General features: G+C 40.3%; 7 protein-coding genes across 9 annotated transcripts in view; 5 read left to right on the forward strand and 2 right to left on the reverse strand.

Annotated features, from left to right (window-relative positions):
• The window catches only part of asb5a (ankyrin repeat and SOCS box containing 5a), a 7,718-nt gene extending 1,543 nt beyond the window's left edge, over nucleotides 1–6,175 (forward strand). The window contains exons 2-7 of one of the 2 annotated variants that reach the window (XM_083914816.1): nucleotides 1,099–1,178; nucleotides 3,397–3,504; nucleotides 3,740–3,890; nucleotides 4,346–4,480; nucleotides 5,165–5,356; nucleotides 5,564–6,175. In XM_083914816.1, coding sequence (XP_083770942.1) covers nucleotides 1,099–1,178; nucleotides 3,397–3,504; nucleotides 3,740–3,890; nucleotides 4,346–4,480; nucleotides 5,165–5,356; nucleotides 5,564–5,691 — 794 coding nt within the window. In that variant the 3' untranslated portion in view covers nucleotides 5,692–6,175. The remainder of the gene's footprint in view (nucleotides 1–1,098; nucleotides 1,179–3,396; nucleotides 3,505–3,739; nucleotides 3,891–4,345; nucleotides 4,481–5,164; nucleotides 5,357–5,563) is intronic. The other variant, XM_083914817.1, reaches the window with a different exon arrangement.
• Nucleotides 6,176–6,894: 719 nt separating this feature from the next.
• Nucleotides 6,895–18,664, forward strand: spata4 (spermatogenesis associated 4; the record flags this gene model as incomplete). The annotated part of the gene is made up of 7 exons (XM_083914930.1): nucleotides 6,895–7,002; nucleotides 8,669–8,798; nucleotides 9,092–9,210; nucleotides 10,299–10,519; nucleotides 10,640–10,744; nucleotides 10,930–11,012; nucleotides 18,503–18,664. Exons 1-7 carry the CDS (start codon nucleotides 6,902–6,904, stop codon nucleotides 18,662–18,664), a joined length of 921 nt encoding a protein of 306 aa, XP_083771056.1. The 5' UTR covers nucleotides 6,895–6,901.
• Nucleotides 18,665–38,167, forward strand: gpm6aa (glycoprotein M6Aa). Its single transcript, XM_083915682.1, has 7 exons — nucleotides 18,665–18,918; nucleotides 30,772–30,964; nucleotides 31,206–31,362; nucleotides 32,590–32,743; nucleotides 33,994–34,070; nucleotides 35,219–35,284; nucleotides 36,301–38,167. Exons 1-7 carry the CDS (start codon nucleotides 18,882–18,884, stop codon nucleotides 36,451–36,453), a joined length of 837 nt encoding a protein of 278 aa, XP_083771808.1. The 5' UTR covers nucleotides 18,665–18,881; the 3' UTR covers nucleotides 36,454–38,167.
• Nucleotides 38,168–40,394: 2,227 nt separating this feature from the next.
• Nucleotides 40,395–46,608, forward strand: lrit3a (info leucine-rich repeat, immunoglobulin-like and transmembrane domains 3a; the record flags this gene model as incomplete). Its single annotated transcript, XM_083915043.1, has 4 exons — nucleotides 40,395–40,510; nucleotides 41,809–42,275; nucleotides 45,009–45,314; nucleotides 45,581–46,608. 4 exons carry the CDS (start codon nucleotides 40,395–40,397, stop codon nucleotides 46,606–46,608), a joined length of 1,917 nt encoding a protein of 638 aa, XP_083771169.1.
• Nucleotides 46,609–50,519: 3,911 nt separating this feature from the next.
• On the forward strand, nucleotides 50,520–66,856 carry egf (epidermal growth factor; the record flags this gene model as incomplete). The annotated part of the gene is made up of 22 exons (XM_083915695.1): nucleotides 50,520–50,646; nucleotides 53,871–54,070; nucleotides 54,183–54,364; nucleotides 55,107–55,334; nucleotides 55,430–55,632; nucleotides 55,759–55,872; nucleotides 56,210–56,332; nucleotides 58,350–58,472; nucleotides 58,790–58,915; nucleotides 59,130–59,266; nucleotides 59,512–59,660; nucleotides 59,941–60,045; nucleotides 60,192–60,415; nucleotides 61,085–61,258; nucleotides 61,592–61,735; nucleotides 61,841–62,011; nucleotides 62,108–62,224; nucleotides 62,820–62,942; nucleotides 63,263–63,422; nucleotides 64,065–64,229; nucleotides 66,356–66,458; nucleotides 66,716–66,856. 22 exons carry the CDS (start codon nucleotides 50,520–50,522, stop codon nucleotides 66,818–66,820), a joined length of 3,303 nt encoding a protein of 1,100 aa, XP_083771821.1. The 3' UTR covers nucleotides 66,821–66,856.
• Nucleotides 66,857–76,892: 10,036 nt separating this feature from the next.
• On the reverse strand, nucleotides 76,893–93,330 carry elovl6 (ELOVL fatty acid elongase 6). Its single transcript, XM_083915221.1, has 4 exons — nucleotides 93,090–93,330; nucleotides 79,630–79,761; nucleotides 78,892–79,043; nucleotides 76,893–77,897 (listed from the first exon to the last, which is right to left on the reverse strand). The coding sequence occupies exons 1-4, from the start codon at nucleotides 93,170–93,172 to the stop codon at nucleotides 77,455–77,457; spliced, it is 810 nt and encodes a 269-aa protein (XP_083771347.1). The 5' UTR covers nucleotides 93,173–93,330; the 3' UTR covers nucleotides 76,893–77,454.
• A 27,763-nt stretch (nucleotides 93,331–121,093) lies between these two features.
• Nucleotides 121,094–131,127, reverse strand: pitx2 (paired-like homeodomain 2). Of its 2 annotated transcripts, XM_083915636.1 has the most exons (4): nucleotides 130,754–131,127; nucleotides 128,190–128,259; nucleotides 123,596–123,795; nucleotides 121,094–122,725 (listed from the first exon to the last, which is right to left on the reverse strand). In XM_083915636.1, the coding sequence occupies exons 2-4, from the start codon at nucleotides 128,233–128,235 to the stop codon at nucleotides 122,168–122,170; spliced, it is 804 nt and encodes a 267-aa protein (XP_083771762.1). In that variant the 5' UTR covers nucleotides 128,236–128,259; nucleotides 130,754–131,127; the 3' UTR covers nucleotides 121,094–122,167. The 2 variants fall into 2 exon arrangements, with proteins under 2 accessions (XP_083771762.1, XP_083771761.1); XM_083915635.1 differs by lacking the exons at nucleotides 128,190–128,259; nucleotides 130,754–131,127 and adding an exon at nucleotides 124,279–124,749.
• Nucleotides 131,128–144,179: the final 13,052 nt, after the last annotated feature.

Below are 144,179 nucleotides of genomic sequence, written 5' to 3' on the forward strand. Positions count from 1 at the left end.
CGTGTTAATGTGCTTGAGTTTACTGCATTAGGACTCTTTAAGCACCATTAGTCACATAATGTGCCGCTCCATGCATTAACTCAGAACGTAAAAGGTAAAACTTGACGTTGATAAACATGTCAAGATGATGGAAAAATTGATTAATTAGATTTGTGGTTGGGAATCGGAACAGCGGGGGCGGTGTTGCAGTCGCTCTACCGCACCGTTGTGACTAAAAGAGAGCTGAGCCGGAAGGCAAAGCTCTCTATCTACCGGTCAATCTTCGTTCCTACCCTCACCTATGGTCATGAAAGCTGGGTAATGACCGAAAGAAAGAGGTCGCAGGTACAAGCGGCCAAAATGGGTTTTCTCAGGAGGTGGCTGGAGTCTCCCTTAGAGATAGGGTGAGAAGTTCAGCATCCGTGAGGAACTCAGAGTAGAGCCGCTGCTCCTTTGCGTTGAAAGGAGGCAGTTGAGGTGGTTCGAGCATCTAGTGAGGATAAACCCTGGGCGCCTCCTTAGGAGGTGTTCCAGGCACGTCCAGCTGGGAGGAGGCCTCGAGGAAGACCCAGGACTAGGTGGAGAGATTATATCTCCACACTGGCCTGGGAACACCTCGGGATCCCCCAGTTAGAGCTGGTTAATGTGGCCCGGGAAAGGGAAGTTTGGGGTCCCCTGCTAAAGCTGCTGCCCCCGCGACCCGACCCCGGATAAGTGGTTGAAGATGAGATGAGAAGAAAACGGTAGCAGTCATCGCAAGACGGGATTTGATAAGACAAAAATATTAGGATATGTCAAATTATTTCATAAAGACATAAAATCAGTTACTGGTATATAAGGATTCATTTTTATCTTACCATGTTCTTACCAACGTAAAAGAGTATTTGAAAGCTTCAAAGTTAAACATACTGTATGTAGCGATACCTACCTTATTACTGCAGGGAAGATAGAATATGTGTGTGTGCAGTGTACGGTAGAGGTTCTGACTAATATACTTTTGTAGTGTTATTTACTTAGGATTTGAGATTTGTCCTCCTGTAATTATTGTAAATGGCTCTGCATAACAGCATTAGCCGAATACCAATAAATGGAGGTAAACGATTTTTATTCTCACTGCAGGATCCTGGGCAGACCGTTCACCCCTCCACGATGCTGCGAGTCAGGGCCGCCTCCTGGCTCTGAAGACCCTCATTTTACAGGTGAAGAGAACACAACCCCGGGGAGTTATGCGCATCTGCTCCTTTGTACACGTGTTGTAACTGTCTCTTGTCTAATTACATTTGTATCAGTGCTTTTGTAGACACCTAATTTTGATCTTAAAGGAAAAATGAGATTTGGAAGAAAGAAGGGTGTCACTAGGGTTATCTTGGATACATGTAATTATCTAAGTGGTACCTTCCAGCACAGATGTTTTATTAAATTTGTCCATCTCCACCTCCATTAGTTTTCAACACTAAATTTCCCTACAGTCAAGTAAAGGCTTCAATATGTCATGAGACCTCTCTACCTCTCTCTTTTACACTGTATAACATAACCGACTTACATGACATTGTATAATCACACTTATATTAAATACTGATATTCAATAGGGGCATGACATTGTTGCCAAATTTGTCAAAGCCAAAGCCATTATTGGTTGCTTGCAATTCTGCTGTTGCATGGGCTGTAAGTTACGATAGGCAAGTGGCTAAATGTCTGCAGAACATGACATGTAAACAATCAATAACTGGTCATTAATTATAAATGTTGTGTAAATGTCAGGGGGAAACTGACAGGCCTGCGTACGCTCACAATACCATGACTTGTCTTCTTAGACAATACATCACTTAAACATGTTTTTAACATTAATATATGCAGCGCAGAATAACCATAACATACAGTATTACATAACCATTATAAAGTATCAGGGTTGACAGAGCTGCTGATTAGAACCAAATACTAAGAAATGGGAGACATTGGGAAATCTCCAGTCCAGCTTGCCTTCTAGCTGCTTGCAGATTGATGAGTGTGCTACAAGAGAATGAGCCATTTCAGCTACAAAGCCCACAGTGCCATGTTCTTAACTCAGACAAGCTCATGACAAAGCATTGATGTCATTACAGTAGTTTGCATGATGATTTATTAGTTCTTTACCAGACTTCTGTTGGATCTTCACTTTAATTAGCAAGCTTATTAATCTCTATTGTTTAAATGTGACTGGACAGTATGGTTTGTCAGTTAGTGACAACCATGACTGAGGAGGAATGCTCTGTTGTACAAAACAAGATAAGCTCTGTTAATGTTCTTGCAATTCCTGGTGTTCACCAATAGAGGCTGACAGAGGTCATGTATTGCTTGAAGCTGACGTTTGTAACTTTTAATGAGAAATATGCTGGATTTTTTCATATTTGGTGAAAACTATCCCTATATCCCTCTTTGTCAGTTGCTTATGGCCACTGCGCCTGAAGAAAGCAACCAATCAGACCAGAGCAGCCTCTGAAGGAGTATGAAGGAACTCCGATCAAACTGTAAAACTAGGCAGCGCTGATCAAATGTGAATCAATATTCTGATTCCCAGCTTGATATGAGTTCATGCACAGTTATTGGCACTATTTCAAAGACTCATCCGCTCTGATTGGTTGTTGGTCAGGCGCAGTGGATCTAGCAGATGACATTAGGAGCAGATGACATTAGGAGCAGACAGAGAGAGGTAGAGATACATTTCTATGTCTCATTGTGCTGCCGGGATATAGTAACCGGACTCTGCCAGATGGATTAATTTGCATGATTCGAATTTGCTCAGCATATCCATCTGGGAACTCTCGTTTGGAAATGTTTAGGGAAGGGGTGAAAATACTGGTTGCTGATTGGATAAAGCATCTGTTCTCTCACCAACATATGGGCCAAATCAACCAATCAAATCAACGAAGCGTATGACATAACAGCATCGAGGTAAAGCTCAGAAAGTGAACATGTTGGTGAACATGTTGGTAAAGGATATTAGCTGTTTGTGTAACACGAATTTACGGATAAAAGGCACAATTTCAGGCGCCCGGTCCATAGTCCAAGAGAAAAAAAGCTATCGAGCAAGGGGCTTGCTCGATAGCTGCGTTCATCTCATCCGCAGAAGACGCCATGTTGTTTACACTGAACAGTCTCTTCTCGTTGCGTCACACGTAAATCTGCTTCAAAACCAACGCTGATTGGACGTTCACTTGGCAAACGGCACCAATTTTCTCCGTCGCATGTTACCAGACTGATCTGCAATGTAAAATACAATGGAGCTCGCAAGATCAGGGTGGTCTCACAAGGCTAGGGATATAGTGACAATTTCAGCAAATATGAAAAGAAATTTAATTTTTACAGAAAGTTACCACCTATAGCTTTAATGCACTATGTAACATCTAAATCTATGTGGCTGTTTGATTCGGTTTCCAGGGCCACAGTGTGAATGTTCTGACTATAGACCATGTGACACCCCTTCATGAGGCCGTTGTTGGAGACCATGTCGCTTGTGCCAGAGCTCTCATTGATGCAGGAGCAAATGTAAGTCATGTATTGCCCTTTAATGTTGCTATGCTGCACAGGTCAAATGCCATTACCATGGCTGGGTAAATCTGGGTAGAAGTAACAAATGAGCAATGCTCTTCATCTACAGTCACTGTAGAGCTATTAAGCTGTTGTTGTTCCCCTTCAACGGCCCCCCCAGGCTGTTGCTATAAGTCAACTTGCATGGTTAAACAAGGCCTAAAAATAACAATTTAAGCAAATGTGTTTACAGGTCAATGCTTCTACAATTGATGGAGTCACCCCTCTGTTCAATGCCTGTACAGTGGGCAGTGTGGCATGCACTGAAATTCTTTTGGAAAATGGAGCAAAACCTCAGTACCTTGTATACCATCCATCACCTATCCATGAAGCAACAAGCAGAGGTATATTATGATAAAAGCATTATGACAAAATGCACTAACTTTTATATCAGTTACCCTTTCTTTGACTTTTTATACATAGCGTACATCTAAAGAGTGTTAAGTGGCAGTTGGCTGTCACATGTTCAGGTTTAAGGCAATTAATTTATTGAATCAACCAATAAAAATTGTATCTGTTTGCTGCTTATATTCAGTGTCTAAACACAACATTACCACTCAGTCTTTGTTATTAATATATCAATTGAACCAATACGTGATTCCATCTCCAACAGCTTACACTGGTTCCTGTCGTTCCTGTATTTGTGTCCTCTGCTGTGCTATAAAGCATTTTCTAACAAACCTGCACTGTGAAAAACGGCTTTAAAAATAAATCACAACAATGACCTGAGCAGACAGCTTGGAGAATTATCTTGCATTGTCACTTACTGATTACGGTCTTCATGCTCCATTACTTCCAGGTCATTACGGTTGCGTGGATGCTCTGGTGACTTGGGGGGCAGATGTGGACATGGACATTCCTCACCTGGGCACAGCGCTTTATACAGCCTGTGTATGCCAAGAGCTGGAGTGTGCCAGGAAACTCCTGAGGGAAGGTCAGCTCGCATCACAGTGTAGATCTTTACATCTCATCCTGAATGCACACACACGCACACACACACACACACACAGATGAGTACATAAACACATGCGTCCACACTGGATTTTTTTATGCGCGGTGAGTAGTGCTGAAAAAGATAAACATTTTTTTGGCCTCATGTTAGTGTACTTTAACTTTTCCTGATGAACTCCCTACGTAGTTGCAGATGACAGCCATTTCCAGCACGGAAGCAACAAAACAGCTGTATTTTTTGTCACTTATGTAAATCATCATGGTATCAATGGTAAACACCAGGGAGAGGTGTTAGTTCGGCAATTTTTGATGCTGGTGTCACAAATGCAGGCACGTCACATGTTGCAATATGATTAAGGAGCAGCACTGCATTCACATTTAGCCCACGGCTGACTGATCACATTTCCAAGTTATTTGTATGCCCATACTGCTGGCTACCTTTGATTGAAAGTAACAAGTTTGCATCCATTCTCTCTAGGCTGTTGAAAGTAATTTCTGGGAAAATGTAAGAAACTGTTAGGTAGAGGGCAACAGGGAAGGCAGTTACATTTAAATTTGAAATTAACTCATAACTCATGGTTTACAATATACAACATATAGGCTCTTTGATGATATCTAACAGTGGATGTATCCGACTGAATGGTTAATAAATGTGTCCTCCATACAGGTGCAAATGTACAGAAAGGCAAATCCCTGGATTCACCCTTACATGCAGCTGCAGAAAAAGACTGCACAGCTGTAGTGAAGTTGCTGCTGGACTTTGGTGCAGACATTAACGCCAGGAACACGGAGTTTCAGAGGCCAGTCGATGTGGCTCCACCCAGCAGTCTAACAGAGGGTTTCCTGCTGCTATATGAAGGTACAAGAACACTTATGACTTGTGTTGTGCCACTACAGACCTATATTTGCATGTATCTTGTCTAACATGTTGCATTTATGTCTGTGTTTGAACTCCATCAACAGATGCCTATAAAACGTGTAGCGTGACAGCTCAATGGGTTTTTTTGGGAAATAGTATATGCATTAGGAACAGCTCATAAAGTGTTTCATTGTGTCCTTTTCCTAGCTACACCACGGCTGCTGAGCCAGCTGTGTCGCCAGTGCATCAGGAGCTGTGTCGGCCGTGACAGACTTCATCTTCTTTCCCACCTTCCCCTGCCCAACAGGATAAGGAACTACCTGCAGTACCAATGACAGGCAGAGCAACGAAATTGCCTGCCTAAATGGAACTTAGAGAAATAAGCCTTTCTCACAAAGAGCAAATCAGCTCCATGAACTCTTCTTGCCTTTAATTGTAGCTACCGGTCAATAAGTCACTGAGTAGCTGCCAGTACCAAGCTGTGCTGAGCTAGGCTGCATCCTTAATGTGATTGTGGACCTGGATGAATGCAAAAGGGTTTTAAAGAAGAATTATAGGCTTAACTTTCTCTGGATAAATCATGTTTAAAAAGTATAATACATAAAATATTATTTGCACTTTAGGTTTTTCGTTTTTATGCCTCAATAGTTTTAATAGCTACCAGAGAGTGATGCACTTTGAAAACGTTACATGTGATTATAATGTCATATAAATGCACTATATATGTGAATGACATTTCATAGTACATAGTACATCATTGTACATTTAATATATAATGCACTGTGCACTACTACATGATTAAAATTGTTTTTAAACCTGTGCATTCCACAATGTGTTATGATGCAGACTGTGTTGCTAATGATGTTTGACTTGCAGGTGCAGTGGGAGAATTAATACAAACATTTTGAAGACAAAAATAGTTTAAGCTTGGATTAGTGACCGCTGACAACTGTGGGCGGGCTGACTGTATTGTTAAGTTCCAAATGGAAAATATGAGGGAGTGGAGCAAGCGTTTGTTGTTATTGCTCAGACAGTAGCTCACACCACAGTTAAATAAAGGTCTGAAGACATCGTGATCACAATCATATAAATAAAGCAGCAGTGACATCACATTTCACAATACTGAACTGAGTTTCAACTGTTGTATTCATTTATCTCACAGTTGCATGGTTGTATGACATGTGTGTATTGACACAATTGTGTATTTCATAAGGTAGTATTTGTCTATGTAATATAGTACACTGCTTAAATTAATTTACGGGAAATTTCTATGTAAAATGATAAATGTTGCATCCTCAGAGGGGCACTCAACAGCCGCCGCCTGTGTGCTGTCACCATGGCTGCCACCTGTGAAGGAGGTGTGTCTTGTCGTTGCCATGGTGACATAAACAAAGAGAGTCCACTGCGTCATATGCGGGCTGCAGCGGCTCGTTACTTTGGTCGAGTCAATTAGGGTTTTGCAAACATTTTAAGGGTTAACTTTTATATAGTAAAGAGTAAAAAACACTTTTTTTCTAGTTTTTTTACCCCCAGGCTCGGAGCAGCATGTCTTCTGCGCAGCCTCCCACAAAGACAGCACTGCCGAGGGAAGTCGTGAAATGGCTGCAGAGCCTCGACTTGTCTTTTTACCCCAAGAATGTGCGCAGGTAACGGAAACAACAACAACCACACAATCATCAACTGAGCTGGACTCACGGTACATTTCCAATCAGCACCGCTAAAGAATGATTTGCACGATTAAATAAAAAACATTTTAACATGTTAAAACAAAGATTGTAAAGCGACGCTACCAGATTTAATGCGGTTTTAACAAAAAAAAAAAAGCTATGTGGCTTGACTTGACCGAATATCAGTCCTTAGCGGTGGGTGATTGCTGAATTAGATCTAAAAAAAACTCTCTATCTCGGGAATATTAACCTTAAAACAAGCAGGTGAACACTTCTCCACAGCAGCGGGGGAAATGAACCAACTACGTTTACTCAAGTGATGCACTTTAGTTCAATTTTGAGGTACTTTACTTGATTATTTCTATTTTGATTCAATTCAATTTTATTTATAGTGCCAAATCATAACAAAAGTTATCTCAGGACACTTTACAGAGTAGGTATAGACCACACTCTATGACTTATTTATGATTTACACAGACCCAACAATTCCCCCGTAGAGTACGGTGGCAATGAAAACCTTCCCTATAACAGGCAGGAACAGACAGACCCAGCTTTGTGGAGGACAGACATCTGTCTGCACCGGATAGGAGGAAGAAAAGGAGAGAGAAAGAGAGAGAAGACGCACAGATGGACAGAGAGAGACAAAGACAGACACAAAGACAGACAGACAGACAGTCCCAGAGATGCAAGAAACTACAAAAATAGCACTAACTATGATAATATCACAGTAATCTGAGTAAGACTTGTTATATGTTATGGCGGTTAATACAGCAGAATAGTAGAAACAAGCACAGCTAAGGTTAGAAATTATAATAGTAGCAGGAAGCGTCATGCAGGGCCACGGCAGCAGGCACCACCACGATCAGCAGAGACCTGCGAGACGACGGAGCACAAACAACTCCGGGGAAGAAGTTGAATTAGTAACATGCATTAATGAGACATGAATGATACAGACAGAGAGGAGAGAAGCTCAGAGTATCAGGAACAGGATCCTTCATACTTCCACTCCACTACATTTCAGAGGAATTTTATACTCCACTACATTTATTTGGTAACTAGTTATTAGTTCCTAATACAAAATATGATCAACAAATGCAATAACATATTGTTATAGATTAAACTACACAGCAGCAGCCTACAGTATATAAAGTGAATAAAATAGTCCCTATACCAGCTGCAACATTAAAGTGATATTTACAAAGATATCAATAATTATGATCGAATATTCTCAAATGAGCCATTCTACATTTGACTTTTTGTACTTTTACTTGACATTTTGAATGCTTTTTCTTGTAACAGAGAATTTCTACAGTGTGATATTCCTACTTTTACTTGAGAGAAACCTCTGAGTACTTCTTCCACCACTGCTCCATAGTTAGTATGATTGAGTGGGACTGCCATATAACGGCAATTCGAACTACAACCTGTCTGAGGAGTCTCCTTTTTACAATAGTGTGCTGTTGCACCATACAACGTAAAGATATAGAATATATAACAGATGTAAATTGAAATATGAACTGAATAATTTAGGATCACAAACCGATCAGGGAGAAAACGTCAGAGCTTTCCAATGCTGCTGCAAAATGTTCAAAGTGAATTTCACTGTAAACTCTTCTGTCTCTTCTACCAACTTTTTTATTTCCAGAGACTTTTCCAATGGTTACCTCGTGGCAGAGATATTGTCTCGTTATTACCCCCGAGACTTTCCATTCCACTGTTATGACAAAGGGACATCACTTTCTGCCAAACAGAGGAACTGGAGCCAAATAGAGAGGGTAAGAGGAGGAGGACATCTAAAAAATATAATGAGCAGGGAAGAAATGTCTCTTCAGTTCAAATGGCATTTGGTTTTTGCTTTGTTTTTCCCTTTAAAGATGTAGATTACCGAAAAATGACTCTACTTTGTGATATATAGCTCAATTTACCAGCACATATCCTTAAATGCAAAATGTTAAAAAATTACCTATAGTGAAAACCCACTTTGATGTTTTCTTTACCTGCATGCACTTGAGAAATCTGAAACAGGAAGTTCATATTCTTAGTCACATCATTACTGCGTTTTTCCCAGTCTCTACAGAAGCAGAATCTGCATTTGATGAAAGAGGTCATTGATGGAGCCACCCACTGTAAACCAGGAGCCGCCGAACTGTTGGTGCAGGAGATGTATACAATTTTAACGAACCGGAGGTGGGGCTGGGCGATATGGACTAAAAATAATATTGCGATATTTTTATGCTATATACATGATACCGTAAATCACAATATTTTGAAATACCCTGTACAGTGCTTCATAATTTCTCAATTCAACCCAAATGATAACACCACCATGATGATTCTAGTAGCCCCTGGAACATATTTCTGGATTACTGTTTACATTCATCAGTGGTTGATAAATGTGTGTGAATGTGTAGTTATATGCCTATTTGTTTCAAGATCATCACACACACTCGCCCGGGAGGAAAGCGTTCTGGACGGGCGGGGGAGTGTGTATATCAGTCAGGACATCTCTGGCAGCTTAAAATAATTACATGACAATATACTGTATACTCGATATTAGCGGTATAGTGATTTAATACAGCATCAAAGAACAAGCCGCGAAAAATTTAGTATATTCTACATATCACCCACCCCTAACTGGAGGTAAGTGTCGATAAGGAGTAACGCAGGAAAATGAGACTTTTTTGTATTAAATCATCACCTCCTTTCTTGCTGTAGATGTATATAGCATCCCGGAAGTTAGAAGAATTAATTGTCCTATATTGTCTTGCATCATTTTTACAAATTAGTTTGATATTGAGACATTATAGATTTGTCTGTAATGCACTCAGGCTATTCGCTCACAAGTTTCCCAGTGTTGGGAAATAACTGTGAATTGACAACTGCTGAATCGTTCAGCTAATGTACCTGTCAGGAATGTGTAAGATGTAACTACATAAAGCTATACAATATAAGTATGACATTTGTGCAGCTGTCACATTCTCAGATTTCATGTAATACTAATGCTGCTGGAAAGGTCAAGGACATTGCTATTACAGCTGCTTAGTACTTCAACTTAAAACGAAAGAATGCTGACAGTGTAGAATGACTAAAGCTGGGTCATGAAGAAAAACCCATCAACACCCAACTAAGTGCACTTGAACCCAACTAAACCCAACTGAAGAGAATGAGTCAGTTAGTATACAGCTCATTTGCACAGTGTAAAAATGATATTCACAAAACATTAAACTATAACAACAGAATCCTATCCATTCTAATCTTAAAGTTTTTCTTCGCAGCATCAGAGATGTTCAGGGCTACGAGTCAGACTTCACTGACAGAGAATACCAGGAGCTTCTACCCACACTGGCCCGCTCCACGGCCTCACAGGCCATCAAGAACAACCTGAGGATAACAGAGATAATGGCTGAGCCTGATATCTGCACAAACCAGAGGAAGGCAGAAGTCATCCTACACAGGCACCTGGAGCACAAAGCTGCAGAGAGGGCTTCTAACTCTGGTGAGTCAACAGAGGTGATAATGGGCTCTGTGTATGGGCAAAAGTAGGGTGCCATTATAACTTTCTCTGAATCTTTTTTTCCTTTGGACAACTTTGACAATTGCTCTGGTTCTGTGACAGGACGTTTAAAAGTGAAGCCCAATGTGAGTCGGCTGGCAGCCAAAGGTATTGTGCCATCCAGCCATGGTGATGAGTGCCTTGCTTCACCTGGAGACACTACATCAAGTAAGTGTTGTGTCTTATATTCTCTCCCAACAATAATCAGGAGAAGATATTGATTCTGCAAATGGGCTCAAATGCTCATTTGGATGCGGCAGATTCTAATGTTTTTGGCAATTATCGTGACAATTTTGTTTTGAGACAGAGAAATGTCTAACCCCCCCCATTTCCCAATTTCTGCTTTTTTTTAGATGTGTGCTCCCCGTCATCATGGAGTGGAGCTGCTGTTCCCTTTAAGGAGATAAAGGTGCACCAGCCTGTCAGACGCTACCTGGTTAACTATTAAAAGGACGGTATTGATATGTCATATTGTAATTTCACAATTATTCAAAGCATAGCCTATTGTAATATTATGCCTCACAGGTATTTACTAGAGTATCATTTGGTTTGAAAGACAACACAAGTCACTTTTTTCCCTGAATTGCCCCCCGGGGACAAATAAAGTTTTTTGAATTGAATTGAACTGTTTGTTATGGCTTTTGTAATTGTCTAGTGCCTCTACCATGTTTGGGCTATATATGTTTGTACCAGTAGGTGGCAGCATTGAGTCATGAGCAGAGCTCTCAGCAATGTTTTTTAGACTAAACTCCACTGCTGCAGGTGTAACATCGACAAAAAGAGAGTGTATCAGTGTATGCAGCAAAAAATGACCAGCCTTGCTGTTCATCGAGTACTTAAATGCTATTCCAGAGTTCCTTCACCCATTAATGAACATCAACATAATCTTCTTTTTTTTTTTTACCATCACTGAGGCGACAGAAAGAATGCTGATTAAGAAAAAGGTTTACCAAATTATAAATCAGCCACCTACTAAATGCTGGCAAGATGATGCTATTAACTTCACTGTCTGCAACACTTTAGGTTACTTCTAACTGATATTGGTTTGCTAGAGTTTGGGGAATAACAAGTCACTGACGTGGAAATAAAACCTTTTTAGTCTAATTTTTCATTTAAACATTCATTTTCCAAATTTTCGACACATTGATTGAATACATTCAGCGCACACTGTATATGGACTGGAGTGTTTATATTTTAGGAATACTGAATGATGAATCACTGGCCTTGACTTTCAAAACGTGTTGATGACTGAAGGCTAAAACTCTTTTTCTGTGAATGTCAATGAAACTTTGCCCATGGTAACACAAATGTGCTGACACGTCTTGTGCCATCTAAAGTAGCAGAAGAAGCCAACTGTTTTGGGGTTTTTTTTGGATGACTATCAGAATACTTTACATACGATCCTCAGTGTTAATGGCACCATATGTTGTGCCCTCTCATTAGATCACCTCAGGACCGTGTCAGGTCACCTTATCTGTGTCTACACAAATGCTGCAGAAATTTCTGCCCTGGAGGACACATTTTGATGTTTGCAGTTATTTAGTCATCGCAAACCAGTTTACAGGAGAAATTCTGCTCGTGGTGGTTGATGATTTTTTTCCAAACAACAGGTTCTTACAACTTTATAAATGCAAGATGCATTTATCTTTTAGCACTTCTAGTTCCAAGCAAAAAAATGTATTGCTTTAAACTTCTTTTGTTTTCTCAAAATGCAATAAAATGAGGATAAACAAACATATACATCACCTGTGTTAAAGTTACTATAAACAACTGCAGGTTTATTTAGTTTTCTAGATCTGTGTTTCTTCCCGTGGTTCAGTGGCCCGTCAGAATAAACAGACTTATCTGATAGTGTGACTCTGTCAATAATGGTTTGCTTTATGGTGACTGCTTGTGCTACATTAAACACTGTGTACTTAGCTGTAATTGGATGTGTATAAATATGCATACAATTGTGTATGTATATACAAATTTACAATGCATAGTCTTACGTGACTGACAGGGGGAAAAACATTTCCTCTAATAAGCTGCTTTAACAACACTTGAATTTAACTGAATCACGTGATGGACTACATTGACTTTTCCTTTTAAGTGTATCGTTTCTAACCAATTGCATCCCCCCTGAAACACAAGTACACATCCATGATAACAAAACCGATATGTTCTCAAGGGTGTGCTTATTTTTACATACTTCACGGAGAACATGATATAGCTTTTTCTGGTGATAAAGCCATTTAGAATCACATCGAGACTGAGATCACTCTGTTGGCCCCAAATCTCCAGGCACTCATGGATGCTCAGTGTACAGTACAATTGAGCTGTGAAGCCAGTGAAAAACGGATGACAGGAAGATAAGTGTTCCTGGCTGACTGCCGGGCTTCTTATGTGGTCCAAGAGCCTGGGCTTTCAATAGAGATATAGGACTATGGTGTAATTATATGATCTCCACAGCCTCAGCAGACTATTAGCCAGAGATGACCATGAGATTTATTTCTTTAATAGCAATACACCAGAATTTGACTGAACTGTTGTGAAGGAGAGCATCATTTAGGTCAGCTGCAAATCCAAATAATTACAACAGGTTACGCTAAAATTGTACAAGACGTTGAAACGTGGAGTGGATATCTGCCATTTGAACAAATCCACCAGCCTCTAATATATCTCATGGTCTCTTTGAAAGGAGCCCAACCTTTTTCCACGGTAGTCAATGGCTGGTAAAGCTTCTTTCCCTGCCTCCCTCAGTGGAGCTGTAAAACCTGACCTCCTTAATCTTTCAGTGTCTTTTGATTTCCCTCAGCTTGACTGGGCGTGAACACACATCAGCACTTAAGACTAAGAGCGCTGTCGCCTGTTGATTTCTGTAGGTGCTGGGAAATGAGCATCGGAATTTAGATTTTCAGTGATGAGCCTCACATTTGGCTGCATTGGTTTGTACTAAAATAAAATTTAGATTCTCTGAGGTCAGCAGCATGTAATGCCATATAAATGCAAAATAACAAATGTACAGTATGTTACAGAATAGCCAGGGTCCTGATAGATTCTTTTTATAATGCACAATAAATGACTCTAAACACCACGCTTTACAAAAAAAGCACTGGCCAGGGTTACAGGGTGATTTTATTATAGGGTGTTTATATTTATTCTGCAGCCACACACCTCTTCTGCTGAACAATAACTAGGTCCTGGTTGCTATGGCAACTAGCAAGCCCATACTGGAGAGCAACCAGGAGACATTAATAAGCTTACTGTGAGCTTCTTTGGCTCCTTCTGTTGGTCATGAGCACAGGCAGAGGCTGGAGGATTCCAAGCTGCACACGCATACATACATAGAAATATGCAAGGACATTCACTCAAGACGAAAAAATGCGCTTCGTGTACATTTGTGATGAAAATAAGAGATGCCAGACAACTTATGTTAGAAACCGAGTATGCCTAAAATGCCCTCGGAAAGCGTTTCACCATCTGCCGGTTTTTCCTATCGGCATCATGGTACTCACAGTGTGAAGGAAGCTCTAGCGGCAGAGGCGAGGGGATGCAGCAGGGGGAGGGGGGCCAGCGCCTTGTTGGAAGCACAGACAGAAACACGACTAGCTAGAGGGGGGGGTATTGTGAGTCTGTGTAAGCTCAGGATTCCCCTTGGAAAAAAAGACCTCCCCCATTCCCCCACAGCAAATCTCCCACCCACATTAACAAAGCCACAGTAAGCTAGTGTGTGGCCATGTTATCCAGGCCAAGGGTGGGGCAATGTATGTTGTATGCGTCCGTATGTTTCCATGCACACAAATGTGTGAAAAGTCATGTGCATATCAGATTCTCATATCTGTGTACAGCCATTCAATATCCACTAATGAACTGCTATTTATTAATATACATATTTCCAATTTTGTTACGAGGCATTAGTCACCAACAAGCTGCTGGGCCCTGTTGTTGTTGATTTACAGCTTCCCAGGAGAATAAACGTAATTAGGTTTTAATTTTTTTTTTTTTTTTTTTTGTGTGCCATATGCAAACTATTCCACTTGAACAATTAAAACTATTCATTAGGTTTGAACACAATGCAGCCTTCACTGGGAGACTTCAATCAATTATTAATTACAGTTAAGTTTTTAAAATCATATGCATTACTACTCATTAAAGAGCAATGCTGAAAATTAAAGACTTAATGTGTAAAATACATTTAGATCAGAAATGTTCAATCAAAACTGAAAAACATTAACAAGACAGCAGATCAGGCCTGCAATTAAGTTTCTATTGCTTAATTAATTAACTTAAAAATGAACAGCTTCAGTAGGCGCAACACATTTCATCAACCTTACTTTATCAGGTTACTAAGCATATAGTGGAACTTAAATATCTACTAAGCACATAGTGGAACTTAAATATCTACTAAGCACATAGTGGAACTTAAATATCTACTAAGCACATAGTGGAACTTAAATATCTACTAAGCACATAGTGGAACTTAAATATCTACTAAGCACATAGTGGAACTTAAATATCTACTAAGCATATAGTGGAACTTAAATATCTACTAAGCACATAGTGGAACTTAAATATCTACTAAGCACATAGTGGAACTTAAATATCTACTAAGCATATAGTGGAACTTAAATATCGTCTAAGCATATAGTGGAACTTAAATATCTACTAAGCACATAGTGGAACTTAAATATCTACTAAGCACATAGTGGAACTTAAATATCTACTAAGCATATAGTGGAACTTAAATATCTACTAAGCATATAGTGGAACTTAAATATCTAGGTAAAGGGAAAGCAAGAGACCACATCCCCTTTACATGCTTGAAAAGTGCACCAATCCCCTCAAGAAGAGCAAACCTGCTGGACTCACAATAGAGGCCAATGGCAACAGGAAGGTACGTAAAAGTATGAATACTACATAGGACAAAGGCAAAATGTAGTAAAACGGGTAAAACGCAAGTGAACAAAATTTCTTGCATACTGCCCAGCATTTACTCTTTTCGCTTACTTTTAACTCCAAACACTGACTCACTCAACAACACGCAGTAGATCTTGTGAATTGATCTAGTTGGTCAAATTCTGCGGATAACAATATACTGAAATAAGCAAGCAGGACCTTTTGTAAAGTATACTTCAACCTGTATTCATATCACGTCAATTTCAAGTTTATTCACACTCTGGAGTGTTGACTTGTAGTTTAATTTATCTGAATGATATTTAAATTTGTGTAGGACCAAATTATAATCACCAAATTTAACCGAAAACCGCAAGAAACAACAAACTACAGGAAATTAATACATAGAAGATACAACGTTAAGTGGGCACAGTATATGGAGACTGATGTTGACTGGTATCTAACACTTCATTTATACAAGCAAAGTGGGTTTCATGCTCTTTACTGAAATAAACAGCAAAGACCAGTGAGGCAGAGAAGTCAATAGATCTTGGCTAACTTTACAGCAACTGGAAACATTTGCTTTGATCCAAATTCTGTCTGATAAAAATATCTGTTCAAGTGTCTATCCAACTCTGTTGCCTACACCATGGACTGTATAAAAGAATGAGCATAGCCCATAGCCACTGTCACCCATTGGTTTGTTGACTACCGTTTTGAAGGCTCAAGTTAGTCATTTTTGCTCTCGCCAACCTACTTTTTTGGAGTCAGAAGTGACCACATTTGGACAAGGGTGGAGGGTGGAGCTGAGAAGATACAAGCGGAGGATAAGATTGAGAAACCAGAGGACATCGCAGAGGTAGCGACTTGTCAATCACAAGCTAAAGCGTGCTGTGCTTTATCGTTTATTTACTCTAAATGGGACCATAATTCGCAAAATGAACATCATGCTGTACTAAAGAACACTTGAAACTAGATTTTGAGATTAGACACTCATGAGGAAAATGTTGAGACAATAAATCCAGTGAGAAGGACGTTTTATCTTAGACTTCTATGCATTAGGACTTCTTTTTGAAATCCAATGGAGTCACTCTCTACTTGCCATTAGAATGTAGTTTAAGGCACTTCCACATCGGCTTCACATTTAAGGCCCAGAGGATGCCGCTTTCTTACAGCCTGTTTTGCATTCAGTTTTCCAATTACACAACTTAAAGTGATTATTCCCTATGAGCTGACCAAAGAAATCAGGGGCACAGGCTTCAGGGTGCAAACGTTTGTTGACCAGAGGTCTTTCATCCTGTTACAGTGTGGTACAACATGGATGCATTAAGCACTCACTCACTCATCTTCAACCGCTTGTCCATATCAGGGTTGCGGGGGGGCTGGAGCCGATCCCAGCTGACATTTGGCGTGAGGCGGGGTACACCCTGGGCAGGACGCCAGTCTATCGCAGGGCACATAGAGACAGAGACAGATTCACACCTATGGGCAGTCTAGAGTCATCAATCAACCTAACACCTGCATGACATTGGACTGTGGGAGGAAACCAGAGAGAACCCAAGCAGACACGGGGAGAACATGCAAACTCCACACAGAAGGGCCCCAGCTGGGATTTGAACCGGAACCCTCTTGCTGTGAGTGCTTACCACCACACCACTGTGCCGCCATATGCATTAAGCAGCTAAACATTAATAAAGCATAACATTTTAACATCAATAAATCATTACAATAATTTTGCATAATTGCATTTGCATAATTAGCATTAGACGATGGTGCAGTTCCTTTAGAAGGCCTAAGAAAAAAGATGTTCGAATTCCTTTTGTTAGACCAGATAGACTACAGGCCAGGTTCCTGAACCAGTAAAGCTATAGATTGCTATCATCCATTAGTAATTTGACAATTAGGGTCTGATAGGTCAAACCATCAGTCTTGGAAGTAATTTCCACCTGTCCAAATTGGTCGATCTATGCACCAATTCATCCCTGTATTATTTACAATGTATTGAAGTCAATGTGTTTACTTATCACTCAGACCTCTTTACTGGCCTCTATCTTGACTGCTTTTCACTCATCTGCTGCAGCAGAAGCTCAATTTACCCACAGGGATCATTAAAGTTTCATCTAATCCACCTGTCTGATTATCCATCCATACACCCATCTGTCCGTATTTCAAGTCATGTCAGATTCTATTCATACGTCACATGTCATCCCACGGCAGCTTAATGATCTTCCAATTACGGTATTCCTCTGTTCCTCCCATTCCTCTATCGGCCCCTCAGTTTGCCAATACATCCACAGCCCCTTTTGAATTCACCAAACAATCAATCAACTTTCCATCCACTTGTCAAATGGCTAGTGAATATTCAGATTTTACCAGCCACTTAATAAATTACCGTTGGTTTTTGGCTGGTGAGTAAAGCAAATGTACTAGTTACTTGCATATTTAACAAGCATTTGGCAGATAACTTGTGCCAATTTTGTGCCCTGCCCATTTTTATATAATATAGAATTTAACAGTGTGTTTTAAGGCAATTGGCTGATGATCAAATGCTTTGAGAATTAGGAAAAGTAAGTGCACTGGCTGCCTAAAGACAATGAGCTGTAAAACCTCAAGCCAGAGTGGGCCACATAATCCTTGAGTTTGAATCTTAAAATCACAAAAAGTGGGCAACAACTTGCTTATGCAGTGTCTTCCTACACATATAGTATGCTTACATGATAAGAATCCAATGACACCTCCTTGGTGATCGTATAATTGAATCTGTATGACTAATAAGATTAGGAGGATCCCATTTCGAAATCAGATGCCCCCCTTATTTAAGGAGAAGTTGAGTAAATGCAGTAGAGTCACTGCCGTGGGGGCGACGGGCTTAACCATTCTGTCTGAGAAACAGGGGTGTTTAGGGTGGGCCCCACGATTAATGGTGACCTGTTCTCGTGAACACCCCTGTCTTAACATGAAACGGTCAGGTCTAGATTTACTGCTGAGTCTCTATTATAATGGTGCGTTCAGTGTTTTAATTCTACATTTTTCATACACCTGCCTTTTCAGCTGCATACCCCCCATCAAACATGCGCTTTCCCGCCTACCATTGAGACCACCCTCTGCTTCATCAACCCCCTCCCCTCCTCCTCCTTCTCCACCAGGGACCAAGGAGGTTTTCAGCACTTGCCACGGCAGTTCGCAATGGACAGCACCACAAAGACTCAGTGATCCTTCGCATCACCCGGACGCTTGACAGAAACCACAGCTGACAGGCAATCTCAGCGTTCAGTAGGGACGTCTAGAGAAAGTGGAAAAGTGAGACTGAAGGAAAGAAAGCGGAAGTGCTTTGTGGACTATCCCTTAAAAATAAATAAGGTTTTGAATCTGCCCAAACAGGCATTTTCTTTTAAATAGCTGTTGTTGCTCTAAAAACAGAATCACGACAATGGAAGAGGACATGGATGAGGGGCAGACCCAAAAAGGTAAGAAAGTATTTATGTGCACGTCTGGGGAGATTTCCTTAAGTAAATCGGACATGGGTGTTTTGTCAGTGTGCCATAGGTGCCTCTGCAAACAAATGCACGCATATTAGCCTTTCCTTTTATAAATAGGAGAGCAGCTGTTTGTGGTAATTCCTTTGTCTATTGAGTGTCAGCACTTGCTGAAGAGTGCACGTCTCTATGTGCTGTTTGGGCAGTCAGAGGGGTGTGAACCGCTTCAGCGAGGGATGGACTGTCTTTGTTTGCTTGATAAGACTTTCATGCTTGTCGTGATGGCTGAGAGGGAAACACCAAGAGTGAATAACCGACCCAAGCTTCTACACTCATTAATCCATCAGCTTTCAGGTTCTGTCCTTTGTGTCCAAATACCCAGAGGTTGTATCTTGCAGCAGTGTTTTGCGACATTCAGTGTGGATTTGATGCGGGAGTTTCTTTCGTTCAAGGGGGGCAGTGTTTTCTTTGAGCAAAATAGAATTGCTATTTATACTTCACACACCCCCCCAATACCACCTTTACTCTGCATGAATAATTTAGTGAATGGTGGAGAGCCACAAAAGCCAGAGAGGGAGAGTATACTTTTGTTGACGAGTGGACTGCAACATTTTGAACAGATGTTTTTTCCAAAGCAATCCTGAAATGACACATGAACAGAGATGGACAGGATGCTGCCATGTACTGTATTGTAGAACACACCTTTGTCTCTGCCTCCCTTGTCTCACTCCCTCTTAGATTTACTTCATGTGACAGACATGGCTACATATGTTTGTGTTTTTCTTCCCTCCCACCTCTCCTCCCTGCAACCTGCTGCTCCTCAAAGGCACACACATGAGCTGAAACAGTTGCCATGACAGTGTCCAAGTGCAGTCGCTATACTCTCTTCATCCACCCCTGCTGATGACATTTCAGTAACACAAGAATAGTTCACAATGTCTGAGAGGGTGAGAGGAAGGGAAAGAGGTACAGAAGAGTCAAACTGACAAATTTAGTAGAGGATACATCAAGAGATTGAGAGAGTGCCTGGACAAGTGAGAGTGGGTTGGGAGCATCTTCAATAGAGAAAGAATGATTGAATCCTGCTGATTAAAGGGACCGACAATATTGCTGCAAGACCATTAATGAGGGCGCTGTTTCCATGACAATTTGTAATGTTTGGTATATGCATTGCCAACCTTACAGAATTTGATCCAATACTTCTTGGTCGCCATTACCAGGTGTGTACTCAGGCATTCCTGTTTAGAAAGCAAAATAGTGTATGTCAGCTTTGGCATCTATCACAAATGTTCACCCAACTGAAAGATGCAGTCATGCAAGCTGTGCATGCATTTCTGTTTGCCATGTATGTCATTGGAGCCAAGCTCAGGTTTGTAAAGAGTTAGTGTACACTCTACTGCAAGCTCTGTTAGCCTTAATTTGGCTCACTGGCAAACCTTTTATACAAAACATCTAAAAGATTGTAAAACATGTAAGCTTAGGGCTATGGATTGAGTTTGTTGTGAAGCGCAGTCAGCAAACCCTATTTTTTTTTTGCAGATGATGTCATTGTTTTTCTGTCTCTTGATAAACTTTTGTCTGATGGTAAGAAAGGATGTCTTTGAGATTAAAACTCAAGCCAGGAAAAGAGGTTCAGATGTATAAGAAACATTTCAACAAACCCTGTATATGCTGTTTATGGTTGACATGTGCTGTGTAATACTGCTGTAAACATTCCCACGATTTAAAAACAGTTTGTGCAAAAGTAAATGGCTAACCTGTTACCTCAGAAGCTGACATTCAGTCTGGCCCAGTAGCCTAACAAATCGATGCAGCCATCAGAGTGGCATGCCTTCATGGTTCACAAGTCACCACAAACACAAGGACATTTTTAATTAGGCATACATTACTTAGATTATCTGCTTCCAACTTTTTCTTTATACATTTTCAGAAGTTTATTCCCTGAGCATAGAGACAATGCAAGCCTTCAGAGATTATCGCATAACAGATGCTATTTCCTGACTGACGAAGTGTATGATATGCCTAAAGAAACATCTGGAGAGTGAAAGTTGAATCAATTCAAAGTTTGATTAAAAGCTAAAAGCTAATGCTTCACTATAGTAGATGTCATGGTGAGATGCATAATCCATTGTTAGCCCTGGAGTTCCCTAAATAATACGATTATCTAACTTGACTTAGAGAATATGAAAGAATATAAAAACAAAAAATACTGTGGAAAAGTAAAGAAAAATAAAGATTCGTAAAAATCTATTTCTGAATTCATCTTGCGAGATTTGGCTGGATTTGGAAGGTTGTTTATCTTTTTCCCTAAGGGTGAAAAATGAGTTCTATCAGGAGATTTAAAGATAGGTCCCCATGTTTTTCCAGGCTACAATAGGACCCTGACACGTCAGGAGGTAAACTGGTTAATAAAGCATGACACAATGTTAGAACAAGGTAGCAGGGCTCACTGGTCACCTAACCATATGGGTCTCAAAAACTGTCAGATCCTTTCCTGGTTACTGAAGACAACAGATGATTGAAATGATTGCTCAGATGAAGCGTGATGAACATTAAATCCACCCTGTCTGGTTTCATTCCATGTCACTTTGATTTCACGCTTATCATTCTGTAAATATCCGTAGTCATTTGTAAGAGTCATCGCTCATTCTCAGGAGATGTTGAACCCCAGCTCTATGATCGCTAAATGTATGATTATAAACGAGTAAAGGGAAATCGAACAAAAAAAATACATTGTCAGGGGCAGCACAGAAAAGACTGTTGCTGTGATGCTGGCCAAAAGCAAGCTACAGATCACCATAGATCAAGTCAGAGGTCGGGCACTCAAGACATTCAAGGGAACATGGCTCACAGCAAAAGTTCTCTAAAACACAAAGCACTATAACAAGATTTCCATTCAGCATGACAGTTAAAAGCTCATGAATGTCACGCAACATTTTCTTTTACCTGTAAGAGGACTGCTCTGTATCGACTTTTATAGGGGCTTTTATTGCAGACTGTGCACTACACTGGAGATCCGAATTGAAGAACGAGTTATTAATACTTAATTTATTATGAAATACTGTTATTTTTTACAGTTCAGAATTTGATAGAATATCAGCTGTGGCTAAACCACTGCTGTACTAGCATGTTCTTAAATAACCAAGGCGCTTACACAAAAACCTTTATTTTGTGAAAAAAAACAACAATGAGCTAAATTAGAGAACACTCTCATATACCTCCCAGTTATTGGTGTTAATCTGGCACCTGGTGACAATCTACCTAATTGTTGGACACACCCTATTTATCTGGCAGCTCTCCTGGTTACTCTGCAGGACACAGATTAATTTAAGTTCCTCAAAAAGGCCGGTCGTCCATGTAAAACAAGTGCACAAGAGGACAGGATTATGCAAAGACTCTCAATGAGAAATCGGTTCAACACTGCAGCTGGAGTTGCTCATCAGTTCAGTCCTGAACAGAATAAAGGTTTTTGTTGAAGTGCCTTGGCTATTTAAAAGAAGAACATGCTAGTACAGCAGTGCTATAGCCACAGCTGTTATTCTATCGAATTCAGGACAATAAAAAATAACAATATTTCATAATTAATCAATTATTAATCATTTGTTCTCTAATTTTGTCTCCAGTGTAAATTTACAATCTATCAGAACTGCATGCCACTGTTTAAAAGAGAATTAAATATGCACTTAATACAATGCACTTAACTCAAATAAACTGCAAAATAAATAAATAAATAAATACTTCCACCACAGAAAAGGTGTAGGTGTCATTGGGTGCACTCACAAAACGCTAATGCCCTTCTGTCTTTGGCTTCTGAGGCTGCAAATCTCAGATTATGAGTCAGATCCACCAGGTGGGCACTGCTCACTTCAGTTGCTAGCCAAATGTCGCAGTGCACACTATGTACCACAGGGGCCCATCAGCAACAGGAAGCAGACAAACACCCTACAGTTGAAAAAGCAGCTTTCACTAATATGAACAAAGAGCTTAAATGATTGGAGGTTTTTGCAAGTTAGCATGAATGGGTAAATTATTAAGAATAACCCAAAACATTGTGGAGATGGTTCACACTGGTGTTATCAGTTGTCGGCGAATGGAAAAACTGAGAAAGGCACACCTGTTAACATTTCCTGAGCCAAGAGTCGACTCTGCAAGGCACCATGTGTCCTTCTGTTTGATCAAGCTACTAACCTGCCAAGATGTTACATGATTAGCTCATTGATAGCTTTTTTTTAATTGTCAATCTACATAAAACTAAGCAGAATTAGTCAAATAACATGGCATGAACATAGCAGACACAATGCACATAAGGCTGAAGTTGAGTTATGCTGTGAATTTTTAAAGGTCTCAAGCACTCTGCAATAAAATCTCCTATTGTAAAATGTAAAATCTGCATATAGTCGGCACGGTGAATTCAGAAGAGGCTGCCTTGAATATAAGTGTTGTGCTTAGACTGATAATCGGTTGGTGCAATTGATTCTTTATTAAACATGCTACATTTATAGAGTTTATAATTGATTCTTTTGGAGATATTATCCATTTGTTAATTCATTATTGAACTTCTAAGTAGTAGCATTTCCAAGAGCTTTTCTTGTTTAATGGGTTCCATCTTGCTTTAAAGAGTTGCTAACCCTGAAGAATTAAATTTGCACAGACTTCAATTTTACAAAAGCGTTACCACTCTGACATAATAGCTTTATCTCACAGCGCAGTATCATTGCTATGGTCATGCTACAGTACATAACCCTGCTCCTTCCCCATCCCTCCCTCCCTCCCCCTCTCACTCATTGTTCTGAATCCCAACCTGCCCGGGCCCAGAAGTAGTCGAGGGAGTTCCACCAATTGTTCTTTTGAAATTTGTTGGATCTATTAATGGAGAACTTTTGAGGTTTTTCTTATTGTTCTCACAGGAATAACTCCCTCGCACAGATTTTTAAGGCTAATGATGCAATTTGACACAATTCCAGAGGAGCCTCATTGAGTTCTTGCACTGATGAAATCTTAAAATTCTAATATTATAGTGAAACCTTTGAATGTCATAGTTGTTTCGCATTGTCCTATTTTAATACTAGGACTTCAATACACATTTATTTATATTTTGAGTGATGGTTTAAGCCAATAAAAGGAATTCTCATTGTTTAGGCTAATTTCAAAAGATACAAATATCATTAACACAAGAAATTAATATCGAGCTCTCATATGTAGGTTTTTCCACACTAGAATATCTTTGGCAACAATAAATACATTTTAAATGCCACTTTAAGGATTGCTGTCACATTCAATCACATACTGACAGGCTATGATTATGTTCTATTGTTTGGAAGCCGGGACTTAAATCCCTACACTCTTTGGTGCTTGCTGCTTCTAGTGTTGGCGCTCAAGACAATTAAGCTGATTTTAGCCAGCTGCACGCTTGAAATGTACAAATAGAAAGCAAAAGAACAACTCTGTCTCTTCTCCTGAGTTTTTGACATGCTCCTCAGTTCCTAGAGTGAACTCTGCACGGACAAAAGAACCGTCCCTGCTCAGCAGTCACGCAGTCATGTTCAGACTCTTTCATCTCTCGGTGAAAAAAAAAGGAAAGAGGAAATCAGCGGCTGAGCTTTTGGACCTGGCCTGTAATGTCCTTTTTGCCCAGAGGGGTTATCTGTGTAATGTGTCTCAGTCACTATTGTCCCACTGAATTTGTTGACATACAGTAAGTGGGTCACGGCTCTGAAGTACCCGGTCTATTCTCAGATTTTGTGCTGCGGTTGACATGGCAACCATACTGGTTGATTAAACATGCGCAGAGGAGATGGGGGGGCGTGCGGGAGCTGAAAAAAAACCTGCTCGCTTCAGGAAAAGGGGGGCTGCGCATTAAATATAGGAAAGCAACGAGACATGTATTCACCCATTACTCTCAGACTGACACAGACACACCATCCCCCCACTGAGCTCTCTCTCTCTCTCTCTCTCTTACTCTCTAACCAGGCTCACTGGCACCCCACCCCCATACAAACTCCTCTGGTAACAAGGAACTAATAACTGCTAGTTGAATGCGCAAAAAATGGAGTCTGATTAGATGTCTTGCATTTGAGTTAAGTCAACATGTGCCAGACATAAAATTAGATCATTATTATTATTATTATTATCTTTTTTGTCACCCCATTATTTAATTCATTGACACACAGCATATTATTAGTTTTCTCTGTAGCTATAACTGCATATAAATAAAGTCAATATACTTCAAAATATGTATTTTAATTAGGGATGCACCAACAAAGACAATCACTACGGGCCAATATCATCTTTAAAGAGCAATTATTTGGAATCAACTCAATATTATTTAGATGATGAATATTCTGCTGAGCGGGAAGTGTCCACTTTTTAGGATATTTCTGTCCAGGGATACTTTTGTCAAATTAGCAAAAGAAAAACAATAAGTATCCGATTATGTATATTGCCTTTAATCCGGCCAAAAAGAGTGACACCTCAGCTGTGGTGTAACAAATACACGATTAAGAGGTCGATTAGGCTTCAACAAATTACAGACAGGCCAATGGGTTTTCAGTCAATGGACATGAGTCAGAAGCCTTATAGAGGGATCAGTGAATTAAACAAGATGCAATGCAATATTGAATTATTTAAGGTTAATTTTGGAAATCTTTGGTGGCTCTTGAGACTCTGTGAACAGATTCAGTAAGGTAAAAAAATAACATGCACTAAAGCAGACCCGCTATGAGCTGGTAAAAAAAACAGGTAACATAAATCTAAGCATGAGGCAACTGAATAAATATTGTAATTATCAATATGAACAAACAATATCTAACTCATTAGAACCTTAAAGAGGGCAACATATGCTTCGTTAATTAACCCCAACTGATGTTGGAGCCATGTTTTCTTTGAAGGACACATCATTTAGCTCTAAGCATTATTTAAGGATAGCCTCGTCCCCAATGTGTTGCCCGGGCCAGTGAGAGTGTCTGAGAGTGTGTGTGTGTGTGTGTGTGTGTGTGTGTGTGTGTGTGTGTGTGTGTGTGTATTTGTGTCCCTTTTGCCTGTCGGATATGACACTGACAGATGGAGGAGAAGTAGGAGGTGGGAGGGGCCTCGGGAGGGGGTCATCCTTTCTCTTTGTATTAGGGAGATGCCTTCTGTTGATTGGACCTCGGTGTTTGGGGTCATGTAGGCTTAATTTCTTTTTTTTTAACAGATGCTTTTTTTGTGTGTGAAGGATAAAATATCCAAAACCCAAAACCGTCATCTCCTGAAATCCTGTCTCTTTGTTTAAAATTCATTAGATTAATACTTGTGTTGCCAGATTTTCTTTTATGGAAAGTCTAATTTATTTGATTCACACTCAGAGGGAAGAATACCTTAGTTGGTCCATCCCAGTTAGAGACACATAGGGAACTAGAAAGGATTCAAACTGGGTATTACTTTGAAATAATTTTCTATTTTTATAGTCATGGACCTTCAGTGCTTTGGGGTCGCCTCCAGACTGTAATAATATAAAAAAGATAATATCCAAAATACTAGAGTAGCTCAAACTGTCTGACCAATACCAAGGATATAGCACACATAATATTATTTGTTATTGCTTCTTCTGGATAATTTATATAAGGTTAGCTAAAGTCAATGAGGCCAAATTCTCAATTTGACTCGCTTTCGGTCTGTCCTTCAGAAGACAACCGGTACTACACCTGTGGGCAAGATCAATTCAAATACTTGCAACTCCTCATCAAGTAGAGGATCTTTTATTTTCATTGCAGGTGATGTTGGGCTAAGCAGAAAGCATGAATAATGAATGCGAGAGGCTTGTGCTCTGCTGCACTGTGCCGCTTCTAAATTATGGATCAAGCATCCAGTAGCTCTCCGAGTCCATTCGCATCACCACTTGCCATTTTTCACCAGCTCGATACGCAGTTAGTTAAGATCAATGAAGAGTTAGAGAGGAAATGAGAGGATGCGCCGGTGTGAGGGGAAGTCTTGTGTTAATGCAGTGCAGACATGTATCAGCTAAAAGCCGTATCACGACAGCCATAGAGCAATCACAGCATGGGCCGGTTTTAATGGGATCCTCAAAACGTTTAGCTTCAGTGCTAGAATGCAAGACTATAAACAGACGAGGTGATACTGTAGCCTTCACTGAATGCTCCACTCTAGACTTCATATTTTTTTTCCTGTTAGTCCATAATGTAATATATACTATTTACAGATGTCATTTTAACCCGTCATTTAATGTATGCCCTTTAAACAGCCCACAATTTATTGGATCAGAGGAGTTTTCCCAACACAAAATTAAAGGCAGACAATCAATAAAACATCACTGTTGTTGCCACCGCTCTCTAATGCTCCCATCTTACCCTGTAACTTCATATTCAACTGTTTCCATGGAAACAACACTTCCTTTCAGTCAAGACGCAAAACTATAATAATGCATACCAGCCAACCAGGTCTGTTATTAGTGTTATAAGCAATAATGAAAGCTGACTATTGATTTGATTGGCGCCGTCGTACATCATGGAGAGGTCCAATATATTTAAAATGAAGAACAGCAGAGATGCCCCCTCCAGCTAGTTTAATTTGTCTGCAGAAATGTAAATAATGCAGAGGTAATAAACCTTGATTGAGGCCATGACATAAATCATTTATATTGCTGCTTATCCCCCTTCGTGTAGAGCACAGGCTCCCAACATCTACAGCACCAAAGTTAGCCAGCATGTCTCAAAGGTGGGTAAAAGAAAGCAGTAGTAAGTGCTCCCACTCCAGGTGAGTTCACTAAGACATTCTTTTCAAACTTGGGCTTGACTCTTGTATTTTACTTCAGCCTCTTTTGAGATTGAAGACCAAATTAATTGGACACCTATCAATAAATAATGTACTTTTATAAAGTGTTCACGTTTTCCATCAGGGTGTTTCATAAAAACAGTTTTGCTCACATATGACTTAAAAAACACAATGCCCTGTAGAGTATTTAATCATCACTTGGCTGTTTTGCTCAGTATTTATATGACTGGACAGTTTGATCTTTTACACTCACTTAAACAGGCACACTGACCCAGAGCATGGAGGGTAAATGGCACTGCTCTCTCTCATCATGTCATAAAACACCATCGCATCAATAAATCCTGTCACTGCCTGCTCCCTGAAATTGAAAGGTAACTCTAGATAATGAGTCTGAGGGAAGGGATGGTGATAGAATCACTTTCAGTCTTAGACATACTGAAACAATGGCTATTGGTGCAGTACCATGTATTTCTAACAGTCATTTAATGGAACACGTTCATTAACTGCGACCAGGAGCTCTATAGCCCGCTATGTTGGTCAGTCAGTTAACACACCTTTTGGTGGCCACAGTTTTTTCCACAAGGAGTATGTGTGTGTTTGTAGCATGAATGTATGGATGTATGTTCCTGTGTGGTCGCAGCTATTTGCCTTATGAGCATGCATATAGTAAGTGGCCAAATACACTAAATCTGATGTATTTCCAGTGCGGGCGTAATGATAACAGTTCATTTTTCAATCTAAAAAAGGACTCAAATCAACTGTAACTCCAGCAGACCCCAATGCAATAGAAAGACAGTAATAGACACACCCAACCTACTGCTGAATGATAACACTGGCAAACAATTTGCGTAAATCCACTTTTGATTAAACGTAACCAATTCACACTTATTCTATGGGAGCTGACCAAAAGTATTCTAGGAAACAACTAACAGCTGTGCGAACAAGGCAAGTTGAGCAAAAATGCTGACATCAAAATGAATGACAAAATAGCCATACAATAGTTTGATATCATTTATCTGACTATTTAAACCTCACTATCCATTGGACTTAAATTGTTGAATTAAAGCTTGTTTCACCATTGAGCCAAGAAACGGCACTCCCTACCAGCTGATAGGGAGTCCTAGCTATCTGAACCTACTGCAGGCTGAGAGAGTCACACGAATTAAAGTGTGAATTGGTTTGAAGGCACCAGGGAGAGGATGTCAGATGGCATCGTCAGTACCTGCTAGTCTGAAAGGCACCAAAGGTGAGGTATCCCCCTGAATTTGATGTCCCTTTCCAGGTAATGTCCCATTCCCCTGGGCTGGGTGTGATGGAGACATACCAAGGCAGTGATGATACAGGAATGTTTGAAACAGCAAACAGTTGGCGACACAGCAAGCCTACCCTGTAACACCTACCTATTCAGACCTGTACCTCCTGTTTAAACCATCCACTTGAGCATAAAATGGGCATAATTCCAACTTTGCACAAATAAGCCCAGACGACATCCATAAATAGAGACTAAAAACAGGGAATATAAGCATATCCATGAGTCATTGATAACCTAACTCATTTGTATTTTGAATCCATTTATAATTCTTAAAATTGTTAGCTAACCTGGGTGTGAAAAGCTGCCGAGTTCATAGTGAAATAGCATATATATATTCTGAGCAAACCTTCCCTAGACAAGAGTGTAATAGGGAGGCAGAAGAGACATTCTACAGTCTGGCACTGCATTACATCAGCAAGGATGCAGATAATCAAGGCAAGCCCTGGCGAGGGTCGGCGCTGCATCAAGCGTTTGAGTGCTCAGCACAGCCCAGCAGGCGGACCAGCTACTTGGTATTCCACTCAGGTTGGGATCAGTCAGAAACAGAGAGTTGAGGAGGAGGCGGAGGGATATTTGTTCATGCCCCTGCTTTGTAACGCAGGTGAAGACAGCGAGATAACCATAAAAGAGATGGTGCTAAATGCATCCTTGAACGATGTTAACATGTTTTATCAACTCTGCAAGTGACAATGAAAACTGACTGTGCTGTCATGGAGTCTCTTTTCTGAACGAGTGCCGCCGTGTTAATGCAGATTAATTCAATCACAGGCCGTGATAGTGATGTAACTGATCAAGGGGAACTTCCCGTTTTTATGAACACAAACTTAAATTTGTCTATTTCACATGCGTGTATTGAGTTGGACTGAGATGGGCTTTCTGGAAAAATGTGTCTGTGTGGTAATTATACTGCAATACACTGCAAGACCTTATAGAGCCTGGTTTTGTTCCACGCTTCAACAGGAAATACACTCCACCTCCCGTTGTTACTCTGAGAAATGGCGTCTCAGTACCCCAAACAACAACCACACTTGATGCACAAGCATGACGGGGAGACTCATAAATCTAAGCAATACACACACACACACTCTTATGCATAAGTATTTACAGACTCAGCTGCTCTGTGAGAAATCTGTGCGAGAGGAGATTGAAGTTGGAGCCGAGCAGCGATTAGTCACCTTTAGGGCCCATGGGAACAGGAAACCGAGCAAAGAAGAATGGGGTTAAAGGTCAGGATCACCGTGCAAAGCTCAGGCTGAGTTTTTAGAGCTGAATAAAATGTCATCATCCTCTGTAGGGCTGAACAACTGACAGAACGAATATGCTGCACAAACCTAGAATACAGGGAAAATGGGAAGTCAGATGACTGCATAGTGACTGCTGCAAGTGGAAGTGGCCATTAAATATCTTACTCCATTTTATGGCTTTGAATGCTGTAGTCTGTAGTCCAGCTGTCAAGTTGTTGTAGTTTGTTCAGGCATGCATGAAGGGCTGCGAACACCCCCCCCTCCTCCGCCCCCCCTCCAGATGTGGTTTGAATGTTTGATATTCTCAAAAAAGCAGAACAGTGTATTCGCCCATTGGCAAAGTTTTGTTGCATTATTTAAAATTTAGAAAAATAGTAAGAATCATGTTTTACTTTGTGTCACGCACCCCACGGAAATGTCTACTCATCCTGGATTTCTTTTCTTCTTTGAGAAGTTTGACCCTCCTTTTCTGTCTTCATTGACTAACAGTTGTTTCTGTATGCTTTTGTGTGTCTTCAGGATGCCTTGAATGCTGCATCAAATGTCTGGGTGGGATCCCATACCCATCTCTTATAGCCACCATCTTGCTGTATGCGGGCGTGGCTCTGTTCTGCGGCTGCGGACATGAGGCCCTGTCTGGCACCGTCACCATCCTTCAGAACTACTTTGAGGTGGTGCGGAACCCTGTGGATGCACTGGACGTCTTCACCATGTGAGTAGGAAAGAATCACACGGGATTTAGTTGTTGACGAAAACATTATTGACCCTTAAGAATTGGCAGTTCGCATCCCTCCGAGGGGAAAATACCATTAATATATGCTCTTTTACACAGCCTACACTACATTTTCTACACTGCACCACATCTCAAAATGAATACTTGTTACATTTTTGAGAACAAAGTGTAACATTGTGTTGTCATGGATGTTTTTAGTTGTTCTCTATTCATTCTTTAGGATTGACATCATCAAGTATGTGATCTACGGCATTGCTTCGGCTTTCTTCGTCTATGGAATCCTGCTGATGGTGGAGGGCTTCTTCACCAGTGGAGCCATTAAAGACTTGTATGGAGACTTTAAGATAACCACCTGCGGACGCTGTGTCAGCGCTTGGGTAGGACGAACAGTTTGGTGCATACTGACTGTCAACTTTAGCTTAGATTTTGGTTGTGATATCCCCTATTTATTGCTATTGTAATAAAAACTACTACTGTATATGTGCGTTCACTGCTGCTGCACATTTCAAGGAATCACTTGGTAATCAAATTCCCAGAGGGATACCCTCGAAGGTTGAGTAAGAGTTGAAAACCTCTTTAAGTCATTTTTTGGCCCTAGATGGCAATCACTGCGGATGTTTTATGTCCAGCTCTTTTTGTAAAGATTTTTAACAAATCACTTCAGCCTTAAACTATCAGGTCATTGCAGCTGTCCAGGTTAGAGTCCGACCTGCGGCCCTTTGCTGCATGTGCCCCGTCTCTCTCTCTCCTATTTTTCAACCTCCAGCTGTATTATATAAATAAAAGGCATGAAAAGGCCAAAGAAATCATCATTCAAAAGAAGAAAAAAGAAGTAACAGATTTTATAAAACCAGTGTATGCATCACTATTGTGTTACACCAATTATTAATAAAATATTATGGATCGCTACTGTAGCTAATGACATATGTAGAACATGTAGGAATTGAGTAAGCATGGCAAATAAGGCAGCAAAACATATTGTAATGCTGCTGTGCTCTAAATGATTTGTTGATTTGCATGCGTTTGTGTGGAATAATCAAAAAAGACATTCCTAATACACATACTGTGTCACAGCACAGTGCTCTAAAATTGCATTGAAAATATCTATCAAAATACTTTTATTATACTGCCATAATGAAAAATTAGAAGCAAGCACTGTGGCACGGAGCATATCAAAGAGCCTGCAGCAACCCTAACAAGATTATCTCTGGGATATAATTGTTTAGCAAATTTGAAGCTCCAAAGGGAGGCAAAGGAAATGAGCTGTGCTGTGGTATTTGTGGTCCTACGGGTCGTTAAGTTTGTATGTACTAATCTCGTGCCCATGGAAATGTCCAAACCAAAATAAGATTGGTTGGCAGTAGGTGGGGGCTTGGGAAGGGTCACACCAGACAATCAATCCCTCAAGAGCCTTGTGTCCTTCAATAATGCCCTGGAACAAGACAAAAAACCCACTCTATACTGAAATAGTGGTAGTAGTAGTAGTGTATCAGGACAAATAACACGCCAGTCTAATCTGAAATGACTTGAAAACAGAGTTCAATCTTACATAAATAACATTAAGTAACCTAAGTGTGATCTGTGTCCCTCTGTTGCGATTGCAGTTCATCATGCTGACATACATCTTCATGCTGGCTTGGCTCGGAGTGACTGCTTTCACCTCCCTCCCAGTCTTTATTTATTTCAACATCTGGAATATTTGCCAAAACGCTACCGTGCTGGAGGGGGCTACACTCTGCCTGGACCCGCGCCAGTATGGTAAGGGTGGATATCCTGTCTCCATTTCTTCACTCCCCCACTGTTTAGATGTCAGTTACTTGGATCCCTCTGACTCCAGCTGCTCCTGACACCTTTTTCCATCTATGTTTAACTGAATTTCTGCTACTATTTTAGTTTCTTGGAAAGGTTATTCTTTCCCAAGTCATGTAGTAGTTTTCTTAAGTACAGCCCCTGGTTTATTCGCTAAAACCTTTTTCAAATTCTGAATGGATATTGCAGCTATTAGAGCTATGGATAAGTGATGGTTAATATAATAGAAAATTACATTTTGGCATATAACAGAACTCATATCCTACTGCACAGGAATCTCATATATGGTACATTTCACACTTTATTTGTTTTATTACATTATTTTGCATATAAGGGAATTAATTGAATTAAATAAACCACTTTTGAGATTAAATCAATTACTCAATTTCATGGCGATGGTCCCTATTTTTACATTTACGATATATTTGACCAACTGTTACTCCTCAAATCACTGTCCTGAAAACTTTAATGATCCAGTATAACATCATGTTAAGCTGGGATAAAGGTCCACTTTATCAGTAGCTTGTGTATGGCTGCTTCATTATTTTTAATTAGTGCCACATCTTTCAGTCCATTAACCACCAGCGGCCATTAATACAGCCCCTGTGTCAACAACCATTTCAGCTGCCACCACCAAATTATAAGCCTATAACATGCCTTTGTGCAAAAGCATGTAAATTAAGTCTGTATTATAATGGTTTAATTGTATATATAAACCTTTTGCTAGTGTTTTACCACCTGCAACAGCAATACTGGAATTGTTTACACCTTGCTAGTCTGTGTGTGTGTGTGTGTGTGTGTGTGTGTGTGTGTGTGTGTGTGTGTGTGTGTGTGCGTGTGTGTGTGTGTGTGTGTGTGATCCCGGAGACACCTACTGTAGCGGGACCAACCACAGAAGCAGTTTTGAGTACTTTGCTAGGAGTTTGTCTATGTCTTTATCTGTCTGCGTCTGTCACAACTATGCAAGATACAGTAGAAATGTTAGAGGTGGGTAATTGAGGTCACAAAGAAGACAGAGGTCTAAGACAGGTGTGGTCAGAGCAAGAGCATTAAAAGTAGGGGGTTGGGAAGTAGGAAAGGGGCCTTTGGCGCAACACTTTATGTCCCTGGCCCAATTTGGCGCACTTTGCTATTGTCCATTCTTTGTCTATATTTAGTAGCTTACAAGTGTCCATACATGCAATATTTCTTTATTTCAGGTATTGTGCCAATTGCTGATGCGAAAACAGTGTGTGCTGGATCAGAGAAATTCTACAAGATGTGTGAATCCAATGAGGTAAGGGGAAAGCAATACGTATCTAAGTATCATCAAACAGTATCCGTAGATTACATCAATTAAGACTTTTGCCCAGAAATATGGATATGTAATCAATGTAAGCAGAATAATACAAACATTAGAAGCATGATTATGAGCAGTTTGTTAGTTTGAATGTCAACAGCAGTTGGACAGTCATTTAAAAGATCTCAGACTGCCGCAATCACATAATAAACATACCAGTTCATCCTCAAAACTACTGCTGAGGTTCCCTTGAACAAGGCACTTGCTCTGGTGGAGCTGTTCAGAGGCAGACAGTAAAATAATAGTATAATAAATATACCCACAAGCGGCAACTGAGGGTTCAAACCCTTTCTTGGTCAACAGAAGCAAGTAGCGCAATTTCCAGAATCTATGATGTAAAAAGCAATGAGTAGGTTTTGGGGAAAACAAAGTCACTTCAGCAGATTTAAGTCAGTCCAGAGGAGTGAAAACAATTGCACGCTCGTTTCATCATCACAATGGATTTAGCACAAACTGCACGGTGTTAATTACAGCGCCGCCATGTGGACGATTTGGCTCATATTCCTAGGGAGCAAGAGTCTGATTTTCATGTTTCTTGCCCATTTCAGCCTAAGCAATTTGGGAAACTGCAGGTGACAACAAATAACACTAAACCGGGACTTGAATAAAGTACATTAGATAGACCAGAGAGCTGTATATGTTCTGTTTCCTTGTGTGATGGAACATGCTGTGGTTACTCACAGCAACAAACGCATTACGCCTGTGCATAACGCAAAGAAACTGAGTAACACCATGCAAACATTATCCACATCGACTGCACAGCAACAGTTGCTGACTGGGTATATTGCTTACATGCTATATTCAAAAGGCACCTATAAGCACAAAATTACAGATATTCCTGAAAAAACAAAACAAAAAAAGCTTAGTTTTATTAATATTATTAATAATTATATTAGTTTTCGATATTCCCCATGTAATAGCATGAATCGACATGTATAACAGTTCATAATCATGTGTTTGTAGATATAAAACAGAACGAACTGAATGTTGACAAGTGCATTTTCAAGCAGGATTTTCATATGCAGACCACTGGTGTCCACTAATGCTGTAAGAGTAATGTGTGCTGTGATGTGTTTCTGATACAGCTGGACATGACATTCCACCTGTTCATCTGTGCCCTTGCTGGAGCAGGAGCTGCTGTTATTGCTATGGTGAGACACCAATAAAACACAAACTTCTTTTTTCCACTAATCCAATTCAATATCATATCCTTCTTTGGTGTAAGCATGTCATTTCTGCCGTGGTAGGTGTTCTTTTTAAAATATAAAGGGAAAACGGCAGGTGGGTAAATATCTGTGTTGTGGCTGGAACATGACGAGGCTGCGTTGTGTTTGCCTGTGAGAGAATAGCTGTAGATGGGAGAGAAGGCATTTTGGCGCAGTGAAAAAGACAGGGTTTGTCTCCCTCCCTCTTGCGGAGGCGCCAGGCATGTCATGCCGTCGTCATGGAAACAGGGAGAAGAAAGGCTCAGAGATTGTTGCAAACATCACTCAGTAATTTGTGAGGAGCCATTTTCTGAGAAACAGAAGGTGTTTGCTATTCAAGGATGATGTTGCAAACTGTGACACACTCATTTTTTCCCCAGACAGAATTCAGACACACGGATGCATCCCAATAATGAGCTGACCTCAAACAGCCTCAAAGCCAAAAGCACAATCATTGCTTTAAAAAAAGATTCAAATTAATGTCTAAATTGCCGTCCCCTAATTGGTCTTTCTGCATATCAGAAACAAAGAGCCGTGCAGCTATGAGACTGTCATTCCCTGTGAACAGAGAAGCAGTGTTACAGCATCAGTCATTTAAGCACAATGCATTCATTATATCCTTAGCTGCTATGGTAACAAGCCCAAGACCACATTAAGCATTATGCTGCCACCTGCTGGGTCAATGGAAATATCCTCCCTAATTTAAAAAGGTACCCAAAAGAGCTTTTCAAGTCTATCCATTGCATTTTAAATTAATTTATTAGCAGTAAAAGTCATTAATTTGCTTCTACAAAAGAAATAAAAATGAAAAATAAAGCATACGTTCTACTCTAATGACATTATGTAATATGATTTCACAGCTACTGAGCAAATATGAACACAAAGCTTGGAAGGCAGATCTATGATTTTAATTTGAACTGCTCTGCATTGGTGCACCCTTCATAATTTCCCATATCTCACAGATCCACTACTTGATGGTGCTGTCTGCCAACTGGGCCTACGTGAAGGACGCCTGCAGGATGCAGAAGTACGAGGACATCAAGTCAAAGGAGGAGCAGGAGCTTCATGACATCCACTCCACTCGCTCCAAGGAGCGTCTCAACGCCTACACATAAAGAGCAGCGTGAGGCCTGGCCCTGCCACTCCGGCCTCTCTCCCTTTCTCTCTCTTCTGTCTTTCTATCTGTCTCTCTCTACCATCCCCTCCTGAGGGGGGGCGGATGGCGCCTAGGGCCCTCGCCACTGCTGATGTCACTGGTGCGTCATATGACAATGTGGTCTGGGGAGGGGACGTCACACAAACCTCCTCAGTCACAAACAGCATTTCAGATGAAAAAAAAGCCCCTTTACCTCTCTCATGGATGGTGTTATAATTATCATACTGGCCGTTATATTATTCTTGATACGAGTCGTTTAGTGCTAATAGTAGTTTTAGTGTAGTTTCTAGAATCAGAAGTAGCAGTAGTATTTAAGTTTGTTTTGTTTTTTACTTTGAATAATTTGCGTAGAGTCCTTTTATTTTTCTTATTTTTTTATTTGATGCTACGTGTCATTTTGCTCTCCTGCATAATTTATTTTTGCTGATTTCCGAGGGGGTCAACAGGGGCTTAAAAGGGTTTTCAAGCACATTTCTCATGTCGTGTGTCTGGAGATTTCATGTTTAAAAGTGATGTACTGTATGTGAACGGTTGGTTCGTTTTGAAAAATCTTTTAAATCTCACAACACAACCATGAAGCATCATAAGCCTTTGTCATACTAGTATTCCCAGGGATTAAAATCACTTTCGCATGAAAGTAACTCAATCTGTTTTTCTATTTGAAGTTGTACGATAGCAAGACAACTATTACATAATAATAATAATAAATACCAAATTAGTAGAGGAAAACAAATATTTGCTAGATGTGCCAAGCCTGTTAAGCCGGAAACAATGACTTTGATAGATATCAAAGATGCGATTAGTCAATTAAATATAAAGTATGGGTTATTTTATGATAATCTTGCCAATTCAATTATCTTAGGACTGTGAATGACTCCATCTTCTTTGAATCACGAGCCACAAAAGCACATGCAAACATACTTTCATAACCCCTTTTTTAATTTCTTAAAAAGGGTACTTTATAAATACAAAACTCCTGTTTTCGCAGAACTCTGCACTGTATATACTGATATATCAAATCATACCTATATGTTAAGCACTGACATTTAAGGACAATGAATATGAGAATAAGAAGAGGTGTGGGTCAGTCCACCCTGCATCTATCTGTTTCAACCGAAAAGAAACCCCGACGGTTGTTGGTGTAATGGCACTCCTTGGTGAATTATCAGATGTGAGAAAAGTGTGTGTCACAGTAAATGTGTTCATGACAGTCAGTAACTGTATAGCTTACACATCCTGATGGAGCTAGTTTCATGCACTTATTTGACCATTTCTGTGCTCTCTCTAGATGTAAGCGCATTGGTGTTCAACTCGAAGTTGGATAACTGTACTGTTAGTAAAGAACTGTGAATTTAGATGTTTTTCGTGGCATGGACATGCATTAATATAGTCTTCTTGACTCAAAAGTTACTTTATTTCACTTCTTTATTTATACACCTTTGACTGTCTTGCTGGATCAACCCTTTGTTTATATGTGCAGTACTAAACCTCCCACGCTTACCGCGTTATGCTACTGATATTAGAGACTCTAGTCTTTGAGTTGTGTCTGTTTAGTTTGTGATGAGCTCTCAACCATGTCTTAAATCTAATACTTGTACCAACATTGCTTACTCTGTAATGATCGGTGAAAATGCTTTCAGCTTTCTCCTCGTATTAGTCTTTTGTACTTTCACTACGAATGCTTAGCAGGCTTTAAATTGAATATGTTTTGTACATTCATGTGCCAACAGCTTGAAGTGGCTTATTTGACCTGTATGATCAAATTTGCTTGCATTAATAAAATTCACTTGTGTACTTGTTAATAAATACTTCTTGTGTCTTGCGTCCATTTTGTTTTTTGTTTTTATAGGTTAAAATGATTTGGTAGCCCTGCTGTGTGTTATAGAATTTGTAATAACTACCATATGCGCCAATGTATCACTGTTATTGACTATAAGGTGAGTCGTGAAATATGTTCAGGCAGGATTAGTTGTTTTTTTAGAGACAGAACTATGTTAAGAATAGAAAGGAAATTGATGTTTATTGTTGGGAAATACTCAGTAACAACTTCACACCACTAGATGTCTCCCTGTCCTCTTAGTCATTCCAAATTAAGAGTTTTGCAGCCAAAAGTTTAGACTTAACACAGTATTGTATCTGCATGAGTTACATTATGAAGCACTCTCAAATATGTTTATATAATTTATATTTACACAGAAAGTATATGGGCTTTTTTTTTTAAGATCACTTTATTCTTTTTAAGATATGAGTGTGAACGTTTTGTGCAAGTCAGAAAGCCAATAAAAGCCCAAGGATCAATCAGAGGTAAGATTAGACATAGAAAGAGAATCAGACTCCATCTTGACCATAGGGCTGTGCTTTAGTATACTGTATGTCTGTTTGTTTCCACTGCACAGTATCTAAAAAAAAATATTCCATGAAATGTTGTTAACGAAAAAGACATTGATTCTAAGAGTTGAGTCTTGTTTTTGTGGTGAGTCAGATATTCAATCTCTTTTTGTAGCCAGGACTAAGAAAAACAACACTGTAACATCTGCAGTGCTTAAATTTCTATCAATATAATAAATGCTACGTAGAGAATACTCAGACAACATTCAAGCCAACCTTTCAAATAAGAGCTAGGACCCAAAGTTGTGTGTGCCAGTGCTAAACCAAATGTGCTCAATAGCTATGAAAGAAATACACTACTGTGGACCTGTCATCGGCAGGCGGGATGAGTTTGGCCCCCTGTACTAGGCTACCAGTCCACCTAGTCAAGTAATAAATCACATCCAAGATTACACTTTACACCCTGGTGCCAGACAGTATTCACTCACACATCTTACATATGGCCTCCAGCTCAATAATACATTAACATTTAAGGAATGTCCTGAGAGTCAGAGGGACTTACGTCAGTGCAAGAAGAAAATAAAACACCTAAGATGTACAGTCAAAGCCACAGTTTATTACAGCACAGCGACTGGATATAATAATTCATTTGATTTTAATAATGGGCGCCTTTCTAAACACTCAAGGCCACATAACAGAAATCAAACAATTACAAAAAACACTAGAATCAGACAATAAAACTATATAATAATACTTGATAATAGAAACAAAGAGAAAAGGGTGGGGTCATTCCAAACTTAACAGAGCAAAAGAAATTAAAGGGAGTAGGCCTGTCTGAAAAGACGGGCTTTCAAGGGGGATCTGAAAGTGGTAATGGAAGTAGAGCGTTGGATGTAGTGGGTCAGAAAGTTCCAGAGGTGTGGGGCTGAGCGACTGAAAGCTCTTGAGCCCATGGTAACCAGACGAGCAGGTGGGAGGATGAGCTGGATGGAGAAAGAGGACCTGAGAGAACGGGTGGGTGCCTTGACCCGGAGGAGCTCAGTGAGGTACTGGGGGGGGGGGGGCAGATTGTTGATGGCCTTGAATATAACAGAACATGGCTGGTCCAAGCTATACAACGTGTGATATTAAAAATGTTCAACGATGACTTTGACATACTGTTGGTGAGGGCATGAACTTTGGTGAGTTAAATTTAAAAAAGTAAGTGAGGCTGGGAACTGAATGGATTAACGAAAGCGTGACTGGATCACCTGACAGGAAACCCTTAGCTAATTAGCGCCATGTCAAAATAACCGGTCAGCCCCGTCGCCTGGTTTGCGTGACCCTGTCAGACCAAAGAAATCCTCCACTAATCCATCACCCTCCCCCACGCCGTCTATCTGACAGGTGACCTGTACTGTAATTAGATCCTCAGCCTGCGTACTATTGCCTCCCATGGACTTTAAAAGCTCTTTATATTATTGTCCGTTTCTTTTTTTGGGAAGAATATTTCTTCAGGCCTTCAGTGAATCCGGATGTCTTTTTTCCTGATCTCTTCTCGATGTGAGAACCGTGGGTGCATTTGGTGAAACCATGCATCGACTTCTCTGCGTGCATGTAATACTATGCTGCTTCAGTATGGCTCATCCCTTCTGTCCATCCCAGTGCACCTGCGTCTTCCATGGACGTACAGATGGAACAGGAACCAGGTAAATTGCACTTTAATTTTGCTATCATTCACTCATTAAAATGATAAAAAATTTCATGACATTTGTATAAAACTGTTAGAAGTTTGCCTAATTAGGTCTTCTTTAGTTATAATATCAGTAAAAAATATCCTTCTATGCAATTCTTCTTCACAACGTAGATTTGGTTTAAGTTTAAGTGTTTTTCCAGATATTTAACAATGAACTGAATGATGAGCATTAAGTGTGACTACCCTCAGACCACCTGGTGTGTGATACGCGTTAAATCAACTGAACACACTTAACAAGTTATATTTACACGTTTGGTGATGAGTACAAAGCTAAAACCTTTTCATCCGTCACGTCTCAATCGCTGTATAACAACATTTGGATGACCAACAATTAGCTTAAAATGCACCGCCATCACGCTGTAGCTTTGAATTCGGTATCTAAACGAAACATGCACTGTGAAATAAAGCTAAATATATCAAAATGCACGACAGTACAGTTTGTACAGGTTGTACAGACCTGTATTGACGTAAAGCACATTTTCTGGCGTGGTACCAATCCACTTACCCCTGAGAAAGACCTAATGGCCACCTGCATATGAGTCTTATTAGTGCTGAACCTTATTCCACAATGCACTCCTCTCTCTGCAGTCATAATTGGGCGACAAAGAAAGGACAATGTAAGTCCATCATGTTGATGAGTCTAACACAAAGCAGATAACGATTCCAAATATCTTGGGCTGGTTTGGTTAACAAGTTAGGCAACAGTGAGAAGTTTGATTTGCGAATTATGGTATATTGGCATGTTCTGGTACAGGACTGTTGAAACCATCATAGGAACAATCATAGCCACCAAAATCTAAAAGTAATAGCTACGTAGTAATCATGTAATTCAAATTCTTCAACTCTTTTTTATTGAAAGTTATTGAATTAAATGATTATGTTGTATAGACGTCTTTATCTGTGACTTTAACTGATTCCAGATATTCCACCACCTGCAATGGAAGTCAATCCACATGACCACTCACCATTTATTATGCTAGTGATTACTGTAGCTCTGATCTTGCCATCTGGGAAGTGCCCAGATGGACTGCAGTCGTGTTAGAAAGAGCATACCACATCCTAACAGAGTATGGATGGATGGATATATATATAATACCTTCTAGACATCTGCTCACATCCCCTGCTAACATCATCTCCTTCTCATTGGAATATGTTTTGTTTGTTACATGATATCACGATTTGTAAGGCAGTTTTGTTACATGGCCATACGATACGTTCAAACCAATTAACTCCTGTATCTTTCATTCTCAGATCTGTGCTCTGCAATGATCCAGACATGTCTGACATCCCTGTCAATGTCCCTGTGGATACTGTCAAACTTCGAATTGAAAAAACCATGGTACGGCGAATCCCAACTGAAGCTTTTTACTACCTGGTGGAGCTACGGTACCTGTGGATTACTTACAATTCCATAAGCTCAGTGGATACTGCGGGTTTCTACAACCTCAAAGTGCTCCACGAGCTGAGGCTGGATGGAAATATGATCTCTGTGTTCCCTTGGGAGTCTTTGAAAGAGATGCCCAGTCTGAGGACACTGGATCTACACAACAACAGAATCACTAGTCTTCCCACTGAGGCGATTCCCTACCTCCTCAACATAACCTACTTGGATCTATCCAGCAACAAATTAGCCACCCTGCCCTCGGATCTCATGGATATCTGGCCTCCCTTCAATGGAGCACCGATTTCTAAGAATGCCTCCCAGAAAGTGGTTTTAGGTAAGGATACACAGGCTGTGTCCGGCTTAGTTCTATAAGATATTAGGGCCAGGGCAGGATGCTTTTAGGGTTCATTGTATTCACTTCTAAATCTGTTTAGCCAGACTGACTCAAACCTGCCCTGGTAGTGACTGCCAGCCCACATAGTATATTAAGTAGTGGCAGAGTTTACGCTTATAAAGGGCTTTATCAAGTTATAGTCCGGATTAACTGTTGAATATTTAACACACTGCCTTTTGGCGATACAAGCTAGGTTCAACTTCAACCAAAGAAATATGTCAAAGTTATACAATTCAATTTTATTTATAGTGCCAAATCATAACAAACGTTATCTCAGGACACTTTACAGAGTAGGTATAGACCACACTCTGACTTATTTATGATTTACATAGACCCAACAAGATAAAAAAAAAAGATAAGACATATACAGTAGATGTATATTGCTCAAGCCAGGATGACTTGTGACTTGTAATATTTTCTAATAATCAAACATTTATCCGATTTATGATGCTCCCACTGTTAGTTACTTTATTTATATTTTGAAATTATGAATTAAGATTATGTGTGATAGTTCTTTCTAGCTGAAGTCGATGGCAGCGCCAAAAATGAGACTTTTGCTACTTGTCCTTAAAAATCACATTTTAGGAACGACTGTAGTTATACACTGAAATGACAATATCTACAGCATTATAAATATTTTCATATGTGTGACAGCTTGAAATTGCAAGACACTAGTTAGGTGTCTTACAAAGAAATGCTCTGCTCATAATGGATAGGGCTTGGAACTGAAATAGTGCAGAGAGTGAACATAAAAACAAAAAAAATAACTAAACAATTACCTGATGCTTCTGTTATGAGTGCACAATATGCTGTGTTTTTCAGTTAATTACATTATAGTTGCTGAGGGATCATTTTAATTTTGTTTTCCAGAATAGGAAATGATGTCAGTCATTTTGTGACAATTAAGAAAAATGTCTGTGCATTCCTAAAAACTATAGTGAATCAAAGGAGCAGATATACTTATTTTGGTAATTGGAAGCAAACTTACAATGTTACACCTTCAGTTCAAAAAGAGAAATGTGTTTAAAGGTTTAGTCCAAAATAAATGTTGCAGGGCATTTTTAGTTGAATTTATCTGTGTTTATCTGGGGACTGCAACAAGTGATGATGGACTAATATTCCTAATTTTTGTGCATCTAAGGCTTAGGGAAGAATGCAAAAACTTGTGTTATGGTGCCAAACAGATTGTTTCTAGGTTATTTTACTACCCTATCTATGAGTTTGATCAGAACCCATTATATTCTACATATACTGACACATTCACAGTCACTGATACACCGTATCTTGTACCAATTGTAACTTAATTATAGCCCTGTGCTCCATTGCTGAGAAATAGTCAAGGGAGGGGAAAAGAGGAAGGTTATATGCTGATGGGAATTTTGAGTGTTTGTTTTCAAGGAGGACAGAGTGGAAAAGGAGGTTTCATAGAAAATCAGCATGTAATTATACTGTAGGTCTGTGGTAAGTGTAGGGACTGTAAAACACGTTTAATAGTCTGACACTTCTATGCGGTGTATGAAGTTACTGGAGAGTGAAACCAAAATTGAATATGTCTAGCATTTGATTCAATTTTTCAGTATTCCCCTCATATTCTTATTAAAATTATGTTTGTTGGATATATTTTTGGCTGTAACTGAATAAGAGTCTCCTATATATACACAAGACTGGATTTTTGTTCACTCTTTTGCGTTGCATGGACAGTGGGAGGGATATTATTAACAGGCTGTGTAAGGGCAAGCTAGCTTATCCGTGTTGAGAGAGCTGGCAGTGTGCTCTGGTGTACCTGAAGGGGAAACAGGATTAGACTGTAGGGGAAAAAAAACATTTTACCCTGACTAATATGGATAATGAACTTTCAGGGATAATTTAAGGCATGAATATTAAAGTGTTAAAAGTTGTCAGACAGTGATCTATTGATATTTATGCAGACAACATTTAGAAAAGAAAGTTAATGGAAATAGTGTATTGCTAAACGGAAGGAAGGCCGGAGCCATCTTAGGAGCTTTGCCACTGTTAAGTCAAACTAATCTGGTTAAAAGGCTTTAATATGTGCCAGTGCATGTGCAAACAGTGTGCGCAGCAGGTGTTTACAGCGTTTTGTAAGGGAGTATATATAGGCCAGAGTAGGTTCCCTTTAACAGCCCTTGAATTTCATTCAATGCATACAATTGTTTGAATTTTCAGAGCAAAAAGTCAAATTCAAAGGTGGTTAACGTTCATGTACCGTATAATCTAATGGAACCCACTATTTGCACCTAATGGTTAGCTCACTAATAGCTCACTTTACTGTGTATTTAACAGCCTCATCCATTTTTCTGTGCCATACTGGTTGGGCATAATTCCATTAAGTCATACATCCATAGAAAAAAGCCACACTTTAACACACAATACACACTTTTAACACATAGTTTTAAAGCTGCCCTGAATAATGCAATCCATTTTTAAGTTTTTCTTTCCTATCATTACTTCATAGCATCATAATAATTGCAGCTGTTTGGAATATAGCTATTGCAGATTTGAAAATGTGTTTTGCATCTTTACTGTTACATTGCCATCTTTTTCCTCTTTTTTTTTTACAAGTGATGTTGGATTTACTTGGATGGTGGTTGACACAGCAATGGTACGAAACAGTGATCAATTATCTTAATTTGTCTCGTCTTTTTTCGCCTTCAGGCCTCCAAGATAACCCCTGGTTCTGTGACTGTAAAATCTCCAAGCTGATTGAGCTTTCCAAAATGTCCGGTACACCAGTGGTTCTGATGGACCTATTCCTTGCCTGCAGTGGACCGGAGAATCTGGCTGGTGTCACTTTTCAACGTGCTGAACTTGACAATTGTGTAAAACCATCAGTCATGACTTCAGCAACCAGGATCACATCTTCTTTGGGCAGTAATGTTCTCCTGCGGTGTGATGCCACAGGGTTTCCAACACCAGCACTTTACTGGACTAAGTCAGACGGCTCACTAGTCAACAACACAGGTAAAATGTGAATGCTTTTGAGTGCAAGTTTAAACATTTAATGAACAAAAAAAACAATGCTGTTTTCCAATTCATTGCCTCTTAGACCCATTAGTAACTTAGGTGTATATACTGTATATTGTGTGTAGATTTCCTCTGCCTGGTGTGTAGGAGGCATTAAAAGTTCTGTGGTACTTGTGCCACAAAGTCTTACCTTATTGGAAAAGCAGTTCAAGACTTGGTAAGACTTGATCTATGTTGACTTGTGTTCTTGTGTCACTCTATAGTCCAGGAGTCACCAGGAGACGGCATCAGATGGTCCATCATGAGCTTGCATGGAATATTGTTCAAAGACGCCGGGAACTACAGCTGCAAAGCTAAGAATGTTGCTGGCAATTCAGAAGCTACTATTTTCGTCTCTGTTGCCGGTGACATCGGCACCACCGTCCCTCCAGTGAGACCGAGCATCGAAACTGAAGCAACTGGGCGAGGCACAACATTTACACCCCCAACAGACACTCCCAACTTGCCCACTACGTCCACAGTTCTCCCTAGAAAATCGACAACATCTGCCATACCTAAGAAGCTGAAAACTACCACCAGCAATAGTTTACAAAAAGGCTCATTCAAACCACCAAAACCCCAGCAAGGAGGTAATGGGAGAAAGCTAGCAGCAGATGAAAAGAGCAAGAAAAGTGATGTATCAATGTCTGTCAAAGACCTCCAGATTGTAGAGGAAACACCTGACACTGCAGTGTTGCTTTGGAAACCAGATGGTTTACCAAATGATGCCCCACTCACAGTTGTATACTCACCCTATGATGAGGATGATATCAAAAGGACACTGGAGACTAATGCTGGCAGTGGAAAAGTGCTCCTAGAGGGATTGTCATCCGGGATGAGGTACTCAGTTTGCCTTGTGGCAAAAGGTAGTGCAGCTGGAAAAGATCCCTGCATTGATTTCTACACACTGGACAATGTAGAGGATGGTTGGCAAAACTCGATTTTCATTATCATAAGTGGCATTGCCTGTGCATTGGTTGTGTCTCTTATTGCACTGTTGCTCTACAAGATTCTTGCTCTGTACCGTAAGGGACACGGCAGTGATTTAGACCAAGAGGAGCTTGAAAAAGACAGTTATGTCAAGTTTGAGACAATTTCAATGAAACAAAGGACATTGAACTCCCATCCAACTGAGCTTTGGGCAAGGAGAGCGACTCATGAATCAGAGCGAATGCTCCTGTGCTCCAGGTCAAGCATTGATTCCCAGATGACATATAAGAGTGACAGTTCCCGGTCTGAGTATCTCTGCTGATGCCAAGAGTCCATGGCCAGTGCCCAAAATAACATGCTTGTAACACACTTTATGACATACTCTTTAAATGCCTTTTATGATACTGATCAACTATTAACTATGAAATCATTTATAAATCTTTATAAATATATACAGTATATTTATGTTTCACCGTGGGGCTGTAAAGAAATGCTTTTGCTGTGTTGAATGGTGAAACACTTTTATTCTCCATCAACCATCAACTATTATTCTATAAAGATTTATATAATGATTTAGAAAAATGTAGTTAACATGAAAATATTCCCTGGAGGTCGTTTGGGTGTTCAAAAGAACATATGTTGAAAGTCCAATCTGATCAGTCAATGACAATGATATTTTCATTCATGTCCTTATTCATTATGGAGCCTTATACTTGATAAAGACGTTGATGATTGTCACTAAAGCATGGCGCCTTTGTTTGGACTTTTATAACGTATAAATGGTACCATACAAAGATTTTGTTCAATAGCTGGGTGTGGCGTTTTATGTTATACCCAATGCCAAAGGTTAAGTGTCAGATATGAATATTATGTGGTGTTGTCAAAGAAGACCCATCATCCACTACCCATCACATTCACAACATTACTGTTACTTTAAGCATAAAGCTGATTGTTGCCTTAATGATCAAGACAGTACGGTCCATGTGTTTGATAGAATGTCTCTTGTCAAAAAAAATTGCCAGTTTCTATGAATTTCTGTTTAAATTTGTCTATAAACGGAGTTGTACATTTGTTTTTAATAAACAAAACAATTGCTGAATTCTACAGTTGTGTTGAGTGTTGTGCTGTGTTGCCAGAGTAGACAGGTGCACATAAAACAGGTTGCTAATGTGGGTTTTTAAATGGACATTTGTGTATTTGATGGAGAGACACTAAAACTCACATTACGGCCCCTCTCTAATTTACCAGCAATGTTATAACTGCATCAAAATACATAAATGCCATTTTCTAGTCTGACAAACCACTCACGCACTTTATAACACATAAGCATTCACCCTTTCACACCACATCCACACACTGGTGGCAGAAGCTACCATGAAAGGTGTCACCTACTTCAGCAACTTGCCCAAGGGCACTTTTGCAAGGGCTTGGTTTCAAACCCTACCACCCAGCAAAACTTGACCATTTTCAGTGCCTACATGGGACAGTAAAATTCTTTGACATTAAAAATCTGTTATTCTAAATTTTGCATAATATTTGTTTTTCCATTAATCTCTCAGATTTTTCCTTCAGAAACAGCCTTTTTTAGACTTCACCGGGTGAAACTTCATCCCAGTGTAACAACACACACTGTACTCCATGTACAGTGAACAGCAGTACCCTTATCATGCTATCCTCATCATACACTATCTTTGCGTGTACCTTTAGTCCATGTGTGTGATGCTCAGTGAAGACAATAAAAACAAGAACAGAAAAGTGGCTGGGGAAAAAAAACTGCATGTTACCTATTACGAATCCAACACAATACTTCATATAAAAGAATAGGGAACCAGAGCAAAAGTGCTCATCCTGAAAATCAATGGGTCACGGTGGACATGCTCTGAACAGGCGTTGACGTAAATCTTGCTAAGATGACAGGTGGACCTGGAAAACTGTTCCCATGGATACCTCTGTGCCAGCAGCTGTATGAGTCTGCAGTACTAAGTAATCTATACCAGCTGCGTTGTTATCATGGCAACAACCAGGCTGTTTCAACAAACAGAATGAAAGGATGGTAGAGGGGCTGGGCTGTTAATGATAGATTAACTATGAATGGAGACAAGCACATGGAAAGACAGATGGATTGATAGATAGATAGATAGAACAGATACAATCCATTTCTTTCTTTAATTGTAAAACTGTTTCACCACTGTAGGTGAGATACGTTACAGTCAAAAGCACAAATCTCTTGGCAACCATGACTTCGCACAATTATAGCAGTCCAGTAGAAAAACTGGCCACATTTAAGTATATACTGTATATATACTGAATGTCATTTATGAATGATGTTATAGTTGGAAAAGACACCAAGGATCAATTTTGTTCCTCAATAAAGAAATTAATATTTCAGGTTTGTTTTCGGTCTAGTCGAAGAATATCTCTCTCAAAGATTGTTGTGGTTGCTGAATCATTTTGTAACATATTGGAGATAAATGAGCCTAATGTTGGAAGCTGCTTCCTAAATGAATAGTGTGAAACAAGAAGCGTGTCCTTAGCTCTTTCAGCCAAAGGTCAAGCATAAAGCCACTGCAGCGTGATAAGCCAGCACAGTCAATTGTAAACCTGTGATCCCTTAACTTTCCACTCAACAGCCAAGTAATGTAAACACAAACACAGTGTATTGTTTACTGAAGATATAAAATAAACATAATTGGTACTAAACTGTGACCTGACAAACGTGGTCAATGTTTGACAGTAACAGAGTATGGAAAACATTTAAGCAACTTAAACGAATATAACAAATGAATGAAATAAAACAATATGGTGTCGTTTTTTTTTTAATTCAGACCATACATTTAAGGCAGCAGCAAACATCAGTATTTAGTTACTTCAAAGTCTAAATATTTTGTATTGTAATTGCTTGAAAGTGACTCAACCAACTGGAATTATTTCTTTAAAAAGACATGAGGTGGCATTTAATACGGCAGTAGCATCTACACTCTCGCCATTTCCTACGAGATACCCACTCTACCTGATGATTCAAACCCATGTGTGTTTTTCATTCAGGACACTAGTAGCCTGAAGGGAAATTATAGACATTGTCATTGTTATCTGCCAGGGGTGAATTCATGAGAAAAGGTCAGTGCCCTTCAGACTGCTAACATTAGTCTGGAGACAAGGCAACTTTCTCAGCCATGTAAATCTTCTACTACCCCTCTACAAGGTTACTGGGGACATTGTTGCTGACAATATCCTAGTCATGGAGGGTATGAATAGAGGTTTTGGTTCCTGGAGTCTGTTAGTTGTTCTCATGGGTAAAAAGAGGACAAACAATTTAGGGATAATCTGATCCACTCCTCCTTCGTTCTCTATAAATTACTCATTCTACCGATTCCCTCCTGGAGCCAGATGAACTTCAACAGGAGCCAGTCTGACACACTGATTTCTCATTCACACACTAGACACAAAACAGTGTGTCTACTGTGTGTGTGTGCGGCATGTGTAAATTACAGAAGTACTGTAAGTGTATGTCATTTATGAATGATATTATAGTTTGAAAAGATGCCAAGGATCAATTTGGTTCCTCAATTATTCAATAAATTAATATTCCAGGGTTGTTTTCGGTCAAGTAGTCGTATATGCAATGTCCATCTCCCAGTCTGTCTCTCCCAGACACGAAACTCTGTCTCAGACAAATGTATCCATCCATATTCAGAGAGGTCATGGGTCAGGGGGTGGGGTGAGGGGAAGATTTTGTTATTATTTGGGACTTTTCTTCAGCCCAGCTTCATTTCTTGCACAGTCCACATTCTGCTTGAGACCCTGACTGCAGCGTAAAGAAGATTTTGCTCCAATGCTGGACTAGCATGTGCAAAATTTACCACGGGGGTGTTAGGAATTTCAATCTTTGCTTCCAAAACAGGCTGACAGCCTGGGGGCCAAAGTGGGGAGTGAGCAGGATCCCACACAAAAGTTTTTTTTGGGGGGGTTGAACACTGCACTAGCAGTATTACCCTCCTTATAGTGAGTATTTCATCTTTTCATTGGAGTTTTACATCTCTCTTTAGCGTGACAGCTTCTGGTATGTAAAGCTCCACTGTCTCTTTAAGCTGAAGCCTTAGACAAGGATGCCAACGGTCCATAAACAAATGTTGCTTAATTTTGGGGAATTCTTGTGTGCCAGTGCTAATAGTGGGAATGCCTGAGAAAAAGTGAACAAGTGCAGCTCCCAAGGCAGGCACGAAGTGCAGGATTATGTTGGCTGCAACAATCACAGCAGCGCTGATCTATTCCATGGTGCAAAGCTCTGGAGCCCTGGCCCTCGGTACGGCATGTTGGGATGAACGCCTATCGCGAGCGGGGAGAAACAACAGCTGTGTGGGTAAGTTTGATTGACACTTCACCTGTTGAGACCGATACTCCAATGGTACTGATAGAAGTGATGTTGAAAGTACTGCAGTCTACTACTCTGTTGTATATGAGGTGGTTTTGTCCTTAAACCATGTGTGTGTTTGTTGATTGTACCTGGCAAAAAAAAATTGTTAGGATGACAATCAATAACGTATCGTCTGGGTATAGTTAGAACTTCTGATGAAATTGTATAAAAGTAGTGTGTCATTATCACAGGGCAGGTTGGTCAGGGAACAAGAACTACTTTCCTAATGCATGAATAAATAATGGTAAAATGTGATGATGATCAATACATAACTCAATATTAATAGATATACATATGCAGCGCAGCACACTGCTCAGAGATCAATTATTTATCTTGTTTACTAACATTTTATTTTACCAGTCTTTATTAACTTTAAGTGCATTAATATTGGCTGAAGTTTAACAGTGTATCTAAACTTTGATAACCTACTTCATATGTCTTAATTTAGACAGTAGACTTTTGATCACTTTATTATTTAGATTAGATTTAGGTAGATTAGATTAAGGTTAGATATCCCATTCTGCACCAACATTCCCTTTTCCTCTCTATACTACCACAACCAACTTTGTTCTGTAAACTACTATTACAACTAAGGGTATTCTGTCTTGGGCCGGTGCTCAGTGATAAAGGAAACTACAATCCAGTGAAATAAAACAAATCATATTGCTTACACAATAGATACTGCATGTACAGTAAGAGCAGAGCAACAGGATGGTCAAAGTCAGACACTCTACAGTGTGTGTGGCAAAGGGAACTTGGCTAAAAGGACAATACAATGCACTGTAGCGAAGACAGTTAACTGGCCTGTGCTCGAGTGGGTGTATCTCAGGCTAAGCCCAGGTTTTCTGTGGGACACCACAAGGACATGAGTTGGTGCTTACAGATGGTGATCACTGATGTCCAAAATCCTGTAGGAATGGCCGCTGTCATGCCAGATTGTAAAAAATATGTTTTATAATGAATTGCACTAATGTGATATTTCTCCAATATCCATGGAGAAATCGTCGTAGCCCAAAGGTTTTAAAGAAATTAGAGGTCAAGTACTGTAATCTGTGTTAAAAAACATTAATATATCAGGTTTTAGAAACTAAACGTCTTCCTCACATATGTTTAGGACTGCCAACAGGGGTGGGTGATATGGGTATAGTCTTCTAAAATGGTACATTTTTATAAAGTAATATCAATAGTGTGATTTTCTATTATTACAATGCATAACTTAAAATAAATCAGATGGGGAGGTCTATTTCTGATATTTCAATTAGCTAAATGACTAATGATCATAATACTTCAACACATTCATGCAACAGGCCTATAGATCGTCTCACTTATTAAAAACAGTCTCTTAATAATTTGCAACTTTGTCTATAACAGTCAAATACAACCTTGTCTCATGGTATACATTGTCATATCTCCCAACATTTATTGTCAATATGCAATGCTGCTTAGGGTTTAAAGATTCCTCCACAGCTCAAATACTCAAGCAGTTGTTTCTTTTGATGAGCAACATGATTGCATTGAAAAACCCAATTAACTGGTTTAACATTTCACATTAGCCAGTCTGAACACTGTCCTAATTCCTAATGAATGGTACCACAAGGCAAAATGGGAAATCAATGTCCATATCGACTGTTTAGCTGTACATTAGGAGCACCTGTTTTTGTGCTACTTTGCCTTTGGGTCCAAAAAGCGCTTAATCGTTTGTTTTTTATTATCATTAAATGTAAAAGTTCCCAGTAACATCCAAACAACTTAGCTTGCTAGGTCAAGAATCATGCTGACCACCATGTGAACTTGTCAATTAATGATTCATCAGGATGTCTCCCAGCAACTCGGCACCAGCAATCATTCTAGGGATCTCAGGCCAGACATTTCATTATGTTGTTTGTCTGGTGTTTCTCATTGTTTTCTTCATTCCAATGAGTTAAGAGCGGTATCCATGGTTGCACATGACAGTGCTATTACCATGACCAGCGTACCTTCTATCAATAGTCATTCAGATGGCGAACAAAGATTTTGTTTCACCTTATGGACCAGTTTGTCAAAGTGTAAAGGTCTCTAAAGCAAACTTTGTCCATGAAATATGACATTTAACTAAGAACAGGCATGTTGGAATGGACATCCACTAATTACAAATGTAGAAAAGTTGTACTACAGCAGAAACATGTGAGAGGAAACAACACTAACGACTAACTAACGATAATGCAAGAGTGATATATTATGTTTTATCCAGAAGCAGCTGAGTCTGCCTTGAACTTCATCCCATTACAGCTAGGAATAGGCTTTTAATGAAATGATTTGACCGATTTAACGACCTGCAGTGTGACACAAAGAGGCAGGAAGTAGCAATTAACATGTTTAATGCTGCCATGGTTACTACCTGTTCCTGGGATTCATTTAGCTTAAGTGAGAACAAACGTCAAAGACAGATGTTTTCACACTCAGAGGGGAATGCTGCAGCCTAGATTATCTGAATTTTACTTTTATCTAGTATAGATGATTCCTTTATTAGTCGAAGGAAATAATATTAATCAGCAACTATTCTTGATAATTGCAAATGCCAAAAAATTATCTGATTTTAGCTTCTCAAATGAGAGGATTTGCTTTTTTTCCATCATAAAGGAGTAAAATGAATGTCTCTGGGTTTTGGACTGTTAGTCAGACAAAAACAGATTGAAGGCATCGTCATAGTTTCTGAGAAATTGTGAATGGAAGTTGATTTACAGTCTAAACAATCACCAAATTATTGGACAATAAAAATAATCCTTAGTTGAAGCCCTACTACTATTTTCCCTGAATTGCCTCCCCGGGGACAAATAAAGTTTTTTGAATTGAATTGAATTAAAAAACTTTACAAATCCTGGTATCAATACACCCGACATGTAGCTTGTAGCACTGTAGCTCATTCACTGGATCAATAGAGTAGGCAGAAATGACTAACAAAAGGTATGACTCTTTTTGATGAAATAAAAATAAAAGCCTTAACTAAGACCACTAATTACTTGTATTGTTGAGGATAAGATTCTTGGAACTATTGCACCAGGTGTAGTAAATAATGAGGTACCTTTTTCTACAAATATGGGGCTTTGGAGCGACCTGCTCTATGTGTTTCAAGGCATTCAAATAATGGAATTCATAAGTTTCATAAAAGACATGTGATTTGATTTGTTAAGCATCACAGCCCTTCCTGATATTTGGCCACGGGAAAGCTATCCATCGGATGGACCTTGACGGAAAGAACCAGAGGAGGATCGTGGCCGGGGTGGGAAGCTCGATCCTGCTCGACTTCCATTTCAGAGAGGAGAGGGTTTACTGGGCTGACAGGCACACCGGGGTCATCTATAAAGCATCAGTGAGAGGAGCACACAAACAGGTGATTGTATAACTACTCTAAACTTGTAGGGAATTTAGCTGAAGCAAGCAGTTTATATTTCTTAAGATTCATAGTTGTATGCGATGGTTTTAACTTAATGTTTGTTTTACAGAAACTGTACTCATCTGACAAACATATCTCGGGCCTTGCAGTGGACTGGATTTGGAACAGTGTATTTTGGACAAGTGGAGAAAAGGGAAAAATCAAGACAATGGATATAAATGGAAAAAATCAAAGGACTCTATTAAGACACCTGACCCAACCGAGTTCTATAAATGTTGACCCCGCTAACAGGTGATCCAGTCGGCACGACACTTTGATGCTTCTCATAATGACACTTCTTTTTATAGAAGCGGATTAAGAGAGGATGATTCTCATACAGCTCCTCACACAGTTCAGATTCCTTGCGTGTTGTTTGTGTGTTAATATAAATGTTAAATCTCCCTCCATCAAGCACAGAGGTGTAAGATTACAGATCTCTCTGGTCAAAGTCAGTGTTCGTTTTTACCAGGCCACATACTGCTCGCCATTTTCATTTCAGGTGGATATGAAAAAGGGATTAATGGCAGGGAAGGATTTATATTACGGTAATATTTTTGGAATATTTCTTCATGATAATAAAATACCAACAGAATGTTTTAAATTAGTGCCCTGTGATAGACTGGCGTCCTGTCCAGGGTGGACCCCGCCTCACGCCCCATGTCAGCTGGGATCCCCCCCCCCCGCGACCCCGACAGGGACAAGCGGTTAAGGAGGAATGAATGAATGAATGTTTTAAATTACTTTATACTTGTTTTGTCAAATATGTCTGCGGGGTGTCTTAAAACTTATTACTAAAATATGACTAGGCAAAAACGATAATGAAGCTACTGATTTGGGGGCATTTGTGTTAGTATTCATATGAGAAATTTCCCAAACAGGAACATAAGTATAAACAAACCTAATAAACTGGCACTATGGTGTAACCGAGAAACACACAAATAAATGAAACAAATGGATATATCTGGGAATTCAGTTCAACACTAATATTTTGCAGGTTTCTATTTTGGCTGTCTGGTGGGATGACTCCAAGTATCCAGCGGTCTGATGTGACAGGACAGATGAAAACGACACTAATTAAGATAGCAGAACGCCTGGAAGCACTGTCGATCGACAGAGAGGACAAAAGACTGTTCTGGGTTCAGTTTGGTCTGCAAGGAGAAAGTGCCATTGCCTCTTGTGATTACAACGGGAACATCCTGCACATCATAGATCAGCCACTTCGGTGAGCAGAGCGTTGTGTTCCCCTTACTTATTCATCATTTTACCATTGCAAGCAAACTGGGATAAAACGCTTTTGTTTTTGTCTCCTTTGTTCAGGTCTCCGTCACTGGGGATATCCCTTTTTCTGGAGCACTTGTACTACACCGACGCTGCATCTCGGGTCATAAAACAATTAAACAAGTACTCTGGTGGAGAGGCACTGAATGTAAACATCAAACAAACGGCAAAACCCCCAGTTGATATCAAGGTGGTACATCCCCTCAATCAGCCGATGGCAGACTCCCAATCATCATTTCCAGGTTACAGCTGAACTTTGACATTTAAATTGCTCTGCAGCATCTCTCCATGCTCTTGCTTTTGTTCAGATCTATTATCTAAATGTCTCAAATGGCAATGTTTTAGTAACGTATTAGGTTTCAAAACAGGTTGTGACGAACGCAGTGGAGATTGTGTGAATGTATGTTCCAATCGGGCCGAGCAAGGGACTTGCCAGTGCAATGAAGGCTTCGCTCTCAGTAAGCAGGGCACTTATTGTGAAGGTCGGTATCTACGCCATTAAATCATTTCATTAAAAGTTCATTCAAGAAATATTTTTTGAGGCATGTTCAGTGGCTGTACTTCATCATTGTTTTGTTTGATGAAAAGAAAATAAGAATTTGATATGAAAAAAAGACATTATTTTTGTCCGGTTAGTTTAGAAACAAGCCACAGCACTGACTGCTTATTACCAAAGTTGGAATGGGTGTCACAGTTGGCGGTCGATATTACCCATTATAAACATAATGGGTAATATAGACATAACATAACACTCTTTCAACGCCATTGAAATAACCAAAAAGTTTACTGTATCACTATATTTGTCTGTGTGTGCCTTAGATGTGAATGAATGCGCCCACTGGAACCACGGCTGCTCTCTTGGTTGTGAAAACATCCCAGGCTCGTACTTCTGCACCTGCCCCAAAGGATATGCCCTTCTACCAGACAGGAAGACATGTGGAGGTATAGTGGAAACATATGCGCCATTGTTATTTTGATCATATAAAACTAATTTCTATTATATTGAATTCTACTTGATTCTAATTTATTAGAGCCTTTTTCCATAGTATGAGCAAGTCATGGTACACTGAAAATAAATGTACAGATGAAGTTATATAGCAACAGAGCTAGGTAGCAGTGAAGTCACCCAGCACTGGCTGTTAACTAGACTTCATGCATTTTCACTTTTGGCTATAAAACACACATTTCTGGATGATTTTCACGCTGTCAAAAAAAAAGTGGCTCTATTCCTTTATTGACAGGATTTTGCATTCATGTAGTAAACAAAATATAATACCATATGGTCTGTTCTTCCTTTATGTAAAGCTATGTAAAGTGCAGTGTAAAGCAAGAGTGCATAATAGATTGAGGAAAAAAAAAACTTTCTGTGCCATGTCCTTTTGTATCATTTTGGAAACATTTTGTTTTGGTCAAAATACTAAAGGCAGCTCTGGTTTCAGCTTGGATCCTCTTGTTTTTGTGGTGCTATGAAAGGTGGCATTTGTCCCCCAGACACTACTTTGACCCTCTGGAGCTGATAAAAAGGATGGGTCACATACTAGACACACTAGACTATACTTATGTGAGCTGCCAATTGTGTGTTAAGTTACTTGGGCCAAAACACTGACACTTTGTCACTAAAGGCCCAGTTGTGCTGAGACTGAGGGGCTATGTAGATGTACTAAAGTTAGTTAAAGTTATTTTACTATTACTATTTACTATTTGAATGCCAAATTATTTTAATGATTGCTTTTTCAACAGAAGAGCAGCCAGTTTTATGGTAAACATGGTTAAGTGCTGTACTAAAACGTGTCGTTTTGAGGCATATTGATTGTTTTACTAATCCAGGTATTCCATATAGCTTTTCTACATCAGACTGTGGTTTGTCATTCTCCTCTACCGTAATACAGACATATGCATTGCAGTCATGAGGGAATGTATAGACATTTTATTTAGTTATCGCATCTGTTTTGTTTTTATTTCTTATCTATGTGTCGTTGCTGTTAACCCTGATACCATAGTGTCACTTAACAGCATAGTTAAACACATCATGGATGCACCCTAATCCTTTCTCGTCTAGTCTCACAGCTATGAGGCCAAGAGAACCGGGACGGTTCACAGACACAATGAGATTAGATGGCGAGGTGGCATTTGCAGTAGGGAACATATCTGGTCAGCAGCTTTGTTTGTCTAAGCTGTTTAGCAGACAACCTTTGCCAAGGTCCAGAAGGAAATATGCAGCCAAGCGACAGGTTAGACAATGGGGGCGCAACAGATTACAAAGATTCTATTAAATATATATACTTTCAAAACAAACAAATTCAAAAATAGCAGTTTTTTTAAATAATGAATTTGCTTATACAGTTAATTCTTCATGTAAAAGTATATTTGTTCCCTTGTTGTCCCTTTTATTCTTTTATAATTTGTTACACAAAAAAGTTCTTCCTGCATATTTTCTCATAATGTATTCTTCAATTAATGTTCAAAGTACAGTTTCTAATCAGCGGCATGACAAAGTTTTGACTTTATCAAAAATGAATACCATTAAAAGTACAAAAAGCTGGAAGGCTACAACAGTAATTTTACCCTTTGACTGGTAACTTATTTCTAGTGGCAGAGGAATATCAACAGATACTGTAACTATTTCACATCAGACTCACATCTGTACATCCTGTCCCTGTACACCTGGCACATTCACAGGTACAGCATGAGATACCACTCTCCTGTGAGCTAATATCACGCCGACCTCACTGTGTGGGCTTTGACGGCATTCTCATCACACTTTCCCCTGTTTTGATAGGGTTAGGGCTGACTTCATAAAGAGATTTTGCTAAGAAGCTTGTTGTCCATCTGGCTGTTAGATTCTACCACCTGCTGACCAAAATAAAGCGCACACTACATGTAACATGGGTTAATACAACCTTACATGAACAGTTCACGTAACAGCGTTTCAAGATAAACATTTTCTCTCCGCAATCAGAGATCATGCCGTGTGAAGGAAATATGACCAAGTGTGGCCATGGATGCCTGTCAACAGACAAGGGTGCTGTCTGTGTGTGTCCAGAGGGGTCTTTGTTACAGGAGGATGGACAAACCTGTACTGGTATGGACTGCATCACAGTTCTTTGGAAATGTGTTATACTGTAATCAGAAATGTATCTAATTATCTCATAACCCACAATATCCATATTTTTCTATTTTATGTTAAAAAAGTAATCAGCCAATTAGTGTTTAAGTTATCACAAACACACCAGGTCCTATACTGTAAAAAGTGAGATACCATGTCTGATTGATTATATAGCAGGTCAAGGTGCTGTATAAATACTGTGAAAGCATCAAAACGCTCAATCCACAGAGAATAAAAATGTTGTCCTAACAGTGATACCACATATAAAGTAGAATTGAATGGATATGTTGCAGGCTGCTTGTCTGCAGACAGAGGGGGTTGCAGTCAGTTGTGCACTCCTGTCACCCCTGGTAGGTGGCAGTGTGGTTGTCTGCCTGGCTACCAGCTCGACCAAGACAGGAAACGCTGCATTGCCTCTGGTGAGTCATACTATGGCAAAGCAGTAAACTGAGGCGGCTGAGCCCACACAGATAAACACTCTCTTGTCTTTCTAATATTATATATATATTTTACTGGTTCACAAACACATTCAATAATTTAAAAATGATGTAAAATGCAAATGACTTGGGTAGTGTAGTGTGTTTACATTTACTACTTATACGGATCATAAAATAAGGCATTTGCATTCTTCAGGGCCTCCGCCTTATCTGCTAGTTGCCAATCTAGTGGATGTACGACAAATTAATACCGATGGCACCGGGGATCAAACCCTTGTGGAGGAGCCCAGAGGAACAATCATAGCTTTGGACTACGACCCTGTCCAGAAAAATGTAAGATGAAAAATCCTCACATCTTTTGTTTTCATTTTATTTCTGATTTTGTGAAGAAGCAACGGTAGTGAAGTAAAGGTGCCATGAGTCATCTGGAGTAAAATTATTTAGGAGGACAAGAGGTTTTGATGCAGACATCCAGAGACACCTAGTGGACAGACGCTGTAACTTGAATTATACTTGCAGTATGGGACATATTTGATGCTTTACTGTTGATTTTATACATGTTTGAATGCATTTTGAAGGTGTACTTTGCTAGTACAAGCCAGAAGACAATTGAGCGGGTCGGTTTGAACAGGGGGTCAAGAGATGTTCTCGTCTCTGATGGTTTGGACTCTCCAGAAGGACTGGCGGTTGACTGGGTCCACCGCAGGATGTACTGGACAGATAAGAGGTGTGTGGTGTTCGCAGAGACTACATCTTGAGGATTATTCATGAAATGGTTGTTTCATTATGTGCTGGAGGTTCTAACCCATTGGACATATGCTTTTCAATGTTTTTATACTGGGCAACACCTGATATAGCTTTTAATACTTTGGTCATATTAAATTGATATCATTGATCTGTTCTGTAGTTGTTTTTTTTTATTGTAAATGTAAATAACGGTTATTTTAGCATTATCAGAATTATTATGGTTGTTTTTTTTAACACTTCTGTATACTTTTATCCCCCAGTCGGTCAACTCTCGACAGCAGCTCCTTGATTGGACTGAACAGAGAAACCATTGTAAGCAAAGGGCTGGAAAAACCAAGAGGAATCGCAGTTCATCCTTTGGCAAAGTGAGTGTGGTTGTATGTGTATGATAGGTTCAGAAATACAAAATAACTGATCAATAAACAGTAGTGCATACAGCATGTGACACCTGGAGAGGTTCTGTGGGCTTAATACTGTACTACTATGTTCTATGCTCTTTTTACTTTTCGAGGAAGTTGTTCTGGACTGATATAGGGGCTGTGCCTGTCGTGGAAAGTGCCTCTTTGGAAGGTAAAGACCGAACTGTCATTGCCAGCACCGACCTTGTGTCACCAAGCGGCCTGACCATCGACTTCACAGAGGATCGTCTGTTCTGGTGCGACCAGAGGACTGGCCTGGTGGAGACGGCTGCTCTGGATGGTTCAGATCGTCAGGTCCTGTTAAAGAACCAAGTAGGTGAGGCTTGTGTCACACACACACACAGGCACACACACACCTAACAAAGTGCACCTTAGGCTCACTAAAGGTACAATCTCGGAAGCCATCGGTAATCTGTCTGCCAACAATTTGGCCTATGGGGGCAATTGCTAATATTTCAGGCTTTCTAGTGTAGCCAGTGAATATCCGGGCCAAGACTTCCTCATCTGAGGAATTGCTAGTATAGCTACATGCAACCAAAGCCTCATCAAACATTAATACTAGATACCAATCAAACTACAAATGAATAGCAGACTCCTTCTGCTAACCAAATCTTGCCCCGTTGCCTAATGAGTCTTCATTACTATACAGAATCTGTTTATAGAGATCAGGCCAAGTAAACTGAAGCACAACAACAAACTGAATTTAGGAGCTGTCCTTCAATAAAGTCGATTAGTTGATTTAATCGACAGATCTGTTAAACAGAGTTTCTCCACCACTTTAAACTTTATGTTTACCAGAGATGTGCTCATACATTTCTTGGAAATAAGTCATTCAGCATGAAAGAACTAATCAACTTAAGAAGTCTCAGTCGAGACTAAAATGACCCACAGTACACAGTACTCCCGTAGATAATATAAACACAAGGTAAAAAAAGTGTTCTCACCTTGAACTCAAGTCTTTTCCCCTCTATTTTGATCCCTCCAGGTCGACCTTTTGACCTTGCAGTATTTGAGGACAGGTTGTGGATATCTGATCGGGAACACCATCAGCTGAGGAGCGTGCACAAGCGAACTGGGAGAAAACTGCAACGTATCCATGGCAACATGGTCCAACCAGCATCCATTGTGGTGGTCCATCCTCTTGCTAAACCAGGTACTGGTAGACAAGAGACAAGAGGGATTCATTTCTGGGATTAATTAAATTCAAAAATTATACACAGAGATTTAAAAACACTGCACGTAGAAACTGTAGCACAGGCAAATGACGTCAAGTTGAAATATTGTGCATTGCAAGTATATGCTGCCTCTTGTCTTTCTGTATTTACTAAGCTATGCAAAGGTAACAGATAGATGATCGATTTCTGAATTAAGATGTAAAGCAGTTGGGATACATGCTCAGATATTTGCAGACCAGCAGCAACAAAACAAGTCATCCTAAAAATGAATGATTGAGGTTGAAATTGTCATTTTCCATCTTCATCTTCAGGGGCAGACGTTTGCCTTCACCTAAATGGAGGTTGTGCCCAGGTGTGTGAAAGCAAACTGGGATTCGCCCACTGCTCCTGCCTGTCACGCTACAGCCTATCAGCTGATGGAAAAAGTTGCTTGCCAGCTGATGCTTCGAATGGAACAGCAGGTGATTTATTTGAAGCTGGATCACTTAAGATGCATACACTTCTGTATAAGCTATGAAGTAAAGCAGACTAATGATGAACGTTAACTTTATGAATTCCTTGTGTAGAATCTGAAGGAGACGGTGAATCCACTGATTTAATGTCTCTCAAAAACAAGACATTCAACGATGAGGGTACACCCCTCACGACACCTGGGCTGTCAACTGCTAAAGCAGAGGCTGCCGTGGACTCTGGCGTAGGCAGTGAGCCCGCTCTCTTCACGGACCAGATGATTTCAGGTAACAGTGTAACAGCTTAAATGATTGGCACCTCCTGCCACTCAAGATCGTACTCTAACTAAATGTTATGATTTCATATGTCCCCTTCTCCGTCAGACCAGAATGAGTGTTACTCACCTCGCTGTGATGTAAATGCACAGTGTCTGCTGAACGCCGGCAGCCCAACCTGTCTATGTTTGGAAGGTTTTACAGGGGACGGACGGCGGTGTGTGGGTGAGTAATTTGGTTCCTGCACTACAAATGTGTCTTGGGATGAGGTAACATATCCTGAAGAAAGCTTATGGGATTACATTTGATACACAGACACTTTTATCTCACTTACAGTAGCAGGGGTTTAACATTTTTGGCATACGTGACAGCACTGGGAATTGAGCAGAATTGAGTTTTTGATATAAAAACATCTCACAGAGGCAGAGCTGTCCTGGAAGCAAAGATAATCAGAACATTTAATATAAACATTATTGACAGGAGCTTAAACCAAAATACCTTAACAGGCCAATCGAAAAAACATTTCAACATTTTTTTCCTTGAAGTTTGTCTTTATGCAGCAGACAGAGCGCATGTGTCAACTAACTGGATGGCTAAAACAACACTCTCACTTATGTATCAGAGAAGAGCCTAGTTATGGAGAAATTAACTATAATTTTTCTTTGTTTGAAGAAAATTAATGAATTCTCATTTTGATGAACATCAGACTCAGAATCAGAAATACTTGAATAATCCCAGGGGGAAATTACATAAAATGTATACATAAAATTGTGATACTCAGAATAGTGTAAAAATGTTGGTCTCTTTTCTTGTGTTGTAGATATTGATGAGTGTAAACAGGGAATGCACAAATGTGACAAAAACGCAGAATGCCAAAATGCCTTGGGAAAGTATCTCTGCAAGTGCCAGGCTGGATACCACGGCAATGGGAAGACATGTCAAGGTGTGCACCTACAATTCTCAGCACCATGTTTGTTTGAATAAAATGTGTTTGACAGGGGCAGCTTAATTGCTCTTGCTAGTGATCATCAGGTGAACTATTTAAAGTGTTGAGACACTAGTACATCTATCATTACAGGGTTATGATACGATCCCTTTTATTATTATTATACAAAGAACACATAGTGTTCACGAGTCACCTTAAATGAGGACTAGTACTCTAAAGAGCAGATTATGACTAATGATTTTAAAAAGGTTTCACTGTCATATTGTACTGTATTTTTCTGTAATTTATTGAAATCGTTTGCCTAATCCTCTCACAAGAGACCACATCACCATGGGTGACGACTGGTAGCCCTGCGGATGTCACCACCCAGCACCACAACAGTAACTCAGTAGAGAGCTGCCCCTCCACCCATGAGACCTACTGTCTGTACCAGGGTGTCTGCTTCTACTTTCCTGAAATGGAGTCCTATGCTTGCAAGTAAATAACCCCTCATGTAACCCCTCAGTGTGACTACTGATCTCCCAAGTTTAACAATTTACGGACAGCTCGTGAACATAAACAATACTCGCTTTTGACCGACATGTGATTATCAGTTCTGTAGTAGATGAATTCAATTATAAGATGCTCTTTATATTTTTAAGAGAGTCTACAATGATTTCCTTTTAAAGGAGCACTTTACACATCAGAATGAAATTCTATCAAATCTGCCGGACATTGTTAGAAAGTTTAAGGAATACCTCCTACACCACACTTTGCAGGCTCTCTTGCATCTCATGTTATTCACTACAGCTGACAAACCAGTAGGTGTCACTATTGTCCCATGATTAAAGCTATTGCCTCTTGACAACGTGGCTACAGGACAGAGGATTCTGAATGTGAACTTTTTATATTTATACAGATATGCAACATAGAACTATCAACAAAAAAGGTTTAGCAGATTCATTGAGGTCCTGAATAATTAAGACCAACTGTAACGAAGACTGTGCAAGAGACATTTAAATCAATTTCATTATTCAAGTTCATCGTTCCTGTTATCATTTTGATGATATTCTTTACATAAGCTCTTACTTGTGATCACAAACTACATAAGTATGCCTTTTGTCTATGCCCACATTGCAGTTGTGTATTGGGCTACATGGGGGAACGTTGTCAGTTCAGTGACCTGGAGTGGTGGGAGCTTCAGCAGGCTGAGGAAGAGAAGAGGAGGAACGTGGTCATTGCGGCCTGCATGGTGGTCTTGGTTTCCCTGCTCTCCATTGCTGCCTGTGTCACCTACTGCTATGGGTGAGAGGGGTAAAGGGGTAAATAAGAGTCAAGGTCTACACAAACGCAATGTAAAAAAAGAGAAAAAATGTTTACCCCTAAGAACAAGGAAACACATAACAAACCTTGAGATACAAAATGCCCCAAAATAATTGAATTTTTGTGGGTTTTACTAAAATGGTAAATGTGAAAGTTCTTCCTTGAAGTGAGGTTGGTTTTAATCGGTATTCTACTTATACGTATTCAGTGTGTAAGCTACAATAGATGATGGTTAGCACGCCATAAATTTGGAGAAGCAGTCAGGAGTACAGACTTTTCATACAGTCTGTGGTACATGAGGACATAGAAGCTGCTGTGGACGGGAGCAGCAGCTGCAGCAAACACACTTTAGTCACCTTAAAAAAGCCCAATTAAATCCGTGCATGCTATATATAGAATATTTTCACAGCTTTACCTTGCTATCAGACAACCTTTTCCTTTGGCACTACATTTTCTCAACATATTGCTAGACATATGTGCAAATGTGCTGCTGACTGCATTACGCTGCAGACCTGCTGTTTGAGTCCGACTTTCAAGTTTATGGTAAAAACAAATGCAAGAAAACAAAAAGGAGCAATTGTAACAGTGACAACAAAAATGTGTTCACTGTGGAGACAAGAGGATCCCTTTATGAGTACACAAAATATTTTTTTGCAGAGGGAAACTCAACTGCCAGAAAAGAGAGGGGGGGGGGCTTCAGTGAAAACTGGAGGAAAGCCTGTCTGACAGCATGGTAAAGCTGTGGAAATATTCTATGTAGCATACATTTAAATTGAAATGGACTTTTTTTAGCCTTTAGAGAGCTGCCTCCATCCGCAGTAGCGCATTACTACTTGCCAAATGATGGCAATGATTGCCATCATTTACTGTAGGTAATGCACTGATTATCAATAAAGAACCTCATCATCGGCGTCACACACTTTTCCTTCATCATGTTGAAAAAACAAACAAACAATCCTGGAGACAGTTCTGTTATGTAGGCCTATTGATACGTACGTACTAATTCCAATAATGATGTATAATATAAGCAATGTTAAGTCTTCTGGTCAATGGAAGCTGAGGGCAGTACAGACAGCCATGCAGGAGCTGCTCCAGCTATGAATGAGATGACAGTGTTTAGAGGTGTCTATCAAACCCAGGGTGGCATGAGCCGTGTAATGTAGGTGTCTCAGCATGACAGCAGGGGGTCGGAGAGCAGATCACATGTGGAACGAATGGCAGCATGCAACCCTGGTTAGCTGAGTGAGGACCATACATAAACTGCATACTGTGACCCCTCCTCCCTTTTATTTCCACCTGAGCGGTCTCTAAGTAGCTGATTTGTTTTACGGTTGTTTCGCTGGCTTATGGACAAGGCTGTCGGCATTCTCCACTCTTTTGACTCACAAAGCACACCCCGCCCTTCCACCTGCTACATCCTAACGTTTGCAGTCTTGGTTCCCCCTGTGGAAGTAGCACGCTTTCAATTACATGCTTGGTTTAGCTTGTTCTACAGCAATTACACATAAAAATAGGTCATTTCTCAGCTACAAAATGGAGCCGGTGAGGTATGACCCCAGTGGAAACGCTACACAGCCGCCAATAGCTCCGCTTCAAATTGTCTTCTGCACTTGACTGCAAGTGCACTTGCAGAGGAAACTAAACCACCAAACTCAAAAGCTGTGCAACACACACAAGTATCATACAGTATACAGTGATATGGGCTAAAAAACACAAAAACTAACTTGCTTCTCAGGCTGTCTTTTTAGGCCCAAATATGCAAACAAAACACTGAAAGCATAAACACACAGACCTTAAAGGTAGTTGATCTCAAAACCTAAATTTAGCCACTCTTATCAACAATTAGGTTAAACATCAGGTTAGAAAAAACACAAAGTGTGTTTTTGCATCATGTTTGTGTGTTCAGGTAAATGTGCAAGGCATTACACGGATAACAGTAATGCAGAGCACAGGTTAATATTGTATTTCCTACCATGTTAAACTTGAATGTTATTTCCCAGTATGCAAATGCCATGTGAGTCTGAATATTTACATGTTAATCTGAGGAGCCTTGTGATTTCTAAATTGATTAGAATACTGCATGTTTGCTTTCACTGTCTCCTACGCAGAACTAGAAAATTCTTCCACAAACAGCCCTCAGTTGATAACATGAGTGAGACCAGTGTGACAGACGAGAGCATGTCAGAGACCACCACGGCCAGTGTGCCTCGGGTAAGACCATCATCACAAACCTCTGTCATAAATACATCTTTAAGTCATGGAAGTCATAAGAGAACCCAAGATTAATGTGAATAAATCTGCGTAACATAATGGTTCGGCTAACTGTACAAAGTTCTGAACGTATAAATGCTTAAGAGTATAATTTTATGTAGACTCAAAATCAACTTGGTTGTTTGAAGAAACTATGGCGACATAACAAAAATACTGTAGTTTATAAAAACTCGCACATAACTGTATGAAACCTGCAGTTCTACATGGTGGCAGAAAATGGCGTGGAAGGAATGGTCGTTCCTGCCCTGGGCTGTCCCAGGAGAGCTGTCTGCCCATCCTGCTCTTCAGAAACAGGTACCTGAATGTTATTGGTGTAAAGATTATCCAACTAAATCGGAAAGGAATTTTAATGTTTAAGTTGCAGCTGCATTGCTTTGCTTTGCTGTCTCCACTCCGCTCTCGTCAAAGGTCAACGCTAGACTTGAGAGCATGAAGTTAGAGTAGTGTCGAGTGTTGCCATGGTTGCTTGTGAGGAAAAAGAACATGGCCGACATGGTTTACAGTGCACCATCAAATCTAAAATCTTAAGTTTGGAAGAAGTGTGGATTCTATAAAAAGGAGGGAAAACTCAACCAAAGTCTGGCCATTTGTAAGAACAGCTAGTACAGCGGCAGCAAGACCTATCTTAAGACAACAAACGGAAAGCTATTCAGGTGCCAACATTACAACTGGCAAGAACACGCAAGACAAAGGCATAGATCTTCAAACTTTATACAGCCACAACTTCTAAGGTAATCACGGGATCTATAGCCCGTTTTACTGCTCAAGACCTAAGACCTTACAATGGAGCTAAAGTCTTGTCTTTGGTGACATATAAAATATGTTAGCCTACTGTATGAACAAACAAACTACGTCTAAACTAAGTCTATTTTGTCTACCTGTGTCTATTGGAAAAGTAATAAACACAATGACATGTCATGTCGAAGTGATAAATTTTGTCTTCCATTTTCTTTCGATGCTTAATGTAAAGTAGCAAAAATACTTGGGATTCCCTGGTCTTTTACAAAATATAACTATTTGAAGGTAAGCAGCAGAGCCACTTTTATAGGATCCCCCAGTTAGAGCTGGTTAATGTGTCCCGGGAAAGGGAAGTTCGGAGTCCCCTGCTAAAGCTGCTGCCCCCGCGACCCGACCCTGGATAAGAGGCTGAAGATGAGATGAGATAATTTATTATGGAAAATGAACGTCTTCATATCAGATTGCATCGTATCGCACCGAACCGCACCAAATTTAAATATATTCAAATGTATCATTCTCTGAACCATATTGTAGCCCATGTATCTAGATACATATCAGATCGTCTTATGAAAAGGGAGAAATATACAACGCTCCCGAACCTGGTAAAAACAACCTGACATTCATCTTTGCAGACAATACTGACCTATACTGCCATATTTTGTTTGTAATTTAAAGTCTAAGTTGTGATTTCTTATTTCTTTTTTGCAAGGTGTCAACCCCGTGTCTGAAGAATCGGGAAAATTGTCCCAACACAACAGAGGGTATGAGTGTTCCATGGTTTCTACTGTTGCCATGGAGACCACGCAACCCCCTGTCCATCACTCAAGTCCGTCACTGTCAAGCTCACATACTTGTAGGTCTTTCAAGCCACCTCTGTTCTCCCGGACTTCCGGCCCAGAGTCCCCTGAGTCCTAGTCCCAGCTGTTCAGTTAAAACACAAACACACTGTAACATCTGGCTAATGTCAACACTGTGAAGAGTTTCATTCCAAAGTAAAACACGTCACATCTTAATGAAATGTCTTGGATGCTAGTGTACCTTAAGGTTATTTGTTGTATTACTCTATAAACAAATATGTTGTTAATGTTTGCTACTCATCTGTAGTTTTCTATTACACGCAAAATTTGTCAATGCCATGCTAGTTCATGAAAGCTGTGAACACAAATGTCTGGCAGAATAAATAATTTGGTGGATAGAAAATTATTTATAATACAAGAGGTAGTGACAGCAAAACACTGGCTATTACGTATGACAGAGGAAAAAGTGTTATATCCAGAAAGTGATCCCACGTTAAAGGGAATTACAGTTAAAAGGTTGAGTGAGGCATAAAACAAAAGACCTGATAAAAATGTTTTGTATGACGACCCATTTCCACCAAAACAGTATGTGGAATGAAACTCTTCCCTGCCTTAATATGTATCTGGTAATGTAGCTGACAAAAGTATGTAGAGTAAATCTTTCTTACAAAGATCTAAAGTATATTATCATATCATCAAGTGTTGTAAAAGGTAATGAAGGTAAACGGATAGGGGGAAAAAAATGGCATTTTATAATAATTCACTTTGCTCAGAATGGAGTTGCCTACCAAAATAGTTGTACTCCAAGAGGTGTTTTGAATATGTTTTATGTATTTCAGCTACCACTGAATAATTAACGCTGGCCACCATCTCTAAAAGGATCTCAATCCTCAAATCAAATGGTGTAAATGCTGTTTGTGCCACCTTTTTTACTAAAGCAAACAAGATTTCCAGCGTGCGCGCTGATATGTCCACGTTTCCTCTGCTGAATAAACTGAGATACCACTTTCCCCTCCAATTATTGAATATCTGAACAGCCTTCTCAAATTGCTTGGATTAAGCTGGTGCACGCGAGCATGTGAATAGAATAACGGGTTGCTTGTGTCATAAAAGGGATGTATTTTCTTTTGTTTGGAAATCACTTTGAAGTTTTTCCCATTTATTCTTTATTTTAAGGAATATAATAGTTTTATGTGAGAGGTTTTCCTTTACCAAGGGTATTGTAATGAAATGTCCATAAGGGGCTTTGTTGGGTCCAGTGTGACATGTAGACAACGTTAGCTTCAAATTATAGTGTCACGCTGAGTGAAACAATAAGTTGCTCATCTTGGCAATCCGCTCAAATGAACAAGATTAGATGTAATATACAAAATAGAAACGCACCATATGCATCTGCCTGATATTTCGCCAAGCATGACAGCTAGTACTTCAGTGCATTGACTCTAGTCAGCGAAAACAACTAACCTGCAATATTGTTTGCCGATATATTTATTTTTATACACAAGAGCTTTGCTTACTTGTGCCAGAGCTCCATTGATAGCTGTGCTTGGATTGCTGATTGACTGAATTGGATAACTTGGTTTGGAAAGGGAAGATATCTTGTTATGTACTTCTATCTAGTGTATTTGCAGTAAGGATGCAACAAGCAAAACATTATGGTGATCTTAATTTGGAAAACACAACCCCTTCCAGAGTTTTCATTCACATTGTATTCATTTCTCTGGTTATGTTTTTTTTTTTCACCCCATGTACTTTAACTGGAATTACAATATTGCAAGATGGAGCTTGTTTTTATTTCCATCAATAAAACTATATTCACAAAAACAAATGTGCTTGGTTAATAAGTGTTACTAATTTGGCATCGACCTAAGTCTACCGGACGCAAACTATTACCATTTCTAAATGTTTGCTGTTCTTTCCCCAAAAGTTTTCTTTGCAAAAGTCCCTTTTCTAATGACATTATTTTCTTATAATTGAAAGATTATTTTGGCAATTCACAGCCCTTCTCTGTCTCATTAGCGCCCTCTCCTTCAAAGCTCTTGTCCTTGCTCCGTTGATGATGCTATTCTATCCTCCACCAAATCTAACGCTCTAGTGATGTTGGTACCAATGCTGCAACCCACCACCACCCCATCTGTCTATTTCTATTTCTATCTGTGACTCTGTCTGCGACATCTCAAGGTTGACTGGGAATTGTTAATAGAAGGACCCACAGCCTCTTTGTTTCGAGGCGGTGGCAGAAAACAAAGCACTTTAACTCAAAAACCATCAGGGGCCACATCGATATTGATTTTCCTGGCAAGACACACTTATCTATATATTGGCCTCCATTAGGGCTAAGAGATAGGTTAGGGCACCACTTTAAACTGTAGCAGTTCAGCCTTCAAGTAAAGATGAAATTGGGCCCAGTGTCAATTTATCTTGTATTACTCCTCGATTGGGGCAACAGGGGGCAATAGAGTCACAGACACTGTAAGTAACAAGGGCCTTATTTCTGTATCTTCTTTGCAGGTGACATTGGTTTAAAATATTATTATAAGTATACACTCAGTTGCCAGTTTATTAGGTTCACTTAGCTAAAACTAATGCAATCTAATACAACAGTCCTGGATTATCAGTATTATTATTCTTATTACAGTATTAAACATACATGTGTTTCTCATTATCCCACCCTAACTAGTTTTGGGATAGACAAAAATAATAGAACCACCTCTCTGTATAATGCAATAATCACGGCATTCTCCAAAATTAATAAGTTTAATCATCACCCATCTAAAAGTTTCAATTCAAACTTGAGTTTAACATTATGTCAAGGTTTGTGTGCCCTCTGCAAGCCAGTGTCTGTAATGATACTACTCAGCCAAAGATTGTTTATGAGCTAAACTAGAATTAACACCGTGCAGTTGTGTGTCTCCGCCAACCAGTCAAGTTGCGGTTTACATCGATGTCTGTCCGGACTTGGTGAAACATTGATGCTTCACACTAATCTTCAACCTGGCAGCAGAGAGAAAAGCGTTCCGCAGAACATTACGTCACATTAAAGATTCACCATTTTATCCTTTTATCATTTTAGTCATTTGTGTGAAATGCTGCCATAATTAGTGTAGGAATTCTTGCGATATGGCCAAAAGAGAGTTTTGTGAGGTCACGGTGGCCATGACAACATATAATCAGTTAATCCTTCGGTCCAAGTGGACATTTGTGCCAAATTTGGAGAAAATCCCTCCAGGGGTTACGGAGATATCGCGTTCACAAGAATGAATGGGACACACATAATGCCTCTGGCCACCCTGTAGCTGGCGTGGAGGCATAAAAAAGAAAAAGGAAAAGAAGCAACGCTGTGAAACACCACTGAATAGTTTCGTAGTCGCAACGACTCTAACAGAATAATTGTTTCACGTCACTTTCAGGAGTCACCTTCGTACGGTTAAAACTTTTTATTCTACTATAGCACTACTAGACACTACTGATACAATAACGGATTTGCAAGTCAAAAGGTGAGTATTTTGTATGCACCCAATTAAGTATCTGAATTATTCAGTGGCAAAAGTTTTACTGTTAGTTTTGTCAGCAGACAAATTAGACACGTTTATATTGAAAGTGTGGAAACAAATGTAGTGGCAGAATCACCAACTTTACCCAATGTTCTTTGCAAGTCATTTGCTGTTTATATGTGGTTTTAATTTTTGGCTTCAGATGTTGAACACTTCAAAAATCAAACAGGGGTGATGTGAAGGGTTAAATGTTCCAGTAGATTGTCACAGACACACAGTAAGAAAAGGCAAAAACATAGATTGAGAGTCATTCAAAGTTAATTTGAACACATAAATATGTGTTCAAAGACATAAATATGTGTTTAAAGGAAAAAGGAATGGAAGATGTTTTTAACAGCACAAAAACATACAAGTACAGTTGTCAATTTTGTATTTTTCTGCCAGATGGGGCAAGCTTTGCTTTGTCGTTCACGCCTCCATCCCAGCCCGGAGGACAGCTGATGAGGGCTAAAGAGGGAATTAGCTACCCACTCAAAGGCTTTGCTCTGATCCTTCAGGTCAGTACTTGGTCCCTCCAGCTCTTGAGCAGGACAGAGTAACACTAGTTTGTGAGGATTTGGGCAGATTTAAAATCAAAAGAGGAGGGGGTCTAATGCATGTATTGGACGCAGACACATGAGCCAGAATCTATGGGCGCGCCACGGAGGAGGGAAAGTCCCAAACCTGGGAGCTCCCTTGGTGGTTTTGTCTCCGGAGACATGAAAACATACAAGCTTGTCTATTATGTGGCTTGAAACTGCTTATGGAAAACATGTAGTGGTCTTATTCATTATATTTAAAGCTGGCCATTCTCATGCAAACTCTAATAAGTACTCACTGTTTCTACTGTCTTCTTGTCAGGATAGGATTGGATTAGTGGTGCTTTCAGGCAGTGTGACCCACCTGGTCTTGTTTTCAGGTAAAATAGTAGATCTTAAATAAATTAATAAATTACAATGACTTAAGAGACACCATAGAATCCAACCTCTGTATATTGTCCTGAAGGGAAGGCCATCATACAGTAGCAGACCCAAATGAACAGTCTAGAAACCAATACCTCAGGAATGGCTGCTAAATGAAGTTGCTCTTGCAGTTTACATGCCCTCTCTTATAGACTTCTCTTTGTGAAATCCACAAAGAGAAGTCAAACTTTATACTTATAGAGGCACATCATTGGAATAACTGCAACTGGATTTTGACAAGTTGTGTTCAGGGAAAATCAAAATCGGGAGAACATGTTTGTCATGCACATTTTGTTCCAGCAGATGGCGACAGTGTACAAGGAAAACCACTCCACAGTAACCCTAGAGAAACAGATAGGTACTATCCCTGTTAGCAGAAATGTATTCACTTTCAGTTAATCAAAAATGATTGCTTAGTCAGTAACTCACAGGTAAAAACCTTTTCTTATTAGACAAATGTTTCATATTAGAAAAGTAACATGTAAACGAGAACAGTTACCTGCTCTGTCCTTTTATGTGCAAACAGATCACGTCTGGAAGGACTGAACTTGTTGCATGTAGACTAATAAAACAGTGATGTCAGTGATGATCAATCACTTCACACTTGGCTTTACTTAGTTTAGATGGTGAACGGCCGTCTTTACTGGATGGGCCTGAATCCTGTTGTGGCAGATATCAGATCATATCAGATTTTATTATGGCTGTCAACAAAAAAGTGAATAACAGATGATATGTCAATTAAAGTAAATTTAGACCACTGTCCCAAAACAACTTTGTGAAATCAGCCTAACAGGCTAAATCTAGTCTGTTTTGCCTAGGCTAAAGTAAATGAATTTCCCCTGATTATATAGTCTTTAAATTAGTTAAACTCTGCGAAAACTTTGACAAATCAACTTCAGAAATATGACCCCAACAGTCAATAGTTTGCAATCTCCTTCATATATAATACTGTCATCGTTTCACAAGCCTCCTGGGAGACAAACCCATAAACTGAGAACACTATCTGCAACAACATGTGTCACGTAACACACTGTATGTACTCCACAATGTGAATTGGTTGAGTGCGTCTGAACAGAATGTAAAGCATTCAGCCTTGAACAATAACATTCACTACAATGACGTGACAATCATAAGTAGGCGCTGTTAACAAACGCTAATAAATCAACACCATGTCAGTCCGACATTGCCAAAAAATACACACGGGTGTTTCTTCTGTATGCCAATAACATGCCTGAGTTTTTAAACCCTAAAGGAAGTTATCACCTCGATCCAGGGGAAACCGGTCGAGATAGTTGAGGAGTACCTGGGCACAAACTTTGATAATAACCTTAAATTTGCCTCCAACACAGAGGAGATCCTCAGGAAGTGTCAAATACGGCAGAGTCACCTGAGGAAGCTCAGCTCATTTGGAGTCAAAAGGGAAATTATTACCACCTTCTACCACTCCTTCAACGAGAATGTCATGGCATTTCCTACAACCTGCTCGTTCCACTCCATCAGCCTGCAAGACAGAAAGTGTCTGCAGGCCACAGTCAAAGTATGCTCCAAACTAATCGGACTACCTGTCAGAGCGCACTCTACGGCGTGTGAGCAGCAAACTCTAAGGACAGCGAGCAGGATGTACAAGACCACTCACATGTTCTGTCCCCTGCGTTTGAGCGGCTTCCCTCAGGACACAACCTTTGTCCTCAAAGCTGTTCAAAGCTCCTCAACTCCCAACCATACCTGCACCCTCCACCACCCTGCTCACATCAAAATGACAACAATTCATATAAAAGAAGAAAAGTTAACAATAAATATGTACATGCAAAACAATGCAAGGGTCTGGGCGTACAGTCCTTAAGACAACCTTATGTTTTTCTATTCTGTAAGACGGTTAAATCACACTAGATGAATACAGACTATAAGTGTATGACAAACATATGTCTACTAGAGTTGATGGTGTTGCTAATGTCCCTGCAACACAACAACACAAACACCTTTTATTGCATTTTTAGCAGCGGAAACAGAACAGCTGTAACTGAACACTAATGGCTGCATTCCATTTCGGTTTGTCATCCATGTCATTATTCATTACATTATACACCTGTGCATTTTATGTTATGACAAATTAAAAAGTGTGCCTTGGAAAGTGTTGCTTGAGGCTTTTATGCTGCTTATTATAAATCTACAATGGACTTTATAACACATTACTGTATGTTTAACTATATTGTCTCCGTGCAATTTCTCACATCATTGTGTGATTTGTAATATACAAGCTAGGGATAACACAAATATGTGAGGGCACATTTGCTAATAAACTTAAATAGATGCATGAGTTAAACTGGAAATATAGCATTAATTTCCTTTATGAAGATTATTTTTTAATTAAAATTCAAATGTTTGTTTACCATCTCATAGGCTTTGCATTCGTGGGTGTGGCTAACAGTTGCCATTAGCTAAAACCTGTTTCTCCGAGATAACATCAACTCAACTGTTGAAAAACCTGGCAAGTCGTTTGACAACAATTACCGCAGTTTCTGAAGATACTTTCAGACTCCTCAAAGACTTTTGTTTAACAACAATAAAAAAAATATTCTGTCCGCTGCAAAAAAATACCAGTTTTTGCTCAGTCGTCTTTTCGAATCGAGTGTAAATCCGTAGCCGGAAATGACGTTTCCCATAAATCGTGAGATGAGACGTTCACTTCCGGCTACCATGTTTTTCTCTTTAAAAAAATATATATACATATGTATATATATATATATATATATATATATAAAATCTTAATAAAGGTAATGTAAATATAATGTAATGATAAATAGTCTGCTAAATAAGGTAACTCATTAGACTGGGCTAAATTAACAATTTGTGTATCTATCCGGTAGCTACTACAAAGCCTAAGTGAAGTAACTACAAAATCCCCAATAACATGATTTCTGCACAATTTTGGGCCTGATTTTGTGGAGGTTAGTACTGATATGGATAAATATATATATATATATATATATATATATATATATATATATATATAATGGCCAAATAGCCATAATCAATCATCAGTGTGCCAAATATTAACTAATTGAACAAGAAACCTCGACATTTAACAGAAGAGCTGAAAACCTTACATTTGAAAGAAAGTTTTACAGTTGGTTAGGTCAATTATGTATGCTGTTTATACCTGCCACCAGGCAACTTTATCCAAGGTTTACACACGCTGAATTTAGTGACCTAGGTGAAACCAGACCCAGAAAGTGGATGCTTAATTGTAGGTAGATGACCATGTCCATGTAGGTTGGAATTACTTTTACATAAAATACACTGAATAAAGTAAATAGCAGAGATGGGGTAGGAGTTAATAAGTTTATACTTCCTTCTTTTCCTTTTGTGTAAGATTGTATGGAAGATTCAATTTGTGTTAGTGAAACTTATGTTCTTGAGAATTTTATAATTGAGCTTGTGTATAGGTTTATCATTCATTTAATTAGATTTCTGTTGTTTACTACCATGTTTGAAATAAAATATGAAGAAATAAAGACTGTATGCAAGCATACTGTCTACTAAACAGACTTGTTGAATATCTCGAAGTGAATATAACCACTCTCTAACCTTTCTAAATATTGCTGCTTCTTAACATGCCATGCAGCCCCTAAAATTGCTTTTCAGCACCAGTAAAAGATTAAGTATGTGCAATGACAAGAAGACGCAGATGAGACAAAAATACACACAGGCACATGTCATATTTTTGCACTCTTTGTTCATACGTTAGGTTTTTTCAGCAACAATTGTTTTTAACATTGATACAGTGCAAATGCACAATAGCACAACAGACACCATTAGGATACATACTATTTTTCAAAGTCAATACAGCAGAGTTTGACAATTTGTATGTTGGAATTATTTTTCGTTTGCTAAACATAAACATGTTTTCCTCCATTTAAGCCTTCAGTGTCCAAGAGACGACTTTTCTTCACTGGTAGGGACCCTTCAACACAGAGAGGCGCTTGGAAATCAATGGCAAGTCATTTTCCAAGTGTGGTCGACAACTTCTGAAAGGTCATGACGAGTGGTGAAGTAGGGCACTGTCAGCATCTGTTTCCCATTATGCCCAGGAGCAGTGTGATCATCTGAGTCAGTCAGTCCAGTCAACTTCATTCATACTCTTTTCAACTATGTGGCCATACTGAATGTATTGTGGCCATACTGCAAACCGGTGCTGATGTTAAACATGTTTACTTTGTCTTGATATGCATATTATATTAAGAAAGAGATAACCTAAGACCTGAGAAAATATCGCATTTTGCAATGTAAGACACAGAAGATACAGTGCCGTTCAACCCATCAGTTCACATCAACCACCAACACTCACCAGTGTTTCAAATTTATTCTTTGACAGATCAAAACAAAACAACGAACACTGACAACAGACACACTAAGAACATACTCGGATGGCTCAATATTGACTCCATCCATTTTCATATGTACCAATAAATTTATCTTTTAATATTAAGTAAACATATGCTCTTATCAGATGTATTTTTTAAATCTGGCGATTTTTGTCCTTTTGTCATATTTTTTAGTTTTTAAAAACTATTCATGATGAATTCAAAAAGGGCTTTTAAACTTCAGGTGCACAACTCGTGATGGCTTCTGATCATGGCGGCGCTGCTTCCTCAGCATCCCTCAATGGAGATGTCCATCAGGGCATTTTAGATTTGCACATTAGTAGTAATGCTCAAGCACAAACACCGGACATCCTCTTGACCCTCCCACACCCACCCCACCCCCCTAGCCTCCACACCAACTCTCCATCACCCATCCTTTATTCCAACAACCCAACCCTAACAGATTCTCTCATGTCACTGGTCCCTGCTTTCCATTTCCAACTCACTGTTTCTTCATAATCTCCCCTTTCCCGTACGTTTGTTTACTCGCTCTTCTTGGTGACAGCCGTGGCAGAAAATTTGGACTTGCCAAAATAGGCCTCGTAGAAGAACTGGACAAAGAGCACAAAGTAACTTAGGTACATGAGGGAGGACCACACAATGTTCTGCATGTGGGATGGACACTCCTGGCCCTGCTGCATCCACGAGTACACCAGGTAGTTGACCACACAGCCCATCAGCATCTGGGTGATCTGGGTCAGTGTGATGAACATGGCAAACTTGCGCGACACCTTGAAGCCAGCCGCCCGCAAGGCGTAATAAGAGTACATGACCGCGTGGACCAAGTAGTTCATGGTCATGAACCATCCGCCGCCAGCCACCATGTCTTTGTAGGAGTACCACGAGTAGAGGAGCACGGTGATGTGGTGGTACCAGTGGAGGAAGATGAGCTTCTGTTTCCTCAGGACGATGAAGAGAGTGTCGCCTGCAGGTATAATAGAGGAAGTTGGGTTGTTCAAGAGATGGAGGTTTGTTGCAGACTATGTACAGTAGAAAATATACATTGTTTGAAATGGGTCGAAAATGACCTATAATGCCACTCCTTACCAGTGTTGGGAGTAATGCATAACAAAGAAGAGTACTCAGAGAATTTCTTTCATGCAATGAAAATGTTAGTAATGCTTTTTAAGTAAATACTTGTTTAGTTAAGTTTTGGTAATGCAAAAAGTAATCTAACCAGTTACCTTTCTCAGCAGGTAACGATGTAACAAAAGTAGTTACTTTATTCTTAATGTTTTTGGCCCTTTTGGCTTATAGCAAAGCTGAAGATAGACAGGAAACGGGGGAGAGAGAGGGGTGACACGCAGCAAAGGGCCGCAGGTCGGAATTGAACGCTTTCAGCCTCTGTACATGGGGCGCCTGCTCTAACCATGAAGCCAGCCTGCGCCCAGTAACTAGTTGCTTTTTAATGGCCATAATTGTGTAATATACAGTACAAGTAACTAGTTACTTTTAAAAGTAACAATACCCGACACTGCTCCTTACTTACTATATGACCACTATGTGCATTTGGTAAAACAGTCGGCAGGAGCAATCCATTTGTGAGATAACATTTTGGTATAGCATTATACTATCGGCCTATAGGTTTGTAATGTCTAATGAGCGTGGGTTTAGTCTAACGATGGGTTACACTTCACTGGCAACAGAACAGATGCAATGAATGGGTGACTGAATTATAGTAATTGCAGTTCACCAACATTTATTTGCCATTTGGCAGTATTAGGTTTTAGCTGTTTGAAAGCCACGTCACTATAGATCACCATGCACAATATTATGCCAATGAAATAAATACAAAACAAAAACTTCACTTGGTGGTTTGTTCATTTACTTGGGAAAGATGGCTTATGGGAAACAATATGCTGTATTATACCCAGTATATGGAGACTGTGAGACATGCCATAAAAAAGGTCCTGACTTACCCAGTTCTGGTGCTTTACTTAGTACAAAGGCGTATGCCCAGAACTTGCTGACAGGCCCGTTGTAAAAGCTCTGGTCACAAACTGACTGTTTAAGCCCTTTGGTCATCAGGATGTACATCATGTAACTCCCAGTACGGATGGCACCAAATATACTACAAGGACAGAGAGACAAAACAGACATAAGAAATCATTGAAGAGAATGTGATTTTACTTTGTTACTGTAGCTGATGTGGAGTCTATGCCGTGTCAGTATCAGCTGAAGCTTTAGTGATGTGTTAAAAATATGCATCACGTTTCACTTTTTATCTGTTTTTTCCCGTTTTTTCTAGACCTCACAAAGAATCCTGACAAGTTATTAGTCCCAATGCAAGGCCCTAGATTTTCATGATTTTTTACACATTGTATTTACACCAATATAAGGCCCAAAACATGAATTATAACAAACAAATGATGGCAGCCCATTAATAAGCAAGTTTAAGTTATTCCATGGTTAAGTAAAGTAAATGAAAAGTAAATGTAGACAAATGCAGGTGCAAATGCCACTGCAACCATAGCATGACAGAAATATTCTATCAGCTGTCAGCAGCTTGAGGACCCAGGGAAGCCGTTTAGTGCCGTTTTAATTTTCACTTTAGTTTTATTGATCACACAAAGCCATTTAATTAAGCCACTAAGTGATCAAACTGTTTGAAAATTGATTTTTATTTGCTGGCATTAATAATGTTACCACTTTCTCACCTGAAAAGAGCAAGCGTGAGCGACCACAGCACCAGCGGTTTTCTCAACTCAAACTTCTCCCTCTGCTTCATGACATGGCGGCCCCCGAGGATAAAGGCAACGTAAAGTGCGGAGAAGAGAAACGACTTCTTCCTGTAAACACATAAAAAACAAAGAGCAAAGATTCACTTTTTTTGACTTTCCATTGCTTTTACCTACACAACGCAATGTGCCAATTATGTTTGTCATAATTAAGTTAACCCGATAAAATGAACACAGAAATCAGAAATGAGTCCGAAGACACAAAACAAGTCCATCCTAAAACTACACTATTCGCCATGAACATAGCATTTATTAGCTCATGTAACTCCACACTCTGTGCACATCACAAGACGTCCATCTAACCAAGGCTGGTAACGAACTGTGATACTTTTAAGCACAGCCCAAACTGCCTCTAGAGTCTATGGTATAGAGTATCAAAAATGCCTTGTTATTCAATATCTAAAGGAATCATTTTCCTCGCATCGGTGAGTCAATAAGTATGCAGCACGCTTGCACCAAGATCTAATAATTCTGGTGATTGGCTGTTGAAAGTAACACATCATAGAGTCATGCAGAAAAGATACTCCTTTACGCAAAAAGACGGGGCTAACGTGTGTTGACGTTTTTTGAGAGGCCTGACTAGTGTATGTCGCATTGGTGTAAAGGAGCTGAAAATAATAATAATAATAATAATAATAATTTGCTTGAACCTTAACTATATCCTGACTGCAAAGTAGCTGGACAAACGCTCATTTTACAGTTAATCGGTACACCAAAATATGTTTCTGAAAACACTATATGTTTGAGATTGGCAATACAGTAACATAATCTTGATTCATATCTAATCAGTGGTGTCTAGTTTTTCAGTTTGATCGGAGTTCGCGAGCAGTTATTGACGCTGCGTCAGAGCCTGCTCTTCTCTGAGTGGTCGTTGTAGGTCGGGAGCCGTGGGTTTGATGATGTCATTAGGAGCAAACAGAGGTAGAGAAACATGACTTTTTCACAGATTGTCTGTCTCATTGTGCTGTTGAGATATAGTGAGAGTTTCAGCAAATGTTAAAAAAACAAAATGTGACTTCAGCTATAATGGACCTTAGTTAAAAGCATTTTCACAATTGTTACTGAGGGCGTAGTGAGCATCACTCATGCCCTTTAAAACCTCAGATTTATAAGTTTGAAAATAAAGTCGTATAGCCAAGGTCTGATTCTCCCACTGCTCCTCTTCCACCAGTGCCACCATAATGAGTACAACATTCTGTGTACAGAACACAAACAATAGCTGTACTGACTTCACAAGCGATGCCTGAAGTAATGATTTAATGATTGGAGTCCCGCTCCAACGGTCCCTAAATGCTTAGCTTTCAGTTTACAGTTAATTCTTCTGTTCACTTCCAGCTCCCACCATCCTGTGATGCCTGTTTGCCTTAATTGACTTGTCAGAGCTGCTGTGCTACATGAAGTGGAGAGGACTTATGCTGAAGCACCACCTGGCCCAACCGAATCTAAAGAAAAGCATTTTCCAGTGCTCAGCACAATTACAAAACACAGGTGGTCTGACTTGACAGACTGGATGCTGAGTCGGACCAACAGCATATTGGGACTAGCAGCCTTGTCCAAAACACTGTTTGGTCTATTGTACAGTGAGCAGAGTAGTCTGGAGTAGCATTAGCCAAAAAAGTTAGGGAAAATAAACTTATGATGATGAGGTTGCGAGTGCTGGTGAGTAAGGCATTAGACCCACAGAAGGGTTCTCAGTAGGCCAGATGTAGAGAAGTGTGTAACTGTGAAAAAGAAGCATGTACAGCAACACCCTAGGAAAAAATAAATAAAAACATCCGGTCTGCTCTCAGGGGACAGTGCACAGAGACCAGAAATGAGGCATTCTGGGACAAAATAGCTCTGGGGATGATGAGTTGCCTAAAACTTGCCCAAAGAGTCAGGTTGTTTTTGTGCTGCATTTTAGAGGTTATACAAAGAGAACAATGTGATTCTAACATTAATCATCACATTAAAATGTATTACTCAGTGGAAATTAATAAATAATTCTATATGAAGGATGATGTGTTTTATTATAGCAAAGGCAAGTTAATCTTCTGGATATGAGCATCTATTCGCGGTCAACTTGTAATACTCTGCGTAGAAGCATACTGGTATGCTGGTCAAATGGTGTGTTCAAATCTCACACTACAAGCCCAAACATTTTCCACAAAACCGTGACATATGCAAACTGTAAACAGCAATCCATCCTGTTCTGTTTTGCAGCCTCAGCGGGGCACGGCAACAACAGCACTTTGTTTTGCTGATCAGGTGTGTAGCAAGGCAAGAAATGGGGTGAAAGTATGCATAGCCACAACTTGAAAAATGTGTTTCTGTGATACACAGAGTGAACTACATACCAGTATAACAGGAAACCTTTCTGTTACGTTTGTGTCACAGAAAAATGTGACACAATGTTCAACCTGATTTTTTACGTTCTAGTTCTGTAATATTGTTGTTGTGCAGTCATACAAGAAAGCCAGTCATGTGAAACTGAATGTCAATTAGCTGTGTTTCAGCCAATACCAGATTATCAAAAAAATTCAAGATCTACCTGATACCAATCATACAGATTGGCTTAGGGCATACCTACTTCCCATCTACATATTTAAAATATGACAAGCTGTGTATTTTAAAAAATTACATAAATATTGTTCTCCACTGCTCCTCACTGAAAGGAAAATGGTGCTCAGAATGTGAACTATGGCTTAACATCTTAACTGTAACCAAGTCAATAAAGATAGGAACAAAAGTACAATAACTGTCAGTTGTTTAACATAATGGACTTCATTGTGCATGTGAGAACGAAAGATGCCACTTTTTGTGTTCTTTCAGGAAGCCCACGGACTGATTCAGGCCACCTCCACAGAACAAAGGACAAAGCAGTCTAGTCAAAGTCGAAAGGAGCAGCTTTCACAGAATGACAACAGGGTTGGACCGCAGAATGCCATCACTGTTTCTCAACTACACACGAAGGTGGGGAGAACAGAGCAACACAAAATGCGCTGTGCCCTACATACTGTAGAAAGGCCGGTTGGACTGGAGAGGAGCAACGATCTCAGGATTCCTCTATTTCTTGAGAGGTTAGCTGATTTATATCTAGCTCTGTATCATGGCAATGTGGGCAGTGTGGGCAGTGTGTGCAGATGAACGGTGTTGGGCTTCCCTTTTTGGCTTGGAGAATAGGTCAATAGAGAACCACTGGATGCCACAAAACGCACCGTTTTGCATCATCATGATATGCCGAAATCGGCCAAATTTCCATCACAGAGGGAAGCCAAACACCATTCACACAGCCTGTTCGTTGCAGGACTGTTGCACCTTTATTACGCCCCGCCGTCCGTTGCAACTCTGAACTGGCAACGGAGGTATTCAGAGCCGTAACAGTGCAGAGCAGAAGTCTGTGTGAATGGAAAAGTCGGCAGGGCAGAACGAACACAGAAAAGTGTCAAAGCGGCATCCAAAGTAGCCTAAGGTTCACACACACACAGATGATGACGCGTCTTTTGCGTCCAGAACGCCGGCGTGTTCATTTCTTTCAAAGCTGTGTGTAAAGTCTGTAAGAAGAAATAACACATTCTCCCTCTTACAAGAGCCTTGCCTGGTCTGGTATGACCATTAGCTTATGGAGGCTAATGTTAGCTAATGCTAGCAAACTATAGATAGTTTGTTGTATGATGGACATTGGGTCTGTTTGCTTGTGTTACTGTTAAAATGTGTTTAGAATTTACCATGTTCCTGTAACTGTCACTTGTGGCCACATAAGTAAACAGCTTTATTGATATCTGTTCTCTTTCACTCTCTGTTCCGACTACTTTTGAATAATGTTTGAGCGCTGCTTGCACAGAGACAGAAGATCCAGCTCGAGCACAAAGGTATGGAGGAATTTTCTGGGCTTGTTTTCAGTGTTTTATCATCATTATGTACAAGTAGACTATGCCAGAGGTTAAGATTTGCATAGTCTGCTGTGTTGTTTAGAAGATGGCTCACACTGTCAGAAAAAAAAAAATAAAGGTCAAAGACACCCAAGGGCATGGTCAAAGCTGACAAGTTGGTTGAGGGTGGTGGGGGAGGTGCTGCTGTTGTCTTTGCTAAGGCCCTGAAGTGCCAGCTGCAGCCAAGCTATGTCTGCAGTCACGGGAATCTTTTTAAGACAACAGTGTGAACTCGCATCATCCCTTTAGACCCCACGGTGCCTCTACAGCTCTACTCTTGACCTTCAGTATTCAGATCCACCCGAGGAATTATACTTTCAACAGAATTTTCTACTAAATTGAACAAGTTGAATTGGACAACATGATATCTTCAATGGTCCAATGGCCAAAATAAATATCCTCACACAACAAACTGCCAAATAAAGTGGCACCATGATCATAAGAGGTTTTTTACTAATTATGAAGGCTTTGAAGAATGGATACAAGTTTAGACCAGCTCTACCAATAACTCTGAAATGGATGAAACAAGCTGACTTACTGATTCTGAGTTAAGACACATGATAGAAGAAGCCTATAACATCTTTTACCAGGCAATGACCAATTTCAATGACAGATTGAATAAATGTAAAACAAACAAAGCTTGGTGCAGAACCTCCGTTGCTGAACCCGACTTCTGACTTCTAACAACATGTCGGAGGGGTGTGGCGAGAGGCTCGACTCTGCTGTTTGTCGAAGTGGGCCGAGGCAGCACTAATGGAAAAACTACAACATCAGAGCTCTTTTGGGGAGGATCAGCACGGGCCAGCAACAGAATCAGCAGAGATTTATTGCTTACTGAAAGGTTGGAGACCAGCTGCTTTTCTCCAACTGAGATTTCCTCCAAATAACAGTAAACAGCAGTGTCCCAGTTCCACTGCATACGTTCGATATGTTCAAAGTATTTACATGAATTTGTGCACAGAAAACGTTATATAATGCAATACACTTTGTACTGTTTCAGTCTAATTTAATGAGTAAAATATCATTCTACAATAAAACTACCACTGAAGAGCTCAGCAGCTTTTCCCCTAGCATTCGGCAGTGGAGGTCATCACTCCAGGAATTCGATTGCTGCTGCAGAATCATCTAATTCCAAGTAATTACTTCATTAAAAAACTATATATTTTTTTTAATTCTTTTTTAAAACGAGGCAATTGGTCTCTGTGTCCTAACGGCACACGAGCGTCTCAACAACTCTCTCTGTTCACACTTATTCATAGAATGTGTGGAACGAGCTGTAAAAAAAATGCACCTGCAAAAGGTATACCTATGTCTCATGCATCAGCGGACTCGTAAGCAGCGCCGTCACTTCAAAGGGCCGCCATCTCCCATAAGCAGATGAATTTCCAGATGAGTAACTCTTCACAAGACTACTGTGACCCGTTTACCTCCACTGCTACAACTCCATCTTAGGGGAAACACTGCTTAGTTAGGTAGGTGTGGCATCTCTTTGTCCCATGTGTGATTGTTAACATTGGGTGAGATGCTGCGTGGTTCGGTCACCTTGTGTTGTTGCCAAATAATGCTGAATATCTGAGATAGTCAAAACAAGATGTCATATTTAAATAACATAAAATGACAAAGACTATAATCAAAACTTAAGTGCTGCCTGGTACCACTCTTGCTGAACAATACCCGCTCACAACAATTTATAATAATATGTTAATACGACGGTGTCACTTCAAAACTTCAAAAGACATCCAGTGAAAAAGGCACTGAGAAAAGGCATCAAAGCCCATTGACAATGATAGAGTAAACAAGTAGGCATATACATCATCTTAAAGTATGACAGTATATCACAAAAGAGGTGTATATCCATGTGGTTTTAGGTGGTCTGTGTACCTGCATGAAGCTTATGTAATACAGTTAGGAATAGGGATAAAAAATAAGGAAGTTATATTGTGAAACCCCTTCCCTCCCCCACTCTAGTGTTGTATAAAGCTGCAGGATAACCTGCTGTGAAACTTGGATCTGTATTAGCTGGTCCAGGAGTTTTCGCCCATTACGTAATCCTGAGTTAGCAGTCTGAGGATGAGTCTGCATGCCAGTGTAAGGGAGCCAGTATATAACCATCTCACCAAAGTGTGTGTTTAAAGTGTCACATATGCATAATGTGCTGCATGCACAACAACAGTGAGCATGTGTGTGTTGTCTGTATCTAAAACAGTGGAATTGCAGTGGAGTTATTGTGCCAAAGTGTAGGATGAGCAGCAAACCGCTAAGTATCACCACTATGCTGTAAATAAGACGTAGCTATTACAGAATAAGGTGTCATCCAGGAAGCACCCACTTCAATCCAGTTAGTAACATACCCAACGGTCACTGTTACTGCATGCAATATCTAGTGGTACTTTAAATTAACCAGGCTTGTAAGATTCTACCACAAATTGGTTTAGTTCATTCATCATCTGGTGGCCCACATTAAAGTACAATTGATTTGAAGAAACTGAAGAGTTTTTCAGTTGAGTGGTAATTATTTCAGCCTGTTAAGTGCTTAAGAATATCTTGAGTCGTGCTTATCCATGCACCTTGATTGCATCTCTATACTGTCCACTTAAAATATTATTTTTACTAAAGTCAACACAGGCAATCAAAACTGTTAAGGTTCTTTTCATAAGATACAGTGATAGAAGACAATTACACTACAATGTGTAACTACACTTAAAGGCTCTGTCTGTCCAAGCAACATTTACTTTTACTTTACTTAGACAAAAGCTATACAGCAGAGGTTGTGACCACTTGGGGTGCTAGGAACCAATGCTTTATAGAGCAGGTGCTAAATTTGTTCCCATCTTGTGCTCTACTAGCACCTAATAATGGCAAGCATGTACACAGTGAGGCATAAGTGTGACCTAATGCACATTCCCAGAACTAGATGGCAGTAATTCAATTATATACTGCATGCAAGGCATGCTATTCCACTGATTGGAAGTTGATGGAGATAACGTGCCAAGAAAATAGGGAATGCATTGCTTAGGCGGGGAAAAGTAGAGTGCTAGCCAATGTAAACTACTCCAGTTTCAAAATATTTTTAAAAATGCAAAAATGTAAATGCACAGTAACTCAATGCATATAAAATAAAATATACTGTACAAGAAACTACTCTTTCCTTTGTTTGCATCTTGTCTTTTCCTTGACAGCCTGAACTCTGGAAGCAGCCGTAGCAACACTCCAGGCAGACTTTAATTCCTAAGGAGCCAGCCCACATCTTCGTCTCACCAGTCGTGAGAAGGGGAGTAGCCCGAGGTGGACTCTGGGTTAACATGGTCAGAAGTGATCAGCATCATGTGCTGCTCTCGTTAAAATGGCAGCAGCATGCTGAAGCAAAACCGTGTAAATTTAAGGGTATGACCATCATGAATTGGTCTGGGAAATATGGATTTAATTTCTTAATTAGCGAAAAAATAAATGTTATCGCTTACTTTCATTTGATATGGTATTGAAGTCGTCATATTTGATTTAGCACTGAATAAGAAATCTCTTTGATAATTTTAATGGTAAGCTATGCATTAAATTAATTCAGGGCACAGGAAATAATATAAAAACACAAACAGAAGACAGCTATAAAATATTAACTAATTCTTGTTTCAGTTTGACACCTGAAATATATTTTTTTTTAATAACCATTTTAAAAATGGCTTCCAATTAACTATAAACCAACTCTCTTAAGTCTTCTATAGTATGGCTTTGAATTGTGCAGCCTTTGCTAGTTGCTCGTGTGAATTATTCCATTATTTCAGTGTAAGCCACTATGGAGAAATGAGCTTTAGCTACATTCTTCAGATAAAAAAAAGACCCATTCAACTGATTCTTTAAGAGGGAAAGAAAGGAGGCAAGCTAAGTAATGACCAATGAAATGATACCCTGATGCCAAACTCAGGACTCAGGTCTCATCCATCCAACAGCAGGGCTCAAGAACTCTTGGACAATAGACTTGACCACTCTTGGTTTGAATAAGTAACATGAGTCTAGGCAGGATGAGACTTATCTCCTCAACTCATCAAGTCCCACAGAAACCTGACCTTTGAGACTCATCCCTGAGCTATGATACTTCTGAACAACACTACTATAACCCCGATAGGGCAGTTGAATCATATAAACAGTAGAATTAAAACATTAACAGACAGAATAGACCACAACAGAAATCTCATTGTTCATCCTCACTGGTGCATATTCACTGCAGCTTTCTCAGGCTCTGCATCCCTTATTATCAACCCAGGGCAAAACCACCAGAGACACATCAAAAGTGCTGGGACCCATGGTGATGCTGTCTACCCCGGAGTTGTTTCAAAAACGGAGAACGCATATTCCAAGCAACCTGCATGGTAATTGGGAATGATGACGTCTGTGGGAGCACAGAGTGAGTCAGCAGGTTAAAGATGTGTGTACACCACACGGTAACAGCTCTCTTTTGGATGATAAAGCCAAACATTTTTGAACTGCAGCAGATTTTCCCCCATCACACAGAATCACATCAAATGCATCAATAGAAGGGGAAAACACAAATCCCAAATGTATCTTCACAATGCAAATGATCACCCTGATAATCATCGGTAGTTTATTACACAACAGTCTGTTGTTGGATCATTTTCATTCGATTATTTTTCAATGAGATTTTTTCACCACGTCAAACTGTGAGCAATCTGTCTGGTCGATGCAGCAGAGCAGCTAAGATTGTGATATCCGTATAGGTAGGGAGATAGGATCTTCATAAAGCAACATGCCAGATGTTTAACTCTAATGGCTACAGTCCAAACATTATCAGAGACCTTGGCTGGGAGAACTGCCATCTCTCGACACTTGTCATATATCACCAGTAAAATTAGAATAATAACATATACAGCAAAGATTAACACATCAGATGTTAAATTGAATGTTGTTTACTCGTGAAAGCATGTAAAAGTATTGTATTTCATAGAAAATCAGACCTTGACCACTTCAGAAATTCATACCATAATAATAAAGCACAATGCCTAAAACAGTTACACAAGTAAATCTTTACAATACAGTGTCAGAAAATGTGTACAAGCTAAATGCAATCAGTGGATTTTGGATCTTTTTTTTGTTAAAAGTGAAGAGTGAAGAAAATGTCACCCAGCTGACATGCCAGGTTCAATGGAACGTAAATGTAGCTGCCTCGCTTCACTTTGCACTTTCTCAGGTGCCATGTGATGCTGCTGACTTCTCCTGAAATAACAGGAAAGCACACAAGCAGTAACAGTAATCTCTGATGAATAGAATATCAGAATATCTTTTTCGTATACCGTGTGCAGAAACGACTGTTATTTGATCTGCGCCATCAATCTTTCCAGAATGTTTATTGCGATCGCTGATGACGGGAGTTGGCTTCCCACAGTTTTATGAGAAACAAGTTTGACAAACTGTGTCACCTCTACCGTGTTGTTTGTGCTGTGTGCTAAAAAAAAAAAGAAGGTATGTACAACATGCATGTCTTTCAACTGTATGACCAATATACTGTCCTGCTCCTACACTGCCTCAAGGGGTAATGGTATTTTTTATAATATTAGTTAAAAAGGAGGGATAAAGGGTGATGCTCTTGTTGTCACTAAACAACAGCATCAACATCCATGTCCACTTGTTTGTCTTCCTTTTCCTAGTCTTCTGACAACTGGTTGGTTAATCATCCTTTCTTCACAATGCTGAGCTATCTGCAGCCAGTCTCAAGGGAACACATCAGATCATTGTACCAGTCTCTAGTCATCTCTGCAGAACAATGACATGTGTACAGAGCAGAGTGTTCAAAGATGTTTCACGAGTCTCTTTTGAAACACATGCATAACATACATGCATAACTGTAGGTAAGGACTTACAGAAAGTTCCTCTCAAAAACAAAAACGTCTTACTTTGCGTATCATCCCTAAAAGTGATTTTTTTTTTTTTAAAGTGACACCTCCTAAAAGGTTAAACCAAAGATTCTCCATACTAAAGATAACACATTTCCACTATACCAATGGAAATGGCATGAAATGGTATTCACTTCCTGCCTCCAGAGTGGGCTCGGCCTCGTTTGGAAGTAGAGTGAACGTCGTGTGGATGGGTGAAAAGTCGTATGAGCATAATGTATTCATATTTTATTCTGCCATAATTATACTGTACACACATAACAATATACATATATTTATTATTAGAAAGATGTGTTGTCTGTGGTGTACCCGACGTTACCTTAGCTGTGTTTCCAGATTTCGCATGAGTTTGTTGCTGAGACAGAAACAAACGTTTATTTTCTCCTGATTTGTCCGTCTGAAATGCCGTTTTAATGTAAGAATGTTCGGGAGATACGTGGCCTTTAAAAAATGGGTTTTTATATTTACTTCAGTGATTATGCTGCGAAGGAATGGGTCATAATCTGTGTTCACGTTCACCTCTCCCATTCGAATCAATGCATTCAGGACCTGCTGCTAGTCTCCTAGAGAGGCACTGGCAACACACGTGACACAGATGACACAGGAAATTACCATGAATTGCAACATCTCGTCTCTGAAACATATCTGGCTACCCTGAGAACAGTACATGAATTGATTATGAGATTGGACTCCTGCTAAAGAAGCTAAATTATTTCTGTCTCATTTTAACAACTCAAATTATGAATATGAAAGAAGTTTTTCCTGAATGATGTATCGTTTCATCATCAGCACTACAACACGCCCAAAGAATTGAACGCACTGTAAGGCAAATTGAGTACAAACAGTTCTGGATAGAAAGACTACAAAACAGTCATCACAACAACATCACTAGTCATGAATATAAACAGTCTAATGCTGTGGTTATCGAACTGTGTACATGACGTAAATCTTCAGCTATAATCAGTCTATCTCAAGGACCACCACTAAGACCAATGTTAAATTACTGCAGCGTAGGCCGACACTATTCAGCTACAGACAGGAAGGTTTATTCCTAATCAGAAGATTATTTATTGTTGACTGTCTTGAGTCACAGCCACGCTGTAGGAAGAACATCAGAACTGACATGTCAGTGTTTTCAAACCAATCATTTCACCTCTGCTTACTATCTTGCAATCCCAGTTTAGCTCGTAATTCATGACCGTGACTACATAACAGGCTGATATTGGAACAAAAATATGAAAGAAAATGCTAAACTTTTTTTTAATTACATTTCAAATGATCTTAAAAGTATAGGTGTTGTTCTTGGTGTTATATTAATTTAGTAATTAATGTTTCCTTTTTAATACTTTGGAGATTCCTTCAAGTACCACCAGAGAGAGTTTGCGTACCAGGGGTCTAATGCATCTGAATGTATGCTGATTTAAACACTTCAGTGCAGAACTCATGCATTTTCCCATGTTATAACTTTAATGACCTACTTGAAACAACAACAGTAGCAATGCATACTTATTTTTAAATTTAAAAAATGTTGTCTCACTGAACTAATCGTCAAAAAGAGCTTCATATTTTTTCTTCTCCGCATGACGTTTGCCTTCAAACTAGTTTATTTTCATTCTTTTTGCCTCAGCCTTAGGTCATAAAACCGCGTCATGCTCAGTCAGTTGCTCCCAGAACATATTAAATGTGATTAACAACCTTTCAAATCCCATTTCTGTGGCTGTTGCTTCGTTCGCCCATGTGCACTGGCCCAGTCTGACATTCTTCACTACATGAGCAGCAGAGAGTCAGCACAGATCAGCTGCGATGTGATTGGCTAATACTCTGTCAGCCGACATCAGAAGATTAACGTTATTGGTCGATTGTCAGTACCAGGGTATGGACAGCTCCTACACACTGCTCCCATGCTGTGTCTCTCTCTCTCTCTCACACACACACACCCAAACACAGATTTCCTTTCAATGAATAAGAGCTCAATCCAAATGTGTGTTAAAAATAATATGTTACTGTGGCTCTTTTCTACAGGCAGATGAAAGCCTTCTGCTCACCGTATGCTGTTTTTTTACAAACCCAGCGCCACTGAATGCTAAATGAGGCTTGCTCTATCTTAACGCATGACTCATTTTGTTTTGCTTCGAACCATTTCTCTGGTCAAACTGGCATGGAAATGGGCAATAATGACCCTTCACTGAGTTCATGCAAAGATGGTTGGATGAACCAGCCTCAATGCAACTGCAGAGCAATATTTACTTAACCCCAGTAGCCAGAGTGAAAGATCAGTCTTGGATAATGTTGTCGTTTGTGAAAAGCCCTGCAGACACGGCCCTGGGCAAACATGATACCTCAGTTTTTATCTGAAGTCACAGCCATTACGGGAGGGTTTTATGAAATACGCTGCAACTTACTCTGTTGGAGCTTGTTCAGTTATGAGTTAATCAGTGTTGCGTACTCTTTTGTCCCAAAAGCGTCATCGTTTTCACAACTGACACAATTAGTCTATCAATCGATTCGCTGATTGAGAGAAATTTGCCAATTATTTTGATGGTTAAAAGACCAAACAGTCTCTGATTCCAGCATCTATAATGTGTGGATTTGCTTTTCTCTGTTTTATATCATTGTAAAATGAAAATATTTTGAGTTTGGGGGCCGTTGGTTGGAGAAAACTAGCCGTTTGAAGATCCCCAAAGCAATTTCAGTCAAAACCAACTGGACTTGGTTATTTGTGTAATAATAAATAAATAACCAAGTCAAGTTGCTTTTGACTGAAATTGCTTTTGGGGATAACAACGACCTGGACAAATGAGAACATTCACAGGCTGTTTGAAGATGTTACTGTGAACTCTGGGGTGCTTGTTATGGACAACTTTCTCTTTTTTTCTGATATTTTATAGTCTAACAGATAGAACAACACTAAAAATAATACTTGGTTTCATCCCCAAACATTCAGATCATAAATTACTCAAAATAGAGATTTGAAAGACCTTACAATAACGTGGTAAACTTTTATTATGTACAACACTGTGGTTTTACTGAGATACCTGTGGTAGCTTTTAGTAAAAATAACCAAAACCATCTCATGTAGGGAGAAAACCCAGGATTGGTTGAATATGCTACTGGGCCAGTGGCTGTCTAATGGATGAGGCAGCTGGAGCCATGGATGACCTTTCCAATAGTATCGCGGTAACTGATGCCGGGAGAATAAATCACAGGAAATCACGGGAAATCAAGGACAAACCCTGCCCGTTAAAGACGCACAACGCTACGGCGGAACGAAGTGTCCCGTGAGTTGCGTCTGCAGCGTCGCATTCGCACGCGGCTGAAGGCCTGCGTGAATTTCTTCATTTCACGAAGCGCGAGCAGCAAATTTGCGGATGATGACAGGGAGCCCGATATAACAGGATACGGCGAGGTTTTAATCTCGGGTGAGCGAGGCTGGGGCATGTGCACGGTGATACAGCCTCCCAAGTGACACCGAGCACGTACACACCGCGTTGAATTCGCCGCGGAAAAGCGTAAAGTGTAGTGTGGTGGTATTAAAAAAAAACAGGCACACTGTAGCCCTCCTTACCAGTTCTCCTGCATCCATCGGATGGCTTCGTCCTCGTTGAACTGTCTCTCGAATTCGTACTCTTGCAGAGCTAGCACCGACATGCTCACCGCTGCTGTGTGTCTGTCCGCGCCGCTGAAACAAGACGATTCTCGGCCGAGGTGGGTTTTTTTCTGGTTCACTCTCAGTCTGTGTGTTTTCCTCGCTCAACTCTTGACTCGCATCGCTCGTGCTGCTGTCTGGACCTCGCGGTTCGTGCGCGAGCAGCTCGGTAGTCGCGGCACCTTCCTCCTCGCCCGGCTGGCCTACGCCCTCTTCCTCAGGGAGGCGCGCTCCGGGTCCTAACGCCGCCGGGTTTGCTCTCCCTTTGTCATTAATTGGAGCCTTTGAAATTCAGTTCAGTTTGACGGTTTGATTCAGTTCATTTCAGGTTTTGAATTGTGTTGTCTTTATTGTCATTGTACCGGTGCAACGACATTTACAGTGCAACCCCTTAAAGTGCAGAAATAATTTAACATTAAAAGCATCAAAAAGAATAGGCTAGACCTTTAGAAGACACGTTTAAAAAGACAAACTTACACACCAACACACACAAACACACACATCGTAGCAGCTTAAGGAGACAAAACAAAAAACAGTAGATTGCAGAGACCCTGAGCATCATGTACCATCATAGGTAAAGGTGTTTGCGGTGTTAAGCACTGTTATAGACCCTGAGCATCATGTACCTTCATAGGTAAAGGTGTTTGCGGTGTTAAGCACTGTTATAGACCCTGAGCATCATGTACCATCATAGGTAAAGGTGTTTGCGGTGTTAAGCACTGTTATAGACCCTGAGCATCATATACCATCATAGGTAAAGGTGTTTGCGGTGTTAAGCACTGTTATAGACCCTGAGCATCATGTACCATCATAGGTAAAGGTGATTGCGGTGTTAAGCACTGTTATAGACCCTGAGCATCATGTACCATCATAGGTAAAGGTGTTTGTGGTGTTAAGCACTGTTATAGACCCTGAGCATCATGTACCATCATAGGTAAAGGTGTTTGTGGTGTTAAGCACTGTTATAGACCCTGAGCATCATGTACCATCATAGGTAAAGGTGTTTGTGGTGTTAAGCACTGTTATAGACCCTGAGCATCATGTACCATCATAGGTAAAGGTGTTTGTGGTGTTAAGCACTGTTCTAGACCCTGAGCATCATGTACCATCATAGGTAAAGGTGTTTGCGGTGTTAAGCACTGTTATAGACCCTGATCATCATGTACCATCATAGGTAAAGGTGTTTGCAGTGTTAAACACTGTTATAGACCCTGAGCATCATGTACCATCATAGGTAAAGGTGTTTGTGGTGTTCAGCACTGTTATAGACCCTGAGCATCATGTACCATCATAGGTAAAGGTGTTTGTGGTGTTAAGCACTGTTATAGACCCTGAGCATCATGTACCATCATAGGTAAAGGTGTTTGCAGTGTTAAGCACTGTTATAGTCTATTAGTCCTGAAACATCTGCCCCAGGGTAATAACTCAAAGTGTGGGTGGCCTGGATGGGACAAATTCCTTAGGGCGCACTCACACTGCCCTTCCTTAGAATGTTTTTAGCCCTACTAAGACGCAAGAGCTGTACAGTTCTTCCAAAATGAGTATAGAATTTGATGATACGTAGAAATGCAGAAATTATCCATGCTGCCCTACAAAGCCAAAGTGCAGTAACGACGAAATGCTTTAAAACCAGTGGTTCTCAAACTTTGTACGTGAAGTAGCACCTCAGTAAATATCAGGCTCTCTCAAGTCCCACCACTAAGAACAATGTTCAAATACTGCAGTGTAGGCCGAAACTATTCAGCTACAGACAGGAAGGTTTATTCCTAATCAGAAGGTTATTTATTGTTGACTGTCTTCAGTCACAGCCACGCTGTAGATGAACATCATAACTGACATGTCCGTGTTTTCAAACCAATCATTTCACCTCTGCTTACTTTCTTGCAATCAAAGTTTAGCTCGTACCTCATTATTAATTTTTCCTTTTTTATACTTTGGAGATTCCTTCAAGTACCACCAGAGAGAGTTTTGGTACCACCAGTGGTACCAGTACCACAGTTTGAGAACCAGTGCTTTAAACGATAAAAAAATGGCTTCGAGGTTTGTTTACTGTTCCAACAAATGAATAGTTGACACATCTATGATGGATTATGTTTCACAGGTATGCCATGGTATAGTTTTTATCCAAGTCAATCCTAACCGGCATATTTTCAAGCCCAAAATGGTGCAGCACTCACGTAATTAGTGATTTCGTAATTACTGCACTTTTAGGCTTTGTAGGGCAGCATAGTTTAGTTATGTTCAGTACAACCTGTTACTCCCCATTCCCCTTTAGATCATCCTGGGGCTGCACTGTCATCAATCACAATTCCACAAAGCCCAGTTTGACATATTATAATTGCTTGTTTTGTTTAACCAACAGTGCTGACCTCACAGTTTTCAGTCACTGTAATAGACGACCAAGAAACCAGAGAAACATTCTCACAGATGCTCGCCTATACTTATAATAACCATTTAATTTTAGGCATTTTTGCTTTAACAAAATGACCGATCCATCATCAAGATACTTTCCAATCCCTCAAAGGACTAGTCAACCAATCGTTTCAGCGCTAATTCAATCTTTCTATTCACAAATTTTATTTCAATTAAGTGGCAGAAGAAGTATTCATGTCTTTTACTTGCATAAAAGTAGAAGGGTGTCACATTGCATGCAAAAGCCATGTACTTAAAGTGCAAACATACATACTCAATAGAATGTACTTTGTCAAAATAGATTCAGATTAAAAACTCGAACTAGAAGACAGTGGAACAACTTCTTCCCCAGAGCTGTGACCTCCATCACCCCCTCTGCACACACACACAATCACGAATAACTGATACACACTTCTGCACTTTCACCTAAACACACATACACTTTAATATTGTGGCTGTTACTGTTGATTTTGTTTTTGATGTGTTGTGTCTGATTGTTTGTTGTCAGTTGTTTAGGTCTGTTTTTATCTGGTTTTATGCTGAGGAGGCTTAATTCTGTCCGGGCTGTCTACTCCTGAAGCCAAGCCTGAGAAACCAGCATGGTATGAGAATATTTTGCAGATAGTAAAGTAATATTAAAAAATTAAATAAAATGAGTTTTAGCAGATCATGTAATTAAAAAAAGCTTGGAGCACAAATAGAGCATGACGTAGCACTTTCTTGCACAATTACTGTCCCTTTCCCAATGTTTCAAAAGACTGTTGTAATGACTGCCGTATCAACCTTTACAGGTGGGAGCTATTTCTTCATCTGGCAAAAAGACAAATAGGTGGGGTAAGTTCTCTTGGCACCGACTGTTTGAACTTTTACCCAGATACTGCCTACACTACAGGGCTGCAGACACATGCAGACGCATGCATATAGTGTGAGAGCTGCACGAATTAATCCTTCCTCTTGAGAAATGAGGAACTTCCGGTTCCACCACCTCAAAGTCAGTGTTTTGTCTTTTCATGCGCGTTTGGTAAGATTCCTGAAATGAGGTCTGTGGTCGACACAGGTTTAAGAGGTTTTCACGTACACAGAGAAAACTTCAGAAAATACCTCACTTGTGAATTTTGAAGCTTTTATGTGTCTTAACATGGTGGTTGCTAACAAGTAGCTAAATGAGACTATAGACAGACATTGTCAACAATCAAGTAAAATCAGTTGGAAGCTCTTTGGAAGCAAGTGGTGGTGACCATCATGGGACTGTGGTGCAGTTCATTTATAACCTTTTTAGGGGTCCAAGCCCGAGCGGGCTGGGGCCACGCGATGCAAGCACCAGCGTGGCTCCTAGTACCAGCGGTGCTGAGAAGCCTATTCTTTTCACAAGGATTTTTATTTTATTTTTTATTTTTTCCAATCGGTAAAAGTCATACTGCAGACTACACCGTACAAGTTATGGAGGTGAAACTTTAAACTTTGCTTCAGAACCCTTGCAAGTACAGCAGACACCCAAAATGACACGTCCACCAGCAGGTAGCGCTATAATCAAGTTTTACACGTTTTTGCCTGTAACTCCCACATCGTACCTCACGCATTCAAAATTCTTACATTCAGGCGTTCCCTGAACCTACGTGAATCTCGAGATATAGACCACGCCCATTTCCGCCTAGACTTTTTTCCCGCACTATCATGATATATGCAAAAGCTACTTTTTTGAACTCCTCCTGGGCCCTATGAAACTTGGTACACGTAATGTTTAGATGGTCCTGACCAAAAGTTATCAAAAGAATTTCGATACTCTTATAAATGCGAAGTTATAAAGGAACAACTTCCTGTAGATAACAGTCAAAACAGGAAGTGCTGCGTATCTTCCTCAAATTGTGTCGGATAGACACAAAACTTCTTAATCTAATGTCTTTCTGAGGCCTTCTACAAAATTTCACACCAACTAACTACTAGGTGGAGCTGTTATGCAGAATGTATCATATTTGAGCAATTATAGGTCAGATTAACAAGAAACTTAGAACAATAGTTTCTGATGCTCGTCTGAGACTTAGATAAAAATATGAAATTAATCATCCAGGAGGTGGCACTGTTTTGAATATCGCTCATACTGGAGCATTAACCGTACAAGTTATGGAAACAAAACTTTCAGGGGAGATAAAGACTGGTGCCCCACAGAACACACCAAAAATGTCCACTACAAGGTGACGCTATAATCAAGGAAAAGGCTTTTTGACCTCTAACTTCCACATCGTATATTGCAAATATAGATTTCTTACAGCCGCATGTTCTCTGAAAGGCGCTGAATCTTGAGATTTAGACCACAGCACATTTTTGCCAAGTATTTTTGCACAAAATTGCAAAAAATGAAAAACCTATTTTCTCAAAATCCTCCTAGGCTAAGAGTCCGATCACCACGAACTTTGCATGAGTAATCATGTACTCGTCTTGATGAAAAGTTATCAAAAGAATTGTAATAGTCCAAAAAATGTGTATTTTATGAAGAAACAACTTCCTGTATGTTGTACTGATAACAGGAAGCATTGTATATCTTTGCAATAATTAGTCCGAATAACATCAAACTCAGAGTAACAGTTGTCCATGGAAACTTCATGCTCCGCGCAAAATTTGAGGTTACACAAAATTGAAAAATAAACAAACCATGTCAAAAATATTTGAAACCTACTTTCGCAAACTCCTCCTAGGCCAAGAGTCTCATCAGCATGAAATTTTGTACACAATCTTTCTAAAGCTACAATCAAAAATTATCAAAAGAATAAAACATTTTCAGCACCGATGTGCAGACTGTGCTCTCTGACATACTTACCTTTGGATGGTGTGCTGATGATATCATTTGATGACCTTGCAGCTTTACTGACTTTCAGCACATTCACCCATGATCTTATATCCTTGGCCAAAAATCCCCTCAATATGGATTATTTCTTTGATAGTCTCTTCAGATAGTTTACCGCATCATCAGCATATGTCTGTGCAAATCATCTGGAAAAAAATTTGCCCAGAACTTGAACAGTTTGTCATTGGTTCTTTCTACTAAAAGCAATTTACTGACATTTAGCTTTCAAACCACAACTGTGTGCCAAGCTAAGATATTTTCTCAGAAAAACAAGTAAAAGTTTCCAGTTGAGGGCTTTATTATCTTCTGTGAGCAGAGAATCAACTCGGTAACAAATCATCTTTGCACTCACATCTGAAAGTGGGTCACCAAATCTACACAGCACCCACTGTCTATCCATATTCCCTCCTATCCTGTCTGAAATAACAACCGGGGATGTGCTAAAATCCATAATGGCTCGTTTTGCGTCAACACTCGTCTTTATCGGAGTTCAGCGTATCTCTGATAATACAATCTTCAGCGACTTCCTCCACGTAGACAGGACAAACACTGTTCGCCTGAACACAATAACCACATTGCCATGACACAGACCTGGATTAGAATGGGTAAAGTATCGCTTTACGTAAGATTTGTATTGTGTCACTACAAAATCACATTAAAATCACATCCATTGAAAGGTAAATAATATTTGTTGTCTTACGTTATGAATATAATATATAAAGATACAGGGTGAAAAAAGTATGTCTTCCTCTTCATGAACTTCTTGATAATGTTGAACAATGTTAACAAAAGGGTGACACTGAAGAGGAGCTCCACAGATCGGACATTGACGGTGTGGAGGGTGGGTTCAGCAAAAGTGAGATATTTAGATATTGCCTTGTTTTGTCATTGGACTTTATGGACCCTCAAATCTTGCCACATGATTTGTCACTGAGCAGTCACTTTTATTTCATCATTGTGTGCATGGTTGAAAGTCAAAGAGAGACTGGTTGGCATGTGATCAGGGAAAGTGGACCAGTAAATCAATTGGAGTAATAAGTGTTGGAGCACAATCCCACTTTTCTAAGCATATTTAATGCAGAATTTCTGCTTTATATTACAACTTAATTCAGTAATGTAGTCCTACAAGATTAATGAATTGGCTCAAAATGTTAAAGGGTTTTGCTATTGAGTTCACATGTGAGAATCTGTTTATACGGTATATAACTAGCATACATTATCTAGGCTAATTGTAATTTGTAACATATTGTATGCGTGTCATATGGCATATGGCATATGAGAGAGGGGCAGACACACATCAAATGGCCATGGGTTGAATTCAAAGCCCAGCTGCTGCCAAAGACTCAGCCAACATGAGGAACAGGCTTTGCAGGTGGTAACCCCATAAATGTTCTTTTGAAACAATTAAGTTGTTACAGTAGACATATGAATGACCTGAAACAGTCTTTCCCAAAGTTGGGGTCAGAACCCAAATTTGGCCAAAGACCCATTTTTATTTTGTCCCCAATCCTACTATATGTGAATTTATTTTCCTATTTGAAATAAAAGATGCTGTGTGTGGAGCTGTTTACCCCTCACTTTCTCTCTCTTCTTGCATGCTTTGCCCTGAAAAACGAGTTCACACACTCTGGCAGAGGTAACGGTGAGGGGGTCAGTTGAGTGTGACTCCATCTGATTTGCATAAAGTAGCCTGAACTTAAAGAACAGGCAACTCGATACTTCTTCACTTTAAACTCGCTGTGACTCTACCACAATGCATTGCCCTGCTCCTTACATAGTCAATGAATGGCAGCGGGGGAATGATGACACATACCCTCATTAGCATTAATTCAATAATTTTGTAAGATTGGGTCCTGGGGAGACACAAGAATTCTCTTTTGGGTCTCCAGCTGAAAGTTTGGGAACACCTGACCTAAAAGAGTCTATATGTTGTCTTCTCCATGCATATCAGTGCTCAATTTTAGCAAAATGCACATAATAATTTTTACTGTTTTCTACATTTGGTCAGTCCACTGTGGCAATTTCCCCGGCCACTGGTTAAACGCCCTACCAGCACACCACACCATCATTTAGTTCACATACCACATATTAGCAAGGTGGCATACTATTGTTAGTTTGGTGGGTGCACACACTGAACTACAGTTCACATACCAGTAAGTTTCCTGTACTATGTATTTTCATAGTTTTCCATAGACACACACACACACACACAAACACGTATTGTTTTGAGTATTTTATTATTTAAAAATAAGTAATCCTGAGTTTAACTAATTGGTGTTTTCTCACCATAGTATTTCCTGGTGCTGGGCAGGGACAAAGGACCCAAGCCTTGTGTCAGGCTGGCTTTTATAGTGCCCGAACCAAACCAACTGTGGGGATAGAAGTTGGTTTGTACAGGCATCTGTAGATTGAGGCCTTTTGTAATGTGGTGATGACTGCCTTTAAGGGTGGGTAGATGTAGTGTATGTATATATGACAGTGATTTGGGGTCTGGAAAATAACTGATAACTAATTGATGTCTTTATTGATTTCAATTAAAGATGGTATGGTCCATGGGAGGGGCAAGGCCTTTAAATTGAGGCGTTTGATACTGCCTAGGCAGTCGCTGAAGGGCTGTGTGGAACCAAGTAGTGTGAATAGATATATTTTTGACTTTCTGGTTGAAACATTGAAACTCTATGCTAAACCCCTTTTCCAGTCAGCCTTCCAGCAAACTACCCTCACTCTAGGCCAGAGTGTGACATCCACAGAAATAAGAAGCACATTTCTAATGCAGGCCTATCTTAATATGTTTTGTTATTGGTGAATCGATTTAAACTGGCAGTGCCCTCTTGAACCACTGTTTTAGTCTGCAAAGCTGCTCTTTAGCTAACTCTGCTGCTGTAACATTTCTAAAAAACTTCACCTGATTACACATCTCGTAACCAGGCTGACCTGTGAACAGTCCTAATGCCGCTCCATAATACATTCGTGAAGGAAATAATCGTGTCTATCACCTGGATATCGGACGAGGCCTGAATCTGAAGTTTCTGTCCTGTTTGGAGTTGAAACCACTCACTGCAACGACGTGAAGACTCTTCACTAAGTAGGTTATCAGTGCTTGTGCTTCCACTCATATCGTGAATTGATCATATCTGAGCTCTGTGCAGTTGGTTTGTGTTTGCAGTGATGAGACCTCTGATACTGAGCTGTGTCTGCTCCTGGAGGCTGCTACCCGTTAGCTTGTTTTCTGCTTTCAGTCTGCTGCTTGTTTCCTATATTCCTGGGCAATATTTGCTTTAAGTGTTAATTGTGAATTATTGTTTACAATGTTTCCCTCTACAGAAAGTGAAACTTGTTTTGGGAGTTTGCTTTTGGCTCACAACAAACCAGGGCTTGTCTAGAGGGGGTATATTGTTGCTACACCCAGTTGGCAGTTTACAAGGAACACATAAGTGAAGCTAAAACAACATGCTGTTAACCTGCATTGTGTAATACGGAGCTATAAAGTGTTTCTGTTATGTGGTTCCCAACCGTTTCTTCTTAAAGGGACTCCTTTTGAGTAAACTCACAACTCCTGACTGAGTGACATTTGATGGATTTTTCATATTCTATTGAGTGCATAACAATGACCATACAGAACAACTGTTAAATTGTACAATTTACACAAATAGTCATTGCAATAACTACAGGGAGTTTGTGTAAAACGAGACATTTGGATAAATGTTGAGCAGTTAATTACCTGTGAATATCTCATCAGACATGAGCTTTCCTGGTATTTTTAGGAACTTATAACACAGTTCTCTGTCTGTGTTAGACATACATAGTTGTTCAGGGGCGGCTGTGGTTCAGTGGCTCAGTGACAGAGTGGGCCGTTCCCGTTTGAGAAATCGGTGGTTTGATCCCCAGCTCCCCCGGACAACATGTCGAAGTGTGCTTGGTCAAGACACTGAACCCTGAATTGCTTCCCATTAGATAAGATGGTCTGTAGATGTCCACTGCCATCACTGTGAATGTCTGTGTGAATGGGTGAATGTGACACACACTGTGAAAGTACAAGTCCATTTACCATCGGCTTCTTTTTGCCAAATTCAGTGTTGGACGCTTGGTCACTTTAGTGCTCTGGTTGTTTTAACTCCATACTTATCTAATTCAGGAAGGGGCTGTGTAGCAGAGAGGGAATTGCTGTACCTTGCCCTTTAGTTTTCTTCACAAATATTAATTAAATGCTGAGATATTTAGGCCAACTTTATATGAAAAACTACTGATGATCATCTACTGATTTATTAGTGCTACATGATATTTGATGTAGTCTCTGCTGCAGTTCTGAATGTCATGATTATTAATGTAGCTGGCTTCCATATCTTGGCCTGCTGCTGGTTTGCTGCTTTAGGTCATCTCAGTTCACTAGATGGTATATTCCTTGCGTTGGTTGGAGATGCTTCTTGTGGGAATGGCCACACTATCTATTTATTGTGTTTTTTAGGGGGCAGCAGGAGTTAATTATAGAGATGCACCGATCGGCTCTGATATTGACTAACTAGCTGGATCGGATATTGGATAAATGAGGGCGATCCAGCATTCCGATCCATTCTTTACTTTTTCTTTTTATTAATATCATAAACAGCAATACAGTTACAGCTACTTAGTCACTTCAATTATATGTTCGCAGCGGTTAGGGTTTTCTGATACATTTTAAAATATCTGTTAGTTATTTATTTCTTTTTGCTGCTAATGTACACTTTATCTGTTAATAAATAATATTAAGTAAATTTAATTCTGTGTTAATTTGTTTCCTTTTTTTAACAAGGCTTAATGTTTATGTCAAGCCTGATGCCTTCACTCACATGGCAATGTATAAGGTTCATTCATTCAACAGTAGTATCGGATCGGAATTGGGTATCGGCCAATACGCTCAGCCTAGCTATCGGTATATGGATTGGAAAAAACTGGATCGTGCATCTCTAGTTAATTATTGCTACTCAAGTTTCTTCTGGAGCTATAGGCGTATGGTTGCAGGCACTAATGAGGTCAGTGTGGATTCTGTATTTACATAAATGACTGTGCTTCACCTGAGCCTGAACTGCACTTATGTCCCTGCACCTTTTCACTCTTGCTCTTCTCCCCTATAACCTAATTATGCTTCCCGAAATACCCAGCCTGTAGGTTTCATCATGGTGTCATTAGTTTCCCACTGGTCTCCTGAGAGCAATTCTCTCTCACCTGTCTGCCTAAACATATCATCTTAAAGCCTCCCAGAGGAGCAGCTGCTGCTGAGGCTGGGTGTAATGCAGCATCAGCTGGGATTTCATCATCCCAGTTCATTCTCTCCACAACAAATAGATCTCAAGCATTGTTGGGGAAGCATATGAGGTCTGTGTAAAGGTATTTGTGTCAACAAAGGTGCTTACCTGCATGCCTGTTTTGTGGGTTGGTGAGTGCACCTGTGTGGATATTGCCCCGAGAGTGCGGTTTGGAAGGCACGTCAGGCATCTGAAGCATGATGTAACAGAGTTCATGCATTCATGAGTTAGGTCCTTTTGTAATCCGAGAAGTCACATGTGAATATGCAAGGGAATGTGCGTTTTTGTTTGTGTGTGTGGACTTTAAGGTTTTCCTCAGCACTGTTGTTGAGGTTTGAAGAGGCGATGCGTTGAGGCAGAACATGGTAAATGTCTATTGTGCTTTTGTTCTTGTTTGAATAATTAATTCATGCTTCTGTTTTGTGCTAAAATCATTAGCCAAATGAGAAAGTTGAATCCATTATCCATCCATTGGCTTCAGTTTTTCCAATGTGAGCACAATCATCTTTTCTCTTTACTTGCTCTTCTTCATTTTAAATCAAATCACATTTTTGCTGTTACAGAGGGTCCATTTAGTCACTTTTTGTTGCACTTGCTTTTTCTTTTTAAATACATTTTCAAATAAAAGTTCAAATAAAATTATAGAGCAGGTTTTGTGTAACTAAACCCCTCTTGGTCTAAACCAACAGATACTTTGTGGAGTTTGACCTTTGACCTTAGAGTTAAGACCTCGTGTAAAGAGAATTTGCACTAAAATGTTTATTTGCAGCTTCACTTTTGTAAGTAGTCTGAATCCTGGTTCTTCCAAAAATGATTTAATGTTTGTAATGTGTATTTGTCACTTTTTAGCAAAAAGAAACACAGATGGATGAGGAAAAAACAGAGAGACTTTTGCAGAGTATAAAAAATGACTTGCATGTAGTTTTTCTCATCCATTGTTGTTCCGTGAGGAACTCGGAGTAGAGCCGCTGCTCCTTTGCGTTGAAAGGAGTCAGTTGAGGTGGTTCGGGCATCTAGTAAGGATGAACCCTGGGCGCCTCCCTAAGGAGGTGTTTCAGACACGTCCAGCTGGGAGGAGGCCTCGGGGAAGACCCAGGACCAGGTGGAGAGATTATATCTCCACACTGGCCTGGGAACGCCTCAGGATCCCCCAGTTAGAGCTGGTTAATGTGGCCCGGGAAAGGGAAGTTTGGGGTCCCCCGCTAAAGCTGCTGCCCCCGCGACCCGACCCCGGATAAGCGGATGAAGATGTGATGAGATCCATTGTTGGGACTCTGAATCTGACAGATGTTCGTGTATGCTATGAAGGATTCTTCACACTGTCCTGCAGTTATTATCTTAACTGATTCTCTGACCTTGTTTCTGGTGTATTTCTCATGATCTTGAGGATAACCAGTGAACTCTCTGTGATATGATTAAGGATGCAGCAATCCAATATTTTCTCTGGCGATACCAATTTTGATACTTAAACTCAAAAACCCTTCAACATAATCACCCCTCCAAACTGAGCGAAACTTACCTTGGAATAAGAAAACTTCAGACTGCATGTGTCGCAAAATCATCATCTTTGCACACTTTTTATCATGCATCATCTCATTACAATGTGATGCCTCGTACTAAGGATTTTAAGACATTTGTTTGTCGACTGTTTGTTCTATATGATCTCTGTTGTACAATGGTTAAGAACATTAGGAAACTTTGGACCTTAGCTACAGCATTTACAACCAAAAGATGTCTCAGCAAACATATGAAGGTTTGGTTTTACTATCAAAAGCTTCGGTTTCACTTCACAGAGATACCAGTTACTGTAATCTCATAACCTGTGACCATTATATGACCTCTTGGCTGTGCTGCACACTACTGTAAATTGCTGATGTTTATCTGTGCAGAAATGCAGTTAGAGGCATAGATTTCCTCTGTTTAATGGTGTGTGTTATCTACTGTAGTGTTTTCCTCTTAAGGAAGAGGTTCTGTTTTCCCATGATCACCGCAGACGCAGAGTCTTACATCAACATGACACTCCCCCCTCTTATCTCCAACCTGTGCCTTCGTAGAATCAGCACTTCCTAACATAACACCTTGTTCCTACTGTTTTGCTCAGCTTTAAATATGCGGCGTCCGTGAGGCAAAATCCGTCTGTTCTGACACACAGTTTGTGAACACATTTCCATCTGGAGTTTTTTACACTGATAGATTAAGTTGTAGTTGTCTAAAGCGCGTGTGCAATTCCTTCCTCTGTGTACACCAGTGAAAGTATAAAACTGTACAAAGTGCTGAAACAGTTAGTCGAGTGAAACAAAACAAACTATTTATCAAACAAGAATACAGTTCCAGCTCCTTGAATGTGAGAATTTGCAGCTTTTCTCTCTTCTATACAAGCCCCCGCCACTGCGACTTCCTGGTTGATCAAATTCGGAAGTGCCAAAAACTGCAGTTCTCCGAGTTACCGAATAATTTAACCTATTAAAGGCCTGGTACCAAAAACCATTCTAGTCTGTAAGTTTAGGTCATATCTCCATGACAACACTGAGGGGGTGAATTTTTTGTACCAGGCTAGTTTTTATTTTATTTTGTGGTTAAAGCTTCTGAATAATTAGGGGCGCGGCCTCTTGAGTGACAGCTAGCCACTGGCCCTCACCTCTCCTCGATGGCTAGTTGTCAGGATTAGCATGCTAACTCCGACATCTCAACCTGGACTGCGGCCATTTGTGTGGTGGTGTTACCATAAGTGACCAGATGGTTTCTGGAGCACCGGGAGGATTCAGGCGTGAGGGTCGGTGTTTTACAGTCTGGGCATGGTACTGTGCTATTAGCCTAGCTCACGGGCAGTGGAGCTAATGTGGCTAATCCAGTATTGGTCAGCCAGCCAGACGTATCTACGTCCATTTTTAATACAGTCTATGATTTTATATCATTATATTGCAAATTCAATTAGGACAACCACAATTACTCTTAATTTATCTGCTGATTATTTTCTAGAACAATTGATGCGTCGTTCGGTCTATGTAATGTCAGAAAATAGTGAGAAACGTCCATTTCTGAAAGTCCAAGGTGATGTTTTAGTCAGTACAAACCCAAATATAATCAGTTTATTTTGATATAAAACAGGGCATCTCCATATTTGAGAGGCAAAAAAAGGCTGCATATTATTTTTCTGTCAACCAATTTTTGCAGCTCTAAATCAAATACTTTAGGGTTTTGGACTTTTGGTTGGACAACGAAAGAAATTTGAAGATGTATGTCACCTTGTGTTCTCAGGGCTTGTGTAATCCATTTTCGGCTTTTTTGGAATGAGGGTTACTCAACAAATTTGAGAAAACATGGACAGATGATTGATTGCAGTTATTGTCGGGTTCAGCCCTACTGTTTGCATTCATACATTCAACAATTATTGACTAAATGACTGGACGAAATCAACAACTCTTCCTTAGAAAAATGTTTTCTTGTGAATTCTTGGACGGCTGCAACGTGAACCTCATTGCACTTTTTTGAACTGCAAACGGTATGTGTTGGGTGTGACCAAAACAAGTTATTGTTGTGACAGTGGACTCATAAACCTGCAGGTGTAGGCCTGAAGCACTTTATGAACAATCTAAAGAAAACAGACTTAATATGATTGCTATTTTAAGTTATTGTTTTTATCATAGTATCATAAATAAACAATATGCCCATCCCACAAGAGCTTACATGACACCACTATTAACACAAAAAGACCAGAAACCAAAAGTAAACACTTGTCAATACTAATTCTAATGAAATAAACCATCCTGGTGTTTCTTCTAGGCTTATAAAGTAAACAACCACTCCATCCTGTCATCATCAGTGCATCAGTGCTCAAAAACAGTCGATACTTTTCAACAGACATTGTATTTAAAAAATGTATTCTCAGCTTGTCATAGAAGGGACAATAGAAAAGAAAGTTAGATTCATTCTCCTCCTCTCCTGCTTTAAAATCTGTCATCTTCAAGGGCCATAGGGAGGATATACCTGTTCTTAGCTGAGCAACCAAAGAGCTCTGATTTCTTGCTAAATTTGCTTTTACGTAAAATGTAGTACCATAGTTGTGTGATTTGGATATGTCCATACTTTTGGTTTTAACAAGATGTCATTTTACCACTTTTCTTCAAATCCAACAAGTATCTTTTTTTCTAATTTTGATTTCACTGCATGATCAATTATTTCTACAGGAATACTTTAGTTTGGCTTCTCCAAAGACAGCATGAAGCTCTGCAGCCCATAGACACTTCACTTTACTCCAAATGAAAAGCTTCTGATTAATACTCAATATTGCTTATAGCTGTATACTCTAATACGATCCAATATGCAAAGTTAAAAATAGATTTTCACTGTTACTACGATAAAGCGCGTTTTCTGATAATTCAATAAATAGTCTATATAAAATAACCACATGGTAAAGAGACTATATTGTACACTAGTCTGAAATAATACTTGACAAAATAGAAGTACAAAGTATTTTTTTCATTTTATTAAGAACTTTAGTGCAAATGAACATAAAGTGCAAGGATCAGAATGTAAAGTGTCGTCCAAATGACAAAAAATTGGGCGTAACATAGTTTTTGCCGCTGATTTTTTCGTAATTTGTGACAAAATCAAAAGTGCGAGCTGCAGCCTTAAAAAAATCCCATAGAGAGGGACATCTCTTTGACAGCAAAAAATGTTATAAGCTACACAAAGGTTCTCTGGTGTTACAGACTTACTGAATCTGCATTAGATGTTCTTTTATATATTGTTATATTTATAATTCTACACCAATGTATTTGCCATTTTACATGGTGTTATAATTTTAAAAAGGTAAAGTGTAGTTTTGCAGTGACCATCTTGTAGAAAAATGTATATTTTTATAAGAAGGGCATCTGTCTGAGGATATCTTTAAAGCCCCATCTTCTAAATGTCTCTAAAAACACATTCAAACTCTCCTCGGCAGAGTAATGGGCTCCATATTCACCAGCATACTGCCATCTAGTGGCCTCAGGGCGACTTTGAACCTAGTAGATCTGTTTTCTGATCTCAGCTAAACAAATTGGATTCATAATGTATGGCTTACATTACACGCCCTTTATATCATATCTGCGGCTGTGGATGAAGCCTTGCAGTAAATCTATTCTGTAATATCTCCCAGCCCTCTGTGTGACATTGCCAATAAGATGGAGAATTGGTGATATGATGTACGAGTGGCCCAGGTGAATGTATTGTTTTAACCAAAAGGGCAGCAGCTGCAGTCACAGAGTTGTGGTGTGGAAAGTGGAAATCTGACCTATTGGTTTAGAGTGGATAAAAACACATTCCCCCTGACCTTTCCGCTTCATTACCCGCATGATACCTTGTAAATTGAGGAGAATACAGTGCTGGTGTCACGCTAGAAGCAAGCTGCGGGGTTTTCTTCACATCTGATGCGTAAGTCAGACTGTCTGCTTGTCTTTATTTTTGGAGTGTGTGTGTGTGTGTGTGTGTGTGTGTGTGTGTGTGTGTGTGTGTGTGTGTGTGTGTGTGTGTGTGTGTGTGTGTGTGTGTGTGTGTGTGTGTGTGTGTGTGTGTGTGTGTGTGTGTGTGTGTGTGTGTGTGTGTGTGTGTGTGTGTGTGTGTGTGTGTGTGTGTGTGTGTGTGTGTGTGTGTGTGTGTGTGTGTGTGTGTGTGTGTGTGTCCTTGTAGATCTGCAAGATGATAAATGACAATGATGTCCCAAAGGACATATACCAGTATGCAATAATATCCTCAAGAAAACAATAATGATCCAACGATGGATTGATTTCAATAATTATATATAATTGCGTAACCTTAAATACTAGTGTTGTGAAATATTTATAAGAATAGTGGACATTACATTTTTTAAGACATAAAGTAGCCAGCTATAAAAACATGAGAATGGAGACACACCATTTTTTTACCATTGGTGAAAAAACACCAAACCAACGGTTGATGTCTGTATTTGAGCCCATGAGGAAAACCTTTAAAAACAAGATGAACTGCTGTTTAAATAGATTTAATTACCGTTGCCGCCCTCTGCTGGTTTGCGGGGTTACTCACATAAACTACAAGACTGAATGAACAAGAGCTTTTCAGTTGATGGCACACTCACTGACAAAGCATCAAGAATAAAACATTAAAAATTGTCATACTTTATCAGCCCTTGGAGTCGTAGTTACATAATCCAGCCAGGAGCCTATGATAAATGTATATATGTTACATATGTTTTCAGGTAACGTAATGATGATTAGAGATGGCAATCGAGTACCGGGTCCAGTTGAGAACCGGTAACAAATCAGAGCCAGAATCGTAGGCCTCCAATCTAATCACTTCGCTTTTTATGATTTGATTTATAATAACATTAGCGTTACACAGGCAGATTGAGCAGATTTATAACAGTTGCATCGATGCTGAAAACCTCACCCCGATGGATCTGTAATTATTAAGTGAATCAGTAAAGAATCGGCCCGATGTTGAACAATATATGGTTAAAAGCATTAGGCAACTTTGGACTTTAGATACGGCATTTAAAATCAAAAGATGTCTCAGAAAACATACAAAGGTTTGGCATCGGAATCAATAAAATCTTATCCATCCTGAATGATAACACCATAAAACTTCTTTGATAACTCAAAAAGGCCCAAACTCTATATAATAATATATTAGATGTGCTGTCTTTATAATATCAACATTAACTTTTATGTGGGCACATCATATCAATATTATTATTATTATTATTATTATTATTATAAAGGTCTTGCTGTTGCACGCAAAACAAATACCTCTAACTAGTCAACGACTGTGATCCCGTAGCAAATGCTAAATGATCCAATCATAACCTTAAAGCAGTATAGCTGATAAAATATACAATATCACCCCCAAAGGTCATCTAACTGCAGTGCTTTAGGACCGTTTAATGGCTCACAGGATGCATCTGACTTTGTGTGAGAACAGGAGAGCAGGAGAAAACACAAAACCAATGATTCATCTGTCAGAATCCTTATTCCCCGCCTGTGAATGACTGGATATGTTCAGTTGAATTACTCCCAACCTGTGGATGTGTACAATCTGTCAAGAGGGTTCATGAGTAGACTTTGTTTTACTGCTGTAAGAAAGAAATAATAATAAAAAAAAGAATTTGCAAAGGTGAAAGTCTTTTAATTTAAAAAAAAAGATAATTTTTACAGATGCTGAGCACACAATAGCATTACCCTGAACTAAGCAAACAGCATTACACCTCACAGCGGTATACCACATACTATAAATGACATCATCAACAACAAATGACAGTAGTCCATGCCTATAACTGACTACAGAGGATAAATCTGAGCCAACACAACATCTCCTGCAGGGATGTAAACCTTCAGCTGTAGTCGACAAGCTGCTGCTGCTGCAACCATTCATCTATTGGACAATTCTTGCTGTGTGTGTGTGTGTGTTTGTGCGTGTGTGTGTGTGTGTGTGTAGGCTACATTTGTGGGACTTCCGTTTCATTAATGACAGTATATGGTGACGACTTCCAGCGGGGATTACCACACCGTGCTCTCTGGCTCTCCTGCTGTGCACAGTAATGAAGGAGAGCTGGGGAGACTGGAGGCACAAGCGGCAGGTCGCTTTCCACCAGAGTTTACACGGCAGATGACAAACCTGGACGTGACTGTCTTACCAGAGATTATAACTGTCTGAGAAAGAGAACGAGGCAGATAGAGAGTGAAACAGAGCTAGTATTGTTTATGCATCATGGCACTGATGTTTGATTCTGTCAACCAGTGTGTGCAATTTAACACAAAATCACTGGCTAATAGTCCAGGACTGTCAAAACGGGATGTGTTTCAGGTGTAATGCCTGTGCATTGTTTCAACAGGAGGGCACTGTGTGCTTGGACCTAAACCTGGACCCAAAGCTGATTGTTATTTTATTATTTAATTGTTTTCTCAACCATAAAAACAACAAAAAAGATACTCTAATGATCATATATGGGATGTTGATCACCACCAAAATCTGTTGTGTCTTGGCTCAGGACCTGTATGTGGCTCAGGACCTGTATGTGGCTCAGGACCTGTATGTGGCTCAGGACCTGCATGTGGCTCAGGACCTGTATGTGGCTCAGGACCTGTATGTGGCTCAGGACCTGTATGTGGCTCAGGACCTGTGTGTCAACTAGATGTCAGGAATTGGATCAGATGGTTTTGGGATCTCATATACACAGGATTTAGTTATCATTGGATTCATGATAAATGCATAGAATAATACAGAACTTGTTATATTATACTACTAACATTCTCATTTTACTAGATAGAATAACCCATACCATCATAATCTAATATAGTACACTACATGTTCCGATTTTTTACTTTTTCATCAAACACTTTGTTATAACAGTTATTTATTCATATCATCATTCTGGTGTATACTGGTTACAGACTTAATGAGTCTCACAGTCATCACCACTGTCACGTTACCTTGCAATTTTCGTCTCTGTACGTTCTAGTTTTTCTAGATAATATTTTTAATCTAGTCTTATTTTAGATTATATTATCTGTGTCTTTGTGCTGCCTAAAACAACCAAATTTCCCTTCTGGAGGTCAATAAAGGTTTATCTTAGTTTCAATTCTTACACTTAAGAAAGACAAACCTCACTATTGTCAAATGAAAATTGCAGCTCTTTAATGCAGCTTAAGCACTGATAGCATAAGACATGCGGGAAGGCGCTCTTCACTGCTAAAGTTTGCATGTATTGGTGCTTTGAGTGTAACAGGTGACGGGTTGTCTTGTTGCAGAATGTGTGTTGATAAAATGGATGGCTCCTGACAAAGAATGTTTCATTTAATCTTAAAGGAGTAATCTGCAAGCTTCTTGTTTTTGATTTTGAGGACATCTTTGATGCAAACTGGTTATTACTGTTGTGGTCTTTGGACTTAATCTACCCAGAAATCTGTTGGCAAGCAAACAGTGAGTCAACAGTGAGTTTCCTTGGTGTCTCTGTTGTTACAGTCTGAGTTGATGTAGGTGGCATTTCTTTCTTTAGTCTGTTCACACACGGTGGCTAAAGCTAGTCATGCTAACTGCCCAGTTGTGCTCCCTGAAACCATCTGAAGACAGAACATGAACAACACAGGTAAAACATGTAACTGGCCATAGGTACAGTCCCTTTTTGTAATCATGTTCCATAGCATTACCTTAACTTTACCCGGTAAAGGTGGACTGAGATTCCAGCGGCTCGGCTCCCCCTCCGGCTCTCTGCGGATGTTCAGATCCTGTGGAGATCAGGCAGAGAGAGCAGATCTTAGAAAGATCAATACTCCTTAGTGGATTTCCTATATCAACCACACTGAAATCCTACCATCTGTGACATATAGGTTGAGCGTATAAGTCACTGCTGGGAGGGAACCAATCCAATAAATCGCTCCCCACACCGTCTGTTCTCGTTGGGTTGGAAATGCTGTTGGCTGGGAGCGGTGGATGAGTGGAGCCACCAGGTACACCAGGTGGGGTGCTCACTTTTTTTTTACCATAATTATTTTGTTTCACTTTTCACTGCTGCTCGTCTAGACAGGTCAAGTTAATGTATAAGGCATCTTATCTGACACATCCAGAGATACACACAGCAAGAAGGAAATAAAACAATCATGAAAATGTTTTGATATCAGAGCTCAGAGATTCTCCCTGTCTCTCTCAAAAACTGTGTAAAAACATCTAAGTTTTGTTTTTACAGTAACTACTTCTTAGCCGAGTGCAGTTACTTCCTGGAGTCTTGTCGCCACAGCGAGGGTGACCGGCACCCAGCAGGGAGTCCAGGGAGTTACTGCACCTGGGCAAGAAATAGTTACAGCTGCTGAAGTAACTCACTCTCTCTATATCTATCTATCTATCTATCTATCTATCTATCTATCTATCTATCTATCTATCTATCTGTCTATCTGTCTGTCTGTCTGTCTGTCTGTCTGTCTGTCTGTCTGTCTGTCTCTGAGCCATAATATTAAAATAATGTATTTTTTGTACAAACGAACAAAACAAAACATGTTAGTTAGTGCTTTTATGTGGATTTAGTTAGCTTTGGACTGAGCCAGGCTAGCCCCCTCCCCCCCTGTTTTCAGTGTTTGTGCTAAGCTAACTGGATGTAGCTTCCCACTTCCTACTTTTACTGTACATACATAAGGATGGTTTCTTCTTCTTGTCTTTATTTACATTTACATTGGTTTATAAAAGATTCATATTTTTAAGATTATGCGACTTTATGCACATTACTTTTTTGAATTAGGCTACACCCTGAATTACTGAAGGAATCATAGAACTGACACTCATTTAAATATGTATGTATATGTATATATATGTAGAGAGAAAAAACATATTGACAAACCCAATAGAAGAAATTTGAAAATATTTAATTTCTAACTTTATAAACAACATACTGATATGAGGATGCACACGGATTGCTATAAAACAATAACTTTATTCACAAAAATGGAAAATCACTCAGAAAAGAAAACAATGTGCACAGAAGGGAGTGAATCAACAATAACACTGGAAGAAATGAAGAAAATGTTTATCATTACCTTAAACAATGAGAGTACAGCCATTTTGTATCGTCTCCATCAGTCTGTATATAATAGTTGCGTGTTTCAAACAGCTGCTCATCAGCAGGAAAATAAACGCGTGCAGAACTGTCAACCACTGGGTTTGTGTAGAAAAATTGGCTCCATATTTGCACCAGGGAAAAAACATCTGGCTTTAATAAGAGAGCAATCCAAATAAATATTTTTTACGAGGAGTAAACACTTTATAAAAGTAACACCACAGTGACTTCCAGTGAACAGGCAGAGCTCTTAGGTTTTGCTGCTGATGGATGGGATGCACTGGTTGTTGAGATGCTATAGGCTGGTGACCACAGGCTGCTGCTGCTGTTGTGGACTGCAGACAACCGGCCCTGGAAGTAGGGGACAAAAACACATTGATCTCATGTGGAATATAACAAGGAATATGCAGTGAAAAACACCATTTAGCTGTGTGAGAAATAGCCTGTTTATAGGCAATAAAAACAATGGCTGGCTTGTTTATTAATAGCCAGGGTTTGATTTGACTGCTGCTAGATGTCACTCAGCTCACTGTGACCCTAATTCAACACAAGGGCAGTGGATTGAGAGTTATTTATAATGAATTCATAAAGCAAAATGTATAATGTTAAACCTTAATTTTGCTGTTTCTGTCTGCAGTCCACTACAGCAGAAGTGTGTGTAGTGCAAACGTCCAAGAAAATGCAGATTCTGTGATTCACACGTCAGTTCTATAGATTTGACTAAAGATTTATTTTGGAAAGAACGGCAACGATCACATTCATTTTGTACACAGCCTAACCTTTTAAATCAGAAACAGATACGAAATACTTAAATAATCCCAGGGGGAAATTGTTTAAGACTCACACACTTCTTTATTCTGCAGTAATAATATTGGATTTTTTTTAAATACACATCTTAGAGTTTGACAGAAGTGATCTAATATTTCTTCAGCTTGTCCTCAAGATAGGACCTATGAGAAAGGATAATAAGGCATAAACATGTGGCTGCATAGTGCATACATAGAAATGCACCTTTGCTAAGTTATTACCAGAGCTGAAAAAGCCCTTGAGTAAAAATAGTTTGGTAATACTAAATGGGTGTAAACTGAATTGTAGGTGCTAGTTGCCTTTTTAAATTTTGCAACTATAACAGTGCTACTTTCTACAGAAACTGGGTCTAGGACAGGAAATCAAGACAGGAAATAACTGAGTTTTAAAATTCAATATGTCATCCATTAACTGCGGATAAAGCAGAGCTATGAATTCTCACTCCATGTTTCACGGTGACAGAACTTCCCTTTAGTGAAAACATAATGCTGTAGCACTGTACTGTATCTAAGGTGCACAGCAGGACGGTGCACTCTGTAAATACTACATAGGGTTACCTTTAACACTGCTCTAGTCATTAAGATGCATTTTACTTCAGTATTACCCAAATACTTCTGACATAACAATCGACTGTTGCGTAAGAGACATTATTTTATTATTTAAATCTCGTGGGCGTCCATAACTCTTCCTTTGGACCACATGAAAGCACAGAGGGTTTATAGAGGAAACCCCTCTACTAGCTCTAATTCCTGACTTCTAGTTTTGAACTTTGAACGTGTCATTAGGGGAATAAATGATGGAAAGCTTCTCCCTTAGTGGTGCTCTCCGTGATATTGTGCATTTTACGCCCAAAGATGCCATGTTTGTACAGTTGGAGAGTCAAATCCACGACATTAACTCTGCAAGAATTTGAGGTTTTGTTTCCACCGGGCTCCGTTTACAATAAACACCCTCATGATTTGACCTCTGATCTGTCGAATCCTACTCAAAAGAACAATTTAGGAGTATTGCTAAAGAGAAAAGTCTTCATGCAGGCAGGTGAGATTCAGTCGGAAACCTTATGGTTTGCTTCTGTAATGACCAAACGGGCTGTTCTCTGATCTTTGGTTTTGTAGGGTGGACAGCCAGGATTTCACTCAGGCCACCGAACCAACATGATCCGACGAGAGCGAGACGAGGTAGAGGCAAGACAATTTCCACTGCTTTTTGCAATTTGCCCTGCGTGTGAAGAGAGAATTGCACGACACAAAATGAAAAAAAGAGACTAAAACAAACAAACGCGCTCGGGTGTAATTTTCTATCTGAAGTTGGAGCCTGGGAAACTATTCTGCCAGGCTGCTCGTCAGACACAGACTCCGGGTGGCTGACAACGGCGAACAGAGGTAAACGTCAATTAAGACGTTACAGTAGATGACAGGCCTAAAGAAAACAGTGCTGAGAGATGCCATCTGGGGCAGACTGTGTAAACTGAAGGTGTCTGAACATGATGCTTCAGATATGGCTAAAATGTTAGCAGCTTTAGACTTGTCAGGTTAACATGAAGAGGCATGAGGAAGACTTTAGGTAGCTGGTGGACCTGCAGGCTACCTATTTATGAACTGTGTGTTATTTGTATGTTGTCTGCACATTTGGTGTTATGACTTTTGGAAATGTAACAGTTTAATGCATATTGTGTTTAATGTGGCCAACATGTAGGGTTGGAGGCGTTTCTTGCAGCTTGGAAGGTCTACTACAGTTAGCCTCAATGCTAAATAATGCCACTTGAATGGCATTTTTATCCAGTTTTAGCATTTAAGCTCTACTTCTGCAGCAGCCCGCCTCACACAAACACAGACAGAGCAGGGATTGGGTTCTGAGTGCCTTTTCTCTCCTCCTTGTTCCTTTTTTAAAAAATGTTTTCTGTCCAATTACGGACCTCTGAGAGTCAAATGGCTTAGAGGCACCTCAAACATTTACATTTGAGCTCTTCAGCAAGTGCTCCAGATCACGACGGGTGATGTGAAGGGTTCAGCGGTAAAACGTACAACAAGCAAACGGGTAAAACATACTCCCAGAGATTTTTTTTAACCAATAAAAGGTATGTTTCCTCTATCAAATAAATTCTCGAGTCTCTCCTGATGGATCTCTTTTTTCTTCCTCCACTATTTCAAGGTCCACGAGAGCCGTGCTACTGATCTTTCCAGCATGCTTAATGTGTAGAAATTGATTTGGAGAGAAAACATCTCAGATGTGTGTTTTTGTTTTCATCCTTATTTAATAGAACTTCAGAGAGCAGGAAGTGTGTGCGTCATGAAATTCGCCCTGGTTATCTGCTTTCACACGCTCTGGCCAGCCGCCTGCCCTCAAACAGCACCAAGCCTCCACTGTGAGAGGGGCTGATACGCAACCTCCACACACTCATACACATACATGTAGACCCACGTGCAAGAAACACAACATATAGGCACCATATGCATGCAACGAACACCATCAGTGAGCAAGTTTGCATGTCTTTGTTCGGCTATTCTCAAGCATGCAGACATAAATGAACACCAGCAAGTCAATATATTCCCACAAAGCATACTTTTAACTCAAAGCCAAAGCCATTTTTTCAGTTTGCAAACATGTGAATGTTGTTGCAGTGAGTCAAAAGCCAAGTCTACAGTTTAATCTTGACTATTTTTGTCCTGAAAAAAAGCCGATCAGGTCAGATAAATGTAAAGTGACTCTGAGTTCAGCTGAGATGGACGGCCATGCATCTTGTTATGAAGAACTTCTCCTCGGGCCTTAGGTGAGGGTGAGAATGTGTGAGGTCACACCATGTGACCTTTAGCTGAAGCTGCTGGGCCGCCATTGGTCCAGAGCCAAACCCCCAGACCCTCAACCACCCACCTCCCCCCAGACACATAGCAGCCCTCTGCTGCCTGGCCTCTCATAGGCAAAGAGCTAAAGGTAGTGTGTGTGTTTGTAGGTGGATTGTCTATGTTCTCTGTAGCTATTCTCCTACATTTATTATGCACCACTGAATACTACATGTTTGCAAGTTTGTGAGATACAAGAAAGGTGTATGTGTTTACTGTTGTCTGTATGTTTTTGTTGAGACGTGAACATGCACAGGTTATGAGAAACAAATTGACCCTCTTATGACAATAAATATCTTAGATACAAATTAGCCTTCAACATCCTGAAAATGACTGAATTCCCTGCTTCAAGTCAAAGTCGTGATCTTCTTTTTTTAACGCTGCTCGGTCTCAGCACTGAAGTCCTGCTATGATTTCATTTTGGCCTGTTGCACCACTGCCTCCTTCAAAAATAAACTATTGATCAGAGCTACCCTGCATGCTCTGAAACATTTGAAATCTGTGTTAATTTCCTTAACCCGTGACCCACAGCTCCCACACTTTCTGCTGCACCTCATCGGATAAAAACACAGCCTAATACTCCACTGACTTACATAAAGTGCCAATGTGGTGAAATGGACATGAGTAAATTATGTGCATCTGCAGATAACATGCAAAAGTTTTTTTTAAATATCCATAAATATATCTAGATATTTAAATGTATTTACCTTTGAAGATAGTTGCTGCATCTATTAATTACATGCATTAAATAACAGTGTACCTGCAAAATGTTGCCAAAATGTCCTGCATTAATTTTTTTAGACCAATTATCACTCAAAAAAATAAATGTTTTCGTTTTGTTCTGTATTGATTTGGTTGAAATGCCATAAACATGAGAAAACCTGTGCAAAAATGTGTGTTTTTCATAAAAAAAGATGCAACAGTTGAATCCCAGACCTCGTTGGCGTGTATTTAAACCACGCACCCTGATATATCACATGCAGCGTTATTACCAAACCACCTCGGGTCTCTTCCAAACTATGAATATTGAGAGATAGTTAATTATTGAGATTGGAGGTGTAACGATACATGTTTGGGTATTTGCACTCCGTCGCTCTCTATTTGAATTCCCAGCGGAGTGGAGGTGAGAGCTGTGTCGGCTCGGTGTGTTACTCCACATTGGAGTATATATATATATATATTTATATATTTTTAAATCAGCTGGCGGAACGAATCTCACATTAAGATGTAGTAGTGTGCTTTGGGAGTCCGAAAATTGAGGCCGGGCAAATACGAATTGGGGTTTCAAACAGGCTTTGATAGGTGTGCCTCTGTTGGAACATGAACTATATTTTTATTAATTATATTTCTCACGTATTGTTATGCATGGTTGTGCGTGGGAAGCGTGTAGTTCTCTTACTTAAAAAAAAAATGAGTTTGGCATGGCGCATAAATGGCTCTGCAGCGTCTGGATCCAGGATATTAATTTCGGCTACAAACGTGAGCAGAATGCGTCGCCGTGGTGCAAAGACAAGCTTATTTGTGATGAATCTATTATCAAACATGACTGAACGTGAATCTGCAGGAGATAAAAGGCGCATGTGTTTCAGTTTAAGCGTAATGCGTGCTTACCTTGTGCGGGCTGCAGAGGAGAGGAGAGGAGAGGAGAGGAGAGGCTAAAGGGCTGCAGTCATGAGCGCCGTTTCAGCCAAATGAACATTTCCCACTGAAGCCTCTTCTCTTCAGGTCATCGTCTGCTCACATGTTGATTGTGCGGATGTGTATTGAGACCGCAGACTTGTGTATTCGCCTCTACAGCAGCCGAGGCTTATCCCCTGTCAGCTGATTATTGCTCCGCGTTACCGACTCCATCAAAAGGTGACAACAAAAGGGCTCGCGTCTAATTCTGAAAGGGCGAGTTCATGAGTTCAGGCCGCAGGATGCGCACTGCAGCTCGGGGAAAATCTCCTACATTCATGGATGTGAAGAGATACTCCTCTCGTGTTTGTTATTTGGCAGTTTTTTGTAAAAACAACCTCTGGACTAACTGATTTATTTCCCCTTATAATAACCTCCCCCCTCGGGAGATGACCCGAGAGCTCTTGTAACATGACATCAGATCCTAAATCAGCTCATTTACTATTTGCTTTTTCGCTTGAATAGTCTCGTTAATGTTGTAGTGATAGTGGATGTAATAGAATATAAACACAGAAAACGTACACGGCCAACGCTACAGTGGTGAAAAATGATCGCAGCTCAGTCTGCAAACCCACAGACCCGCTATTTATTTGTCTCTTCCTCTACAGGGAGTGTTGCGGTGCTTCCTCCCCGGTGTCTCCTCTCTGCCTGCAGCCACGAAGCTGCACTCGTCCCCCGCCTCCGCCAGTTCAGCTCCGTCCCACATACCTATCTCTCTCTGTCTCTCCCTGTCTCTCTGTGTGCGCTTGTTTGCTCAAGCTTGTGAATCATAGTTTCCCCAGACCGTAGCTTTGTTTTGCTTTGGCGCATTTGCGCACTATAAAGCGTGACTTACAAACTGTCAAGTTGCAAAAGAAAGCAACAATGCACAAGCAAACACATGTGTAAGTCAGGTACAGGCTGCACGGAGAGGATCCAGATATCTGGACCAAAAAGGGCAGCACATTTGCTTTAAATATATGAACATAAACTATATAATAAAATACCTTTATGGTAAATGTAAATCTCGGTTACATTTCATAGAGCATGTTCATAAATGAATCAGTAATATATGGATTTAAAAAAAATCCTAATTAAAGCATTAATAGAATCAAATAATGGATTTAAAGATGTGGATTGCAATACATTCGTCTACTAATCCCCTTCAGAGGACTGCGATCTGTGGTGAGTTCAAACACCGGGGGGGAAAAACAAACCCTAATGGACTGTTGTCACTGTTGTGTGGTCCAACTCCTGTTTGTTGATTCCCGTGTTATTTCAAGCACCAGTGACCAGCCGAGGCCCTTGGCTGAGCAGGCAGACATGTATTCAGCAGTTAATCTGACGGAACATCTCGCCGCTATGTGTATTGGAGCGGCCCCATTGTTTTCCTCTATAGATTAGCCGCACAAGCACCTCACATAATCGAAAGGCTATAGACAGACTGTCATTGCTTCGCACTCCACCACTAACTCCAACACACCGCTCACACAAAGATTCAATCCAATCCCAATGTTTTTGAACAATATATTTACTTCCATTAAATAAAACACAATAGTTTTTTTGGATGTTGAAAAAAAAAACAAAAAAACATAATTCCGTACCAAATAGTATACACAGAGCAAAAAAAAACAAATCATCTGTTGCAGGAACATTTTTTTGACGCTTCTTCTTCTTCCACTTTCTTTTTTTTTTTTTTGTTAAATCCAGAATTGCTATTCTAAATCGATATTCACACAGACATTAATAATAAATTTATAATATGTTAGAAACACACGACCGGTGCGTTTTAGTATGTACATTCCCTTTTTGTTTGCAAGCAAAACATGATTCCTTTTTAAAGGTTTTCTCTTTTTTGTTTTTTTTTCCACATGCGTTGATAAATTGAACCTGGAGAGGACCGGAGGGGTTATAGCGCATTCGCCTCGACAAACAGGAGATGATCATTCAAATATGTACAACCTTTTCAGTCAACAATTAACGTCCAAAATCCACCAGAAAAAAAACAAAATCCTCATGACGAGCTATTAAAAGTAAAACAGGCCTTTTATTTTACTGTGGCGCAGACCTGGACTCATCAAAGGGGGGGAATAAACCTAAAATCTCCCGTTTCAGTTTGGACTCCGACCCGGAGTTGAGCCTGTTTCAGTGGTTCAGTCTTCTAGTGCTGTTTTGGAAAAAATGAAAAAGTAGTTGTAGTAGTCTCTTGTTCCTGTGGCCGGCTGTTTGCGATTACCCACACACTGCAAAAAAAAAAAAAAAAATGGCCACCACAACAAGCCATTTGGTCTTGTAATCACCCTCAAAATCATGTTCCCCCCTCCCCAGAATAAATGGCTTGAATAATCTCACTTGTTTAGGGATTTTCAGTGAACAAATGGCAGCATCTTGAAGAAGAAGTCAGAATAAGTCACACTCCAACTATAGTATCAAAAAAGATACCATATGATCAAGAAATTGCCTGAAACACATGAAATGCGCAATTATCTCCCTGCCAGATTTCCCTACTCTCCTTTAGAGAAAATAACACTTTCAGCGTCACTACCAGCCTATTATGACTCGTGAGGGTGGTTATTTTTTTGCAGTGCATGTAGGCATTAGACTGGTCTGTCCACGGCGTATTGGCAAGCGCTCAGATTAGTGGCCGGGTTCTGCACACTGGCGTATCCAAAACTCGAGTGCTGCTTGGCTTTCAGTCTCAGGCTGGCCAGGCTGGAGTTACAAGTGTCCCTGTACACATAAGGGGGGGTCGGAGGCGCGTAGGGGCACGCCGAGCTGGGCACCCCCGAGTTGAGAGACGGGTTACTGAGGTTGTTCAAGTTATTGAGGCTGTTGAGGCTGGAGCCCGGCACGCCGGTGACCGCCGATGGCACCATGCTGGAAGTCATGGAGGATATGGAGTTGGGCGGCGAGAACATGGTCTGCGAGGACAAGGGGTTGACGTTCATGGAGTTGAAGAAGGGAAAACTTTTGGTGGATAAAGAGGCCGACGTGAGGCCCTTGGCGGCCCAGTTGTTGTACGTGTAGCTGGGGTACATGTCTTCGTAGGGCTGCATGAGTCCATTGAACTGCGGGCCGAAGCCGTTTTTGCAGAGCTCCGCTTGTTGGTTCCTTTCCCGTTTCCTCCACTTGGCTCGCCGGTTCTTGAACCAAACCTAGAGCAAAGGAAATGAGAGCAGGTTAGAAAATTATAGTCATTATTACTTCATTTTTTACAGCTTCCATATGTCTTCTGAATTTTCAAATCAGACACGCCATCGTTTTTAGTTTCTGGCATTGCTGATTTGATTTAAATTACAAGCAACATTTAAAATTATTCCTAACAATTATAACGTCTGTAAATCCAAACTCTCGATACTAATCTTTAGTTTCCCGTGCAGATAATTTGGATTCCGTCTTTATCAGAGCAGAATATACACCGGGCTCTCCCTGCACCAGCTTAATGTGGAGAGAGGATGTGTATTCCTCTGCAGGCGTCCACAAACACGCGGACCCTAATCACGCAGCACCAGGGCGACAATCGCAGAATACAAGCTTGGCACCTCTTTCACACGAACTGGAGAACACGAGCGGTATCTGCCACCGACAAATGTCAACAACATCATCATCAACAGTTAACAACGCAATGGCGTGTAATTACACGTAATAGGCAAATAACAAGTGTGTTTTGAATTCTATTTTATTATGAAATTACTGAACAGATTAAACCACACATTAACTGTTGCTAAACGTGATTATTTTGCATTGTGTGTTGAGGATAGTAAATATATTTAGCCTAATAGACAAACATATAGCTACCAGCAGTATATTTAATCAAGGCTCTGATTGTTTCCCAGTAAAAAACAAAAAACAAAAAAACTCCTTTAGTATTTCCAAGGAAATTTCGGCTGCGCGTAAAGTTCTGTGTCCATGCGTAATAATATTAAGACATATAGGGTATCCGTAGGTTAACCGGACAACTGGCACAAATTACCCGAAATTAAACACACAAATAGTTTTTTGTTTGCACCCAGGGGAATACTCACTCTGACCCGGGCCTCTGTGAGGTTGGTCCACACGGCTATCTCCTCCCTCGTGCTCATGTCCGGATAGCGATTCCTCTGGAAAGTGGCCTCCAGTTCCTGCAGCTGCTGGCTGGTGAAGTGAGTCCTCTGTCGCCGCTGCCGCTTCTTTTTAGACGGGTCATCTGAAGAGTCGTCGTTTTTATTTTGGTTCTTTTCTTTTTCTGTCAAGGGAGGAAAGAAGTTGATTGAGTCAGGGTCAGGCGGATTAAGGCCTGTGTGCTTTAGCGGGGGAACAGAAAAAAACAACCACTGGAGCCATGACACTGTTGGGAAATGGATGAGCTGTTCACAGTCCCAGGAAGGAATGTTCCAACTAAGACAATAAACCCAAATCATATTTTTTTTTTAATGTTTTGCATTTTACATTTTTCAGTTTGCCTTTAGATTTAATCTGAAATCGTAGTATCTGAGTGAACACAAGGCATCTTTCATTTACATGACACAGAAACTTTTCACTACACCGCACACAGACCACTGTCAACCCGAATTACCGCTATGTGTGAATAAAATGGCAGCTATAATCGCCTATTTGCATGCACGTGAAACTCCCTTAACGTTGATTAACGGGAGCCGCCTTTTGTTAGATATCAAGATGACATCTGCGACGGCTTGCTGAGAACATCTGCACCCCGGGCGGTTCTTACCGACAGACTCCGGACTGGACGTGTCCGACACGGTGTGCACCTCTAACCGGTGCTTAGAGTCCACAGACCGCTGCAGCGGCTGCAAAGTAGAGGCCATCGCCAGAGCCGTGTGGTGTGTGGAGGCAAGTTTATTCCCTGTTAGGTGGTGATGGTCTATGTTTAATGGATCCCTCATAGAGTTCATCGGTAAGATCGCAAAACTGGCTGTCAAAAGCAGAGTAAGTCCCTTTAGTACAACAAGAATACGCGGAAAGTCCGTCTGCGGAATGTGTTTAGTTCTTCAAAAAACGCACAGCAGAGCAGTTCCTCCTGCGGTTGAGATGAAACCTCCTTTCTGTTTAAACTGGAAAATGCTTTAAAATAGGCCATTGAGTGCTGCCATAATAGCATCGGTGGTAAACAGCGGCTACCTCTGCTGACTATCAGAGTGACAAGGACAGGTAGGTGATATTAGATCCAGAGGCATACACACACTACACTGCTCTCTGTTCATTTCAGCTGTTGCATGCGCACTGCCTGTCCAACAGCGTCTCTCTCCAGACCTCCACGTCACCATGCTGCGCCCGCCCATATTCTCTCTGACAGGCACATCCATGTGGATATGACGATGTGCCCAACCAACCAGAGCTCGCAGAAACGAGATATGTGTGCCAATGTGTTTATGTCGGGGCTGGCGCTTATTTTTTTTTCCCCCTTCCAAATAAAAGCATGTAAAGAGAGATGGGACGCACGGTGTACCCGCGGCGCTCCGTTGCCGTTGCGCAGCAGCCCAAGACCAAATAAAAATGAAAATAACACAGTTTGGCCTCATTTTATGAGATGGGTCCAGTGGCCCAGTAAAACGATGCAGTTCTATTGATACCCAAGCTGAGACGCAAGCTCTCAGGCTCTGTCACTGCAGTTTACTCAGGGACTCAATGTGGATAAAGCGAGCCACGGAGCGGATTGTATTGAAAGTCTTATGAAAAAAGAAAAGATGCACAGTGAATATCAAACACAACAGCCTACTACAGCACAAGGATGCAGTGGAAGGACACGCGCTCAGAGGGAAATACAGGGAATTTGAAAGGGAGGGATTTGCCAAACTGCGCCAAAACGGTCTGCGCCCCAGATATGCATGTTAAAGCCGGTGCAGCTCAACAGGCATGAGGATGCAGAATTTTAGTGTACTTGGAGATGAAGTGCAACGTGACCAAACTGACTTTAAGTGGTTTAGTATCCACTACATCCCCCGTATGCAGCCTACATGCTCAAGAAAATCATTGTCAGTCATACTAGTTGGCAAATGAGACGATCCTCTTGACCTCCCCAGAGTTAAGGTTCAAATATCCATTAAATCATCCCCACCGGAGCCGCGGTGCAGGCTCAGTTTGTTGACGACGGATTACTTTATCTGGGTGCTTAACTGGATCTCTCTCCTCACTTTGCGTTTGGACCCCTCGGTGGTTCTCAGCCGGCACTCCTGTAGTGTTTTTTTTTTTTTTTTTTTTAATCTGATAAGACTCTCATTTGCCTAAGAATTTCTGAAGGAGGACTTTTAATGAGTTTGAGTTGATATGCCAGCACATTTTTGTTTTAACCTATAACTCCCCGAAGATTGTGACGCGTTAAGACAAAGTAAACATGTCTAATCAAACAAATGGCGACTTCAATTTTCAAGGTGGGGGGGATTGAGGGTGGAGAAATGTCAGCTGGGTAACAGGCGAGTGGGGCGATGGACTGATCACGTCAATTAATGCGATGCACACCAAATGCAAAATACTATAATTGTTGAAATTCTGGTCCTTTTTGGTCCCTTTCTTATTACGTGAGACAATGAGTTCATCATCCTCATCATCATCATCATCATCATCATCGCATAACACACTTCCCATCTCCACGTGGCCTGGCGGACGCCCATTCATCCAGCACATTTGGACTTGGCGCTGTTAAGAAGTTACTGGGCTAATCCCGTGAAAGCCCCTGATATATAAATACCAGCAGACCATGGACTGTATGCGACGCACACACGCGCGCACTCCGAGGGACAGAAGAGACTTTATTAACACGGGGAGCCAATCGCTTTTCATAGAGAGCAATAAAACCTTGTTTGGATGGTCTCTGAGTAATTAAATTAAGATGATGCACATTTTAAGTTCTAATCATTTAATACTGATGGATTAATTTCATTAGTAGATTATTTTAAGGGAAATGAATGCCAACACGCCCCTACACCTGCCAAAAAAACAGTTTAAAACTTGAAAAAATACATACATATTAGACCAATTTCATAATTAAAGTTTGCATTAGATAATTGATACAAAACAAAATGTGCATTTATTTACTATTTTATTAAAAATAACAACACAACATGTCTTATTTGGATGCGGAGCAGCGAACAGGCTGCTGCTCCTTTCCCCTTGCAGCGGTATTGTAATACTAAACCTGAAGTGGATTATCGGTTTCCTCTTCATTTCTACCTTCTGAATGCTTTATCTCTCTTCTGCGGATTACTGCGCGCAATAGGCCTCCGCCATTGAGGGCCATTAATTAGCAATTCAGTCAATATAGGGGGAGACGACAAGGCTTTTTACATAGGATTAAGGAGACATCAGATTCCTCCATTAGTATATTCCTCCTCACGAATGGGCTTTCATTATACATTTAGTTTTCCCCGGAGTCAATCCAACAAGCGCTGCATATATTACAGCAAAACAGTTGGCGCTGGTGTGTCTATATTTGCAAGCATCACTCCGACTCCCCCCCCGTGTAATTCTGTTTTTATTTTAGTTATCCTATTATTCTTAATCAATGCTCGTTCACACTGCAGCTGTGAAGTTATGTGCATCCTGCCCCCTGCCCCACCGAGCCCCATCAATGTCGGCTAAATGAGACAGAATGAGGGTTATTGGGTTTTGGTTTAAGACCCTAACAGGACCCGGTGTCATTTCCCCGCCACGTTGGAGAACAATTAATAAATCCAAGACTTTGCCGAGCAAGGGATTCTAGCTTTCCCTTAGTCTCTTGTTGGGGTTTATTCTTGGATGTTATTTAGGAAAACATGTCGCCGTTAATGAGAAAAGCATCGAAGTATAACCACATAAAACAATGTCTGTGTCGTTGTACCACAGCGCTCCTATTGTGCCAAAGGCTGGTAAGAAATTAAAGGGTATAATAAGATGTATCGGTGGTCCTATTTGCCCATCTAAAAAGAAATCTCGTCGCTGCAGAGCTGTCACCCTGATCACATCCTGGGGTGATGGACTGAAGCCGCACATCCACGTTTGACCAGCAGGTGTCCCTCTAAGACAGCAAACACCCCGGATTCAGCAGCATCTTCTCCCCTATGAGGAGCCGAGAGGCCAAAATCTCTGCGACTTCTAAACACTTTGGAACAAACCGGTGACACCCAAAAAATATTCAAGTAAAGCAGCTTCTTAGAGGCACATTTTAGACCAAGTGCGAGTCTAAATTGTGAAGAAGATCATTGGGAGATTATTTAGTGAGAAATAAAATAATTCATTTTTTAAATTAATGATGAGAGGCTTGTTTTAAGAAACCTCAAAGTAGAAGTTGGAAACACTTAACCCACTAAGCAGAACCAGGACTGAGCTCTTGTTTAAAACAGAATCAGATTTTAAGATCGAGACATCATTGTTTGGTCCACTCCTGAAGAAGCTGAATTAATTAAAAACAAAATGCACTTAACAGGCTAAAATTAGATGTAGTTAATGTTCTGTTTGGAAAGTAACAGATGATAAAATCATAGCCTGTAGCTGTTATCGTCAAGAGTGCCGTTTTTATGTTCAGAGAATAAAATCAAATAGATATAGAAGTGACATTAAATCATGGTTAACCTCCGAAATACCACGTTTTACTATCTCTGTGCTCAGTGAGGATGGCGCTGTATTGATGATGGATCAGATACTCACCTATTTGCGCGCAGGTGGTGGCCAGTTTGCGGCAGTGGGAGTCCATTATGGCAATTTAGGGAAACCGCTTCTGTGAAAACAGACAAAAGAGCCACAATTAGCCTTTAAGTCTGGTAAACAACCCCGCTGTGCTGTCCACTGAAATCCAGCTCTACCTGTGCAGTCCATTTTATTTTTCCCGAGTCAACATCCGACTAAAAGAATAATGGTGGGTTCAAAGGATGAGTGTTAGATTACAGGAACACAAATGCTGGCGTTTTTGAGGGAAATACGTCCAAAATTCAGACATTTGGCGCGTGTAATAAATACAGCAAATATAATAAAGCAAATGTATGCATAAGAAACACAACGTGGGGATGTCAGGGACGGTGCACTCTAATTACACTGGCTGCAAAAAAAAGAAAAATGCATTTAATGAATCTCATTCTGGTCTGAAAGTCTGTTTTTTTGTCAGTGATTGAGTTTAATTTTTACCTTTTGACAGAAAATAACTGTACATGACCTGCGACCACATAAAAAACCTCTGGATTAAAAAAAAATGGAGACAATAAAAACAATAATCTGACTCTTCTTCGGTCTCAAACTGACTTTTATCGCACGTCACATATTGTTGTATATATTTTTCTCAGTGTAAGATGTATTTCTGTGTGGTGTAAAGCTCTAAAAACCCGCCGTGTTGTGCATGAGCCGGCTCTTGTGTTTCGGTGCAGCCTGCAGCAGTTGGAAGTGGAGTGATTCCCTGGTAAAATCACGGGATTAGAGTCTGATTGAGATGTCTGTCGGTGGGATATTACAAAATTCATTATCGCAGCCCTCATACTACCTCGATATGAAGTTACACAGATGGGGTTTTATTAGCCCAGGCTCACACTGTTTGCTTATGATAATTCAAGTCGGGGGGAATTTGCATGCAGTCATGCTGTTAACCATTTTCCCCAGCTCCTCTCTTCACCTGCTCTACATCATCAGTGGGGTCTCTTGTTTTTCTTTCTTTCTTCCCTCTATTCAAAAAGATGCACATATTGGAGGTTAAGTTCGACGCCGTGTACCTGCACAACCTTTCCTTCTCGTCCCTCCTGTGTGTCCCCCCGCTGCAAAATGAAAATCGTGGGGGCCAGGCTGTAAGGTGCAAGGTCAGCGCGCGCAGCTCAGTGTTATCTAATCAGCGGGATTTAATAAGGGGTCCCTGCAATATTTCAGCCTGCCTGGCTGCTCCCCGTCCTCTGAAAGCCCACCCGCTGTTATTTACCTATTTGAACTGTATTTTTATTTTTATTGTGTGTATTTGTTTATTTATTATGTACACAATTTAAACATGGTATGATTTGCTTTCATCGATTTCTTTATGTGCATCCTGTGTTTGGAGACTTCAAATTAAAGGCCCGTGTTCCCTTAAACGTTAAAGGGGGGAGAGAATAAATTATATTCTTACATAGAATAAAATTAATTGACTTTTTAATAAAAGAAATTCGATATAATTGCGCCAATTTGAAATGATTTAGCATAATACACATTTTTCAAATATATTTCATACGTATAACACGAATAGGCCCAATAATAAATAAACACTAATTATTTCTGATTATGTTGTCATGGTGATTTGGTGGTGATAGGTAAAAATATAAAATATCTTATCTCACATAAGTGTGGATCCGATAGGAGCGGTTTGAAGATACAGCTGCATTAATACCATGCTTACTTCTATTAATCCCGTTCATCCATTCATTCTCACTTCACGGACGCTCTGCTCTCACCACCAACAGTTGATACGAGTCAGTGACTCACGTGGCACGAGGCCCAGTGCAGACAGAAAGCTGGCATTGCCTCACACCGGCTTTACTTCTGAAATTAACACAGTGGAGCATGAGACTGCAGCCTTTACCGGGAGATGAATCGACTAACCTCCACCATATGGCCCTGTATTAATTAAAGGCGTGAGACCGTGAAAGTTCCCCCCCCCGTTTTCTTCTCCTTATTTCGAAAAAAAAGGGACGCAGAGGAGGGTAAAACACACGGGAACTCACGTTACCATGTTTTGTTATTGACAGGGTTATTTTTAATTTGCTTTAGGAGGGCCAACTCTCCTTTTTATCCCGGTTGGTTTAAGATTTACAGACAGTTTTACGCATGTATTGAAATTCGCATTAACTTTGGGCAAGGGGGTATTTTAGAACACCAAACGGACCAGACGCAGAGTATGATGCTAAAATGTCCATTATTTAGGAGTCTTTAATCGATATTTAACACTTTTATTACTATTATCACCAACTGCGGGATAACACAGCGTGGTTTACCCCCTTCTTTTTTATTTCCCCACACTCCATCACCGCTAATGATCCATCCTTATCATCCGCAGACCTGTAAGGCGAACCCTGCCCTCACATCACTTCATGCTCCTTTTTATGGTACAGCCACGGCTTTGAAATTCACATGAGAAACACACCGAGCAGGCACAAAAAAAAAAGAAAAAACCAAGAGGTGGAACAAATTCCTTCACTTGCATTAACTCACATCTCGCTTGGATTTATTTGGAGTGGGCTCTACTGCTTCCCCGCTGCACTTACCAGTCGTGGACACCGGTGTGGTTTTGTCTTTCCCAGCCGTCAGCGTTTTATTCAGCGAAGAGATAAATCCCACCGTCCCAAGCACGCGCTCGGACACCAGTAGTTGTGTTTTTATGGCGACAATTCAGGCAACTTCAAGGTCCAGCAACGCCGAAGTCTCGGTTTCTGTCCAGAAATGTGAGCCTTGCATTGGATGTGGCTCCCCCGCTATGTTATCCAAAAAAAAAAAAGAAGAGACGCAGCGCTATCTTTTAGGATAGTTTCACTTATGCGCATAAATAACCATCTATTTACAGCGCGAGGAGAAATAGCGAAGGAGGCGCTTTCATCCGAGTCTCCCCTTGGTTCGTCCTCGTCTGTCTTCCTTAACTTTTTTCCCCTTGAAAGACGCTCCGAGAGTGGCGCATTTTTTCTTCCTCCTTTTGAGCTCACAGAGGGACCCCGCATGTGTGAGTGTGTGTGTGCGCGCGTGTGTGTGTGTGTGTGTGTGCGCGCGTGTGCCTTTTTTTTTAAAGGGTTGTGTTTGTGTATGTATGCGCCTGTGTAGTCTAGCGGAGGGCAAACTTGGAGCCTCTCAACTTTCAACAACAATCACACACAAATCCGGGATGGCATCTTTAAAAAGCACACGCATGTTTTTAAAAAAAATAAAAATAATAAAACGCATATTTGTGTAAACCCCACCCCGGTTTACTGTAACATTGCACCATCTGAGGTGCAGGCATGCAAAACATATAATGGTTCAATTTGCCTAAACCCAACCTGCAATTTACAACAAGCAACGCAACTGCTTATTATCTAAACAAATAAACAAGAGTCACAACCACGGATTCATCACTAAACCCACTCAGTGGCAGTTAATTTAAAGAATGACTGTGTTTAAAGTCACAGATAGGGATTCCCATGACAGCCTATTATGTAATCAGCAAATCAGAGCCCAATTAACGCCCAATTAAGCTGATTGTTTGACCGTTTTATATAAGCACTAATAATCAAACACATAAAAAAACACGATATTTGGAAATTGAGAGGAACATATGAACGTATATAAAAGGCTGCATTAGCCTCCTCCAGGGCCAGACAGAGCCCTATCGTGTTGCGGATTTATGTGCAGATGAAGTGAACAGCTGGTTCAGATGCAAATGTTCTTTATAGATCCGATTCGTTAGATTCAGACTGATTTCCCATCCGCATCTTAAGTGAGGAGAGCAGACCGGACGTAGGCCCGCGCTCCCCGAGCCTAATCCGTCTTTTACATTTTTAGTCATACTCCCATTAAACCGGTAATTAATGCGCACATCCACACGGGAATTTCCAGGCAATAGGGGACACTGAAGCAAAGCAAGCGCATCATCTGCCCCTCCACCCCCCCCCCCCCCCCCCACCCCACCCGACCCCCGCACAACAAAATTTGGTGAATGAGAAATAGTTTGAATCCTGCTATTCCAAACACACGAGTGATATAATAAATGCGCACTGCAGCCGTACATGGACCTATAAAGGAGCCAGTGTCATTTTGAATAGCTACTTTGATCAGGTTTATTTCGTCAGGACTATAGACATTACATGGAGTCAGTTTTAGCACGAACTCTTAGCCTTCAAAGGCCCAAGAAGGCCGTATTTGATTAATTTTCCACGCGTGCAGACGGAGAGCGTTGGTTCAAATGCAACCCAATATGGGAAAATAAATCAAATGTGCCTTTGTGTCTTTAATATTACATGTTGTGATATAGCACACGACGCACTCCTAAAAGCACAAACGTGCACAAGCGCTCGCACACAAACAAAATGCAACAGCTCGTGCATAAAAACGTTAAACCCCGCATCATGCGCATCTTCAAATCACGCGCCGCCTGCACAAGGAGGAAAAAGAGGGCGAGCGGCGCCCGGAGAGGCGTGATGGTTCGGCTATATTCTCCTCTTACCTTCTTATACAAAGCAAAAAAAAAAAAAAAAAGAATCAGCCAAGAGCCTCCTCTTTCTCACGCAGAAAGGTGCAGAGGAATGCCTGAAGTTCAGAGAAGACTGGCGGGTATGAAATCTTTCGCCTCGGGGGCAAAGCGGCGGCTTCTTTTCATTTCAAGCGCTTATCGATTCACCGTTGTCATCTTTGGCGACGCAGAAGGACACTTGAAAGCATTTCTGATGGGGCTGTGATGTGAGAAACGGGGTGACCTGCTCTGCTGATGCTCTCTCCTGATTGTTAACGAGCACATCAGCCCCCCCCCCCCCCCCCCCAGCCTCAGTACAGTTGGACATTTCAACTTTTCCCCCTCCTGCATACTGGAGAGGACTTTAAAACACACTCTTTCCGACTTTCCATGTGAATCAGCACGCATCCGAGCCTCCACTTTCAAGAGGAGAGATGGTGACTGCCCACTAACACACAATATAAAACGCACGCCATTGTAGTTCAAAAGAAACGTGCAAACGCTTCATTTTGAAGTTTTATTCTGAATGAATTTGTCTTTATTTGCTCATTTCTCACTGAGATTGATCACAGCTCTTAAGCTGCACATCAGCCCAGACTTCAGATCATCCAAGAACAGGTTGTGCACATAATACAATTCGTTAAAAACACAACATATTTCCCCTTGGAACCAATATTTACATCTGTAAGGGCCTGACATATGATTATTCAGATCAACTAAATATACAGTGTCAAAGCTAAAACTTCATTTGTTTGTTCAAATATGCTCGAGCATAATAACCTGATATGCACGCTCTGCAGAACACAGCCCATATATCCAGGAGTACAGACTATTCTTTTCTTATATGAGCTCTATTGTTTTCCAAATTACAATTTGACACAAACACATTAGTCTTATAGAGAAATTAAGCCCCCTTTTATTCCCAAAGACATATGGAATAAATGGTTTATGGAAAGTATCTGCATCATTCTTACGCAGTGATGAATCTCTTCAATTAAATGAGACAGAAACTAAATTCTTAAACGAGCTTGTCTCCGATTTCTCCCCTCACCTCACACCATGATATTTGAATTCATTCCTAAAGTCGGTCATTAAAAGTGAATCTAAAGCGTTTTCTCAAGTCCTGTCATCGCGCTGTTGCACTGGGAAGCTTGAGTAAGGCAGATGTGAAGTGGTTCCATTATTCAGGGGGTGAAACTAGCCTCATTTTCTCCTTTTTTTTCTCTCTCTCTCTTCAGTTTTAGCCTCTAACCGCACACGATTGTCGCCTAGTGTTCTGTCTGGCCAACACTCTGTGGCCATGTTATAAAATCTGGAGTCAAATTGGTATTTCCAAAGCCACAAATCTTTAAACAAATCAGTTTATGTACTGCTAATATGCTGTTATATGTTGTATGAAATAAAGTAATGGCTGGCAATTCAGTTTTATTGTGGGGTGTGACTTCCCTGCGATTGAGAGGAGGATGATTAAAAGAAGAGGAGAAGGATGAATAGGAAAGACAAAACATTTGATGAGTCTTTCTCCTTCCAGCCAGAAATATCCTGTGTATTTCAATTTGTCAAGTATCACTCCAAGAGCGTTATTAGTGAAAAAGCTGCCTGTAAATTAACCAAATTAAAAGGGTGGCTCTTTGATGGCTCTTGAGCTTGTTGAGCGGCTTTATGCCTGATCCTTACTATTCCAGCTCTGTCACAGTACCAAAGGGAGAGGAGCTACACCAACGCTAAGCACTCCAACTCAGCAACATGGCTTGTGGTTTAGAACGTTTATACGCGAGGCCAGTAAATGACTTACATGATAGGCTACCCTCACTTCTCCCGACATGCCCGGCGAACATGGTGTATATTTAAAAAGTACTCAGCTCTTCGTCTTTGTCTTCTTCTGTAATTATCCTATCCTCGGCTTCCAAAGAAAATGCTCAGCTGATGTCATTGTGGTTTGGGCCCCCCGACTGCTCTAATATTAATCCCATGCATGAAGCGGCTTCAAATGAACAAGGATTACTTTGAATTAAACTCTGGTCCATGTTTTCATGTGAACACATTAACTCCTGTCATTGCTGGTCAGTCAGACGAGCCTGTCTCCATTCCTCTTGACTTTGGACATGACATGGCTTTGGTCAAGCGTGATTAAAAATGTCCCCAAGACTCGGACGGCATTCATTACACTGACAGCCACAGACGGGCAGAGCACAGCAGCGCTTTTATGGCACGTGGTTGATCTTGGGGGGAAAGTAATAGTCAGTGCATGCATAAACACATGCGGCCTCAGCCTTAATCACAGGTGCGAGCAGGCCAATAAATTGCTCAAGCAGGTCTCTGATCAATTACATGAAAAATCAATGGGAAGCTGCCACTAACCTGCCTAAGGGGAAATCGGCCAAGAATGAAATTGGTGTGATAAAATGACTATGATGCCTCCTATCCCGTCGATAACATGTAAAACAGTTCAGCTACATGTTAACTCTCCTGTCAGCAGACCTGAGGTGGACCCAAAGGTCACAAATGGAATCAGCTTACTCCTAATTGGTCTACTGTGGCAGAGGAAGAGGGCATGGGGAGGAGGAAGGGAAGGAGCTGGAGCGATGGAGGCTGACTGAGACAGTTGAGTCTCGGATGGGTGATATGGAAAATAAACCTTCAAGATGTATGTGTTAAACATATATATATACGTGAAAGGTGTAGGTACAGAAATAATTAACTCAGGGAGGGTTAGAGTTAGTGATAGACCGATACATCGGCTGGACGATATTATCGGCCAATACTTGCGGCCAATATTTGTGTTTTTTTTAGGCCTTTCGGTATCGGCCGATGCAGGCTGCTGCGTTCGCCATTCGTTTTTTCCCAGCATTATTTTCAGACAGGCGACAACAGGCAGCTCCGTGTTGCTGAAGACGCCTTTTTAAAGTTCAATAAATGTCCCTCTTTTTTTAAAATCGAGACTCGTAAAATCTTTTATCATCATTGTTTAATTTTTATGATGTAAATTGAGGGAGCAAAAGTAGCACTGACTCCAAATATCGGCTCAAGAGAATCGGCAGTCGTTATCGGTCATCGGCTAAGGCTGATGAAAAAACAACTTGGTACCGGCATCGCCATCAGCCCTAAAAGAAATCCATGTCGGTCGATCCCTAGTTAGAGTCCACTAGGGGTCGACCCATATGGGGTTTTCAATGTTTCGAGAACAGGGCAACAGATTGCCGAAACACAAAAATTTAAAAATCCCAAATGACACAAAAATTGCTGAATTTAAATGAAAATGAGACGAAGAGACGCAAAGCAGCATAGGCTATGATACAAACACCTGCAAGTTTCTCGCCAAAGCTGGCGACTTCCAAATCCTCATCCATCCTAGAGAGAAATCTAGCGACTGTTTCTGGTGTTATTGTAGACTTTTGTGGGGTTTTGGAGACTCTGATGCACAAATCACTCTGCAGTTAGTGTCCTCGACGAGCAGTGGGTACTTTCTCACTAGATATAGTGACTTTTCACATCTTTTGACCAATTTAGCGACTTATTCAGAACATCAGGGAAAAGGGAGAAATATGTGGTCGGCCTAATTCCTTCACATGCATGTGGCTCAGAGTACAGTTCAGTATACAGTCTATGGGTCCGTCACTCCACGCAGCAGCACTGTTGTTGTTGTTATAAGACACCAGGGGGGTTAAGGCTGGAGGTGGGACGATGACGGCATCATCTAACAAAGTAAGCGGCTTTGCCGTCCAGAGGACAATGCCATGGGGGGTGTTTTGAAATCTTCCCACTCTGAGACCTGATTTCAAAAGATACCGTTTTCAGGCTCCGATAACGCCTGCTGCCTGTGGATGGCCGGCCAAAACGAGACTTAAGTTGTGCGGTTACAGAAAAAAGCATCTTTGCCTGGACGGGCCCTTAATGCGTGTTGGCAAACTGTGGCACCAAAAAGCAAAAAGCATGCTAACATGCACTATCATGCACACGCAGCTGGACGGGCTATCAAAACACTGAATTAAGAAATCTATTACGACACACATAGGGAGAGTGTCTTCATCCTCTGCCCAGGATGCCATTACTCCACTATATCCTTGCATAGAGATTATCAATCAAGTCAGATATCAGAACTTTCAGAAAAGTCTGAGTTTCTCAGTGGTAATTATGGAAGTTGACATTTATGCTATTTACGAGTCAGAATCTGGTAATTAGGGTAACTCAGATGAAACAAACAAGGACTGAATGACAGCTGTTCCATGGTTGGAGAAATAACTGAGTCAATTAAAGTTTTGCAGGTGGGACTTGGGAATTTAATGGTGACATTATCTTTTTGTAACAGAAACATGGCGACAAAAATGGCAGAGAACATGAATGACAGCAATGCAACCATGCATAATTTTGAAAGTTGATTTTATTTGACCTGGTGAACGTTAACTGCTTGTTTGAAAATTTGGTTGGTTATGACAAAAAAATAACCTCATCCATGAATAATAAAGGAAAAACAAAATGTCAGCTCAGTTTGATTATCTGGTATTATTATTTTTATTCTTTCAATGCTTTTTATTTGAAGATTCGGTGTGGTCTGCAAACTTAAAGAAAGCAGCTTGAAAAAATGCTGTGACCACGCATCCATGCATTCACACACACACGCATGCACGCACACACACACACACACACACACACATACACATACACACAATCTCACTGAACACTTAACCTCTGTGCCAAATTTCAGTGTCCTAAAGCAGGGTGGGAAACTTTTTGTCAAACAACCAATCTGACAGACGGATTGAGCTATAGAGCTGAAAAGATGAATAGACATGAAAGGTAGTGAAAGAAAGAGATGGACATGAGAATACTAAAGCTAAAATTAAAAAAAGGGGGAGAACATAACAAAGAGGATCCAAAGACAGGTTTTTAAAAGATGCAGATTAAAAAAATATCACCTCCAAAAGGTAGATAAAGGATGACACAGATGAGATATGAAGACAGAGAGGGAGATACGGAGAGCAGGAGGGAGGAAGGGTGGCTAATCTGAAATCAGGATGCTAGTCTCATGTCCTGTGTTCTGATTAGTTCCAGTGTTTCATGCTCATCTCTTCGTTTCATGGAGCTGCGACGCCTGGCTGAACTGTACATGAGAACAGTGTTTCACCATAACACAACAACCCACGGTGTGCAATCACTGCACTACAGGTGACACATGAGAACCTTAAAGACGACTCAGGGTCAACATCCACTTGTACTGTGCGCACGTGTTTTATATATCTGTGTCATATCCCTTATATATATATATATATATATATATACACAACTGTTCCTCCTTAGAAGACAGTGTTGAGCGATTTCACATATAGACTTGGACGACACTTTGGCCTTTTCCTTCAAATCAGTACTTCAGATTCACTAATCCATTAGTGGGGGAACATCCGAGAAAAGGTGACAGAGGGACGTGGATGTTTGTGCACTCACAGCTCTCCATGCTGGATGCAAGATTTGCTGTGTGACACAGTCGGTGTGTGAGCGTGTGCGGGGGGTTCTTTGGGAGTGTCGTGGAGGAGAGAAAGACGGATAGAGCAAGGCCATGTGTGAACGAGGAGGGTGAGGTGGGGGTGTCTAATCCAGTCCCAGTGTGAAACTGTTGACATTTGTGCTTTTTTTCCCTTCATTATGTGACTGGGGCTGTTTTGCGCTGGATTAGCTACAAATCTCCCATGCAGCACATTCAGCATGCCACTAGTAGTTTAACTTCATTAATAATGGATGAAGAGATTGTAATCCAGGAGTAAGAGTGCATGTAGGAGCACCATACGCAGAAAGAGAGACGGGGAGAGAGGGCACCCCTCTGGTAGAAGTTTTTTTTCCTTCCAAGACAATGCTGTGACGCTGATGACATTACCTATTATTGCTACCCGCATGTAATATTCACATCAATACCTTTTGTCTCTGGTTGTGATTTGCCTGTAATCCACAAAGGTAAGGGTGTGTAATCGAATACATAGAGGGGTGAATAAAGAGGGGGGGCTTCGGAAGTCTCGGCGGTGCATATGCTAGTATCTTCCATTGATTGTGTTTACTCAAGCTTCTCATTGCAGACTATTATAGAAGACCGGGGGACACACCCTGGCCTAACAGCAGGATAAGGGGGATTAAAGGTATACGTATTCACTATTTCTCTCTCCACTGCCAGCTTTGATTTCTGTCAACACAATGGAGCTGCGGTCTGAGCAAAACAAGGGCCAGTGGCATGAAGTTGGATTGGGATTTAAATTTAAATTTAACACAGATTGGCAACAGAGAAGGAAGGGGGGCGGGGGGGCACTAGAAGTCTGATGATGAGACATAGTGTAGGAAAGAATAATCCCACATGTGTGAGATTATTATATATTTCATTTATGGTATTGGGAAGATTTTCTTTTGAATGACGTGGATAAAATACATGCTATAAGTTTAAACTAATGACTGGCTGCACTTTTATCTGAATACAGGTCAGTCAGATGGCTGATCAGGAATTGAATTAAGACAAAGTGATTTAATGTTTGTGCATTTTCACATGTTAGTTGTTTTAAGCAGTCAGTGTCTGGTAGAGATGTCAAGGGATGGATTCTCTGAGCAGGATGTAAGGCAGTTAGTTTGTTGCAAATAACAATAGCTTGTGTCCAGAATTAGATATTGATCGGTTAGCTGTGATAGCTAACTAAAACCGCTCCACCTACAGAAAGTCTAAATCCAAATGACAATACACCAATTAACTGCATGTTTTTTTTAACTGGGAGGAAAAGAGAGGGGGATAAACAGACAGAGAAAGCCAGGTTACGGCTCATCAACAACGGTTTACCATTTGCCTGGTGGTTATTAAGAAAGGCCTGTAAGCCTTATGAGAATCCATCACTACCATTTTGACTTGAATTATTCCACTTTAGCAGAATGTCACATAATTACCAAGGAAAGATAAAAGGGAAAAAGAAAAATGGAGGAAAGATATGGGGCTCTGATCTTTGCAGATGCCGTTTCCAAGGTGGACCGCCACTGAAGACTTCAGCCTGGTTACTGTGTTGGTCGTGCTTGTTCTATACTAATTTATTATATAGGTCAATGTTCATTTTGATAGAAAAAAATTCAACAGCTGTAAGAATTACTGGAGATGGACGGCAAAGAAAAAACAAACAGCGATGCATTTAATGGATTTACAGTGCAGGCCAAAAAACACAAATATATATACCTCATATATATATATATATATATATATATATATATATATATATATATACTAATACACCTCATAAGGTATATATTTAAAAAGTCTTAAAGTCTTCAAGTCGTTTAAATTTACTTGAACATTTAAAGGAATACGGGAGACAAACCTCTTTATATGCAGATGATGATACCTGATACCTGAGACTACGCAGGATATCAATAAACGTGTTGTAACCTTGTGATGTCCAGTTTAAACACTAACAAAAGGCCCCGATCTCTTTTTATGTTATTATTTCAAGTGAAAAAGCGCTCAAATGATTCAATTTCACAAGGTGGCTCTGCTCTATAACGTCGCCTCTGTGTAACGGATATGAGATTTTACTAGAAAGAAAGTTATGAAGCGAAACATTGGGTCATTTTAAACCGCCACTTTACTGGAGCGCGACAACACCTCTTAGCTCCAGGGCTGTCTCTCTATCAACATTTTCATATTTTTGATTTCAAGCAAAGAACAATGGATGCTTTTAAAAACGGTAGCCTTCTCATGTGGCGAGAGAAACCTATCGGCAGCTCAAACCTCTCCAGTAACACAGGTGGAGATATCTATTGGCACAGTAGCAGGATTAATAATAATAAAGCCACCTGTTTGAGAACTTCCTGTTTCAGTTGATCAGAAACCTTGTTTGATCTTGTCAGCTTCCTTTCACCATTTGAAAGTGCATTCACCTCGCGGCGGGATTTCACAACAACTAATCAAAGCTCCTGCTGACTTGTGTGTGAAGATCAAAGTGACAGCATAATTAAAAAAGATGAACTGTGTTTATCCCAGAGGGCAAATGTGGGTATTTAGTCAAAGTGTGATATCTGGCACTGTTTTCATGCTACGAAAAGGAAATTATTGTAATGTATTTTCTATTTACTACTTAGCTGGCTGACAGTAATGGTCTGAGGGAGGGCTTCCCAAAGTTTGTAGCCAAACATGGGCCTCAGAAAGGTTTAAAGAGTTAAAGAGTTCCACATACTGAGTTCATCTCTTCACTCTCACAGCGAGCCTATGATTGTGAAAGTATCACGATAACATAATACCCAAGTGGCCCGAGAGAGTTGATATATTTCTAGACTCAAATGCATTCTTTACAGCCACAATCTTTAATTATTTTAGATATGATCATAATATCTACAGTGACAGTGAGGTGGATTGATCATTGGACACTTTCTACACATGCACATTGCATCTGCTGGTACAGAGGAACCCCCAAAAAAACAATGATTGTATCTCATTTGTATGTTATGTAGGTTCGGGCATCTAGTAAGGATGCCCTCTGGGCGCCTCCCTAGGGAGGTGTTCCAGGCACGTCCAGCTGGGAGGAGGCCTCGGGGAAGACCCAGGACTAGGTGGAGAGGTTATATTTCCACGCTGGCCTGGGAACGCCTCAGGATCCCCCAGTTAGAGCTGGTTAATGTGGCCCGGGAAAGGGAAGTTTGGGGTCCCCAGCAAAAGCTGCTGCCCCCGCGACCCGACCCCGGATAAGAGGTTGAAGATGAGATGATATAATCATAAGAGTTTGACTCTAATAAAGGGGACTTTTTTTTTTTTTTTTTTTTTAACCAGATTTCCTCATCATGAAAGCAGCTATATTCATTATGCATTTGCCAAAACAGGTTTTTGCAGATGTTCTGCCTGGCTAGAGCTAAAAAGTGCACAGTGTTACCTGGTGTGAGTCAAGTATGGAGTAGGGTTTGGTAAGATGTTAAAATTTTCCAACTGGCCGTCGGCAGCCCAGCAGCCGGTGATTGACTATTTTGTCCCAGGTGTGTATGCCAACAGAATACAATCTTTAACTTATTAATAAACCTACGTTTTTTGAATTATCCGTCATGTCGACAAGTATTAGTACATCCAAGTTCAATGTCATGTCAGTTTAACATTTCTAAATGTCCTCTGCCTAAATGTCTAAGGTTCAGTTCCCGATACATGACCCGTCTCTCTCTCATGTATTCTTTTGGCAGCCCTCCTCTGCAAAAGAATTGATTTAATATCTGGGAGCTGCCCAGTTTACACATTGTTGGCCAATGAGCAGCTACTGGGTCGGTTGTGGGTTTAGCACTTTGCTCAAGGGCACAACAGCTGTTGTTGTTGAGGGGGGCGGCGAGCACGTTTACTGTCCCGGCAGCGAGCATCCAGTCACAACCTTCCTCGTGTAACCATCAGATCATGTAATTAGGTGCAGGCTGTCGGAGGCGCAGGGAATACCGGGTGGACAGCTTTGATGTGTGAGGTGCCACATTGCTGCAAATAAATGCTTAATGGGCTAAGCCTAGGTGATGTCATAGTTCATTGTAATGGCAGTTGCCAGCCTCATAAATAATGCTTAAGATTGTTTCCAAGTACATCTTTTGACTGACACTTGAGTTTGCTTCAGGCTGGCGCTGCTGACCCCTGGCATGCAGTGAATGTCCCAACACTTTCCGTTGTAATGAGCAGACGGAACAGACACACAAAGGCATGACTTTCATGACTAAATGAGTTTTCCGATCGAAAAAAACCCCTCTTACAAATGTTGGTGTAAAATTAGAGTAGTGGCACTTTGTCATTGTCAAAATGAGAACACTTCTATAGTTTCCTGGAGATGCTCAATTATAGATCCAAGGAAATCTTTCTATTTTCCAACATGGACACACAACACTTCAGTCAGTTGTCACAACAGATTCACAGACACATATGCACACATATTAACTGTAGAGGGAGTAATGAGAGTATCAGGCCTAAACCCACACAGATGGATATACTTGGAAGGAAAATAAAGCCAAGAAACAAATGTATCTACTCTTATTACAGCAAGTAAAAACCTGAACCATCCATAAATCATTGTGTAAATAAAACACGCAAAAGCTGGGACGAACTGGGTCAAAGACGTATTATGACTGACATGTGATTAAGGATCTGATCTTGATTTTCATTAAGGATCAATCTGATGTTGACTGATCACTGATTACTGCCACAATCAAAGGTGAACTCTTTAAATATCTTATATATATTACATTTGTCTGACCAACTGTCTAAAATTTAAACATATTCAATTTACAAAGACATAAAACACAGGAAATCCTCATTTTTAGATGTGGCATTTTTGCTTGATAAATGACTTAAACAATTATTATATTGTTGTAAAGAAAGATTTTATTGCTGAGAGAGAGAGAGAAGAAGAAGAAGAAGAAGAAAATCATTAACTATTGCTATTATGCACACCATGGGTTTAGTGTCTTGTTGAAGGACACATAAGCTGAGGCTGAAATCTAACCTCTAATCTTTTGGCTTCGGGACGATGTCTCTCATCACACGGCCATCCTGCCACTCCCTCCTTTGCTCCCACTTTCCATATACTTCACACTTTCCTCTATGTATCTAAATACCTTCATATAACAAATCAATAAATCATATGTGCACCAGAAAGTACAGGGCTCCATTTCAGGTTCTTTCATGTCTAATACTTTATGAGAAGCAGCCTTCAAAATAATACACAGCAGAGCAATAACCTCGTCACGAAGGGGACATTTCCGCGCCGGCTGCCTCTACATGATACAAGTGCTAATGCTGAGTACAAAGTTACATCTGGTTCCCCCTGACTGGGAGAAAAGCTAACCTGCTGACACTGGGGCTAGGCTAAGCTCCCGCTGGATAGCTCGTGCTTTCCATGTCTACTGGGGGCTGCAGTGCATGCGACGCGTCAGCCAAGGCCACACGAGCCCCAGAGCATTCCCCCCTCTCTCTCTAACGTTTCAATTAATTGCAGGGCTGTCACGAACGGTGTTCAGCTAACAGGAAACACATTGGCTTTGACGTGAAAGCCCAGATTGTTGATGGATGTAATTAGAAGTGTTAAATCTCGTTCCAGATCGTTTCACACAACTGCATCCCCTCCCTCTGCCTCCCTTCACTCTATACTGTATTTGTAACCAGTTGTTTTCAGGTGTTTGATGTTATGAAACCTGAATTGATCAACCTTTTTAGTGCCACATTTAGTCCGCAAATGTAAAGTATAATTGTTTATTTATGAATTTCAGAAGAATTTTGGTAGTAACTAAAGGTGAAACAGACTACTAACTGTTGTGAGCAGCTGCACCGGAGCCGACGAGAGCACTATGTGTTGCTGAAGGGCACTTTGATGGAGGTCGTCACGTATTCGTTCAGTTCCCCCACCCAGGTTTTCATAGAAAATCTGGCAGATACTGACAATATGACCTTCCAGTCACAAGAAAGCTTCTCTAACCTTCAGGCTACTCCAGTGTTGGAATACTTGTGTAATGAAAAAGGGATGAGATAGTTT

The sequence above is a fragment of the Echiichthys vipera genome, assembly GCF_963691815.1.
Source record: "Echiichthys vipera genome assembly, chromosome: 6".
In the NCBI taxonomy this organism is placed as follows: domain Eukaryota; kingdom Metazoa; phylum Chordata; class Actinopteri; order Perciformes; family Trachinidae; genus Echiichthys; species Echiichthys vipera.

What these genes read in the sequence shown, in the direction of transcription:
- gpm6aa (XM_083915682.1), top strand. Translation starts at nt 18,882, where the DNA reads ATGGAAGAGGACATGGATGAGGGGCAGACCCAAAAAG. An exon ending in GACGCTGTGTCAGCGCTTGG is followed by an intron (nt 31,363 to 32,589) that starts GTAGGACGAACA and finishes TTGCGATTGCAG; the next exon opens with TTCATCATGCTGACATACAT. An exon ending in AGATGTGTGAATCCAATGAG is followed by an intron (nt 34,071 to 35,218) that starts GTAAGGGGAAAG and finishes TTTCTGATACAG; the next exon opens with CTGGACATGACATTCCACCT.
- elovl6 (XM_083915221.1), bottom strand. Translation starts at nt 93,172, where the DNA reads ATGTCGGTGCTAGCTCTGCAAGAGTACGAATTCGAGAGACAGTTCAAC. An exon ending in CGATGGATGCAGGAGAACTG is followed by an intron (nt 79,762 to 93,089) that starts GTAAGGAGGGCT and finishes ATGTGTTTACAG; the next exon opens with GAAGAAGTCGTTTCTCTTCT. An exon ending in CTCACGCTTGCTCTTTTCAG is followed by an intron (nt 79,044 to 79,629) that starts GTGAGAAAGTGG and finishes CTGTCCTTGTAG; the next exon opens with TATATTTGGTGCCATCCGTA.
- pitx2 (XM_083915635.1), bottom strand. Translation starts at nt 124,462, where the DNA reads ATGAACTCTATGAGGGATCCATTAAACATAGACCATCACCACCTAACA. An exon ending in GTCCAGTCCGGAGTCTGTCG is followed by an intron (nt 123,796 to 124,278) that starts GTAAGAACCGCC and finishes CTCCCTTGACAG; the next exon opens with AAAAAGAAAAGAACCAAAAT. An exon ending in TCACAGAGGCCCGGGTCAGA is followed by an intron (nt 122,726 to 123,595) that starts GTGAGTATTCCC and finishes CCTTTGCTCTAG; the next exon opens with GTTTGGTTCAAGAACCGGCG.